This window comes from Haematobia irritans, chromosome 4 (genome assembly GCF_050003625.1).
Source record: "Haematobia irritans isolate KBUSLIRL chromosome 4, ASM5000362v1, whole genome shotgun sequence".
NCBI lineage: Eukaryota > Metazoa > Arthropoda > Insecta > Diptera > Muscidae > Haematobia > Haematobia irritans.
Genome location: NC_134400.1, coordinates 179466573 through 179584914, shown reverse-complemented (window position 1 = coordinate 179584914; position 118342 = coordinate 179466573). Strand labels below are relative to the sequence as shown.

General features: G+C 32.6%; 4 protein-coding genes and 1 long non-coding RNA gene across 8 annotated transcripts in view; all 5 read right to left on the bottom strand.

Annotated features, from left to right (window-relative positions):
* Positions 1-24544: 24544 nt before the first annotated feature.
* LOC142232822 (uncharacterized) lies at positions 24545-34650 on the bottom strand. Its single transcript, XM_075303513.1, has 2 exons — positions 34491-34650; positions 24545-25412 (listed from the first exon to the last, which is right to left on the bottom strand). The coding sequence occupies exon 2, from the start codon at positions 25405-25407 to the stop codon at positions 24601-24603; it is 807 nt and encodes a 268-aa protein (XP_075159628.1). The 5' UTR covers positions 25408-25412; positions 34491-34650; the 3' UTR covers positions 24545-24600.
* A 10760-nt stretch (positions 34651-45410) lies between these two features.
* LOC142234989 (uncharacterized) lies at positions 45411-61807 on the bottom strand. 3 transcript variants are annotated; one of them, XM_075306201.1, is made up of 2 exons: positions 61729-61807; positions 45411-47760 (listed from the first exon to the last, which is right to left on the bottom strand). In XM_075306201.1, the coding sequence occupies exons 1-2, from the start codon at positions 61742-61744 to the stop codon at positions 47027-47029; spliced, it is 750 nt and encodes a 249-aa protein (XP_075162316.1). In that variant the 5' UTR covers positions 61745-61807; the 3' UTR covers positions 45411-47026. The 3 variants fall into 3 exon arrangements, with proteins under 3 accessions (XP_075162316.1, XP_075162317.1, XP_075162315.1); XM_075306202.1 differs by lacking the exon at positions 61729-61807 and adding an exon at positions 61287-61662; XM_075306200.1 differs by lacking the exon at positions 61729-61807 and adding an exon at positions 58940-59096.
* An 8830-nt stretch (positions 61808-70637) lies between these two features.
* On the bottom strand, positions 70638-91685 carry LOC142232821 (uncharacterized). The gene is made up of 2 exons (XM_075303512.1): positions 91584-91685; positions 70638-71702 (listed from the first exon to the last, which is right to left on the bottom strand). The coding sequence occupies exons 1-2, from the start codon at positions 91597-91599 to the stop codon at positions 70849-70851; spliced, it is 870 nt and encodes a 289-aa protein (XP_075159627.1). The 5' UTR covers positions 91600-91685; the 3' UTR covers positions 70638-70848.
* A 4300-nt stretch (positions 91686-95985) lies between these two features.
* On the bottom strand, positions 95986-103979 carry LOC142232823 (uncharacterized). 2 transcript variants are annotated; one of them, XR_012721220.1, is made up of 3 exons: positions 103705-103979; positions 96197-96388; positions 95986-96129 (listed from the first exon to the last, which is right to left on the bottom strand). It is a non-coding gene; the product is annotated as an uncharacterized LOC142232823 (long non-coding RNA). The 2 variants fall into 2 exon arrangements; XR_012721219.1 differs by having other exon boundaries at positions 96197-96349; positions 103705-103977.
* Positions 103980-110081: 6102 nt separating this feature from the next.
* The window catches only part of LOC142234845 (uncharacterized), a 10133-nt gene continuing 1872 nt past the window's right edge, over positions 110082-118342 (bottom strand). Inside the window, exon 2 of the mRNA XM_075306046.1 lies at positions 110082-110949. Within this exon, the coding sequence (XP_075162161.1) occupies positions 110138-110944 (807 nt within the window). The 5' untranslated portion in view covers positions 110945-110949 and the 3' untranslated portion in view covers positions 110082-110137. The remainder of the gene's footprint in view (positions 110950-118342) is intronic.

Genomic DNA, 118342 nt, shown 5'->3' with positions numbered 1-118342 from the left:
CATTGTCATGTATGGAATAGTGGTAGTTGTAGGAGTTGCTCACATGTTGCGTATTCCATATGACATTTTCATAAAGCTTTAAATATTCAGGACATAACATTAGGAATTCTGTTACCGATACTGTATCCACGCTTTCCATCTTAGCTGGAATATTGGAAAATAAACAAAGATTAATGATTTAGTTTCTTATAACATAAAGTTTTATGCACATTCTTATATTTATATATATATATTTTAGGGTTACCGTTTAGTTATAAACCAATACCTTTATGGTACATACACCCTCAAAAACAATCGCTTCTCTAACATATGTTCCAAACATATATTCCTGGAAGCACATACATATATTATTGGATACTGCCGAAACATTATTATGTTTTATGTAAACATATTATAGGTTTGGAAATAGTTTGAGCCCAAAAAATGTATATGCTTGGAAGAATTTTCTCCCAAAGAAGATTGTGCTCAAACAAAAAAAAAACAAAATTATTTCTGCCTAATTTCATATTCTCTCACATCATTCTCACTTCCATAAGATTTTTTAGTTCTTAGCAACTTTTTTATACCCTAAACCACATAGTGGTCAGCGTATAATAAGTTTGATTTGCCAAAAAATGTGACAACCAGAAATATTGATTTTAGACCCCACAAAATACACGCAAACAAAAAAAAAAACGTTTGGAAGACGTGTATCGAAAACGTTTTTCTTTTGTTAGAGTTTTTTGAATTGCTTCGAAAATTTTAAACTTTTATCACCAAAAAAATTCGTTTGTTACAAAATTTTTATTTTTTTCAATAAAAAAGTTATTTTTGAAACAACAACACAGTCCATTTCGTTTATATCAAACACTGTTCTTTTCTGACTTTAGGTCTTTAATAAGACACATTTTACAATTCAAAATTTAATATAATACAATGTAATGTTGAATATTTTTTCGAAATCTTCCGAACATATCTGGAATATATGAAAAATAAAACATGTAAGGAAAGTCTAAAGTCGGGCGGGGCCGACTATATTATCCCTGCACCACTTTGTAGATCTAAATTTTCGATACAATATCACATCCGTCAAATGTGTTGGGTGCTATATATAAAGGTTTGTCCCAAATACATACATTTCAATATCACTCGATTTGGACAGAATTTGATAGACCTTTACAAAATCTATAGACTCAAAATTTAAGTTGGCCAATGCACTAGGGTGGAACACAATTTTAGTAAAAAAAAAAATGGGAAACATTTAAATATGAAGCAATTTTAAGGAAACTTCGCAAAAGTTTATTTATGAATTATCGCTCGATATATATGTATTAGAAGTTTAGGGAAATTAGAGTCATTTTTACAACTTTTCGACTAAGCAGTGGCGATTTAACAAGGAAAATGTTGGTATTTTGACCATTTTTGTCGAAATCAGAAAAACATATATATGGGAGCTATATCTAAATCTGAACCGATTTCAATCAAATTTTGCACACTTGACTATATTACTAATTGTACTCCTAGTGCAAAATTTCAACCAAATTGGCCAAAACTCTGGGTTATGGGCCATATAAGTCCATATCGGGCGAAAAATATATATAGAAGCTATATCTAAATCTGAACCGATTTCAATCAAATTTGGCACACATGACTATACTACCAATTGTACTCCTTGTGCAAAATTTCAAGCTAATCGGGATAAAAATCTGGCTTCTTGGTCCATATAAGTGTATATCGGGCGAAAGATATATATGGGAGCTAAATCTGAATCGATTTCAACCAAATTTGGCACGCATAGCTTCAATGCTAAGTCTACTCCCTGTGCAAAATTTCAACCAAATTGGGTCAAAACTCTGGCTTTTAGGACCATATTAGTCGATATCGGGCGAAAGATATATATGGGAGCCATATCTAAATCTGAACCGATTTCAATCAAATTTTGTACACTTGACTATACTACTAATTGTACTCCTAGTGCAAAATTTCAATCAAATTCGGCCAAAAATCTGGCTTCTGGGGCCATATAAGTCCATATCGGGCGAAAGATATATATGGGAGCTATATCTAAATCTGAACCGATTCAAATCAAATTTTGCACACTTGACTATACGACTAAGTGTTATGTTTGTACATAATTTCAAGCAAATCGGTATAAAACTCTGGCTGCTGGGTCCATATTAGTGCATATCGGGCGAAACATATATATGGGAGCTATATTTAAATCGGAAACGATTTCTTCCAAAATCAATAGGGTTCTATTCTGACCCAAATTAGGAACATGTGCCAAATTTGAAGGCGATTGGACTTAAATTGCGACCTAGACTTTGATCACAAAAATGTGTTCACAGACAGACAGACGGACGGACGGACGGACGGACAGACGGACATGGTTATATCGACTCAGGGACCCACCCTGAGCATTATTGCCAAAGACACCATGTGTCTATCTCGTCTCCTTCTGGGTGTTACAAACATATGCACTAACTTATAATACCCTGTTCCACAGTGTGGCGCAGGGTATAAAAAAACAAAAAAAAACTTTGGTCGAAGCAGGGATAGAACCCACGACCCTTGGCATGCAAGTCGGACGTAGCAACCACTGCTCCACGGTGCCAAACTAAATATTTGTTTCTGTTAAATAAACTTTGTTTATTCGGTTCGTGGGCGCCGCAAGCTATGCTATATAAATATAACTTATATGGATACTTATCTATTGATGACCATAACAGGTACATAGCTCAGTGGTTAGAGTGTTGGATTACAAAGTGCATGGTCCGCGGTTCGATTCTCCGTCCAGGCGAAAGATAAAAAAAAATTTAAAAATTTATAAAATCGTATAATTCCTTCTACATTGTTGGTATTACAGGAAAAGGTGTTAAGAACTAAAAAACCTCGTGGATGTGAGAAAGATGTGAGGGAAAATGCAATTAGCAAGAAAACAATGTTTTTTTTTTAGTTTGTCTTTATGAAATTGTTTTTACATCCTGGAAAAGAATAAACGTTTATCACAAAAAGTACATACTTTTCTTCCAAATACACTTCCTTAGAGCGAAAAGCAAATGAGAAACGAACTTTGTTTGTTTAAAATTTCGTTTGGGAGGAAAGAATTATTTTTTTGCGTGTATATACCGATCGACTCAGAATCACCTCCTGAGTCGATCTAGCGCTTGGTGTCCGTCCGTCTGTCCATGTATTTGTTGTTCACAGGATTCCGGTCGCAATTATTAACCGATTTTGATGAAATTTTGTGCAGGGAGTTTTTTGGGCACAAGGACGAACGCTATTGAATTTGGAAGAAATCAGATCAAATCTAGATATAGCTCCCATATATATGTATCGCCCGATTTCGACAAATGGGGTTACGTTGCGCTTTTTTACTAACCGATCGTCGTCAAATTTGGCAAAAAATAATCTTTTTCATCGCCGTTCAAATCTGCAAAATTTCATCCAAATCGGTTCAGATTTAGATATAGCTCCCATATATATGTATCGCCCGATTTTGCCAAATTTGGCCGTAAACCCCTTATTTATCAGCCGATCTTACTCAAAGTTGGCTAAATGTAATCTTCTATAGCACTAACTATATGTGCAAAAAATCATCGCAATCGGTTCAGATTTAGCTATAGATTCCATATATATGTACCGCCCGATTTTGCTAAATTTGGCCATAAAACCCTTATTTATCAACCGATCTTACTCAAACTTGGCCAAATGTAATCTTCTATAGCACTAACTGTATGTGCAAAATTTCATCGAAATCGGTTAAGATTGAGATATAGCTTCCATATATATGTATAGCCCGATTTTCCCAAATTTGGCCATAGAACCCTTATTTTGTTATCCGATCTTACTCAAAGTTGGCTAGAGCCAGTCCTCTATAGTACTAACGGTATGTGCAAAGTTTCATCGAAATCGGTTCAGATGTAGATATAGCTCCCATATATGTATCGCCCGATTTTGAAAAATTTGCCCCTAATAACTTTATGTTTGACCATAGAGGCCTAATTTCTTAACTGATCTTACTCAAATTTTGCACAAGGTAACCTTTTGTGGTATTAATCAAATATTGTGCAATTTGGTTATAGCTCCCATATAGCTCCCATATATATGCATCGCCATAATACTCTTATTTATTAACCAATGTTACTCAAATTTAAAATTTTGATGTACTAGCCGATCGTATTTATACGTACTTGTAGCTCGATTTTTACAAATTTGGATTTATTACCCACACTAATTGAGCGATTTTCTCTTTTTTAATACACCGAAAGAATTATCTTCGTTAATTTTACGAAGAATTCTTCATTAACTATTCTTCCTGAATTCTTCATTAAAATAACGAAATTTTCATTCATTTTCGTAAATTTTACGAAGAACATTTTACGAATATACGAAACTTCTACGAAACATTCTACATTAACTTTTCTTCGTACAAAGTTCGTACTTTTAACGAAACTTTCTTCATATTTCATGAATTTTGTGAAGAAGTTTTTACGAATATTTTACGAAACATTCTGCGTTAAAATTTCTTCATAAAAAGTACGAAACATTTTCTTTGAAATAACGAAAAAGTTTCATTGAAAATGTAAAATTTCCGTTCGCGGCATTAAATTGTCTTTTATAATGTGATTGAGTGTATTCCTTTATTCTATTTTTTATGCAAGTCTATGCTACTTCTCATTTGGGTGATAGCGCGCTATGAATAAAAGTGAACCAATAAACTAAAAATTATCCAAAAACTTAAGATGTAAAGTAGTGATGTCATTTTTCACACTTGCAACTACAACCAAATGCACTTTCGACTATAAATTTTTTTTCTAAAAGTTCGAACATTTTTCAGAAAATAGTACGAAAGTTTTTCATAAGAAGTACGAACATTTTTCATAAAAACTACGAAAATTTTTTCATAAAAAGTACGAAACATTTTCATAAAAAGAACGAAATTGTTTCATAAAAAGTACGAACATTTTTCATAAAAAGTACGAAGATTCTTCATAAAAAGTACGAATTTTTTTCTTACAAACTACGAAAATTTTGGAAGAACTTTTCTTCGTAAAAAGTACGAAATATTTCGTACTTTTAATGAAAAGTTTCTTTGGTTGTAAAACAATGACAAATTTCGTACTTTTAACGAAATTTTTCGTTCTTTTTCGAAGAAAATTCTTTCGGTGTAATGGGCCAATATTAGTGGCATGCTAACTCCGTAGGTGCAATATCAACTGCAACCACTGTTGTTAGAAGAAGGTAAATTTCCTATATGTAGGTTGGTTTTTTTCTAATATTTAGCGTCTTGTAGAGACGTAGGGCCCAATGTAGGGACATTTTCACTCAACACAATTTGTAATAATTTTTATATTTTGGTGGCTCTAGAGGAGGAAATTAGAAGCCGGCAAGGCTTGATCTTTAACAATGCGTGGTAACCAAAGATAATAAAAGAGGAAGATGGGAAATTGGCTTGCGTCATACCAAATGTTGCATTTACAGATTAGTTTAATACATGTTTGTAACCTTTTAGCTGTTTTTATACCCTCCACCATAGGATGGGGGTATATTAACTTTGTCATTCCGTTTGTAACACATCGAAATATTGCTCTAAGACCCCATAAAGTATATATATTCTGGGTCGTGGTGAAATTCTGAGTCGATCTAAGCATGTCCGTCCGTCCGTCCGTCTGTCCGTCTGTCCGTCTGTCCGTCCGTCTGTGGAAATCACGCTAACTTCCGAACGAAACTAGCTATCGACTTGAAACTTGGCACAAGTAGTTGTTATTGATGTAGGTCGGATGGTATTGAAAATGGGCCATATCGGCCCACGTTTACGTATAGCCCCCATATAAACCGATCCCCAAATTTGGCTTGCGGAGCCTTCTGGAGCAGCAAAATTCATCCGATCCGGTTGAAATTTGGTACGTGGTCTAAGTATACGGTCTCTAACAACCATGCAAAAATTGGTCCATATCGGTCCATAATTATATATAGCCCCCATATAAACCGATCCCCAGATTTGACCTCCGGAGCCTCTTGGAGGGGCAAAATTCATCCGATCCGGTTGAAATTTGGTACCTGATGTTAGTATACGGTCTCTAACAACCATGCAAAAATTGGTCCATATCGGTCCATAATTATATATAGCTCCCATATAAACCGATCCCCAGATTTGAACTCTGGAGCCTCTTGGATGAGCAAAATTCATCCGATCCAATTGAAATTTAGTACGTGGTGTTAGTATATGGTCTCTAACAACCATGCAAAAATTGGTCCATATCGGTCCATAATTATATATAGCTCCCATATAAACCGATGCCCAGATTTGACCTCCGGAGCCTCTTGGAGGAGCAAAAGTCATCCGATGCGGTTGAAATTTGGTACATTTCGTTAGTATATGGCCTCTAACAGCCATGTAAAAATTGTCAAATTTTATTACTATAGAAAGTTTTGTCAAAATTTCATTTCTATAGAAAGTTTTGTAAAAAGTTTATTTCTATAGCAATGTTTGTCAACATTTTATTTCCATAGAAAATTTTGTCAAAATTTTATTTCTATAGAAAATTTTGTCAAAATTTTATTTCTATAGAAAATTTTGTAAAAAATTTATTTCTGTAGAAAATTTTGTCAACATTTTATTTCTATAGACAATTTTGTCAACATTTTATTTCTATAGAACATTTTGTCAACATTTTATTTCTATAGAAAATTTTGTCAACATTTTATTTCTATAGAAAATTTTGTCAAAATTTTTTTGCTATAGAAAATTTTGTCAACATTTTACATTTTGTCAAACTGAATTATATACGTATTTAATCGGCCTTTTTTTTTGTTTAATATATACCCCTTATGGACTAACTTACAATTTAGAAGACAGTGTTAAAAAGTTTTACGATACCTTGCCATCGGCAAGTGTTATCGCAACCCAAGTAATTCGATTGTGGATGACAGCCTTTAGTAGAAGTTCCTACGCAATCCATGGTCGAGGGTACATAAGATTCGGCCTGGCCGAACTTACGGCCGTATATACTTGTTAGTTTTTATTTTTTAAATGAAAAATTTAATTTTCTTAATGAAACAATGATAAATTTTAGGCAACAACAAAAAAATTACATTTTCCCCTTTATGAAAATTTATTTCGTGCTCTTAGTTTCTTTTTATGTGCATTTTAATGCTATGTCAATACCTGTCGTATACGCGTTTGGTTCGAGTATTAAACTAATGTGGTAAATGGTTTGATGTGCTCAGTAGCCAATCTTCCATCTTCCTCTTTTATTATCTTTGGTGGTAACAACAGTTACCACTCGTGCCAAAAAAAAAATCTAACAAAATTTGAAGATTACCACAAATATACCAAACAAATATTTCTATAGAAAATTTTGTCAAAATTGTATTTCTATAGAAATTGTTTTCAAAATATTATATCTATAAAAATTTTTCTCAAAACTTTATTTCTATGGAATTTTTTCTCAAAGTTTTATTTATATAGAATTTAGTATCAAAATTTTATTTCTATAAAAAAATTTCTCAAAAAAATTGTTTATAGACACTTTTCCAAAAATTATATTTCTATAGAGATTTAACTAAAAAGTTATTATTTTTGGTAGAATTCTGCCAACTGTGGCAACCGTGGTGATAATAAAAATTTATTTTCTATGTTATATAAGTTGCATTTTCATGTTTAAAGATAATAAAGTACTTAGAACCATTTGGATTTTGTAAAATTTGTTTATATTTAACGAAAAATGTTGTAGGTAAAATTGTTTGGAAATGTATGGGAAAGTAGGGAACTTTTTTTGTCCTTGTAGGGTAAACCGAACATTTTCCATGGCAACACTCACTATGAGCTATAGTCAGATTGAGACAAAGCACCCACCAGTGTTGCCAGGTGATTTTTGATTCTTCCCCCCAAATCTTAAGAAAAAAACCCCTAAATTGGTCTAGACTTTTTACAAAAACCCCCAAAAAATTTAAGAATGTTAATAAGCCAAAAATGTGTCCCAAATTTCGTTAAAAAATCCTGCAGTGATACACTTTACAAATTAAATTTAACACAAATATATATATATATATATATATATATATATATATATATATATATATATATATATATATATATATATATATATATATATATATATATATATATATATATATATATATATATATATATATATATATATATATATATATATATATATATATTTGTGTTAAATTTAATTTGTAAAGTGTATCACTGCAGGATTTTTTAACGAAATTTGGGACACATTTTTGGCTTATTAACATTCTTAAATTTTTTGGGGGTTTTTGTAAAAAGTCTAGACCAATTTAGGGGTTTTTTTCTTAAGATTTGGGGGGAAGAATCAAAAATCACCTGGCAACACTGGTGGGTGCTTTGTCTCAATCTGACTATAGCTCATAGTGAGTGTTGCCATGGAAAATGTTCGGTTTACCCTACAAGGACAAAAAAAGTTCCCTACTTTCCCATACATTTCCAAACAATTTTACCTACAACATTTTTCGTTAAATATAAACAAATTTTACAAAATCCAAATGGTTCTAAGTACTTTATTATCTTTAAACATGAAAATGCAACTTATATAACATAGAAAATAAATTTTTATTATCACCACGGTTGCCACAGTTGGCAGAATTCTACCAAAAATAATAACTTTTTAGTTAAATCTCTATAGAAATATAATTTTTGGAAAAGTGTCTATAAACAATTTTTTTGAGAAATTTTTTTATAGAAATAAAATTTTGATACTAAATTCTATATAAATAAAACTTTGAGAAAAAATTCCATAGAAATAAAGTTTTGAGAAAAATTTTTATAGATATAATATTTTGAAAACAATTTCTATAGAAATACAATTTTGACAAAATTTTCTATAGAAATATTTGTTTGGTATATTTGTGGTAATCTTCAAATTTTGTTAGATTTTTTTTTTTGGCACGAGTGGTAACTGTTGTTACCACCAAAGATAATAAAAGAGGAAGATGGAAGATTGGCTACTGAGCACATCAAACCATTTACCACATTAGTTTAATACTCGAACCAAACGCGTATACGACAGGTATTGACATAGCATTAAAATGCACATAAAAAGAAACTAAGAGCACGAAATAAATTTCCATAAAGGGGAAAATGTAATTTTTTTGTTGTTGCCTAAAATTTATCATTGTTTCATTAAGAAAATTAAATTTTTCATTTAAAAAATAAAAACTAACAAGTATATACGGCCGTAAGTTCGGCCAGGCCGAATCTTATGTACCCTCGACCATGGATTGCGTAGGAACTTCTACTAAAGGCTGTCATCCACAATCGAATTACTTGGGTTGCGATAACACTTGCCGATGGCAAGGTATCGTAAAACTTTTTAACACTGTCTTCTAAATTGTAAGTTAGTCCATAAGGGGTATATATTAAACAAAAAAAAAGGCCGATTAAATACGTATATAATTCAGTTTGACAAAATTTTCTATAGAAATAAAATTGTGACAAAATTTTCTATAGAAATAAAAACTTGACAAAATTTTCTATAGAAATAAAACGTTGACAAAATTTTCTATGGAAGTAAAATGTTGACAAAATTTTCTATAGCAAAAAAATTTTGACAATATTTTCTATAGAAATAAAATGTTGACAAAATTTTCTATAGAAATAAAATGTTGACAAAATGTTCTATAGAAATAAAATGTTGACAAAATTGTCTATAGAAATAAAATGTTGACAAAATTTTCTACAGAAATAAATTTTTTACAAAATTTTCTATAGAAATAAAATTTTGACAAAATTTTCTATGGAAATAAAATGTTGACAAACATTGCTATAGAAATAAACTTTTTACAAAACTTTCTATAGAAATGAAATTTTGACAAAACTTTCTATAGTAATAAAATTTGACAATTTTTACATGGCTGTTAGAGGCCATATACTAACGAAATGTACCAAATTTCAACCGCATCGGATGACTTTTGCTCCTCCAAGAGGCTCCGGAGGTCAAATCTGGGCATCGGTTTATATGGGAGCTATATATAATGATGGACCGATATGGACCAATTTTTGCATGGTTGTTAGAGACCATATACTAACACCACGTACTAAATTTCAATTGGATCGGATGAATTTTGCTCATCCAAGAGGCTCCAGAGTTCAAATCTGGGGATCGGTTTATATGGGAGCTATATATAATTATGGACCGATATGGACCAATTTTTGCATGGTTGTTAGAGACCGTATACTAACATCAGGTACCAAATTTCAACCGGATCGGATGAATTTTGCCCCTCCAAGAGGCTCCGGAGGTCAAATCTGGGGATCGGTTTATATGGGGGCTATATATAATTATGGACCGATATGGACCAATTTTTGCATGGTTGTTAGAGACCGTATACTTAGACCACGTACCAAATTTCAACCGGATCGGATGAATTTTGCTGCTCCAGAAGGCTCCGCAAGCCAAATTTGGGGATCGGTTTATATGGGGGCTATACGTAAACGTGGGCCGATATGGCCCATTTTCAATACCATCCGACCTACATCAATAACAACTACTTGTGCCAAGTTTCAAGTCGATAGCTAGTTTCGTTCGGAAGTTAGCGTGATTTCCACAGACGGACGGACAGACGGACAGACGGACAGACGGACGGACGGACGGACATGCTTAGATCGACTCAGAATTTCACCACGACCCAGAATATATATACTTTATGGGGTCTTAGAGCAATATTTCGATGTGTTACAAACGGAATGACAAAGTTAATATACCCCCATCCTATGGTGGAGGGTATAAAAACAGCTAAAAGGTTACAAACATGTATTAAACTAATCTGTAAATGCAACATTTGGTATGACGCAAGCCAATTTCCCATCTTCCTCTTTTATTATCTTTGGTTACCACGCATTGTTAAAGATCAAGCCTTGCCGGCTTCTAATTTCCTCCTCTAGAGCCACCAAAATATAAAAATTATTACAAATTGTGTTGAGTGAAAATGTCCCTACATTGGGCCCTACGTCTCTACAAGACGCTAAATATTAGAAAAAAACCAACCTACATATAGGAAATTTACATTCTTCTAACAACAGTGGTTGCAGTTGATATTGCACCTACGGAGTTAGCATGCCACTAATATTGGCCCATTACACCGAAAGAATTTTCTTCGAAAAAGAACGAAAAATTTCGTTAAAAGTACGAAATTTGTCATTGTTTTACAACCAAAGAAACTTTTCATTAAAAGTACGAAATATTTCGTACTTTTTACGAAGAAAAGTTCTTCCAAAATTTTCGTAGATTGTAAGAAAAAAATTCGTACTTTTTATGAAGAATCTTCGTACTTTTTATGAAAAATGTTCGTACTTTTTATGAAACAATTTCGTTCTTTTTATGAAAATGTTTCGTACTTTTTATGAAAAAATTTTCGTAGTTTTTATGAAAAATGTTCGTACTTCTTATGAAAAACTTTCGTACTATTTTCTGAAAAATGTTCGAACTTTTAGAAAAAAAATTTATAGTCGAAAGTGCATTTGGTTGTAGTTGCAAGTGTGAAAAATGACATCACTACTTTACATCTTAAGTTTTTGGATAATTTTTAGTTTATTGGTTCACTTTTATTCATAGCGCGCTATCACCCAAATGAGAAGTAGCATAGACTTGCATAAAAAATAGAATAAAGGAATACACTCAATCACATTATAAAAGACAATTTAATGCCGCGAACGGAAATTTTACATTTTCAATGAAACTTTTTCGTTATTTCAAAGAAAATGTTTCGTACTTTTTATGAAGAAATTTTAACGCAGAATGTTTCGTAAAATATTCGTAAAAACTTCTTCACAAAATTCATGAAATATGAAGAAAGTTTCGTTAAAAGTACGAACTTTGTACGAAGAAAAGTTAATGTAGAATGTTTCGTAGAAGTTTCGTATATTCGTAAAATGTTCTTCGTAAAATTTACGAAAATGAATGAAAATTTCGTTATTTTAATGAAGAATTCAGGAAGAATAGTTAATGAAGAATTCTTCGTAAAATTAACGAAGATAATTCTTTCGGTGTATTAAAAAAGAGAAAATCGCTCAATTAGTGTGGGTAATAACTCCAAATTTGTAAAAATCGAGCTACAAGTACGTATAAATACGATCGGCTAGTACATCAAAATTTTAAATTTGAGTAACATTGGTTAATAAATAAGAGTATTATGCAGTGATACACTTTACAAATTAAATTTAACACAAATATATATATATATATATATATATATATATATATATATATATATATATATATATATATATATATATATATATATATATATATATATATATATATATATATATATATATATATATATATATATATACTGAAAGTTTTTTTTTCTGAAGAACAAAATTTCTTTTGAAGTAAATAAAAATCAGTAGATAACGTCATTATACCACTATCCACAAATTCGGGTTTCTTTGTCTAAAATTTCGTTTCTGAGGAAAGTAATTTTTCTATGGGTATAATAATAAAATGTATATCAATATAAAGGGCAGACAAAACAATATAATTCAATGTATAAATCTTTCAAATCAAATTAATTAAAACAACGGCTTATAAAATATAAATAATAGAAATAAAAAATAAACAAAAATTAAAGTTCAGTAAATATATAAATTATTCGCCAAAATTGTAGGCGTGAAATTATGAGACCAATAATTTAATGTTACAATACCATTTCTTAATTTGTTTTTAATTGTATCAAATATTAAAAATGCCCCTTCAACAGTTACGTTTAAAACAGAATGTCATTGCTTAACATACTTGCTTGTATTTAAGAACATGGGTTGACTTCCCTCATTTTTTTTTTTCAAAATTCATGCCAGAATTGTTCTAAATTTTGTTGCGAATTGCTCCACTTTATAGGGTCTAAAATAATTTTTTACCCCCAAAAATCCCCCCAAATAAATGTTACCCCTAAAAATCCCCCTAAACGTGTAAAAACCCCTAAATTTGGGGGGAAAACCCCCAACCTGGCAACACTGGCACCCACAAACATGTACCCCTTAATTTTCTTAAATATGCAACTGCGGTTTATCTCCCATACCTATATCAATGTTACCCCACAAATGCTTATGTTTACTAATTCAGAAAGGGTGGTTTAGGGTATGATATAGTCGGCCCCGCCCGACTTTCTACTTTACACGCAAAGAAAAAAAAACGTTTGGAAAACGTGTACCGCAAACGTTTTTCTTTTGTTAGAGTTTTTTGAATTGCTTTGAAAATTTTAAACTTTTATCACAAAAAAAAATCGTTTGTTACAAAATTTTTATTTTTTCAATAAAAAAAGTTATTTTTGAAACAACAACACAGTCCATTTCGTTTATATCAAACACTGTTCTTTTCTGACTTTATTTCTTTAATAAGACACATTTTACAGTTCAAAATTTAATATAGTACAATGTAATGTTGAACATTTTTCGGAATCTTCCGAACATATCTGGAATATATGTAAAAAAAAAAAAAAAAAAACAAAAAAAAAACTTTGGTCGAAGCGGGGATCGAACCCACGACCCTTGGCATGCAAGTCGGACGTAGCAACCACTGCTCCACGGTGCCAAACTAAATGTTTGTTTCTGTTAAATAAACTTTGTTTATTCGGTTCGTGGGCGCCGCAAGCTATGCTATATAAATATAACTTATATGGATATTTATCTATTGATGACCATAACAGGTACATAGCTCAGTGGTTAGTGTGTTGGCTTACAAAGTGCATGGTCCGCGGTTCGATTCTCCGTCCAGGCGAAAGGTAAAAAAATTTTAAAAATTTATAAAATCGTATAATTTCTTCTACATTGTTGGTATTACAGAAAAAGGTGCTAAGAACTAAAAAACTTCGTGGAAGTGAGAAAGATGTGAGGGAAAATGCAATTAGCCAGAAAAATTTTTTTTGAGTTAGTCTTTATGAAAGTGTTTTTACATCCTGGAAAAGAATAAACGTTTATCACAAAAAGTATATACTTTTCTTCCAAATGCACTTCCTTTCAACGAAAAGCAAATGAGAAACGAACTTTGTTTGTCTAAAATTTCGTTTGGGAGGAAAGAATTATTTTTTTGCGTGTACTTACTTGTTTTTTAATAACATTTGTCTGAATAACTATTTTGATTAGTTCCGATTTCTTTTGACGAACCAAAAAAAAATTGTGCCCATAATGCCAAAATGATAAACAAAACATATGTCCATAAACAAAAAGCTCTTCTCAAGGCAAAAAAAAAACAAGCTGTTTTTTTCCAAATGTCCATTCTCTTGGTTCCGAATGTCTATACTCTTTACTCCGAATACTCATTTTAATAATTTAATTATATTTAGACTTAAGCATATCAAATTTTTGGCGAAGCCATATTAACATGCGAAGCGGACAGCCAAAGCAAATGAACACATATGTTAAAACAGTTTTTCGAAACAACATACAAGCAATTTCACAGAAATTGCTCTATTTTGATTCTCTCGCTGTGTTAGTTGATATGTTTCGTCCGCCGTCCTGGTTTCCATTTCTATTTCCTTCTCTACTCTCTCTCTCTCGTGTTATAAATTTTAAGAAAAACAAGTATATACGGCCGTAAGTTCGGCCAGGCCGAAGCTTATGTACCCTCCATCATGGATTGCGTAGAAACTTCTTCTAAACACTGCCACCCACAATCGAATTACTTAAGTTGCGGTAACGCTTAAATTTTCTACAGAAATAAAATTTTAACAAAATTTTCTATAGAAAAAAAATTTCACAAAATTTTCTATAGAAATAAAAAATTTCGCAAAATTTTCTATAGAAAGAAAATTTTGGCAAAAATGTTTACAGAAAAAAAATTTTAACAAAATTTTCTATAGAAATAAATTTTTGACAAAATTTTCTATAGAAATAAAATCTTGGTAGATTATTTTTGGCTCGAGTGGCAACCATGATTATGAACCGAATAAAATTTGAACAAAATTTTCTTTAGAAACAAAATTTTGACAATGATGAAAATTTTATTATGAACCGAATAAAATTTTAACAAAATTTTTTCTAGAAATAAAATTTTGACAAAATTTTCTATAGAAATAACATTTTGGTAGATTATTTTTGGATCTAGTGGCAACCACGATTATGAACCGATATGGACCAATTTTTGTGTGACTGGACCAATTTTGGCATGGTTGTTAGCGACCATATACTAACACCACGTTCCTAATTTGAACCGGATCGGATGAATTTTGCTCCTCCAAGAGGCTCCGGAGGTCAAATCTGGAGAACGTTTTATATGGGGGCTATATATAATTATGGACCGATATGGACCAATTTTTGCACGGTTTCTAGAGACCATATACCAATACCATGTACCAAATTTCAGCCGGATCGGATGAAATTTGCTTCTCTTAGAGGCTCCGCAACCCAAATCTGGGGATCGGTTTATATGTGAGCTATATATAATTATGGACCGATGTGGACCAATTTCTGCACGGTTGCTAGAGACCATATACCAATACCATGTACCAAATGTCAGCCGCATCGGATGCAATTTGCTTCTCTTTGAGGCTTCGCAAGCCAAATCTGGAGATCGGTTTGTATGGGGGCTATATATAATTATGGACCGATGTGGACCAATTTTTGCATGATTGTTAGAGACCATATACCAACACCATGTACCAAATTTCAGCCGGATCGGATGAAATATGCTTCACTTAGAGGCTCCACAAGCCAAATCTGGGGATCGGTTTATATGGGGGCTATATATAATTAAGGACCGATATGGACCAATTTTTGCATGGTTGTTAGAGCCCATATACCAACATCATGTACCAAATTTCAGCCGGATCGCATGAAATTTGCTTCTCTTTGAGGCTCCGCAAGCCAAATCTGGCGATCGGTTTATATGGGGGCTATATATAATTATGGACCGATGTCGACCAATTTTTGCATGGTTGTTAGAGACCATATACCAATATCATGTACCAAATTTCAGGCGGATCGGATGAAATTTGCTTCTCTTTGAGGCTCCGCAACCCAAATCTGGGGAACGGTTTATATGGGCGCTATATATAATTATGGACCGATGTGGACCAATTTTTGTACGGTTGTTAGAGACCATATACTAACACCATGTATCAAATTTCAGCCGGATCGGATCAAATATGCTTCTCTTAGAGGCTCCACAAGCCAAATCTGGGGATCGGTTTATATGGGGGCTATATATAATTATGGACCGATATGGACCAATTTTTGCATGGTTGTTAGAGACCATATACCAACACCATGTACCAAATTTCAGCCGGATCGGATGAAATATGCTTCTGTTAGAGGCTCCACAAGCCAAATCTGAGGGTCCCTTTATATGGGGGCTATATATAATTATGGACCGATGTGGACAAATTTTTGCATGATTGTTAGAGACCATATACCAACACCATGTACCAAATTTCAGCTGGATCGGATGAAATATGCTTCTCTTAGAGGCTCCACAAGCCAAGTCTGGGGATCGGTTTATATGGGGGCTATATATAATTAAGGACCGATATGGACCAATTTTTGCATGGTTGTTAGAGACCATATACCAACATCATGTACCAAATTTCAGCCGGATCGGATGAAATTTTCTTCTCTTTGAGGCTCCGCAAGCCAAATCTGGGGATCGGTTTATATGGGGGCTATATATAATTATTGACCGATATGAACCAATTTTTGCACGGTTGTTAGAGACCATATACTAACAACATGTACCAAATTTCAGCCGGATCGGATGAAATTTGCTGCTCTTAGAGTCCCCGCAAGCCAAATTTGGGGGTCCGTTTATATGGGGGCTATACGTAAAAGTGAACCGATATGGCCCATTTGCAATACCATCCGACCTACTACTTGTGCCAAGTTTCAAGTCGATAGCTTGTTTCGTTCGGAAGTTAGCGTGATTTCAACAGACGGACGGACATGCTCAGATCGACTCAGAATTTCACCACGACCCAGAATATATATACTTTATGGGGTCTTAGAGCAATATTTCGATGTGTTACAAACGGAATGACAAAGTTAATATACCCCCATCCTATGGTGGAGGGTATAAAAATTAAAATATGAATTGTTCGAAAAAAAAACCTATACCATACAAATTCTTATATTGTTAGAAATTATTTTATGAAGACTTACGACATTTTTGACGTATGGTAATAAAATACGAAATTACAACAGACAATCTCTGCTAAACAGCTTTCCATCTACTATAAATATTACACCCATATTTGCACAACTTTTATGAACTATCTATGGCAACACTACCCTTCTATCCTACTTATTTTCATTCAAAATATTTCACCATCACCGGTGAATCCCCCCATTACCATGTTCAAGCTATATAAACATCGTACTATGTGAGTGAGTGCATATATGTTCGTTCCGATACAAACTATGGCTATAGCATAGTTTATATTTGCTTACTTTTATATATACGTTTACTATACAAACAAAATAATATGATAAAATTTCTCTATATATGAGTGAACACTTACATTTGAAGTAATTTTAATTAATTCCACAAAACTGCAAATAATTATTGAACCACTGCAATTCAATTGTTAGTTTTATATCCCGCAGTCGTAATACTTTTCAGTTTAAATCGCACTAAGCGAATGGAAGGTATACCGATAACATTTGTTGTCCATAAATGATTAGAAACTTTTAAAATCGAATAAGCTCACGTCATTTACGATCAGTGGTGCCAGCAATAAGAAAATTCTTTATATGTATCTCAATAGGGATGATAAAGCACAGTTGTTTCGTGGTTTGCCACAACAAATTTCAAATTTTTTCCAAAATAGGACCAAAATTCTATCCAACGGACCAAATTTCCTATTTCGAAGAAAAATGCTTTAAAAAGTAATCTATTGTTGTACATAGTACTTTTATTAAAAAAACAAGTAAGGAAAGTCCAACATAAAGTCGGGCGGGGCCGACTATATTATACCCTGCTCCACTTTTTATACCCTGCGCCACACTGTGGAACAGGGTATTATAAGTTAGTGCATATGTTTGTAACACCCAGAAGGAGACGAGATAGACACATGGTGTCTTTGGCAATAATGCTCAGGGTGGGTCCCTGAGTCGATATAACCATGTCCGTCTGTCCGTTCGTCCGTCCGTCCGTCTGTCTGTGAACACATTTTTGTGATCAACGTCTAGGTCGCAATTTAAGTCCAATCGCCTTCAAATTTGGCACATGTTCCTAATTTGGGTCAGAATAGAACCCTATTGATTTTGGAAGAAATCGGTTCAGATTAAGATATAGCGCCCATATATATTTTTCGCCCGATATGGACTAATATGGTCCTAAAAGCCAGAGTTTTGGCCCAATTTGGTTGAAATTTTGCACAGGGAGTAGATTTAGCATTGTAGATATGCGTGCCAAATTTGGTTAAAATCGATTCAGATTTAGATATAGCTCCCATATATATCTTTCGCCCGATATAGACTAATATGGTCCTAGAAGCCAGAGTTTTGGCCCAATTTGGTTGAAATTTTGCACAGGGAGTAGATCTAGCATTGTAGATATGCGTGCCAAATTTGGTTAAAATCGATTCAGATTTAGATATAGCTCCCATATATATCTTTCGCCCGATATAGACTAATATGGTCCTAGAAGCCAGAGTTTTGGCCAAATTTGTTTGAAATTTTGCACTAGGAGTACAATTAGTAGTGAAGTTAAGTGTGCCAAATTTTGGTGTTGAAATCGGTCTAGATTTAGATATAGCTCCCATATATAGCTTTCGCCCGATTTACACTCATATGACCGCAGTGGCCAATCTTTTACTCCGATTTAATTGAAATGTTGCACAGGGAGTAGAATTAGCATTGTAGCTATGCGTGCCAAATTTGGTTGAAATCGGTTCAGATTTAGATATAGCTCCCATATATAGCTTTCGACCGATTTACACTCATATGACTACAGAGGCCAATTTTTTGCTCCGATTTAGTTGAATTTTTTCACAGAGAGTAGAATTAGAATTGTAGCTATGCGTGCCAAATTTGGTTGAAATCGGTTCAGATTTAGATATAGCTCCCATATATAGCTTTCGCCCGATTTACACTCATATGACCACAGAGGCCAATTTTTAACTCCGATTTAGTTGAAATTTTGCACAGGGAGTAGAATTAGCATTGTAGCTATGCGTGCCAAATTTGCTTGAAATCGGTTCAGATTTAGATATAGCTCCCATATATATGTTTTTCTGATTTCGACAAAAATGGTCAATATACCAACATTTTCCTTGTAAAATCGCCACTGCTTAGACGAAAAGTTGTAAAAATGACTCTAATTTTCCTAAACTTCTAATACATATATATCGAGCGATAAATCATAAATAAACTTTTGCGAAGTTTCCTTAAAATTGCTTCAGATTTAAATGTTTTTTACTAACATTGTGTTCCACCCTAGTGCATTAGCGACATAAATTTTGAGTATATAGATTTTGTAGAAGTCTATGAAATTCTGTCCAGATCGAGTGATATTTAAATGTATGTATTTGTGACAAACCTTTATATATAGCCCCCAACACATTTGACGGATGTGATATGGTATCGAAAATTTAGATCTACAAAGTGGTGCAGGGTATAATATAGTCGGCCCCGCACGACTTTAGATTTTCCTTACTTGTTATATCTAAATTTTTGATACCATATTCGGAGGCGGTTCAACGGTCGCTGTCCACTCAGCCGACTGTCGATTGGATTCAGGAGTGTAGTGATGGAACCATGTTTAATCCATTGTCACATATCGACGGAAAAACTCGGGTGTATTACGAGTTAACAGCTGCAAACACCGCTCCGAATCATCAACACGTTGTTGTTTTTGGTCAAATGTGAGCTCGCGCGGCACCCATTTTGCACAGAGCTTCCGCATATCCAAATATTGATGAATGATATGACCAACACGTTCCTTTGATATCTTTAAGGCCTCTGCACTGTTAGAAAAATATGTTTTTCATATGTTCCGATATAAAAAAAATGTGTTTCGGGCACAATTTTTAAACACAATATATTTAAGTGCCAACATGTAATGTTCCTAAACTAACACTAAATGTTTGGGACACATATGTTAATATGTTAAAATATATTATGTTTGGGGTATGAATGTTTCATAAAAATAATATGTGTGAATGTAAACATATATAAATTTACAAATTTCGAGCAAACATATATATGTTTACAATTTCTGTGAAACGGTTGTATGTTGTTTCGGAAAACTGCTTTATGATAAGGCCAAATATTTTATATGCTTAAGTCTAAATATTATTTAATTTGAATATTAGAATGAGTATTCGGAGTAAAGAGAATAGACATTCGGAACCAAGAGCATAGAGATTTGAAAAAAAAACAGCATGTGTTTTCGTCTTGAGAGGAGAATTTTATGTATGTGGGGACTGTAAATTTTTAATAACCCACATTTCGAAGTTTCATTATAAAAATTTAATATAGTATAAATGTCTAAATTGCAAAAAAAATTGGTTCGGTCGGAGCAGGAATTGAACCCACGACCCTTTGCATGCAAGGCAGACATGCTAACCACTGCTCCACGTGGCCAACAAATGTATGTTTCTTTTAAATAATGTTATGTTTGCATGGGCTCGTGGGCGCTGCAAAGTATGCTATATAAATGTAACTTGTAACGATAATTGTCTACTGGTGACTATAACTACTACGTAGCCCAGTGGATAGTGTGTTGGCTTACAAACTGTATGGGCCTCGGTTCGATTCTCCGCCCAGGCGAAAGGTAAAATTAAAAAAAAATTATAAAATTGAATAATTTCTTCAACATTATTTGTATTACAGAAAAAGGTGCCAAGAACTAAAAATTTCGTGGAAGTGAAAATTATGTGAGGGAATGATCACAATCTTCTTTGGGGAAAATTCTTCCAAGCATATAATATTTTTGGGCTCAAAATGCTTCCAAACATATAATATGTTCACAAAAAACAAACATATTAATATTTCGGCAGTATCCAATAATATATGTGCTTCCTGCAAAATATGTTTGGAACATATGTTAAAGAAGCGATTTTTTTTGAGGGTGTGCTATTTCGATCAAATTCATTTTACGGTCATTCAAAATCATTTTGTGGATTTTTTTGATGTTTTCGTCGGTAACCACCTCTTTCGGGCGTTCACCGTCCTAAGTGCTCATTTCACCACGCTTGAATTTTGCATACCAATCAATTATTGTTGATTTCCCTGGGGCAGAGTCCGGAAACTCATTATGAAGCCAAGTTTTTGCTTCCACCGTATTTTTTCCCTTCATAAAACAGTATTTTATCAAAACACGAAATTCCTTTTTTTCCATTTTTTTCACAATAACAAAAGTTGCTTCACAAAAGACGCTCTATCTCACAAACTAATTGACTTACAGACGTCAAATTTTGACACGAATCATTTGAAGGTTGGTACTATATAAAAATAATATGCATTTAATACTACCCAATAAACACAGGATGAGCGTTTTTCAAATGCAACAACTTTTCAGTTTGATGGTTAATATAATTTTCAACATAAATTCAACTTGACTTGAAATAGCTCATCTTCAATACATCTTCAAATTGAGTGCGAATTACTTCCAATTTGCCAAAATGTTGACGAAATCTTTGAAAAGGTGTTGAAGATAATATGACAAAACTTTGACAAAACACTACCCTAAAATGCAACGAAAAAACCATGTGCTTTTCAATACTTATTTGTGCAACGAAGTTCGTGGTCAATTGCAAGAAATAAAAAAAGGCAAATTTTAGACAAATAACCAAATAGTTTATAAAAATAGGTAAGTGAAAATAAAAAATGAAATAAAATTTTAAGGAAGTCACTAAATGTATATCTCTTTGCAGAAAACTAAAATTATAGATTCTATGTTCTTGAAAACATTAAAAAGCTGACCGATGAAAAAATGGTGGACAATTAACTGGAACTGCTTCAAATAGTTTATAATAATTGGTACGTCAATATGAAAAATTAAATCAACACTTTAGAGAAGTCACTAAATTTAAATCTCTTTGCAGAAAACTAAAATCTTTGGATGCTACATTCTTGCAAACATTAAGAAGCTGACCAATGAAAAATGAGTGGCTTTTCGACAAGTAAAAGTTTCCAGAAACATTACAAATGCAACCAATTAAAATTGTTAAAAACAACAAATTGTTGAAATCAACAACTTCTGGATGAAAATGTGCATCACATCGGCAGTTTAATTCATACGCTATTATCAGTTTACAATTGATATTTTGTGAATTCCTTCTACTGGAAATCAATTCTAACGACCGCGGTACGTTCCTAATTTCAAATTGCCCGCAGGTTAATAAATTTTAATGCTGTTTTATGACACCAAAAGGAAGGAAATCGAATTATCAATGCAAAAGTGTTTACTAATAATGTTTGAGATGTTTAAAGTTTTGTTGTTTGTTTTTTTATTTCTTGATATGTCTAATAAGATTATTATTTATCAATTGGTATTGTAGTGTATTATGTAGTGTAGTGTATTATTATATATTTTATTTTGGTGAAAATGAATAAATTATACAAAATTCATAGAATTTTGGCTTTGACTTTCAATTTGAAGTGTGGATATCATTCATACAAATTTCGGTTGAAAAGTATTTGCAACGATGTTAATTTTGAATTTGACTCGCATCGAAAATTGTTTGACAAATTATTGAGTAGCGATGCATTTCAATTTGAGGATAACACTTGAGATATTATTGTTAATGTGTTGAATTTCACTGTTGAGGGTAATGTCTGTTTTTTTGTTGAGAACGCGATTTTCTCAACAATTTCTCAACTTGAATATTACCGTAATCCTTTGAAAAATTGTTGAAATTTAGCATTTTTCAAACGTTTGTGTTTATTGGGTAGCGACGCCATCTATGTGTCAGACCGGGGACTTATCAGCCAACCTGTTATATAAGGTAACCACACGGTTGAAAAAGACTGTTTTTCATATGTTTGGCTATAAACATTATATGTTTGGAACACAAATTTTTAAACACAATATTTTTGAGTGCAAGCATATAATGTTCATAAACTAGCATAACATGTTTGGGACATATATGTTAATATGTTAGAACATATTATGTTTGGGACATAAAATGTTTGTAAATATAATATGCTTGGATGCAAACATATATTAATTTAGAAATAGCCTATAGTAGCTTGGAGCGCTATTTAACAGGGAGCGATATTGAATTAAGTTGGTGGTTGTTGCTTGTTATTACAAAATTAACATTTTATTTTTCCTTGGGCAATTGATCAGCTACTTCTTTGATCCTTACAAACTGTGTGGTCCTCTGTTCGAATCCCCGTCCGGCAAAAGGTAAAATTAAAATAAAAAAAAATCATACAATTTAATAATTTCTTCTACAATGTTTGTATTACAGAAAAAGGTGCTAAGAACTAAAAAATCTCGTGGAAGTGAGAAAGATGTGGGTGAATATACAATTGGGCAGAAAATTTTGAGCATTCAGGTCGAAAACCTATGTTGTTATCACCTATATTACCTGTTTATTTTCATAATTCATAATGATTGTAAATATATAAATAAATAAATAAAATTTTGAGCACAATATTGTTTGGGAGAATTTTTTTTAAGCATATAATATTTTTGGGTGCAAAATGCTTCCAAACATATTATATGTTCACATAATAACATATTGTTTTTTGGAAGACAACATTATTGAATTTGGATGCAAAAATACAAAATGTTTGGAACTTAGACTACCCAAACATATATTGTTTAGACCAATGTGCTTTCAAACATATTATATATTGGAAGAGATCAAACATATAAATGTTTGGGCAATACCCAAAAATATATATGCTTGAAGCAAAATATGTTTGGGAGTATATGTTACAGAAGCGATTTTTTGTGAGCGTGCACATATAAAGCGCACCCAGAGAAGGAATATGATCACCTCAAACATGTTTTAAGAGCAAAATGTTATTTTTGAGTGGTGACCATGTAACATGGTTTTTGCAACCATGTTATTTTCTCGGAAATCATGTATCTGATTTCGGCAAGCAGGTTATAATTAACGAGAGAATAACATTTTAGTGATAAACATGTTACCTGGACACCATACAAAAATAACATTTTGCTTTTGAAACATGTTTGAGGTGATCATATTCCTTCTCTGCGTGCGGCAATGATAAACGATATTGTGCGATATATGTAAATAATGTAGTAAAATATTAAATAATTTTCATTTTGTCCAGAGAGGTTATTTAATCAAAAAAAAAAAACTCTAGTTAGGTTTCCAATAAATCTTCGCCATAAAAATAGTAACAATTTTATTTTTGTTCACCATTTTCAATAGCCGTTTTGCAACATTTCTTAAGGTGAGGTCCGAATCCAGTGTTTTAGATGTGAATGTGTCATTAGCTTTATAATGCGGCATAAGGCGATTGTATAATCATATACCACAATAAATGTTTTATTGGGTGCACCCCAGGCTTATTATACAAAATCACGCGTTTCACCCCAATATATACCATACACGCATAACCTGCTGATATTTAACCACCAAAAGGACTTTATTTAAAAAGTTAAGAGTTGAAAAAAGAAATTTTTATTAATTGAAATGAAATGAAATTTTACTTGATTATTCGTCATATAATTCATACACATCATTCGTTATATCTTCAACCATTTCCTCATAGTACTCTGGAGTTATTAGGACTTCTGTTGAATAAGTCATGCCCAATAATGGATTGTATATCATGATAGTATACTCTTGCTCCTCTTCATCTTCGTAATAGTTCTCGCCATAGTCACATAGAACATAGATTAGGACTTGGGCATATTTTCTCTTGTAGGCATTTTTATACATGGATGTGGCTACCTGACAGAATACATAATCGTCAAAAATAAAATCGACCTGACCCTCCATGGTAAAATCACCAAGATCGAGTTCCAGAGATGGCTTGTATTGAAATGATCCATAAGGCAATCGATTTAGAAATTTCACAATGTCTCTTAAATTTGAAAAATTTACATCCATATCATAAATATTGGATATATCATCATCATCGTAGTTATTTAAGGAATGACCCAGGGCAACATTTTTGATCTCATCTATGATATCAATGGGTCGATAGTTATGTTCAGTATAGACTGCATAAGCTGTGGGTAGATCTCGTCTAACATAGTAATTTTCTATTGGATCGTCTGACTCCAATAGATCACTAACACGCTCATCTTCACATACAATATTAAAACGTCGACATAGACATTTGCGTATGAAAAGCCCCATGAATATACCATAATAGCGATATAAATCATTTTCATGGATGGAATCGTCGTAGTTATAGGAGTTGCTAACGTGTTCTTTATTCCATGTCATATTTTTATACAACTGTCGATATTCAGGACATGTCTTTATGAACCTTGTTACGGATATATTATCCATGTTTGCTGGAATATTAAGAGAAATAAATATATTAAATATATAATAATAATAATTAATACGAACACAATTTTTTTCTAAATTCGATCATTTTTTATAACTTATTTATAAACCCAAAGCCTTGCAGAAATAACATAGAAGATGTCTTTCTAGACTTCATTTTAAAGACGATTTTTACTTAAAACGCTGCATTATTTGTACTTGAAGTCGAGTGTTTGAGATTAATCCCAATAAACACAGGATGAGCGTTTTTCAAATGCAACAACTTTTCAGTTTGAGGGTAAATGTAATTTTCAATATAAATTCAACTTGACTTGAAACAGCTCATCTTCAATACATCTTCAAATTGGTTGCGAATTACATTCAATTTGCCAAAATTTTGACGAAATCAATGAAAAGGCGTTGAAGATAATATGAGAAAACTTTGACAAAACACTACCCTAAAAATGCAACGCAAAAACCATTTGGTTTTTAATACTTCTTTGTGCAACGAAGTTCGTGGTCAAGTGGAAGAAATAAAAAATAAATTGAAAATTTTAGACAAATTACTGAATTTGCTCCAAATAGTTTATAATAATAGGTAAGAGAAAATAAAAAATGAAATAAAATTTTAAGGAAGTCACTAAATGTATATCTCTTTGCCGAAAACTAACATTGTGGATTCTACGTTCTTGAAAACATTAAAAAGCTGACCGATGAAAAAATGTTGGACAAATACACGCAAAAAAATAATTCTTTCCTCCCAAACGAAATTTTAGACAAACAAAGTTCGTTTCTCATTTACTTTTCGCTGTAAGGAAGTGTCTTTGGAAGAAAAGTATATACTTTTTGTGATAAACGTTTATTCTTTTCCAGGATGTAAAAACAATTTCATAAAGACTAGCTCAAAAAAAAAACATTATTTTCTTGCTAATTGCATTGTCCCTCACATATTTCTCACATCCACGAGAATTTTTAGTTCTTAACACCTTTTCCTGTAATACCAACAATGTAGAAGAAATTATACGATTTTATAAATTTTTAAAATTTTTTTACCTTTCGCCTGGACGGAGAATCGAACCGCGGACCATGCACATTGTAAGCCAACACACTAACCACTGAGCTATGTACCTGTTATGGTCATCAATAGATAAGTATCCATATAAGTTATATTTATATAGCATAGCTTGCGGCGCCCACGAACCGAATAAACAAAGTTTATTTAACAGAAACAAACATTTAGTTTGGCACCGTGGAGCAGTGGTAGCTACGTCCGACTCTCATGCCAAGGGTCATGGGTTCGATCCCTGCTTCGCCCAAAGTTTTTTTTTTTTTGCTTTCGTTTTTTTTTTTACATATATTCCAGATATATTCGGAAGATTCCGAAAAAATGTTCAACATTACATTGTACTATATTAAATTTTGAACTGTAAAATGTGTCTTATTAAAGACCTAAAGTCAGAAAAGAACAGTGTTTGATATAAACGAAATGGACTGTGTTGTTATTTCAAAAATAACTTTTTTTATTGAAAAAATAAAAATTTTGTAACAAACGAATTTTGTTGGTGATAAAAGTTTAAAATTTTCGAAGCAATTCAAAAAACTCTAACAAAAGAAAAACGTTTTCGGTACACGTTTTCCAAACGTTTTTTTTTTGCGTGTAACTGGAACTGTTTCAAATAGTTTATAATAATTGGTAAGTCAATATGAAAAATTAAATCAACATTTTAGTGAAGTCACTAAATTTAAATATTTTTGCAGAAAACTAAAATCTTTGGATGCTACATTCTTGCAAACATTATGAAGCTGGCTGATGAAAAATGAATGGCTTATCAGAAAAAGTTTCCAGAAAGATTTAAAAGTGCAACAAATTAAAATTGTTAAAATCTTCATATTATTCCATATCATTAACTTCTGGATGAAAATGTGCATCACATCGTCAGTTTAATTTGCATCCTATTATCAGCTTAAAATGGATATTATGTGAATTCCTTCTGCTGGAAGTCTATGCTAACACGCGGTCCATCACAATCCTAATTTCAAATTGCCCGCATATTAATTAATTTCAATGCAGTTTTATGACAAAAACAGGAAGGAAATCGAATTATCTATGCAAAAGTGTTTACAAATAATGTTTAAGATATTTAAAGTTTTGTTCTTATTTGTTCTTATTTGTTGATATGTTTAATAAGATTATTATTTATCAATTAGTATTGTAGTGTATTGTGTAGTGTTAAATTATTATATATTATTATATAATAATATATTATATTATATATTTATATATTTTATATATTTTATTTTATTTGGACGAAAATGAATAAATAAATCATAGAAGTTTGGCTTTGACTTTCAATTAGAAGTGGCGATATCATTTATACAAATTTTGGTTGAAAATTATTTGCAACAATGTTAATTTTTAATTTGACTCGCATCGAAAATTGTTTGAGAAATTTCATTTTGCATTTCAATTTGAAGATAACACTTGAGAAATTATTGCTATTGTATCGAATTTTACTGTTGAGGGTAATGTCTGTTTTTTGTTGCGAACGCGATTTTCTCAACAATTTCTCAACTTGAATATTACCCTAATCCTTTGAAAAAATGTTTGAAAAATTGTTGAAATTTAGCATTTTTCAAACGTTTGTGTTTATTGGGATAAGTTAATAAAGTAAGACGAAAACGAATAACTTGGATCCAAAACAGAGAATGAAGCCGACCCATTTTTGTCGACGGCGGCGGACACTAAATTTTTGCCTCCGGCGGCGGCGGCTTGACGGCTGCGCCGATATAAATGTGTTCACTCGGCGGCGGACAATTATCCATTATAAAATCAATTTGAAGTTAATCGAATGTTAATGAGATTAGTTGTACAATCTATTTTACAAACAAATTTACTTTTCGTTCAAATTTTCTGAGCTAAATTTTTGCTAAAATTATTATAGCAGCTTAAATATGATTGGTTGTGTTCAAAATTTTGGAAAAAAATACGACAATTATATATAAATTTTTCTGATTTAAATCGACATTTTTGATTAATTGGCGGCTAAACTTGAGTCGAGTTGAGTCGACATATTCGGCGGCGGCGTCGACTGGCAAAAAATGGTCGGCGGCGACTGAAATCGGCGGCGCGACTCGGCGGCTTCATTCTCTGATCCAAAAATTTTGAGCTTTCCATAAGGATTTTGGTATTGACTTCGAACCAAAGAAGCAGATTCATTAAAATATTAATATGTTTTATGGAATCAACACCTACACTGAAAAAACAGTAAACCCACCAGAAAGATTTTTTGTTTTTGTAATGTTAGAAAATTTCGATTATTTTTAGAAAATTTGAGTTAAACAATATTACAAACATCACGCCGATATCACAAATTTTTTTCGGTTTTTTAGTTCATTCAACTAATGTGCGAATAAAATATTAAAGTAAAGGAAACTTTCTCCAAACATAAAAATCCTAAAAAAATGAACTCAAATAAAGTTAAATTGGTTTTGGTGAATAGAGGGTTCACTTTTCTTGAGAGTACCGACATTTGTTATTGTTTGAGCTTACACATGAACCTAGTAATTTTATTTAAATATTTATTTACGAAGCACAGAATTTTCTTTAATCATAAGCGTAGGAAGGCCTCTGGGGAGGGGGCTTAGACCGCCCCCAGAAAAATTTTAGCCCCCCCAGAATTTGAAACTCTATTTATGATTTTCCATTTTTCAATAAATGTCAATAGTTTTTTTAATTTTTTTTTTAAAATTAAACAAGTATATACAATCGCACAAAGTTCCGCTAAAGACTTTCATGAACAATCAAATTACTTGGGTTGTGGTAGCAGTTGCCGATGGCAATGTTTGAAGTCAAATATTTATGAAATAAAGCTGTGGTTGAACTTATGATTGATTTAGTTTAGTCAATTTAATTAAAAAAATAGTAATTGATATTGAAACTATTCTTTCATAAATTAATATTTTAATAATGCTGCGAAAAAGCGTTGCCAAAAAGTAGTGAAAATGTTTTTTTTTTTTGGGTCTAGAAGTGGTGCAAAATTGGCGGAGAAGCAATGAATGTAATATGAGCTTGTCATAGGACAAATGTCCACCGTTTCAACAGCCGTTGCAATAAATTTGCATCACTTCTTAAGGTGAGATCTGAATTCAGTGTTTTGAATGTGAATTCAAAAATTTTGTGATATTTTCCCAAATAAATAATTTTTATATTGTTTTTATGATTTTTAATGCATTATGACGCTTTCTTCGAATAATTTCCAAAATTATCGATATTTCTATAATGGATTTAGCAGTTTTGTGGCAAAATTTAAATAATTTGTACCAATTTATTTATTCTTACGCTTTTTTTAAACTATTTGAAAAAATAGAAAACAAAAAATTACACATTAAAATATGAAAAAAATGAAATAAAAAAACTTCTTGTGTAGTTAAAATAATTGAGGACATTTTTGGAAGTACTTTTAAAGCCTCTAGAACAACTCACAATTTTTTTGCTGGGAAAAGTGTGGAACTACTTTTAGTTGCTTTATTATAAATTAATTGTCGAGTTATTTTGATGTCTAATATTTTTTATTCAATTTTATGAAATAAAACATTAATTGAACCTATAAGTTCAGTCTATAAATTTTTAGCTAGGGGGGCTATAGCCCCCCCCCTACGATTGTCTACCTACGCTAATGTCAATGCTAACCTATATCGTAAAATTTCTGAACGAATTTGTTACAAAAATATGTAGATGTGTTTTTTAATTTAATTTTTTTAATGACAACTCCAAAGCCGAAAACAAGGTATGGTTTAGCTTTTTTCTTTGCTTTAAAGCGGCTTTATTTTTTCCAACACACATAGAAAAGCGCAACGCTCACTTCATAAACATGTTTCTATGAATTGCAAATCTGGAAGCAACAAATGTTTTTAACGTCAAAAAACACAGCCTACACTCAAAAAAAAGTGAACTCTCTATTTCACTAAAGCCAATTAAACATTCGTTTAGTTCATGGAGTTATTATGTTAGGAGAAAGTTTCCTCTACTCTAATAAGTTTTTGTGTACGTTAGTTAAATTAACTAAACCCGAGGAAAAAAATGTACACAAATGAAGGATAAAGATTAACTAAATTCGTGTCTTCCACAAAGTAGTTCAATATTTCTTTAAATTTGTAAATTTTACTACAAATGTGTTCATCATGAACTTCGTATGTCACTAAAGACATTCTTGCAATTTTGAACTCCAATTTTTTCCTTCAAACTACAAAATTTTCTTTAACAAGTGAAAAAACTTCATTATGTCTAATAAATTTTCTTGAATTTGTCGAAAAATATGTACTTATTTTTATGACATCGGCGTGATGCCAGTGTTTGTTATACTGTTTAGTTAAAATTTTCTAAAAATATTCAAAATTTTCTAAAATTAACCGAAATTTTTCTTCCTGGTGGGTTCACTGTTTTTTCAGTGTACCAATGCCAAAAAAGATAAAATATTTTAAACTTTTTTTGACGCTTCGGCTCCAAGCTTGCATTTATTGTGTGCATGCAGGCTCATATAATTACGTGTGCTTGAACTTTTTTCAAAACAAAGAATTAAGCGGCGTGTTCATTGTGTGTCGGCCTTTACTGCTACAAAAAATTGCTTATTTGATAACATTTCGCACATCTTGTAAAAACGAACTTTGGCAACCCTACCCGTATATCATTTGTTTACATTACGCTATGAATATAGCTTTTCAAATTCCGGTAATTCCCCACTTTGCTACCAAGTGAATACATTTACATGCCTCAGCGAAATCAACAACATAACATATATACACACCAGGGCTGCCAATAAAATTTCAAGAAAAATCTTCACTTTTTTTCGATAAAAATCCTCATAATCGGCACTTGCATTTTACAAATCGGTAATATAAATAATATTAAAATTAAAAATATTTTTTGGGAAAACACAAAACAAAAGTATTTATTTTACATACAAAACAGAAAATTATTGTACACAACTATGCATTTCAATAAAATAAAATACAAAGAAATCAGTTTTGTATGCAAATAACATTAAAATGAAAATCATTTTCTAGTTAAACAAAAATTACAAGAATTTTTGTTTAACTTTTAACCTTTGTTTAAAAAATCAATTTTTTTAAAACATTGTTATTAATTGAGTAACAGTTTTATTTAAAAATTAAATATTTTCAAAAACAGGTGATTTTATGGTGTTTCCGATACACTGAAAAAACAGTGAACCCACCAGGAAGAAAACTTTCGGTTAATTTTAGAAAATTTTGAATGTTTGTAGAAAATTTTAACTAAATAGTATTACAAACGTTGGCACCACGCCGATGTCATAAAAATAAGTACATATTTTTCGACAAATTCAAGAAAATTTATTAGACATAACTAAGTTTTTTCACTTGTTAAAGAAAAGTTTGAAAGAAAAACTTGGAGTTCAAAATTGCAAGAATGTCTTTAGTGACATACGAAGTTCATGATGGACGCATTTTTGGTAAAATTTACAAATTTAAAGAAATTCTGAACTTTTTTGTGGAAGACACGAATTTAGTTCATCTTTATGCTTCATTGGAGTATATTTTTTTCCTCAGGTTTAGTTAATTTAACTAACGTACACAAAAAATTATTAGAGTAAAGAAAACTTTCTCTAAACATAATAATTCCATGAACCAAAATGTGCACGTTCGATTGACGGGGTGTTACCCATCGCAAGAGCAAAAGTGTAACCCATTTTACACCGTATCTGACGGTTACACTTTCAGTCAGATGTTGAAGACGCTTCTATTGTTCGACCTAAATAATAGCGTTGTTGCAAATACAAAAGAAAGTGCGTGACGCGTGTATTGTGGTTGCTTTTCAATTTCTTCAACACAGCTGATTAATTTACCAAGAACAAGCATATCAATTGTTTAGTGCTGCGACAACAAAATTCACTATTAAATATTTTAATATAATAGCAAAATGCAAAAAGCAAATGCGTTTTTTGGCCAACACCATTGTAGATGCGCTATTAGAAAGTAGTTCTTCTGACGACGATGTAGAAGTTACAACATCATTGCATGGACGAAATGACCAACGGCGAGTTAAAAACTTTGTTGAAGATGTAATTAATTTGTACTCCGATCATTAAAAAATATATAAAATCAAAAGTTTTAATAATGTCCCTTAATTCAAGAAAAATTTGCGTGTTAGTCGAGATTCCAATAATAAAGGGTGATACGGTCAAAATTTGGTCAATATAAACTTGACGTATTTCTTTCAATTTTGCATTTAAAAACCCTCATTTTGAAGGTGTGTGTGTGTAGAATGTTGCTCCTATTTTGATTTTGGAATTCACTCTTCAGTTGTCAAAATGCCGTCCAAGCAAGAAGAGCAGCGTATCAAAATTTTGCTCGCGCATCGCGAAAATCCGAGCTACTCACACGAAAAGCTGGCAAAATCGCTAAAAGTTGCCAAATCAACCGTTACAAATGTAATTAAAGTGTTTGGGGAACGTTTGTCGACAGCCAGGAAGTCTGGATCGGGGGGAAATCGAAAACCGGAAGCCGCTGAGACGGAACCGGAAGCCGCATCTCTCTCCGAGATGCCGCAAATAAGCGCGTGTATCGTCTACAACCGTGCATCGAGCCAAAAAACGAGCCGGACTATCGACTTACAAGAAGGTAGTGACTCCAAATCGCGATGATAAACAAAATACGATAGCGCGATCCCGGAGGCTGTACACGACGATGCTGACGAAGTTTGACTGCGTGGTAATGGACGACGAAACCTACGTCAAAGCCGACTACAAGCAGCTTCCGGGACAGGAGTTTTATACGGCAAAAGGAAGGGGAAAGGTAGCAGATATTTTCAAGCACATAAAACTGTCAAAGTTCGCAAAGAAATATCTGGTTTGGCAAGCCATCCGTACCTGTGGCTTGAAAAGCAGCATTTTCATAGCTTCCGGGACTGTCAATCAAGAATTTTACGTGAAAGAGTGTTTGAATACACGTCTGTTGCCTTTCCTGAAGAAACACGGTTGTTCCGTACTGTTTTGGCCGGATTTGGCATCTTGCCATTACGGTAAAAAGGCCATGGAGTGGTACGCCGCCAACAACGTGCAGGTGGTTCCCAAGGACAAGAACCCTCCCAACACGCCAGAGCTCCGCCCAATTGAGAAATACTGGGCTATTGTCAAGCGGAACCTAAAGAAGACCAAAAAACTGCTAAGGACGAGCAGCAGTTCAAGGCAAACTGGCTTTCTGCGGCGAAGAAGGTGGACAAGATGGCTGTACAAAATCTGATGGCAGACGTCAAGCGTGAGGCCCGGCAATTCGGATTTGGAAAAGCGAAAGCCTAACTGAATATTTTTCCTGAATTTTATACTAATTGAACTTGAAAAAGAAATTTAATTTGATTTTTTGAATAAACGATTTCACCGATTTACCCGCGTTTTCCCTTGACCAAATTTTGACCGTATCACCCTTTATTTGTTAATAATAATCGAAATATTTGTTTTGATTTTATAACAGTGGTGCACCTTTTTTGTTCGTTTTCACACGCAAACGATGTTGTCATTGCAAGGGGTTTCGGCAACACTGTGGTAACACAATAAAAATGTTGTACCATTTGTATGCATCACTTTTTTTCCCAAACGAAATCACCATACGTTTGCTGTGGAGTGTGGAAAAATCATGATTTATTATACGAATTTCGACAAAACTCGAAAAGCCGAAGTACTCCATTTTTTGTTTCTGAATTTTTTTCCAAAAAATGTTTCAAATTTATTTTAATATTTTCAAAAATTTCTTCAAAATGTAAAAACTTTAACTCCTTAAACGATGTGTCTAATGAACGGAGTTAATATCTTTAAAATCGGAATTGTCCATTTTGGGAGTAAAAAATCGTCAAAATGCCGATAAATCGGTAAAAATGGCAACCCTAATACACACATACATATGAATGACTGCATATATTAAAAACAACCACAACCATATTGAATTGTTCTTCATACGTACGTTTGAGAAGTCTCTCTTGATAAGCAATATAAACTAACAGCCAAGCTATTATTATTAGCATATGCAACACAACTAAAACAAATTAATGAATTTCTTGGTATGCAAATACGTACCTTTCAAGTAATTTCAATTGCGTTAATTCCACAAAAGTGCGCACTATTATTCAAACACTACAATCGATGGCTTTGTCTCTCGATGTCGTTCTACTGCCGTTCAGTTTAAATCGCACTAAGTGAATCGTCACCAGATCGAATTAGCTCAACTCATATTGTCTGTGGTGCCAGAAGTACGAAAATTCTCGATTTCAGAACAGAGATCGTTGAAATGGTACTAAAGTATGCTGGCAACAGTACTATTCTAAGAAAAAATATACTTTTTACCTTTGTGATACAAGAGAACCTTGCATTGACAAAAAAGAAATGTCTTTGTTCCAATGCCATTACAATTTGTTTAATGACAGTGAAGTTAATTCATTTAAATGACCATGTGTACACATTATCATGGATAATATTCTATATTGGGTATTGACTGAGGTTATACTGTATAAGCACACAAAAAAATTTGTTTCTGATTCAATCACGAAATTGTTGATCCCATTAATTTTTTTTAATTGAAATATCTTCAATCACGAAAATTATATATCAATCACAGTTTTCATTGGGCATACAAAAATATTTGATTAAAAATTGGATTGATTTGAAAATTTCAATTGATTCAATTAAATATTTAATTGATGTTTATTGCAAAAATAAATTCATTTTTTAATTGATTCAATCACGAAAATTATAGTATTAATCACAGTTTTAATTGGGCATACAAAGATATTTGATTAAATTTTTAAATGATGTACGATAATTGATGTTGATTGGAAAAATCAATTAATTTTTTAATTGATTCAATTAAAATTGTAATTGATGTTGATTGCAAAAATCAATTAATTTTTTAATTGATTCCAATAAAATTATAATTGATGTTGATTGCAAAAATCAATTAATTTTTTAGTTGATTCAGTCAAAAAATTTATTGATGTCGATTGCAAAAATCATTCCGCTTTTTAATTTTTAATAATTAAGATAATTATTTATTTAAACGTTAATACAATTTCCAATTAACTTTTTAATAATCTCAGTTAAAAAACAATTAAATTTTGAAATCGACATCAAAAAAAACTTTTTCTGATTCAATCACGAAATTAATTGATCCAATTAATTTTTAATTGAAATGTATTCAATCACAGAAATGATAGTATCAATTAAAAAATTAATTGAAGGTCAATTAAAAAGTTAATTGATCCAATTAAAAAATTAATTGATACTAGGGCTGCTTTCTTTTTGCACTGGGTACCCTAAGCAGTCACGGACTAAAAGAAAACAGAGTACTCGTTTATCCAGGACATCTCCAAAAAATATGCAACACTGTCATCAGCTGTTTAAAAACAATCACAGAAAACAAGTGAAATCTTAAATTTTTAATGTATGAAATGCTCAAATAGTTATAAATATGTACTGCTGCGATTATTCATGACACTGTATCACTTTGAATTTCATGATATTCCTTAAATTAGTCACAATAAACTGCTATTGTGAATCTAAAAAGCGTCACTTTATCAAAATGCAATCTGGTAACACCGTCTCGACTTGCACTGATGAGATGTTCTGGATAGAACACCAGTGCAACGATGTTCTGGATAGCCCATACAAATGCTGCATCCAGTGTTAAAAGAAAACAGCCCTACTATTATTTTTGTGATTGATTTTTGTTTTAATTAAAAAAATTTGTTGAATCAATTAAATTTTTTAATTGAATATTTTTAAAACTCAATTAAAATTTTAATTGGAAAAATTTTCGTTAAATTTTTTTGTGTGCACCACCATAAAATGGTGAAGGGGGTATAATAAGTTTGTCATTCCGTTTGTAACACATCGAAATATCGATTTCCGACTATATAAAGTATATATATTCTTGATCAGGGAGAAATTATAAGACGATATAACCATGTCCGTCTGTCTGTCTGTTGTAATCACCCTACAGTCTTCAATAATGAAGCAATCACGCTGAAATTTTGCACAAGCTCGTCTTTTGTCTGCAGGCAGGTCAAGTTCGTAGATGGGCTATATCGGTCCAGGTTTTGATATAGTCCCATATAAACCGACCTCCCGATTTGGGGTCTTGGGCTTATAAAAATCGTAGTTTTTATCCAATTTGCCTGAAATTTGAAATCTAGAGGAATTTTATGACCATAAAGAGGTGTGCCAAAAATGGTGAGTATCGGTCCATGTTTTGGTATAGCCCCATATAGAACGATCTCCCGATTTTACTTCTTGGTCTTCTAGAATCCGCAGTTTTTATTCAATTTACCAGAAATTGGAAATCTAGAGGTATTTTAAAACCATAAAGAGGTGTGCCAAAAATGGTGAGCATCGGTCTATGTTTTGGTATGGTCCCCATATAGACCGATCTCCCGATTTGGGGTATTGGGCTTATAGAAACCGTAGCTTTTATCCAATTTGCCTGAAATTGGAAATCTAGTGGTATTTTAGGACCATAAATAGGCGTGCCGAAAATAGTGAGTATCGGTCCATGTTTTGGTATAGCCCCCATATGGACCGATTTCCCGATTTTACTTTTTGGGTTTGTAAAAACCGTGGTTGTTGGAGGTTGTTTAGTACTATAAATAGGTGTGCAAGAAATGATTTTATTGTTTTGGATTCTAGAAACCGTAGTTTTTATCCAATTTGCATCAAATTCGAAATCTAGAATTATTTTAGGACCATAAAAGGGTGAGTATCGGTCCATGTTTTAGTATAGCCCCCATAAGAACGATTTCCCGATTTAACTCCTTGGGTTTCTAGAAACCGAAGTTTCTTCCGATTTGCCTGAAATTTCACTTCTTGAGGGTATAGAAGGCGCACCGATCATGATAATTGCTTGAAACTCAATGTAAAACTTCCACATTTTACTTCTCGGGTGAAAATCTACAGATTTAAGATTTCAAATCAAGACGTTATTTTATAATTTTCTTGCACACTTACAAGAGATTTTAATGATTCCTCTAAAACTCAAACAAAAATGGTTCTTACAAATCCAGAATCAGATATAGTCTTCATAGGTAAAATCTTTAAATTTATCTTCGGGAAGTGTACTGGTTGAACTGATCTGCTTGATTTGTCCTCAAACCCCTTGAAATTTCAAAGGAAACCCTAATATTTGATTCATGGTGGCGGGTATTTAAGATTCGGCCTGGCCGAACTTACAGCCGTATATACTTGTTTTAATTAAATTGTTAAATGGAACAAATAATTGTTTAATTAAAACAAATTTCATGTTTAACTACCTTTTTGTTCTTAGTTTGATTATACACAACAAAAAATTGTCTGATTCAATCACGAAATTAATTGATCAATTTAATTTTTTAATTGAAATGTCTTCAATCACAAAGATAATTGGGCCTACAAAATTGTTGTTTAAAAATTTAACTGATTTGATTTGAAAATTTCAATTAATTGTTTATTTAATTCAATCAAAAATTTAATTGATGTTGATTGGAAAACTCAATCAGTTTTTTAATTGATTCAATTAATTGTTTAGTTAAACTTCATTTCAATTTCCAATTACATTTTTGATTAAATTCGTTAAACAATTAATTGAGTTTATTGTTTATTTTTTAATTAAAGAATTAACTGAATTGATTTGAAAATTTCAATTTATTTAATTTAAAGGTGTGCGCGTGACTGAAAGCAAAATATTCACGAACTTTCACGCACGATACATGTGATAGCCAATCCCACTCACCCACATTCACGAAATGAAAACTAGTACTCACGCACGCTCACCCACGAACTACTTTTAAAGACTCTCGCTCACGCACGATTCACGACAATTCACGTGATTCACGACAAATTCGCGAGACTCACGACATTTTCCAAACGGAAATCAGCAAAGGTAACAAATTTCAAAAATAGAATATAGTTCGAGAGCTAAAGTAATTTCAGTTAATATACGAGTATTAATTAAATCTTTTATTTTTCCGTGAGCGTAATTTTGCAGAAATTTTATTCACGCACATTCACGAACCGATTTTATTTGTCACGCACGACATATTTATATTAGTCCCATTCACGCACATTCACGAGCGATGCTTTGGATTTTGTTCACGACTCACGTGATTCTCGCGTGTCACGAGAATTTCGAGTCACGCGCACACCTCTAATTTAATTGATTCAATTAAAAATTTAATTGATGTTGATTGCAATAATCAATTAATTTTTTAATTGATTCAATCGACAATTTATTTGATGTTGAGTGGACTTGTTTTCAACAAATCTCTGTGTTACCAAATAATAAAAATAAAAAATTATATACATTTTTATATATTTATTAATAATATGGACTTTTGTAATTTGTCATTGAAGTAACTTTTTCCTTGTTTTTGTCTGTTCGTTTTAAATAAATTAAACCGAATAAAATGTGTGTTTCAAATCCGCAAACAGAAGGCACAAACTTCTATTTAACGAAAAATATTCAAAATGGGAAATAATTGTTATGGAAAAAATCCGATAGAATCGATTACGTACATAATGCCAGTATATGATTTTAACAATCATTCCAAAAGTTATCTATATTAGCCCACCCTATAAATTGACCCCTTAGGTTTAATTTTGGAGGACGCAAATGTCATTCGTTCCTTTTAAAATTTTAACCTCTACTTGCCGTGTAAAAATTGGTTTTTATTTATTGATAGACTCCTATATATATTTGATTATAATTATAATTTTTTTTTAAATTCAATTTAATATTTTTTAATGTAAAAAAAAAAAACAAAGTTCCACATGAATTTGTACAATTTGTTTTATATTACTCCTCAGTATAACTTTTTATTAAAAGACTTTTAAACATTTACGTTATTTCTTCAATTTCTTCTGTAAAATGTGTGAAATATATACTTACGGTGAATGAAGACCTAAAAATGTCTAGTTCCATGTGATTATAATTGTGTAGAGGTTTTGATGGGATATAATTCCAAATTCTCCAGAAATAATAGCGCCCAAAATTTCCGCATAAAACATTATAAACTTTATTTAGTTAATTTAAGTTTACACAATAGATTTATAAATTAACAATTGTTAATGCCTCAGGCATAAACACAAGTGCTTGCTTTCGCTGTCGCCGGTCTTATTTGCCGTCGCCAAAGCAAAATTAAAGACAACCGGCAACGCTAATGCGTTCCCCATGAAGTGTAAGGGCAAAACTTGAACGAACACACAACAAATAGGCGAACATCTGTCGTAGTGTTTATCCGACCGTGTAAGGTCCGCTTTAGCTCTCACCTCAACCACTGGTAAGCTAGAATAGAGATCTATAAATCCAATAATCGATTATTTTAATTTTGGCATAGAAATCTAGAAAAATCGTAATCGATTATTTACCTAAAAACAATCGCAAAATCGATTTTAGATTTTCAACTATGAAATATCGATTTTAATGTTTTCTATTTTCATAGTCATTGGTTTCAATTGAATTGAAAAATACTTTGATGTGGGGAAAAGCGCATAAGTTTCTTAATTATACCCTGCGCCACACTGTGGAACAGGGTATTATAAATTAGTGCATATGTTTTTAACACCCAGAAGGAGACGAGATAGACACATGGTGTCTTTGGAAATAATGCTCAGGGTGGGTCCCTGAGTCGATATAACCATGTCCGTCTGTCCGTCCGTCCGTCCGTCCGTCTGTCTGTGAACACATTTTTGTGATCAAAGTCTAGGTCGCAATTTAAGTCCAATCGCCTTCTAATTTGGCACATGTTCCTAATTTGGGTCAGAATAGAACCCTATTGATCGGGTTCAGATTTAGATATAGCTCCCATATATATCTTTCGCCCGATATGCACTAATATGGACCCAGCAGCCAGAGTTTTATACCGATTTGCTTGAAATTTTGTACAAACATAACACTTAGTCGTGCAGTCAAGTGTGCAAAATTTGATTGAAATCGGTTCAGATTTAGATATAGCTCCCATATATACCTTTCGCCCGATATGGACTTATATGGCCCCAGAAGCCAGATTTTTGGCCGAATTTGGTAGAAATTTTGCACTAGGAGTACAATTAGTAGTATAGTCAAGTGTGCAAAATTTGATTGAAATCGGTTCAGATTTAGATATAGTTCCCATATATATCTTTCACCCGATATGGACTAATATGGTCCTAAAAGCCAGAGGTTTGGTCCAAGTTGGTTGAAATTTTGCACAGGGAGTAGATTTAGCATTGTAGCTATGCGTGCCAAATTTGGTTGAAATCGATTCAGAGTTAGATATAGCTCCCATATATATCTTTCACCCGATATGCACTTATATGGACCCAGAAGCCAGAGTTTTATCCCGATTAGCTTGAAATTTTGCACAAGGAGTACAATTGGTAGTATAGTCATGTGTGCCAAATTTGATTGAAATCGGTTCAGATTTAGATATAGCTTCCATATATATTTTTCTCCTGATATGGACTTATATGGCCCCAGAAGCCAGATTTTTGGTCCAATTTGGTGGAAATTTTGCACTAGGAGTACAATTAGTTATATAGTCATGTGTGCCAAATTTGATTGAAATCGGTTCAGATTTAGATATACCTCCCATTTATATATGTTTTTCTGATTTCGACAAAAATGGTCAAAATACCAACATTTTCCTTGTTAAATCGCCTCTGCTTAGTCGAAAAGTTGTAAAAATGACTCTAATTTTTTCTAATATATATATATCGAGAGATAAATCATAAATAAACTTTTGCGAAGTTTCCTTAAAATTGCTTCAGATTTAAATGTTTCCCATATTTTTTACTAAAATTGTGTTTCACCCTAGTGCATTAGCCAGCTTAAATTTTGAGTCTATAGATTTTGTAAAAGTCTATAAAATTCTGTCCAAATCGAGTGATATTTAAATGTATTTATTTGGGACAAACCTTTATATATAGCACCCAACACATTTGGCGGATGTGATATGGTATCGAAAATTTAGAGCTACAAAGTGGTGCAGGGTATAATATAGTCGGCCCCGCCCGACTTTAGACTTTCCTTACTTGTTTTTTATTAGTAAAATTCCTGTACCAATAAGAATAAAATTTCTGATTTGATTAACCCTTTTATTTCTTTTCAATTCTCTCGAATTTATACTGGTCTTTCAATGTTTGGGGAAATGCGAAATAAGGAATCATGAAATCTCCGTACATGTTAAATAATTTGTATTAACATTTTATATACTATAAATATTAAAAGTCAATAATCGAAAAGTCGATTATCTTATACGGTCGGATAAACCCTGCGCCACAACACGTTGCGGCCACAAATCCGCTAGTAAAGGGAGGTTAAAATTTCAAGGGCCGATGTTGATTTTGAATAAAACACAAACTATTTAGGAAATTATTGTAATTTTATTTTATTATGATATATTGGTATTACTCAATTATGTATAGAACAAAATAACGGCCAAATGGGTGACGCGACCTCGGTGGCACACCTTCATTCGATGGTCCAAATTTTCGATGACGCTGAGACATAATGGAGGTTCTATGCCGTTAATGTGCCGAATTATCTCATCCCTTAGCTCTTGAATTGTTGCTGGCTTATCGACGTACACCTTTTCTTTCAAATAACCCCAAAGAAAAAATTCCAACGGTGTCAAATCACATGATCTTGGCGCCCAACTGACATCGCCATTACGTGAGATAACACGGCCTTTGAATTTGTTGCGCAAAAGAGCCATTGTTTCGTTAGCTGTGTGGCAAGTGGCACCGTCCTGCTGAAACCACATATCGTCCACATCCATATCTTCCAATTCGGGCCATAAAAAGTTCGTTACCATCTCACGATAGCGAACACCATTCACAGTAACTGCCTGACCGGCCTCCTTTTGCAAAAAATACGGCCCGATGATGCCACCAGCCCATAAACCGCACCAACACTCACTATTTATGGGTACATTGGTTTTTCGACAATCACTCTTGGATTCTCATTCTAGGGATCTATAGTACAAACTAATAATCGATTTTTCGACATTTCGATTATTGACTTTTAATCAAAAATCGATTTTCGATTATTTTTACCAATGAAAATTCGAATATTCGATTTTTCATAATCGATTTTCATAGAAATAATGATTCTAAAAAATATTCGATTTTATGAAATCTATATGTCTTTTTGTGAGTATTATTTACAATATTTGGCAAGAAAAGCAAAAAATTAGTGTTCCAGTCAAACATGTTAATTTTTAACATGTGCCAATCATTAATTTTTATTTCCCCAAATAATTACACTATAAATTCAAGGAAATTGAAAACACAAAGATTCATTTCCACCAATTTGATATTTTATTTAATAAAATCAGAATTTTTATTTTTCTAGTTCAAAATTTAAACTAAATTTTTGGTGGTCAAAATTAAAAATTAGTTGAAAATCTAAAATCGAATTGCGATTATTTTTAGCTTAATAATCGATTTCGACTTTTTTAGATTTTCATGCCAAAATTCGAATAATCGATTAATCGATTTTCGATTTATAGATCCCTATCTCATTCGCCCAAATGCGGCAATTCTGTTTATTGACGAATCCACTGAGGTGAAAATGTGCCTCATCACTGAAGATGATTTTCTTCGAAAATTGATCATCCACTGTTGCCATTTCTTGGAACCATTTAACACGTTGTTGGATTGTGTATCTCTCCAAGGTTCAAATTCAGTAAGTCTGAAATAGAGAAATGTCAAATAAAATTCGGAAAAAAACTTGGCTTTTTGGTGTGGTTCACATTCAACATTGGCCCTTACAATTTAACCACCCTTTACTTTTTATTAAAAAAATGGCTTCAACCATAATATTTCGTACATCTTCATTGTTTATGCTTCTTCTTATTTTTTCGTGTTGCCATCATATTTGTTCGTGCAGTGTAATACTTAGTACTAAGTTCGGTCCTGCCACAAACGAATATCTTCATCTATCTCCGTAAATAGTGTCTCAAACGCAGGTATGTTAACTTATTTAAGCGAAATAATATGTCTTTCTATGTTTTCGTGCGAAAAATCCAGGGTTGTATAAATATGTGTTTAAAAAATGCTCAAAACAAAGATTTCGCATTTATTCCGCGCTAACGTTTTTTATGGAGTATAACAGTTTTTTGTACGAAAACGTGATCTTAGTACTAGGCTTAAAAGGGCAAAACTTGAACGCAGGGCTGTGGAGCCGGAGTCTTGGAGTCGGAGTCTGAAGATTTTGCTGGAGTCGGAGTCGTAAAAATTGTGCTCGACTCCGACTCCGGCTAAACCAAATTTTTTAAAACACTTCACATTTTTGTAACTAAGCAAGTTTTTACGCAAATTAGTTTCCATTGCGTTATTCATTCGATCAATGTAAATGAAATCAACTTCCAATTATGGCTATCTTTTTATGTTTCCTAGAATGTTAGACTAGTAGATGGGCTGGATCGATCCATTTTAATGCCCATATCAATTTATTTGAAATATTTCGAACAATCGAAATTATTTTTTTTTTAATTTTATTTTAAGGCCATATACATACACAGTCTCACGCAAGTTTACATACCCCTGAGTTTTTTACCTCTTAACTAAACCTATTTCTTGTTGTTGTTTATAACCCACACCAAAAAAATCTTGCAAATTAACAAATACTTTATTTTTCAAATTAATTTACTAAAACTAAGGGATATATGTATATTTTTAAAAATTTTATTATTTAAAGAAAATATAAATTGTTTAACCGCATGTAAACTTGTGTGAGACTGTGTATGTAGAATATTCACAGAAAATTTTTTCAAAGTTGTTTTTTATAGAAAATTTGGTAAAATGTTATTTCTATAAAAAGTTTTGTCAAAATTTTATTTCTATAGCAAATGTTGTCAAAATTTTATTTCTATAAAAAATTTATTCAAAATTTTATTACTATAGAAATATTTTTTTCTATATAAAATTTAGTCAACATTTTATTTCTATAGAAAATTTTGTCAAAATTTTGTTTCTATAGAATACTTTGCAAAATTTTGTTTGCTACACATTTTTTAAATTGTATTTCTATTGATAATTTTTTCAAACCTTTATTTCTATAAAAAAAATTTGCCAAATTTTATTTCTATAAAAATTTTATTCAAAATTTTATTTCTATATATTTGGTCAAAATTTGATTTCTATAGAAAATTTTGCCAAAATTTTATTTCTATAAAAAATTTAGTCAAAATTTTGTTTCTGTAGAAAATTTTGCAAAATTTTATTTCTATATAAAATTTTGTAAAATTTTATTTACTAGACAAAAATTTTTCCAAAATTGTATGCGTGAGTATCAGTGAACTCACTGCTAAGTCGAGACTAAGACTTTAGACTTTCCTTGCATTTTTATTTTTTGTTAAAATTGTGTTACGTCCCATAATGTTAGATTTAAATTTAAAGTACATAGATTTTGTAGAAGTATATACAATTTTGTCTAAATCGATTCAGATTCAAATTCATGCATATGGGAATATAAACCTTTATATAGCTCGCAACAAATTTAAAGGATTTGAGATAGTATCAATAATTTTGGTCCACAAATACATATACTGTTGGTATCTTCTCATATTATGATGGGTATTTATATCATTATTTTATTTATTAAACATTGCCCTAAATTTGAAATATAGAGTTCAATTAGCATCTAATGTGAAATTAAGACCTTTTTTTGCACACATAAATAAATACGATACTTTATATCGATCCACTTACGGTACCCCCACAATAGAACTACAAATTAGTGGTATTAAAATGAGATTTAGTTATCTCACCCGGAGTCGACTCCGGAGCCGGAGTCGAGCTGATGAAAAATGCTGGAGTCGGAGTCGAGTAAAATTGGCTCGACTCCACATCCCTGCTTGAACGAACACACAATAAATAAATGAACCTCTGCCGTAGTGTTTATCCGACCGTGTAAGGTCCCCTTAAGCCAGAAACTAAATTTTATGCTTCTATGCATCTCCTTTTATAACCACGATCAATAACACGAATCGATTAACAATAATTTCTCAATTTATTTAGTCAATAAACACTCAAAATAATTTTAACATATACTTCTTGCTTTTTTGTTTGTTAAATAGTACTTGAATTATATAAGCAATTACAATGCAACTTATACTTTATAACATACATCATTGTAATACAAACTATGTAGAAGAAATTATACGATTTTATAAATTTTTAAAAATTTTTTTACCTTTCGCCTGGACGGAGAATCGAACCGCGGACCATGCACTTTGTAAGCCAACACACTAACCACTGAGCTATGTACCTGTTATGGTCATCAATAGATAAGTATCCATATAAGTTATATTTATATAGCATAGCTTGCGGCGCCCACGAACCGAATAAACAAAGTTTATTTAACAGAAACAAGCATTTAGTTTGGCACCGTGGAGCAGTGGTTGCTACGTCCGACTTGCATGCCAAGGGTCGTGGGTTCGATCCCTGCTTCGGCCAAAGTTTTTTTGTTTGTTTTTTTTTTTACATATATTCCAGATATGTTAGGAAGATTCCGAAAAAATGTTCAACATTACATTGTGGTATATTAAATTTTGAACTGTAAAATGTGTCTTATTAAAGACCTAAAGTCAGAAAATAACAGTGTTTGATATGAACGAAATGGACTGTGTTGTTGTTTCAAAAATAACTTTTTTATTGAAAAAATAAAAACGATTTTTTTTTGTGATAAAAGTTTAAAATTTTCGAAGCAATTCAAAAAACTCTAACAAAAGAAAAACGTTTTCGGTATACGTTTTCCAAACGTTTTTTTTTCTTTGCGTGTAGAAACGAAATAAAAACAATAGAAATATTTATCTGTTCAATGGAAATTTTAGTGATAAAATATATACATGCAAAACATAATAAATGCAAATATAATGATTTAATTGTAAAAAGGAAACATTTTGAATAATAATAACATGCTCTACAATTGCTATTTACAAATGTACAAAGTATTAAAAACATTCATCATACATATCTAAATTGTTTTTATTTTACTTAAAGAAAGTTAACTTTTACTGTATGAACATTTTCATAACAATATAACGGGTGGTTATTCATCTAATTCTTATCAGTACTGTGGAAAGGTGTATTTGACATTTACAAAAAAAAAAACTGTTGACAAAATTTTATTAATTTTTAGTTTCCCAAAAAATAGGCGATTAAATAAGAGAGGTAGTGTCAGTTCTATAAAAACAACATTTTCTATTTCCTAAATGTCAAAAGCAAGTTGAATGCTATCATACAAAAGTACTTATTTCAACAAGTGATTTCTCAAACAATGTACTCAAAAACAGTAAACACACCAGTAAGGAAAGTTTTGGCAAATTTTAAAAAAGTTAGATTATAAAATGTTAAATAAACTGTATTACAATGGTTTACACAGATGTCTGACCGATTTCACAAAAATAAGTACATATTTTTCGACCTATTTTAAGAAACTTTAATAGAAGTAATTATTATTTTTTTTTTTCACTTGTTAAAGATAGTTTCGTATTTTTAAGGAAAAAAAATTGGAATTTATTGCAAAAAAGTATTTTACGTAGTACACGGTGGGCGCAGACACTATCTGATTGTTTTATCATGAGATTAATTGTAGATTTTTTAACTTAGTTGGAGTATATAGAATTTATTTGGGAACGAATTCTGTTAAATAGATCTGCATTTATATTGATAATCTTTTCATGTCGAATACCCAACAAGGGATTGTAGAGCATTAAAGTATATTGTTTTTCCAATGGATAATAGTATTTATAGTAATGCGCCAATGCGTAGAATAACACCTTGCTGCATTTATATGGATATGGCTTTTCAAACATGGAAGTGGATACTTGTAAAATTACCGAGTCATCAAATATGAAATCAGCAACTCCGTTTATATGTACTTGTCCACATTCCATATCAAGACTTTGTTTGGACGACATACGATCGAAAGGTAAAGTTTCGATGTATTGTTGAATAGCCCTTAGATTATCATAATCCACCTCCATTGCTTCCCCAAAATCTGAACGGTGTAATAAGGCAACAATTTTAATGTCATTCACAATATCTAGAGCATCGTTGTTCCCGTCCGCACAGTTTAAATAGGCTTTTTCCAAAATTGGTATGTGCCCTTGGACTTCTATAGGATTTTTATCCATTAGAGGTTGTTGGTGTTTTTTACATAAACATTTACGCATGAATAACTCCATAAATACTCCATAGTCTTTATACAATTGTAAATCGTGAACACATTGTGGATATTCAAATCTGGGGCCAACTTCAAACATCTTCCAAGGTTCATCTGTATTTAGGATGTCTGGATGACGATCAATAAATATCGTTGCGGATACTTTTCGAATACCTTAAAGTATAAGGAAGATAAAAAATTACTCTCAAAATATGTAGAGATGTCATAATATTCATTATATCCTGCATTACTCTGTGAAACCGGGTATTAATTAGTGCAATGTCCATCTGTAGTCACATTAATATCAGGTTATATACACTGTTAGAAAAATATGTTTTTCATATGTTCCGATTTAAACAAAATGTGTTTCGGGCACGATTTTAAACCACAATATATTTAAGTGCAAACATGTAATGTTCCTAAACTAACACTAAATGTTTGGGACATCTATGTTAATATGTTAGAATATATTATGTTTGGGGTATGAATGTTTCATAAAAATCATATGTGTGAATACAAACATATATAAATTTACAAATTTCGACTAAACATACATATGTTGTGATATTTTATTCAAAGTGACAGAGAGAGTATAGAGAAAGAAATAGAGATGGAAACCGGGAGAGTTGACGAAAGATATCAATATAACACAGCAAAAGAGTCAAAAGAGAACAATTTCTGTGAAACCGCTTGTATGTTGTTTCGGAAAACTGTTTTATGATAAGGCCAAAAATTTGATATGTTTAAGTCTAAATATTATTTAATTTGAATAAAGAGAATATACATTCTGAACCAAGAGAATAGACATTTGAAAAACAAACAGCTTATGTTTTCGCCTTGAGAGCAGCATTTTATGTATGTGTGGACATGTGTTTTGTTTATCATTTTGGCATTATGAGCACAATTTTTTTCTTGGTTCGTTAAAAGAAATCAGGGGTCTTCATAAAAATAACGAAAGGGCACTATACTCTTTTTAGATTTGGGACAGTAAAATGAAATAAGGAGGAAATAGTGAAAAATTACACAGTAAAATGTAAAAAAACAAACTTTAGTTCTTCTTTATTAAAAAGTAGTCCACGAGGAGTTGACGGACACCATCAAATATAAAAGCGGGCATTAAGTTCGAGTTTTACAGCTAAAACAATTTAAAAAGTTTATTTTCTTTAAAATGAATTATTAAAGAAAAATAAAAGGAATTTTAGAGCGATGGTGTTAAATGCTAGTAAAAAACTGTTCACTCCTAAATAAATTTATGTTTATATTATAAAATTATGTATGTATGTTTATACTCGACTCCACGTTCTTCTTTTGTTAGTTTTTGAATTCCTTCCAAATTTTAAAGTTTTGTACAAAAACAGTTTTTTATTACAAGATTGTTATTTTTGCAATAAAAAATAATATTTTATCCAAAAATCAGTCAATTTCGTTTATATCAAGCACTGTTACTGACTATAAATCTTTAATAACGCATATTTCGAAGTTTCATTTAAAAAAAATAATATAGTATAAATATAAATGTGTAAATTAAAAAAAAAAAAAAAAAAAAAAAAAAAATGTTCGGTCGGAGCAGGGATTGAACCCACGACCCTTTGCATGCAAGGCAGACATGCTAACCACTGCTCCACGTGGCAAACAAATGTATGTTTCTGTTAAATAATGTTATGTTTGCATGGGCTCGTGGGCGCTGCAAACTATGCTATATAAATGTAACTTAAAACGATAATTATCTACTGGTGACTATAACAGCTACGTAGCCCAGTGGATAGTGTGTTGGCTTACAAACTGTATGGTCCTCGGTTCGATTCTCCGTGCAGGCGAAAGGTATAATTTAAAAAAATTATAAAATTAACATTATTTGTATTACAGAAAAAGGTGCCAATAACTAAAAAATTTCGTGGAAGTGAAAATTACGAGTATGTTAGGGAATGAGCACAATCGTGTTTGGGAAAAATTCTTCCAAGCATATAATATTTTTGGCTCAAAATGCTTCCAAACATATAATATGTTCACATAAAACAAACATATTAATGTTTCGGCAGTATGCAATAATATATGTGCTTCCTGCAAAATATGTTTGGAACATATGTTAAAGAAGCGATTTTTTTTGAGGGTGTACGATAATTAAAACTCTAATACTTAAAACCATCAACTTTGAAATTATTTTATTTTTAGTTATTTCCCACAACCTACACGCAAAAAAATAATTCTTTCCTCCCAAACGAAATTTTAGACAAACAAAGTTCGTTTCTCATTTGCTTTTCGCTGTAAGGAAGTGTCTTTGGAAGAAAAGTATATACTTTTTGTGATAAACGTTTATTCTTTTCCAGGATGTAAAACCAATTTCATAAAGACTAGCTCAAAAAAAAAAACATTATTTTCTTGCTAATTGCATTGTCCCTCACATCTTTCTCACATCCACGAGGATTTTTAGTTCTTAACACCTTTTCCTGTAATACCAACAATGTAGAAGAAATTATACGATTTTATAAATTTTTAAAATTTTTTTACCTTTCGCCTGGACGGAGAATCGAACCGCGGACCATGCACATTGTAAGCCAACACACTAACCACTGAGCTATGTACCTGTTATGGTCATCAATAGATAAATATCCATATAAGTTATATTTATATAGCATAGCTTGCGGCGCCCACGAACCGAATAAACAAAGTTTATTTAACAGAAACAAACATTTAGTTTGGCACCGTGGAGCAGTGGTAGCTACGTCCGACTCTCATGCCAAGGGTCATGGGTTCGATCCCTGCTTCGCCCAAAGTTTTTTTTTTTTTTTGCTTTTGTTTTTTTTTTTACATATATTCCAGATATATTCGGAAGATTCCGAAAAAATGTTCAACATTACATTGTACTATATTAAATTTTGAACTGTAAAATGTGTCTTATTAAAGACCTAAAGTCAGAAAAGAACAGTGTTTGATATAAACGAAATGGACTGTGTTGTTATTTCAAAAATAACTTTTTTTATTGAAAAAATAAAAATTTTGTAACAAACGAATTTTGTTGGTGATAAAAGTTTAAAATTTTCGAAGCAATTCAAAAAACTCTAACAAAAGAAAAACGTTTTCGGTACACGTTTTCCAAACTTTTTTTTCTTTGCGTGTATTTTTATACCCTCCACCATAGGATGGGGGTATATTAACTTTGTCATTCCGTTTGTAACACATCGAAATATTGATCTAAGACTCCATAAAGTATATATATTCTGGGTCGTGGTGAAATTCTGAGTCGGACTAAGCATGTCCGTCCGTCCGTCCGTATATATAGCCCCCATATAAACCGATCCCCCGATTTGGCTTGCGGAGCCTTTGAGGAAAGCAAATTTCATCCGAACCGGCTGAAATTTGGTACATGGTGTTGGTATATGTTCTCTAATGACCATGCAAAAATTGGTCCACATAGGCCCATAATTATATATAGCCCCCATATAAATCGATCCCCAGATTTGACCTCCGGAGCCTCTTAGAGGAGCAAATGTCATCCGATCCGATTGAAATTTGGTACGTGGTGTTAGTATATTGTCTCTAACAACCATGCCAAACTCCATATAGGTCCATAATTATATATAGCCCCCATATAAATCGATCCCCAGATTTGTCCTCCGGAGCCTCTTGGAGGAACAAAATTCATCCGATCCGGTTGAAATTTGGAACATGGAGTTAGAATGTGGTCTCTAAGAAACACGCAAGAATTGGTCCATATCGGTCCATAATTATATATAGCCCCCATATAAACCGTTCCCCAAATTTGATCTCCGGAGCCTCTTGGAGGAGCAAAATTCATCCGATCCGCTTGAAATTTGCAACGTGGTGTTAGTATAAGGTCGCTAATAACCATGCCAAAATTGGTCCGTACCGGTCTATAGTTATATATAGCCGATCCCCAATCACAAAAAAATTGGTCCATATCGGTTCATAATCATGGTTGCCACTCGAGCCAAAAATAATCTACCAAAATTTTATTTTTATAGAAAACATTGTCACAATTTTATTTCTATAGAAAATTTTGTCAAAATTTTATTTCTATAGAAAATTTTGTCAAAATTTTATTTCTATAGAAAATTTTGTCAAAATTTTATTTCTATAGAAAATTTTGTCAAAATTTTATTTCTATAGAAAATTTTGTCAAAATTTTATTTCTATAGAAAATTTTTATCCAAATTTTATTTCTATAGAAAATTTTTTCCAAATTTTACTTCTATAGAAAATGTCAAAATTTTATATAAACTTATTTATATACGTATTTAGTCGGCCTTTTTAGTTAAATATATACCACGTATGGACTATGGTATGGTATGGTATATATTACGGTGTTAGGAAGTTTTAAGATACCTTGCCATCGGCAAGTGTTACCGCAAGCCAAGTAATTCGATTGTGGATGACAGTCTTCAGTAGAAGTTTCTACGCAACCCATGGTGGAGGGTACATAAGCTTCGGCCTGGCCGAACTTACGGCCGTATATACTTGTTGGTTTTTATATGTTATTAATGTACAAATTGTTTATAAAACTTTAAAGGCTTCCCAATAAAATGTTAAATGGCTGCACTGAAAAAAAATATTGTGGTGAGACCAAAGATTTCTTATCCTTAAAATACCAATCCGAAGTTTGTTTAGAATAGAAGTGCATTTCTCTGATAAAAAGGTTTTTTCCTTACCCAAAAGCCGATATTTATACCCTGCGCCACACTGTGGAACAGGGTATTATAAGTTAGTGCATATGTTTGCAACACCCAGAAGGAGACGAGATAGACACATGGTGTCTTTGGCAAAAATGCTCAGGGTGAGCTCCTGAGTCGATATAGCCATGTCCGTGAACACATTTTTGTAATCAAAGTCTAGGTCGCAGTTTTAGTCCAATCGACTTCAAATTTGGCACAGGTGTGTGTTTTGAAAGAAATCGGTTCAGATTTAGATATAGCTCCCATATATATGTTAAGATACACGAGGAAAACATATATACAGTGACCCACAAAAGTATGCGTTTTTTTTTGATTTCTTTAAATCAAATAAATTTTTTTGTAAACCGTTAATTTTCAGCGGTGAATTTGACCCCTCACTGTAATGTTTGTGACATTTCTGAGTGTTTCAAAGTTTCTCTAAGTGGTTTCACAGCCATGTGTAACGCCGTTCGGACTCAGCTGTAAAAAGGAGGTCCCTTGTCATTGAGCTAGACATGGAATCGGGCAGCACTCAATGATAAGAGCGAAGTTCACCACTGTGGTATCACAATGGACTGAATAGTCGAAGTGAGCCTGAAATATCGGGTTGCCACCTAACCTAATCTAACCTACTGCATCGGATCTATAAACAAAGACACTTGGTCGCATTTGATAAACAAGTGTCATATTCAGTGCGTTATATTCTTGTTATTATTCGGGTAACTTTCGTAAAATAATGACGATAGTTTTATGTGAGCCAATTGCAATAAAATCTATAATTCTCCGCATATAATATCTCGATTGTGTGTAGATAAGACTGTTAAGTTTATTGTAAAAAAAGTTTAAAATTTTAATACCAGGTAATGGAGATTTTTGGAGAATTTCATACTTAATTCCCATATGGGGACAACCATTTTGCTAAAAAGTGTCAGTTTTTTAGTTAAAACATTTTATTTACTCGTTACTGAGTTAGTAAAAACCCATAAAATCAATTTTTGTCCGGCAGTTTCATGGGTTAATGCAATGATACCGAGTATACCGGTATGAAGCGAGCGTCAAGATACTAATGTCTCGAGGAACATTTGTTGTGAGCAACAGAGAATGAAGCCGCCGAGTCGCGCCGCCGATTTCAGTCGCCGCCGGCCATTTTTTGCCAGTCGACGCCGCCGCCGAATATGTCGGCTCATCTCGACTCAAATTTAGCCGCCAATTAATCAAAAATATTGGTTTAAATCAAAAAACTTTATTAATAATTGTAGTAATTTTAGTCAAAATTTTGAGCCTTTCACCCCCAATCAATCTATTTCAAAGTGTTATCATAATTTTGCAAAAATTTACCTCAGAAAATTTGAATGAAATGTAAATTTGATTGTACGATTGGTTGTACAACTAATCTCATTACCATTCGAATAACTTCAAATTGATTTTATAATGGATAATTGTCCGCCGCCGAAGAGACTTATTTATATCGGCTTAGCCGTCAAGCCGCCGCCGCCGGATGCAAAAATTTAATGTCAGCCGCCGCCGACAAAAATGGGTCGGCTTCATTCTCTGGTGAGCAACCCTTATTTTTTGTGTTTGTTTGCTATGACATCTGTGAAAAATTATTTAATACAACAAGTCATTAAACAGACATCATATTTTTTATCGTGTTAAAAATGTATAATTTTGTACCTTAAAGCGATGAATTGCGGAAAGTATTATTTTGTTTTCATCTGAAGAAAAGTGATTATGCTCTATTAAAAGCAACATAAAAACAGTGTTTCAACGATTCAGAAATAATGATTTTGATGTGAGAAATTAAGAAAGTGGAAGACCACCAAAAAAGTTGGAAGACTCCGAATTGGATGGATATGACACTTTGAGTCAAAAGCAATGTTAAATGTTGAACAACAAACAATTTCTGACCGTTTAAAAGCTATGAGAGATGCATTCGGAAACATAGAAGAAATTCCTACCCTCTAGTCACGAGAGTAACCAGGTGCCACCAACAAAGTAGCCAGTTCAAAACAAATATATATGTTATGGCCGTAAGTTCGGCCAGGCCGAATCTTATGTATCCTCCACCATGGATTGCATAGAAACTTCTACGAAAGACTGTCATCCACAATCGAATTACTTGGGTTGTGGTATCTTAAATCGTTTTCTAAATTGTGAGTTAGTCCATACGTGGTATACATTAGACAAAAAATATATGTATAGGTAAGTCTACAAATAATTTCGAATCGATATGGACTTTTTGCACGATGCGTAGATAGCCAGAATTGAAATATGGGGGTCGCTTATATGGGGGCTATATAAAATTATGAACTTGATATGGACCAATTTTTGTGTGATTGGGGATCGATTTATCTGAGGGCTATATATAACTATAGACCGATATGGACCTAGTTAGGCATGGTTGTTAACGGCCATATACTAGCACAATGTACCAAATTTCAACTGACTCGGATGAAATTTGCTCCTCCAAGAGGCTCCAAAACCAAATCTAGGGATCGGTTTATATGGGGACTATATATGATTATGGACTGATATGGACCACTTTTGGCATGGTTGTTAATGTGCTAACATCACGTACCAAATTTCAACCGAATCGGATGAATTTTTCTCTTCCAAGGGGCTCCGGAGGTCAAATCTGGGGATCGGTTTATATGGGGGCTATATATAATTATGGACCGATATGGACCAATTTTTGCATGGTTGTTAGAGACCATATACTAAAACCATGTACCAAATTTCAGCCGGATCGGATGAAATTTGCTTATCTTAGAGGTTCCGCTAGCCAAATCTGGGGATCGGTTTATATGGGGGCTATATATAATTATGGACCGATGTGGACCAATTTTTGCATGATTGTTAGAGACCATATACTAATACCATGTACCAAATTTCAGCCGGATCGGATGAAATTTGCTTCTCTTAGAGCAATCACAAGCCAAATTTGGGGGTCCGTTTATATGGGGGCTATACGTAAAAGTTGACCAATATGGTCCATTTGCAATACCATCCGACCTACATCAATAAAAACTACTTGTGCCAAGTTTCAAGTCGATAGCTTGTTTCGTTCGGGAGTAGCGTGATTTCAACAGACGGACGGACGAACGGACGGACATGCTCAGATCGACTCAGAATTTCACCACGACCCAGAATGTATATACTTTATGGGGTCTTAGAGCAATATTTCGATGTGTTACAAACGGAATGACAAAGTTAATATACCCCCATCCTATGGTGGAGGGTATAAAAATATGAAAAAAGCGAGATATAAAGAAATAGACTCAAATGAACTTCCTGTGCAGTTAAAATAAAGAACATCTTTGGGAGAGCACTTTTGGAAGTTCTTTTAAAGTTGTGCCTTGAGAAGAACTTCCAAATTTTTTTGCTGGGATGTTAAATTCGCCAGTTTTTTTTTTTAAATGGAAAGTAGTCAAATGAGGAACCAGCTCTGCTTACATGTGTTTTAATTATTCTATAGGTTTGAAACTAACTCCAGTGGCTACAGGGTAATCACTGTGGAAGTAGTAGTACTGGTAGTTGAATTACCACATTCAACAATAGCGTACGGACTAGAATTGCTAGGCGAATTATTCGTTGGGTCATTAGAAGGACGAGGCAACAATGTATGATGTCATTTATGGCATATGGAACAACTAAATTAACCCTCTAATGCCCCTTTTTTTGGGAGTTGAAAAAAAATTTCTAAGGTTAGTGATACAAAAGCAAGAAAATGAAATAAGAAAAAATTTTATGATAAACTCCAGTGCATACTGCAAAGCCTCTTGTAGAGTTTTAACTAAGTTTTTTTATTCCAGCCGTTTTTATTGTCTGTAGGTGTGTTTTACTAAAAACTTTCCTTTTAAAAAAAGCACGCCTAAAGGCGGGTTTGGGCATTAGAGGGTTAACTTTGATGTGTTTGACGGTGGAAAGTCTATATATGGAAGTATTGGCATATCCAAAGTTATCATAATTTGCGTAAGAAATACGCGACCGGCCTGCGTTCGACCCAACCGCATGTGGGTTCACATGTTCCACTTGTGAAAATAACTTTGTCATTCCGTTTGTAACACATCGAAATATTGCTCTAAGACCCCATAAAGTATATATATTCTGGGTCGTGGTGAAATTCTGAGTCGATCTGAGCATGTCCGTCCGTCCGTCCGTCTGTTGAAATCACGCTAACTTCCGAAAGAAACAAGCTATCGACTTCAAACTTGGCACAAGTAGTTGTTATTGATGTAGGTCGGATGGTATTGCAAATGGGCCATATCGGTCCACTTTTACGTATGGCCCCCATATAAACGGACCCCAAAATTTGGCTTGCGAGGCCTCTAAGAAAAGCAAATTTCATCCGATCCGGCTGAAATTTGGCACATGGTGTTAGTATATGGTCTCTAACAACCATGCAAAAATTGGTCCACATCGGTCCATAATTATATATAGCCCCCATATAAACCGATCCCCCGATTTGGCTTACGAGGCCCCTAAGAGAAGCAAATTTCATCCGATCCGGCTGAAATTTGGTACATTGTGTCGGTATATGGTCTCTAACAACCATGCAAAAATTGGTACACATCGGTCCATAATTATATATAGCCCCCATATAAACCGATCCCCCGATTTGGCTTACGAGGCCCCTAAGAGAAGCAAATTTCATCCGATCCGGTTGGAATTTGGTACATGGTGTTAGTATGTTGTCTCTAAGAACCATGCAAAAATTGGTCGACATCGGTCCATAATTATATATAGCCCCCATATAAACCGATCCCCCGATTTGGCTTGCGAGGCCTCTAAGAGAAGCAAATTTCATCCGATCCGTCTGAAATTTGGTACATGGTGTAAGTATATGGTTTCTAACAACCATGCAAAAATTGGTCCACATCGGTCCATAATTACATATAGCCCCCATATAAACCGATCCCCCGATTTGGCTTGCGAGGCCTCTAAGAGAAGCAAATTTCATCCGATCCGGCTGAAATTTGGTACGTGGTGTTAATATATGGCCTCAAACTCCCATGCAAAAATTGGTCGATATCGGTCCATAATTATATATAGGCCCCATATAAACCGATCCCCAGATTTGACCTCCAGAGCCCCTTGGAAGAGCAAAATTCTTCCCATTCGTTTCGAATTTGGTACGTGATGTTAGTATATGGTATCCAACAACCATGCAGGAATTGGTTCCTATCAGTCCATAATTATATATAGCTTTCATATAAACCGATCCCCAGATTTGACCTCCGTTGCCTTTTGGAGAAGCAAAATTCATCCGATCTGCTTGAAATTTGGTACGTGGTGGTAGTATATGATATTTAACAACCATGCCAAAAGTGGTCCATATCAGTCCATAATCGTACATAGCCCCATATAAACCGATCCCATGATTTGGTTTTTGAACCTCTTGGAGGAGCAAATTTCATCCGAGTGAGTTGAAATTTGGTACATTGTGCTAGTATATGGTCGTTAACAACCATGCTTAACTAGGTCCATATCGGTCTATAGTTGTATATGGCCCTCAGATAAATCGATCCCCAATCACACAAAAATTGGTCCATATCAAGTTCATAATTGTATATAGCCCCTATAAAAGCGACCCCCATATTTCAATTCTGGCTCTCTACGTACAAAAAGTCTATATCGATTCGTAATTATTTGTAGACTTAAATATACATAACTTTTTTGTCTAATATATACCATGTATGGACTAAATCACAATTTAGAAAACGATGTTAAGAAGTTTTAAGATACCACAACCCAAGTAATTCGATTGTGGATGATAGTCTTTCGTAGAAGTTTCTACGCAATCCATGGTGGTGGGTACATAAGATTCGGCCTGGCCGAACTTGCGGCCGTATATACTTGTAAAATTTTGAACAATAAATACAAAATGTAATTGCTTGTTTAAAGTTATTTTTTGTCCCAATTTTTATATCCACCACCATAGAATGGTGATGTTGGTATTATAAGTTTGTCATTCCGTTTGTACCACTTCGAAATATCGATTTCCGGCTATATAAAGTATATATATATATATATATATATATATATATATATATATATATATATATATATATATATATATATATATATATATATATATATATATATATATATATATATATATATATATATATATATATATATATATATATATATATATATATATATATATATATATATATATATATCCTTGATCAGGGATAAATTCTAAGGCGATATAAGCATGTCCGTCTGTCTGTCTGAATGTCTGCAGGCTACAGCCTTCAATAATAAAGCTATCTTGCTTAATTTTTGCACAAACTCGTTTTTTGTCTCCAAGCAGGTCAAGTTCGAAGATAGGCTATATCGGTTCATGATTTGGTATAGTCCCCATATATTATGACGAAAATGGTGTTTATCGGTCTATGGTTTGCTATAGCCCGATCTCCCGAGTTTACCTCTTGAACTTCTAGAAACCGTAGTTTTTATTCAATTTGCTTGAAATTTGAAATCTAGAGGTTTTTGAGGACCATTAATAGGTGTTCCCAATAAATAGTGTATCGGTATAGATTTCTATATATCCCCCTTATAAAGACGCCCTCCGATTTGGGGTCTAAATTCTGCAGGTTTTTCAGAACCATAACTAGATGTGCTTTCCAGATTTAACTCTTTGGGCTTATATAAACCGTAGTTTTGATCCGACTTGCCTGAAATTGTAACGGATTTAGTTTGTATCGCTCCATTTGGTAAGATCTCCATATAGACCGATTTCACTTCTTGAGGGTATAGACGACGCAACGATCATGAAAGTTGCTTGAAATAGAAAGTAAAATTTCCCGTTATATATTATCAAGTAACACGCTACGACGAAGAGTTTTCAAAGGTAACGGTTATATTTGATTCATGGTGGTGAGTATTTAAGATTCGGCCTGGCTAAATTTACTGCTGTATATTCTTGTTTTGTTTGTATTTGTATTTTAATGTATCGAATCAAACGGGTAAACGACAGGTAGGAACTTAGCACCGTCAATAGTTTAATGTACTCAGCAGCCAATTTCCCATATGCTCTCTATTGTCTTTTATTGCAACCAAATACAATAGAGGCAAGATAGAGAAGTGCCGTCAATACATTTGCAAGTGAAAATCAAATAGCCAAACATATGGGAATGTAATACTGTTTGATACTGTAAATGAAGAGAGAATAATAAAGAGATTTTTGATGGAAAAACAATAGCAAAAAAAAAAACACTACAAATATTAACAAAAAACAAGTATATACGGCCGTAAGTTCGGCCAGGCCGAATCTAATGTACCCTCCACCATGGATTGTGTAAAAAACTTCTACGAAAGACTGTCATCCACAATCGAATTAATTGGGTTGTGGTATCTTAAAACTTCTTAACATCGTTTTCTAAATTGTGAGTTAGTCCATAGGTCGTATATATTAGACAAAAAAGGTATTTACAAATAATTACGAATCGATATGGACTTTTGCACGGTACGTAGAGAGCCAGAATTGAAATATGGGGGTTATATACAATTATGAACTTGATATGGACCAATTTTTGTGTGATTGGGGATCGATTTATCTGAGGGCTATATATAACTATAGACCGATATGGACCTGGTTAGGCATGGTTGTTAACGGCCATATACTAGCACAATGTACCAAATTTCAACTGACTCGGATGAAATTTGCTCCTCCAAGTGGCTCCAAAACCAAATCTCGGGATCGGTTTATATGGGGGCTATATATGATTATGGACTGATATGGACCACTTTTGGCATGGTTGTTAAATATCATGTACTAACATCACGTACCAAATTTCTACCGAATCGGATGAATTTTTCTCTTCCAAGAGACCATATACCAACACCATGTACCAAATTTCAGCCGGATCGGATGAAAATTGCTTCTCTTAGAGGATCGGCAAGCCAAATTTGGGGGTCCGTTTATATGGGGGCTATATATAATTATGGACCGATATGGACCAATTTTTACATGGTTATTAGAGACCATATATCAATACCATGTACCAAATTTCAGCCGGATCGGATGAAATTTGCTTCTCTTAGAGGCTCCGCAAGCCAAATCTGGGGATCGGTTTATATGGGGGCTATATATAATTATGGACCGATGTGGACCAATTTTTGTATGGTTGTTAGAAACCATATACTAACACCATGTATCAAATTTCAGCCGGATCGGATGAAATTTGTTTCTCTTAGAGGCTCCGCAAGCCAAATCTGGGGATCGGTTTATATGGGGGCTATATATAATTATGGACCAATGTGGACCAATTTTTGCATGTTTGTTAGAGACCATATACCAACACCAAGTACCAAATTTCAGCCGGATCGGATGATATTTGCTTCTCTTAGAGGATCGGCAAGCCAAATTTGGGGGTCCGTTCATATGGGGGCTATACGTAAAAGTGGACCGATATGGCCCATTTGCAATACCATGCGACCTACATCAATAACAACTACTTGTGCCAAGTTTCAAGTCGATAGCTTGTTTCGTTCGGAAGTTAGCGTGATTTCAACAGACGGACGGACGGACATGCTCAGATTGACTCAGAATTTCACCACGACCCAGAATATATATACTTTATGGGGTCTTAGAGCAATATTTCGATGTGTTACAAACGGAATGACAAAGATAATATATCCCCATCCTATGGTGGAGGGTATAATAATACGAAATGTATGGCAAGTAAACTTTGGTAAATGAATTTTCTTTGCAAAACTCACAAACTTAAAGCTTGATAAAACAAAAATAAATCAAATGCACTTCAACAAGAAATGAACTGTATCACTTGAAAATATGTAAACGGTCGAAACAAGGTATTGGAAAGGGCGCCAACTTTCTAGAACTTTTTCTCTTAATATTTCTTTAGTTTTATATGATAATGACCAGCTAGTATATTCGACGCAAACGGTGGTGTTGTTAATTGTGGCTTTTAGGAATAAAGGGGGAAAAATACTTTATTAATGCCCTGGTCTCCGGCATTGAAAGGTTTATTTATTTTATTATCGCGAACAAAAATGTACCTCATGAATGTACGCCGTGAGCGTATATGTAACGGGATGGGGAACGTGGCATGTAGAGACAAAGTAGACGTCGTCATGGACATGATCACGTTGCCTCTTGAAATGTTATACCGGAATTTCGCAACATTTGTACAAAAACGTCATCAGCGATTCGTGTGAATTGTCCACAGCATGCCTTCAAGGATATTAGGATTCAACGATTTTTCATATCCTGCAACACTTTGTCATTTGTTCTCTTAATTGGGAGTATCTTGTAACTAGATTTTCTTTGTTCGATTTAACCAAAAAATGCCGCGAAATGATTTAAGCAGTAACAACAAAGCACAACGATACCAAAACAATTTTTAACCATCTTCAAATAATTTTTATGCACAAAACGAAATATAACATAGAAATATTTAATGTCGTCGTATAGTATATAAAAATATATAATTTAGTTTACCCGGTTCAAAATTCATTTTCAAGTAGTGCTTCAATAAATTTTTAACTTTATGTACAAAGACGATTGCACTTGTAAGCGATTGTCGCTATACTGAACAATAGAATCGTTATTGGTTTACTTTCAACCATAGATAATCAACAAATATATGACCCGTCCCTCTCCGCATCGAAAATGTTTTGACATTTTGAATTGTCTTCTTCGTAAACAGCAAATTTCCTTTAAATTAAATTTTGTATTTACGCGAGTCTGGTCGCAATTTTTTGTGCAAATATAAACTTTTGAATATTTAATTGGATTGTAAATCATGTATGGATAAAATTGAAAATTTTTGAAAACGAAAATCAAAGACAACTTCGAAATACCCCAATTTTCTTCATTTTCGGAAATGTAAAAACAAGAAAGTAAAGTCTAAAGTCGGGCGGGGCCGACTATATTATACCCTTCAGCATTATGTAGACCAAAATTGGTGTTAACTTCTTCCAATTTGTTGGGAGTTATTATCAAAATTTATATTCATATATACAAATATTTATATCTGAAACGATTTGGAGACAATTTTTTGTACTTCTACAAAATCGCTAGAATTAAAAATTAGATCGGCTAACACCCTGGGATGGAAAATATACATATACATACACAGTCTCACACAAATTTACATACGGTTAAAAAATTTATATTTTCTTTAGATAATAAAATTTTAACAAATATACATATATATCCTTTAGTTTTAGTAAAACAAGACACCGGTTTAGTTCAGAGGTAAAAAAACTCAGTGGTATGTAAACTTGTGTGAGACTGTGTATGTATTCGAGATATAGGACAATTTTAGTAATATTTAAAATTGTTGCTACTCAGCAGTGGCAATTTTAAAAGGATATTGGTCAAATCTCCCCAGCAAAAAAGAGCTCCCAAAAAAGTAGTTTGGATCCCCAATCTGTGATCCGGAACTAGTGCAAACTTGGATCATCTCCAATGAATTATACATGGGCTTGTCATAGGACGAAAGTACTCCCTTTTTTGGGTCCTTTGCATTGCTTTAGAAGTTGTGCCTTGGAAGTTAATTTGAATGAAGAAATTTAAAATGCGAAAAAAAAATTAACCAATTTCACTTTTTTTTTTCATCCATATGTTTTACTACACTATTATTTTTCTATTATTTAATTTTTACAATTTGAAAAACTTTTTCGCTCCGACCAGGGATTGAACCTGGGTTTGCTGGCACCATAACAGAACGCCTTAGCACACTCAGCCACAAACGCCATTGAACGTAAAGCGTCGAAAGGTCAATTCAAATGTTTGTGATACGATCGTAATACGACACCAAGGAACAACATTCTAATTGCTTCTCGAGATGTTCTTTATTAGTATGAACGAAAAAATAAGAAACGCAGGTTCAAATCTCATCAGCGGCAATTTTTTTATCAAATATTTTTCTAAAAATATTTTTTTATGTTATGCATCGCTTTTATTTTTTATTTTCGGCATATATTTTCGTATAAATATATTTTTTTCATTAAAAATCAACAAAAAATTACAAATTCTCGTAATTTGCAAAACCTTCTCAAAAGAACTTCCATGGAAGCGAAAACGTCAAACGGCAAAGGTTCAAATCCCAACGGGGATGAAATTTATTTTTTTATTATTATTTTTTTTACTTTTTTATTAATTTTCTGTTTTTTTTATTTTTTTATTAGTGTTCTATTTGTTTGTAAACTTTAATTGTGCAAAATTTGCACTTAAATAGCTTGATTGCGTTTTTTCTAATACTTGTCCACAAGGACTGCATTGGAAGTAGAAAAAAAATCATTGGAGGATCCCAAGATGCGCTTTAGCAAAAATGTTTGTGGACTTGTCCAAAAGGACTGCATCGGAAGTTGGAAAAACTCGTTGGGGGATCCTGGGATGGGCTTTAAAAGAAATGTTTGTGGAACAACTTCCAATTTTTTTGCTGGGTCGCTAAGATATGTGGTAAATTGTGGGTTGTAATATATTATTTGGCCAATTCGGGTGATATTTCCACAAGTCGGAGCTTTATTTAAAATTCGACCATTCTGTGAAAAGTTTGGCATTACAGTGTGTAGAATATGACTACGATATGGAGAAATCAACACAGAATTTTGTGTGAAATGTGGGTATTTTGGCCATATTAGATTAAGATGACACAACTTAATAGCATATTTAATGTTTTCTCTGTGCAAACTATCTAGTCAATTGGAGGAAACTCCCATTGAAAATGGGTCTAAAATATGAAACATTCTACCATATTTCCCCTACTCTGACGTACATATATATGGGAGCTATATCTAAATATGAACCGATTTTTACTAAATTTGACATGCATAGTTAGAATAATAATCCTGCTATCTCAGCAAAAAACATAAATGGGAGAATAATTTTGGCCTCCGTGATCATATGGGTGTAAATCGGGCGAAAGATATATATGGGAGCTATATCTAAATCTGTAGCGATTTCAAATTTGGCACACTTAACGATACTATTAAACGTACTCCCTATGCAAAATTTGAAGCAACTCAGGGCAAAACTCTGACTTTTGAAGCCATATAAGTGCAAATCGGACAAAAGATATATATGGGAGCTATATCTAAATCTGAACCGATTTAGCTGATATTTTGCATATCCTTCATATAGAAACAGGAAACAGAAAAAAGACACATCCGCAATTTTTTTTACAATGGAAAAATTAGAAATGCGTGCTGTCATTAAATATTTACATAAAAAAGGTTTATCGGGACAAGAAATTCATAATGATATGGTGAATGTGTTAGATGAAAGTGCTCCATCATATGCAAGAGCAAAAAATTGGGGTGCTCAATTTACACGTGGTCGTACAAGCATTGAAGATGAACCACATAGTGGACGTGCAAAAACAGCAACAAAAACAGAACTTGTAGCCAAAGTGTATGATATGGTATTAAATGATCGACGAATAAAAGTGCGTGAAATTGCTAATATCATGGGCATCTCAAATGATCGAGTCCATTTAATTTTGCATGAAGAACTACAGATGAAAAAGCTTTCTGCAAGATGGGTGCCGCACTTGTTAACAGTCGATCAAAAACGCATAAGAATGAACATTTCTCAAGCTTGTTTGGATCGTTTTAAGCGAAATAAAATGGATTTTAAACGTCGTTTCATAAATGTTGATGAGACATGGATCCACCACTATACTCCAGAGACAAAAGAACAATCCAAACAATGGACTGAAGCTGGAGGAAGTGCCCCAAAGAAGGCAAAAACAATTCAATCGGCTGGTAAGGTAATGGAACGGTTTTTTGGGACTTCAAAGGTATTTTATTGATTTATTGCAAAAGGGTAAAACAAAAAATTCAGAGTACTATTGCAACCTTTTGGATCAATTAAATGTACAAATTCGAGAAAAACGTCCTGGCTTACAACACAAAAAAATAAATGTTCATCAAGACAACGCACCAGCGCACAAGAGTGTTTTAACAATGGCTAAAATCAACGAATTAAAGTACGAGTTGCTTGACCACCCACCTTATTCTCCTGATTTAGCTCCCAGTGATTTTTAATTGTTTCCAAATCTAAAAAAATTCCTTCCTTTACAGTTGTAAACCACTATTTTGAAGACCTTGAGGAAAACTATTTTAATCAAGGTATAGAATTGCTAGAAAAGTGTTGGACTAAGTGTATTGAAGTTTCAGGAGATTATATTGAAAAATAACAATATTTTTGAAAAACTAACTATTCTCTTTCATTGATTGAGGCTAAAAAGTTTCCGAAACGCCCTCGTATTTATATGGATGAAATTTCACGGTGATATAAAAAGTAGGTTTTACTAGAATATGGGCTGAATTGATAAATGTTATAGTCCACTTTTATTAAATTATTAAACTATCGATTTTTAAACCTATATACAGGGACGAAAAAGACTGTTTTTCATATGTTTGAGTGTAAAAATTATATGTTTGGAACCCAAATATTTAAACACAATATTTTTAAGTGCAAGCATATAATGTTCCTAAGCTAGCATAACATGTTTGGGACATATATGTTAACAAGTTAGAACATATTAGGTTGGCTGATAAGTCCCCGGTCTGACACATAGATGACGTCGCTAGTATTAAATGCATATTATTTTTATATAGTACCAACCTCCAAATGATTCGTGTCAAAATTTGAAGTCTGTGAGTCAATTAGTTTGTGAGATAGAGCGTCTTTTTTGAAGCAACTTTTGTTATTGTGAAAAAAAGGAATTTCGTGTTTTGATAAAATACTGTTTTCTGAAGGGGAAAAATACGGTCGAAGCAAAAACTTGGCTTGATAATGAGTTTCCGGACTCTGCCCCCGGGGAAATCAACAATAATTGATTGGTATGCAAAATTCAAGCGTGGTGAAATGAGCAGGCCGAATCTTATGTACCCTCCACCATGGATTGCGTAGGAACTTCTACTAAAGGCTGTCATCCACAATCGAATTACTTGGGTTGCGATAACACTTGCCGATGGCAAGGTATTGTAAAACTTTTTAACACTGTCTTCTAAATTGTAAGTTAGTCCATAAGGGGTATACATTAAACAAAAAAAAAGGCCGATTAAATACGTATATAATTCAGTTTGACAAAATTTTCTATAGAAATAAAATTTTGACAAAATTTTCTATAGAAATAAAAACTTGACAAAATTTTCTATAGAAATAAAATGTTGACAAAATTTTCTATGGAAGTAAAATGTTGACAAAATTTTCTATGGAAATAAAATGTTGAGAAACATTGCTATAGAAATAAACTTTTTACAAAACTTTCTATAGAAATGAAATTTTGACAAGACTTTCTATAGTAATAAAATTTGACAATTTTTACATGGCTGTTAGAGACCGTATACTAACATCAGGTACCCAATTTCAAACGGATCGGATGAATTTTGCCCCTCCAAGAGGCTCCGGAGGTCAAATCTGGGGATCGGTTTACATGGGAGCTATATATAATTATGGACCGATATGGACCAGTTTTTGCATGGTTGTTAGAGACCATATACTAACACCACGTACCAAATTTCAATCGGGTAGGATGAAGTTTGCTCCTCCAAGAGGCTCCGGAGGTCAAATCTGGGGATCGGTTTATATGGGAGCTATATATATTTATGGACCGATATGGACCAATTTTTGCATGGTTGTTAGAGACCGTATTCTAACATCAGGTACCAAATTTCAACCGGATCGGATGAATTTTGCCCCTCCAAGAGGCTCCGGAGGTCAAATCTGGGGATCGGTTTATATGGGGGCTATATATAATTATGGACCGATATGGACCAATTTTTGCATGGTTGTTAGAGACCGTATACTTAGACCACGTACCAAATTTCAACCGGATCGGATGAATTTTGCTACTCCGGAAGGCTCCGCAAGCCAAATTTGGGGATCGGTTTATATGGGGGCTATACGTAAACGTGGGCCGATATGGCCCATTTTCAATACCATCCGACCTACATCAATAACAACTACTTGTGCCAAGTTTCAAGTCGATAGCTAGTTTCGTTCGGAAGTTAGCGTGATTTCCACAGACGGACGGACAGCCGGACAGACGGACAGACGGACGGACGGACGGACATGCTTAGATCGACTCAGAATTTCACCACGACCCATAATATATATACTTTATGGGGTCTTAGAGCAATATTTCGATGTGTTACAAACGGAATGACAAAGTTGATATACCCCCATCCTACACTGAAAAAACAGTGAACCCACCAGGAAAGATAACTTTCGATTAATTTTAGAAAATTTTGAATTTTTTTAGAAAATTTTAACTAAACAGTATTACAAGCGCTGGCATCACTCCGATATGGTAAAAATAAGTAAATATTTTTCGACAAATTCAAGAAAATTTATTAGACATAACTAAGTTTTTGCACTTGTTAAAGAAAATTTTGTAGTTTTAAGAGAAATCTTGGAGTTCAAAATTGCAAGAATGTCTTTAGTGCCATACGAAGTTCATGATGGACATATTTTTGGTAAAATTTACAAATTTAAGGAAATAATGAACTATTTTGTGAGAAATACGAAATTAGGAAACCTTTATGCTTTATTTTTGTATAATTTTTTCTTGTGTTTTAGTTCATTTAACTAACGTACGCAAAAAATTATTTGAGTAAAGTAAACTTTTTCCAAACATAATGATTCTATGAACTAATATAAAGTTAAATTGGCTTTAGTGAAATAGAGAGTTCACTTTTTTTTGAGTGTATGGTGGAGGGTATAACAAGTAAGGAAAGTCTAAATTCGGGCGGGGCCGACTATATTATACCCTGCACCACTTTGCAGATCTAAATTTTCGATACCATATCACATCCGTCAAATGTGTTGGGTGCTATACATTAAGGTTAGTCCCAAATACATACATTTAAATATCACTCGATTTGGACAGAATTTGATAGACTTTTACAAAATCTATAGACTCAAAATTTAGGTTGGCTAATGCACTAGGGTGGAACACAATGTTAGTAAAAAAAATATGGGAAACATTTAAATCTGAAGCAATTTTAAGGAAACTTCGCAAAAGTTTATTTATGATTTATCGCTCGATATATATGTATTAGAAGTTTAGGAAAATTAGAGTCATTTTTACAATTTTCAACTAAGCAGTGGCGATTTTACAAGGAAAATTTTGGTATTTTGACCATTTTTGTCGAAATAAGGAAAACATATATATGGGAGATATATCTAAATCTGAACCGATTTCAACCAAATTTGGCACGCATAGCTACAATGCTAATTCTACTCGCTGTGCAAAATTTCAATTAAATCAGAGTAAAAGATTGGCCACTGTGGTCATATGAGTGTAAATCGGGCGAACGATATATATGGGAGCTATATCTAAATCTGAGCCGATTTCAATAAAATTTGACACACTTGACTACACTACTAATTGTACTCCTAGTGCAAAATTTCAACCGAATTTGGGTAAAACTCTGGCTTCTGGGACCGTATTAGTCCATATCGGGCGAAAGATATATATGGGAGCTATATCTAAATCTGAACCGATTTCAATCAAATTTGGCACACTTGACTATAGTGCTAATTGTTCTTCTTGTGCAAAATTTTAATCAAATTACACACAATTTTTTTTTTTTCTGATTCAATCACCAAATTAATTGATCCAAATAATTTTTTAATTGAAATGTCTTCAATCATGAAAATGATAGTATCAATCACAGTTTTAATTGGGCATAGAAAAAATTCTTGATTAAAAAATTAATTGATTTTTTCAGCAAATTTCAATTAATTTTTTAATTGATTCAATTAAAAATTTAATTGATGTTGATTGCAAAACTCAATTAATTTATTAATTTAAAAAGGTAACTATTTTTAATTACTTTCTGAATTGGCTTAGAGTTTTTATTTGGATTAACAAATGATTGTTTGAAATACATTTTTAATTAAAAATTAAAAAAAAAAATCAGCACTTTTTTAAACTGAATTAGTCTTCCAAATTTGATTAAAAAGTTAATTGCATCAATTAATTTTTCAATTAAAAATTTTAAAATTTTCAATCATTGACTTAATTAACATAATGTTTCTATCATGATTAAAAAGTTAATTGTATCAATTAATCTATTAATTGAAAAAATGTTCAACTTCAATTAACTTTTTAATTGGAAATATTTTGGTGATATTTTTTTCTGTGTAGGGTAAAACTCTGGCTTCTGGGGCCATATAAGTCCATATCGGGCGAAATATATATATGGGAGCTATATCTACATTTGAACCGATTTATTCCAAAATCAATAGGGTTCTATTCCGAGCCAAATTTGAAGTCGATTGGACTAAAACTGCGACCTAGACTTTGATTACAAAAATGTGTTCACGGACTGACGGACTAGATGGACATGGCTATATCGACTCAGGAGCCCACCCTGAGCATTTTTGCCAAAGACACCATGTGTCTATCTCGTTTCTGGTTATTGCAAACATATGCACTAACTTATAATACCCTGTTCCACAGTGTGGCGCAGGGTATAATTAGGTTTTCTACACTAGGTTTACGACATACGTTACGCAATAGTCACAGTTTGCGACAGGCCAAGCCTGTTTATAAGGAGCTTATATACAAAGATTTTACCAAAATCGGTCTATATGGGGGTTATATCAAAACATGGACCGATACCCACCATATTCAACACACCTGTTTGTGGTCTTAAAATACCCCTAAATTTCTAATTTCAGGCAAATCGGATAAAAAACTACGGTTTCTAGAAGCCTAAGAAGCCAAATCGGTAGATCGGTCTATATGGGGGCTTTACCAAAAACATGGACCGACACACAACGTATTCGGCACATCTATTTGTTGCCTTAGAATATCTCTAGATATCTAATTTCAGGCATATCGGATAAAAACTACGGTTTCTAAAAGCCAAATCGGTAGATCGGTCTATATGAGGGCTTTACCAAAAACATGGACCGATACACACTATATTCGGTACACTTATATGTGGTCTTAAAATATTTCTAGATTTCCAATTTTAGGCAAATCGAATAAAAACTACGGTTGCTAGAAGCCCAAATTGGGGGATCGGTTTATATGGAAGCTATATCAAAACCTGGATCCATACAACCCATCTTCGAACTTGATTTGCGTGCAGACAAAAGACGAATCTGTGCCAAATTTCCGCACAATAGCGCCATTTTTGAAGACTGTAACGTGATTACGACAGACAGACGGACGGATATGCTTATATCGTCTTACAATTTCTCCCTGATCAAGAATATATATAATTTATATAGTAGGAAATCGATATTTCGATGTGTTACAAACGGAATGACAAACTTATTATACCCCCACCATTCTATGATAGTGGGTATAAAAAACCTCGAAAATCTACAAAAAATACTACATAGTCTATTTATTGTTTATTAAAATATGATAAATATAAAAATCTTACTTTCCCAAAAGCAACGGGAAATATCTTTATTAATTTTTTTTTTACAAATTTCAAATAACATAACCATAGGAAAATGTCTCTTGTATAAATGTACTTATCATAAAAATTAGAAAAATATATATTGAATAATAAAAAAATGATTAATAATAATCAATTGTTAACACATAATAACAATTAAATTGTTTTTAAATTATTGTATTTACATAATGGTATAGTGATCACACATTGTAGGATCTGTAAACTTGGGTAATATCTTGACGCATTTCTCTAATGAAGAATGAACTCCTCGAAATAGATCTGCATTTATATTGATAGTCATTTCATATCGAATGCCCAACAAGGGATTGTAGACGATTAGGGTATATTGTTTTTTCAAATTTTGATGGTAATAGTTTTCATAATAATGGGCCAAAGTATAGAAGAACATCTTGCTGCATTTCCTTGCATATAGCTCTGGACGCATAGAAGTGGATACTTGCAAAATTACCGAGTCATCAAATATGAAGTCAGGAACTCCAATTAATATTAGTTCTTCACATGACAATTCACAAAATTGTTTATACGTGAGACGATCGTAAGGTAAACTATTGATGAATTCTTGAATAGCCCTTAGATTAGCATAATCCACCTCCATGGCCATGACATTGTTGACATTCTCCATTTGTTCCGTAAAAGTTAGACGTTGTGACATGGCAACAATTTTAATTTCATTCACAATATCTATAGCATCGAATTTCGGATCGATATACTTTAGATAGGATGCGGTCAATAGTAATTTGATTTCGCAATTTTCGTAAGAGTTATTGTTTAGTATGCGTTCTGTATATCTATCCATTAGAGGTTGTTGGAATTTTTGACATAAACATTTACGTATGAATAACTCCATAAATACTCCATTGTATGCATACAATTGGGAATCGTGAACACTTTGCGGATATTTAAAAGTGGGTCCAACTTGGTAGACTTTCCAATCTTCTCCGGGGGTCCAATTTAAGAAATTTGGATAACGTTCAATAAAATTCGTTACGGACACGTAGTAACTGGGTGAATTAGCTAAAAGTATAAGAGAGATAAAAAATTACTATCAATCATCGATAATCAACAAATAGACGGACGAAAAATACTGTTTTTCATATGGTTAGGGTGTAAAAGTTATATGTTTGGAACTCCAATTTTTAAACACAACATTTTTAAGTACAAGCATATAATGTTCATAAACTATAAACTATAAACATAAAATGTTTGTAAATATAATATGCTTAGATGCAAACATATATTAATTTAGAAATAGTCTATTAACATATATGTGTTTCAGCGTTGGCAGAATTGTTTCACCAAAAACCGCTAGATTTGCCCAAAAAAAAGCCAAAAAAATTCTAAAAATAGCTAGATTGAAATTTAGCAAACTTAAAATGCATATTATTTTAATTGTATTCATTATACCCTGCGCCACACTGTGGAACAGGGTATTATAAGTTAGTGCATATGTTTGCAACGCCCAGAAGGAGACGAGATAGACACATGGTGTCTTTGGCAAAAATGCTCAGGGTGGGTTCCTGAGTCTATATAGCCATGTCCGTCTGTCCGTGAACACATTTTTGTAATCAAAGTCTAGGTTGCAGTTTTAATCCAATCGACTCCAAATTTGGCACAACTATGTGTTTTGGCTCAGAATAGAAACCTATCAGAAATAGAAACCTATTTTGGAAGAAATCGGTTCAGATTTAGATATAGCTCCCATATATATCTTTCGCCCGATATAGACTAATACGGTCCCAGAAGCCAGAGTTTTACCCCAATTTGGTTGAAAATTTGCACTAGGAGTACAATTAGTAGTGTAGTCAAGTGTGCCAAATTTTATTGAAATCGGTTCAGATTTAGACATAGATCCCATATATATCTTTCGCCCGATATGGACTAATATGGTCCTAAAAGCCAGAGTTTCGGCCCAATTTTGAAATTTTGCACAGGGAGTAGATTTAGCATTGTAGCTAAGCGTGCCAAATTTGGTTGAAATCGATTCAGATTTAGATATAGCTCCCATATATATCTTTCGCCCGATATGCACTTATATGGACCCAGAAGCCAGAGCTTTATCCCGATTAACTTGAAATTTTCCACAAGGAGTACAATTTTCCACAAGGAGTACAATTGGTAGGTTCAGATTTAGATATAGCTCCCATATATATGTTTTTCTGATTTCGACAAAAATGGTCAAAATACCAACATTTTCCTTGTAAAATCACAACTGCTTAGTCGAAAAGTTGTAAAAATGACTCTAATTTTCCAAAACTTCTAATACATATATATCGAGCGATATATCATAAATAAACTTTTGCGAAGTTTCCTTAAAATTGCTTCAGATTTAAATGTTTCCCATATTTTTATACCCTTCACCACTACTGTGGTACAGGGTATAATAAGTTTGTGCATTTGTATGTAACGTCAAGAAGGAAAAGTTTGAGACCCATCGTTTAGTATACCGATCGTCTTAGAATTAAATTCTGAGTCGATTTAGCGATGTCCGTCTGTCTGTCTGTCTGTATGTCTGTCTGTTCAAGTATTTTTGTGCGCAAAGTACAGGTCGCAGTTTAAGTCTGATCCTCCTCAAATTTGGCACAGGGTCGTTTTGGGGAACAAAGACGCTCGCTATTGATTTTGGAAAAATCGGTTCAGATTTAGATATAGCTTTTATATATATCTTTCGTCCGATTTAGACTCATATGACCACAGAGGCCAAAGTTTACTACCGATTTTCGTGAAATTTTGCATAAAGAGTAGAATTGACATTCTACCAATGTTTGGTAAATTTGATTGAAATCGGCTCAGATTTAGATATAGCTCCCATATATATCTTTCGCCCGATATGGACTAATACGGTCCCAGAAGCCAGAGTTTTACCCCAATTTGGTTGAAAATTTGCACTAGGAGTACAATTAGTAGTGTAGTCAAGTGTGCCAAATTTTATAGAAATCGGTTCAGATTTAGATATAGCTCCCATATATATCGTTCGCCCGATTTACACTCATATGACCACAGTGGCCAATCTTTTACTCCGATTTAATTAAACTTTTGCACAGGGAGTATAATTAGCATTGTAGCTATGCGTGCCAAATTTGGTTGAAATCGGTTCAGATTTAGATATAGCTCCCATATATAGCTTTCGCCCGATTTACACTCATATGACCACAGAGGCCAATTTTTTGCTCCGATTTAGTTGAAATTTTGCACAGGAAGAATTATTAGCATTGTAGCTTTGGATGCCAAATTTGGTTGAAATCGGCTCAGATTTAGATATATCTCCCATATATAGCTTTCGCCCGATTTACACTCATATGACCACAGAGGCCAATTTTTAACTCCGATTTAGTTGAAATTTTGCACTGGGAGTAGAATTAGCATTGTAGCTATGCGTGACAAATTTGGTTGAAATCGGCTCCGATTTAGATATATCTCCCATATATAGCTTTCGCCCGATTTACACTCATATGACCACAGAGGCCAATTTTTAACTCCGATTTAGTTGAAATTTTGCACAGGGAGTAGAATTAGCATTGTAGCTATGCGTGCCAAATTTGGTTGAAATCGGCTCCCATATATATGTTTTTCTGATTTCGACAAAAATGGTCAAAATACCAACATTTTCCTTGTAAAATCGCCACTGCTTAGTCGAAAAGTTGTAAAAATGACTCTAATTTTCCTAAACTTCTAATACATATATATCGAGCGATAAATCATAAATAAACTTTTGCGAAGTTTCCTTAAAATTGCTTCAGATTTAAATGTTTCCCATATTTTTTTTACTAACATTGTGTTCCACCCTAGTGCATTAGCCGACTTAAATTTTGAGTCTATAGATTTTGTAAAAGTCTATCAAATTCTGTCCAAATCGAGTGATATTTAAATGTATGTATTTGGGACAAACTTTTATATATAGCACCACCAACACATTTGACAGATGTGATATGGTATCGAAAATTTAGATCTACAAAGTGGTGCAGGGTATAACATAGTCGGCCCCGCCCGACCTTAGACTTTCCTTACTTGTTTTTTACTAACATTGTGTTCCACCCTATTGCATTAGCCGACTTAAATTTTGAGTCTATAGATTTTGTAGAAGTCTATCAAATTCTGTCCAGATCGAGTGATATTTAAATGTATGTATTTGGGACAAACCTTTATATAGTTATAGCCCCCAACACATTTGACGGATGTGATATGGTATCGAAAATTTAGATCTACAAAGTGGTGTAGAGTATAATATAGTCGGCCCCGCCCGACTTTAGACTTTCCTTACTTGTTTTTTCATTAAATTTACAACACGAATCTTAGAAATTTGCGTACCTCCGTTAAAGTCAATTGTCCTTGATGTAAACCAAATTTCCCTTAAGTTAAAGAAACACTTTTGTGATTTACAGAAATAATCTTTAAATTAAGTACACTGAAAAAATAGTGAACCCACCAAGGAGAAAACTTTTGGTTAATTTTAGAAAATTTTGAATATTTTTGGAAATTTTTAACTAAACAGTATTACAAACGCTGGCATCAAGCCAATATCACAAACATAAGTAAATATTTTTCGACAAGTTCAAGAAAATTTATTAGACATAATTAATGTTTTTTCACTTGTTAAAGAAAATTTTGCAGTTTGAAGGAAAAAAATGGAGTTCAAAATTGCAAGAATGTCTTTAGTGAGATACGAAGTTCATGATGGATGCATTTGTAGTAAAATTTAGAAATTTAAAGAAATTATGAACTATTTTATGAGAAATACGAATTTAGTAAATCTTTATGCTTAAATTGTGTATAATTTTTTCCCCGTTTTTTAGTTCATTTAACTAACATACGCAAAAAAATTATTAAAATAAAGAAAACTTTCTCCACACATAATAATTCCATGAACTAAAATAAAGTTAAATTGGCTTTAGTGAAATAGAGAGTTCACTTTTTTCTTGAGTGTAACATCTTTGAAAGAAAGTTAAAGAACTTCAAAATGTTGGATCCGGAAGTGGTTCTAAATTGGTGCAGAAGTAATAAAAGTTACATGGGCTTATCATAGGGCGAAAGTAATCTTATTAAGCATTCGCTGCATTGATCTCGCATTAGTTCTTCAGATGTAATGATTTTTCAGTATTTCGGATTTTATTTAAGAATATTAGGGAAAGACAAAATAAATTTTTTCTTAACTTATCCGACATTTACCTCTACGTAAAGATTTTTTGAATAATACTAGCCAATGTTTTATAACAAATTCTAAGACTGCCTAAGAGAAATGTTCCTGTACATGGTACACATTCAGAAAATTTTAATTTATTGGTAAAACTGCGTAAAACAAAGAATCAACGCAAAAGAACTTTTTATGAAGTGAAAATTAAGTCCATCTCTAGAAGAGCATTTTTGGATGTACCTTAAAAGTAATGAGTTAGGAAGAACTTCCTATTTTTTTGTTTTTTGCTGGGAAATTAAATAAAACTCAAAAACAAATTTACTTGGATCCAAAGATTTTGACCTTCCCTTTAAGGATTTTTGTATTGATCCCCAGCCGCAATGTAGCTTCATTACAATAAAACAATTTTTATGGCGTCAAATTGTTTTAAATTTATAATCTATAAAATTAAAATTAGGATACAAATCTCATTCATGAAATCTTCATTTGAAAATCGTTACCTGAAATGGCAAAATTCGAAATTATTGTGAAAAATAAATTTTATAGGGTTCTCAAAATACTAGAGTGGCTGAAAACATACGACTTTGAGATTTAAAGAACTCGACTCAATTTCGGTGAAAATGGTTCTAGCACTTAGAAATCCCAATTTTCTGGTTAACGTATTCGCAAAACAAACAATATTAATCCTCCATGAAATTAAAAACGCAAGGAGTTATAATTAACTACTCGTTTTGCCTTGTTTTGAACTCGCAAACCAGATTTCGTATAAAAGAGTTATCAAAACTATGCTTTCCAATAATTCACAAATCAAGCAATTCAATCAATAGTTAAATACAGATCATATAAAGGGTGATACGGTCAAAATTTGGTCAATATAAACTTGATGTATTTCTTTCAATTTTGCATTTAAAAAACCTGAACACCCCTCATTTTGAAGGTGTGTGTGTGTTGCTCCTATTTTGATTTTGGAATTCACTCTTCAGTTGTCAAAATGCCGTCCAAGCAAGAAGAGCAGCGTATCAAAATTTTGCTCGCGCATCGCGAAAATCCGAGCTACTCGCACGCAAAGCTGGCAAAATTGCTAAAAGTTGCCAAATCAACCGTTACAAATGTAATTAAAATGTTTGGGGAACGTTTGTCGACAGCCAGGAAGTCTGGATCGGGGGGAAATCGAAAACCGGAAGCCGCTGAGACGACAAAGAGAGTTGCCGGTAGTTTCAAGCGAAACCCTAACCTCTCTATCCGAGATGCCGCAAATAAGCTGGGTGTATCGTCTACAACCTTGCATCGAGCCAAAAAACGAGCCGGACTATCGACTTACAAGAAGGTAGTGACTCCAAATCGCGATGATAAAGAAAATACGACGGCCAAAGCGCGATCCCGGAGGCTGTACACGACGATGCTGACGAAGTTTGACTGCGTGGTAATGGACGACGAAACCTACGTCAAAGCCGACTACAAGCAGCTTCCGGGACATAAAACTGTCAAAGTTCGCAAAGAAATATCTGGTTTGGCAAGGCATCTGTACCTGTGGCTTGAAAAGCAGCATTTTCATAGCTTCCGGGACTGTCAACCAAGAAATTTACGTAAAAGAGTGTTTGAATAAACGTCTGCTGCCTTTCCTGAAGAAACACGGTTTTTCCGTACTGTTTTGGCCGGATTTGGCATCTTGCCATTACGGTAAAAAGGCCATGGAATGGTACGCCGCCAACAACGTGCAGGTGGTTCCCAAGGACAAGAACCCTCCCAACACGCCAGAGCTCCGCCCAATTGAGAAATACTGGGCTATTGTCAAGCGGAACCTAAATAAGACCAAAAAACTGCTAAGGACGAGCAGCAGTTCAAGGCAAAGTGGCTTTCTGCGGCTAAGAAGGTGGCTGTACAAAATCTGATGGCAGGTGTCAAGCGTGAGGCCCGGCAATTCGGAGTTGGAAAAGCAAAAGCCTAACTGAATATTTTTCCTCAATTTTATACTAATTGAACTTGAAAAAGAAATTTAATTTGATTTTTTAAATAAACGCTTTCACCTATTTACACGCGTTTTCCCTTGACCAAATTTTGACCGTATCACCCTTTAGTACAATCACACTTAAATAGATGGAGCTCAAGTAAATGTTGAACCACATAAAATATCTATTAATCGTAAAAATCTGGAATACATGGATAACAATTTTGAAGTCAGATTGGTTGTACCAGTCGTCAGTTTCCAATTGTTCTTATTGGTATTTTGAAAATATATTTTCCAAAAAATTGTTTCAACAATGTTTTTTTTTTTTTTTATTTTCCAAACAAATATCTAGATGTTATTATTTTCAAAAATACAATTCAAACTAAAATACAAGCAAAACAAAAATCAGAACAGAATTGACGGCCACGTATTAAATTTCATGTTGTACTTTATACCAGGGCTGTGGAGTCGAACCAATTTTGCTCGACTCCGACTCCAGCATTTTTCATCAGCTCGAGTCCGACACCGGAGTCGACTCTGTGTAATATAACTAAATCTCATTTTAATTCCACTAATTTGTAGTTATATTGTGGGGGTACCGTAAGTGGATCGATATAAAGTATCGTATTTATTTATGTGTGCAAAAAAACAGGTCTTAATTTCACATTAAATGCCAATTAAACTCTATATTTCAAATTTAGGGCAATGTTTAATAAATAAAATAATGCTATAAATACCCATCATAATATGAGAAGATACCAACAGTTATAAGTATTTGTGGACTAAAATTATTGGTACTATATCAAATCCTTTAAATTTGTTGCGAGCTATATAAAGGTTTATATTCCCATAAGCATGAATTTGAATCTGAATCTATTTAGACAAAATTGTATATACTTCTACAAAATCTATGTACTTAAAATTTAAATCTAACGTTATGGGACGTAACACAATTTTAACAAAACATAAAAAGACAAGAAAAGTCTAAAGTCAGACGCGCCGATTATAATATACTCTGCACAACTTTGTATTTAGATCCACATTTTGATAAAATCTTAAATCAGACTTCTACAAAATCTCGGACAATATTTGGGAAATATTTATAATTGTTTAGACAATTTCGCAAAAATGCATTTATGATTCATTCATTGAAAAATTTTAAAATTTGAGTCATTTCTACAAGTTTTCGACTTAGCAGTGAGTATCAGTGAGCATACAATTTTGAAAAAATTTTTGTCTAGTAAATAAAATTTTGCAAAATTTTCTACAGAAACAAAATTTTGACTAAATTTTCTATAGAAATAAAATTTTGGCAAATTTGTTTATAGAAATCAAATTTTGACCAAATATATAGAAAGAAAATTTTGAATAAAATCTTTATAGAAATAAAATTTGGCAAAGTTTTTTTATAGAAATAAAAGAAGTTTTTTTATAGAAATAAAAGTTTGGAAAAATTATCAATAGAAATATAATTAAAAAAAATTGTGTATCAAACAAAATTTTGCAAAATTTTCTATAGAAATAAAATTTTGCAAAATAACATATTCTATAGAAACAAAATTTTGACTAAATTTTCTATAGAAATAAAATTTTGACTAAATGTTATATAGAAAAAAATATTTCTATAGTAATAAAATTTCGAATACATTGTTTATAGCAGTGAGCATCAGTAAGAAAAGAAGTTTTGAGAAAATTTGCCATAGAAATAAAATTTGATAATTTTTTCTTATATAAATAAAATTTTGAAAAAATTATCAATAAAAATACAATTTTAGAAAAATTTTTGTGTAGTAAATAAAATTCTGCAAACTATTCTACAGAAACAAAATTTTGACTAAATTTTCTATAGAAATTAAATTTTGACAAAATTTTCTAATAAAAAATTTATTACTATAAAATTTTGGCAAAATTTTCTATAGAAATAAAATTTTGACCAAATTTTCTATTAAAAAATCTATTACTATAAAATTTTGGCAAAATTTTCTATAGAAATAAAATTTTGACTTAAATTTTTATAGAAATAAAATTATCAATAGAAATAAAATTTAAGAAAAAAATGTGTGTAACAAACAAACTTTTGCAAAATTTTCTATAGAAATAAAATTTTGCAAAATATTCTATAGAAACAAAATTTTGACTCAATTTTCTATAAAAAAAAATATTTCTATAGTAATAAAATTTTGACAAAATTTGCTATAGAAATAAAATTTTGACAAAACTTTTTATACAAATAACATTTTGACAAAATTTTCTATAAAAAACAACTTTAAAAAAATTTTCTGTCAATATTCCACATATATATATGGCCTTAAAATAAAATTAAAAAAAAAATAATTTCGGGCATTAAAATGGATCGATCCAGCCCATCTGCTAGTCTAACATTTTAGGAAACATTAAAAGATAGCCGTACACACAAAAAAATTTTTTTCTGATTCAATCACCAAATTAATTGATCCAATTAATTTTTTAATTGAAATGTCTTCAATCACGAAAATGATAGTATCAATCACATTTTTAATTGGGCATAGAAAAAATTCTTGATTAAAAAATTAATTGATTTTTTCAGCAAAATTCAATTAATTTTTTAATTGATTCAATTAAAAATTTAATTGATGTTGATTGCAAAACTCAATTAATTTATTAATTAAAAAAGGTAAATATTTTTAATTACTCTCTGAATTGGCTTAGAGTTTTTATTTGGATTATCAAATGATTGTTTGAAATACATTTTTAATTAAATATTTTAAAAAAATTTTAACTGAATTAGTCTTCCGAATTTGATTAAAAAGTTAATTGTATCAATTAATTTTTTAATTAAAAATTTTAAAATTTTCAATCATTGACTTAATTAACTTAATATTTCTATCATGATTAAAAAGTTAATTGTATCAATTAATTTATTAATTGAAAAAATTTTCAACTTCAATTAACATTTTAATTGGAAATATTTTGGTGATATTTTTTTCTGTGTAATTGGAAGTTGATTTTCATTTACAATCATGCTGTACATTGATCGAATGAATAACGCAATGGAAGCTAATTTGCGTAAAAATTTGCTTAGTTACAAAAATATGAAGTGTTTTAAAAAATTTGGTTTAGCCGGAGTCGGAGTCGAGCAAAATTTTTACGACTCCGACTCCAGCAAAATCTTCAGACTCCGACTCCAAGATTCGGACTCCGGCTCCACAGCCCTGCTTTATACCACTAGAATGAAATAGTTCTGAAGAATGAATAATAGAAATATGTTTTCTTTATTAAAAAAATTAAACTGAATAATTAAAATGAATAATTCTCAATATATTATTTAGGTTGTATGAATTTTCTTATTAGGCCACTACTTTTTTCACTTAAAAATAAATGTTAATTCAAAAATTCAAGTTATAACAGCGTAAATTATAACAATTATAAATTATAACAAAGTAAACATGTTTTTCCTAATTAAAAAAAAAAAAAAAAAAAAAAAAAAACTTTAAACCAACTATGCAAAATCATGAACATAAATTTTAGCCAGTTTGAAGCATTTTAATCCAAGAATTTAAAATTTTAGTTTATTTAAATGTTATTTCTTTTAATCAAAAATTTTGTTTTTACTTGCTTAAAAAACATACCACTTTAACGGAAGAAAGTTATTTTAAATAAAAAAAAAAGTAATTTTCCCAGATTCGTGCCTAAATTTAATGAAACAAAATTTAACGCCATACAATTTTACAGTTTTGAACTCCATTTTTTTTTCTTGAAACTACGAATTCTTTTAACAAGTGCAAACAAAATATTATTTTAAAAATTTTGTTTAATTTATCGAAAAATATTTACGTATTTCTAATATTTTCCTTCCTGGTTGGTTCACTTTTTTATAGATAAAGGTGGGTATTAAGTTCGAGTTTAGCCGCTAAAATTGCCATTTTTTCACGATTACTTTTCTTAATTAATCCACCTTAAGGAATACAAACTTTGTGAAAATTTGCTTTGGGGTATTCCCCATCAAGTTATAATAAAATTTCCAACAAATATGTATAATTTTAATGTCGTTTTTTTACTGATTCAGTTTTCACTTTAGCCACCTTAAGAGCGAAAATTAGTATAAGAAAAAATAATATTCACTTGTATTAAATGTAGCTGTCAATATCAAACACCCAATTCTCCGATTCCGAAAACGAACTGTTTATGCCATTTTTATAAATATATTCCAGCAATGGAAACCCTATTTTAATCCGACCTTGAGCCATCAAAATCCCCACTAAATTCTTATTTAGGCCAACACTTGTCAAACATCAATCTTTTCGTCAAGTACAAAATGTCATAGATGAATTTCCGTTTTCTCCAAAAAAAACCTCTGTTCTTTTTTTTTCTCTACCAACTTTCAGACTGGTAAGATCGTTATCCAATGAAATAAATCCTAATTTATATTAGTCCAAATTAACCTTACTGGTTTTTCATTTTTTATCCCTCTTTTCTTTTCGGCTCCATTGGGAATACTCTCTATTGAGATTACTTTGGAATAGCAAAATCATATGATTTTGTTTTTTGGCTTACGAGTTCTTTTGTTCATCCTAGATTAACTACCCCTCACCTCAACATTTTGGTCCACTTCAAACCGGATTGCATACCAAGAGACACTCGAAGATTTCAATTCCATCTCGTTCATCACTGCTCCCATCGCCGAGAGAACACAACAGGTTAGTTTACATCATTGCTTTGCTTACCCAGTTATTCGTAAACCAAGCGCTGTGAAGTGAGTTTCAAGTGATTTTTGTCCGAAAAGTATATATTTTATCCAAATTACCACGTGGGGCGAAAAAATTTGCCCAGGAAAATTCTATGAAAAGACTATTGTTATTGATATGAATAGCGAGAGATACATTGAAAGAATTGAATTGTGAAATTAACTAATTTTGGATTGACAGAGAAAAAAGTAATTTCAAGAACTCCACAACAAAAAAGTTACAGCGCCTACTAAGAAAAGTTATTATGGTGAGTCCCTGTGGAAAATTTTATCACATATGTATGTCGAAAATCACGATTTTATGATATGCGCCGCATGTTCGACTAAGTCAAGCTTTAATCTTTTATATGGCTCACGCTTGTCGATGAAGTTGATCATCAATAAACATATGTGTGTACACATATTACATATATGTTAAACTTACAGAGTTGAAACACATGTCACATGAATGTATGAGACTTTTTTTTACAGCTATCGTTTTTACTTTTATTCTTGTCACTGTTATCAAAGGTTCTTTGTACACTTTAACACTGCAAGAGATTCCCAGTTTCTCTTCTTCATTACATCTCTCCCATTGGTTATCTCTTATATCGTTCACTACGTTATTTTCACTCATTACTCTTAGTTTCTAATCAAATGCACCAGCTCAATTCCATTTAGTAATCCCCACATCCCTCTCCGATTACTGGCCCTATATACATTGTGTATTTTGGTCTCTTGCTTTTTGATCGCTACTCTATTCTGGTGAGCTCCCCTCACCACTCATTTTATGTCCAAGTCTAGCACAGAGTACTATATTGGAAAGCTGATATGAGAAGAAACGAGCAAAACAAAGATTCTGAAAAATTCCAATAAAAAACTGCCATCACCTGGAAGGCACCCCAATAACGTTTTTTTTTACTTTTGTATCTCTATCTTGTATCTTGTCTTACAATCTTGGGTTTTTTTTTTTTTGGAAAGGTGTCTAACCCATCAGACAATTTACAACTGGTATACTGATTGTATTTGGGAGGAGTTTTTCATCACTCACATAAAGGGCGAACTATTTATATGAATTCTACTTGAGACACTTGGAAATAGCGATCTAATTAGTTATTCTCGTTGACCCGATTTTTTTTTAATTCTCCCTGTTTCCAGGGGAGGAGGTATGTAATTGTGGGATCCTTTATTACATTATACTTTTATATACATTGTGTTCCTACTACTTTATCCATGGTCCAGACTGGTTACACAGGAAAAGTTTATCGTATGATAGTGATTGACGACCTCCTACGAGAATTGAACGATATTTCATTCATTTTTTTTGAGACTTCCTTTTGAATTGTCATGGTAAAGAAACTTTACTGAAAGTTTTTTTTTTTTTTTTGATTCGTCCTACCATTAACGAAATACTCCATTTTTCTTGAAGTCACAAATTACATAGAAGTGATTCATACTATTGTTGGGCGATATTTTTGTTTTGATTGAACACTTTACAGTAGTTGAAATGTATGAAATTTTTTAATGCACATAGTTCTTCGCACATACTGGGAGGATAAAATTTCATTGGGCTGTCGAAAATTTCTCGAACACGAGGGATACGATTTGTAGAATTCAGCTGAAACGGTGGAAAAATAATATTTGTTATTTTTTTCTCTTTGGCTTGTCTGCTACTAGAGTCCATTATTATTACATCTGCCACATTATGTCCCTCAATAAATTTATTCTCCTGGCCGACCGTTTAGTTGAGTTTGAGGCCTTTCTTAATGATAAACAGACACCTTTAGCATCGCGATTTATCGTCGAAACTCATCAGGATGAGCTGAAGGGCATTTGGCGCGACTTGAAGCTGTCTTGCGAGCAATGTCTTTCTGACATCGAGCAGGAAGCTGCTGAAGAAAAAGAGGCCGGTAGAGAAGACGAGGCTAGTGATGTAGCTACCGTAAAGAGCAAATTCCAAAGTGCCTATTCAACTTACAGCCGTTGTAGTGCCAAATTGCGTGAGATTCTACACGAGCTTTCATCTGCGCCGACAAATGTGCCTCCGGCACCAATAGTTGCCCCGGTACCAACCAGTACCACCCAATATGGCTTCAAATTGCCCCCATGCGAGATCCCCATATTTCATGGGGAGTACTCCTCATGGCCGACTTATAGGGATATTTTTACGGCAGTGTGCAAAAATAATCCTAGACTGAGTCCGGTAGAGAGATTATTTCATCTTAACCATACCACAAAAGGGGAACCCCACGATATAGTGAGCAAAGTGCCCCTGACTAATGAGAATTTTGATGTAGCATGGTCGAATCTTTGTGCGAGATATGAGAATAGACGCGTATTAGTGAATATTCAGCTGAAGTCCCTCTTTAGTTTGAGCACCATTACTATTGAGACAGGGGAGTCGTTGAAGGCCCTTCAGAGGGATATTAATGCGTGCATTTCACTGTTAAACTTGTATGGTGTCGATGTCAATAGCTGGGGTCCGATTTTTGTATTTGTGTGTTGCAAATGCCTCCCAGACAACACTTTAACACTATGGGAACAGACCCTGGAAAATAAGGCCGAGATTCCGAAATGGTCGGATCTTGACGAATTTTTGACCAACCGTCACCGGACTTTGGAATCTGTATCGGAAATAAGAAAGTCCGATAATACTTCCAGCAGTCATAACAACAATTCGACTGGAAAGAAGTCCAATCAGACTCGGAAAGACATTCGAACATTCCAAAACAATGTGACACAGGGCAAGTGTTCTCTGTGCCATGAGGGAAATCATGTCATCCGGAAATGCCCAAGGTTTCTTAAGATGGATGTTTCACAAAGATATCAGGAAATTAAGAAGAATGGTCTTTGCGTGAATTGTTTTTCAAGGGTACATACGGTACAGAAATGCAATAGCAAATTTTCATGCCAAAAATGCTACAAGCGCCATAATACGCTCCTTCACAGGGAGAACGAGTCTATGCCATCCAGCTCAGCTCTTACGAATGCAAAGAAAACATCATTTTCTGCAAATGCATCAGATACACCACCTCTTATTCCAACTTCCACTCAATCCTCCATACAGTCCACAAATATGGGGAGTGGTGTAATTCAATCGTGCTTCGCTAGTGATTCGAAGGGAGTCCTACTAGGTACTGCAATTGTACACATTAGTCATTGTGATGTAGCGTATGTTGCTAGAGCCTTGGTAGACTCAGGATCACAGGGCACTTTTATATCAGAGAGGCTTTTCAATACTCTTAAGCTCCCTTTTAAACGTATAACAGCCCAAATCTCTGGTTTGAACAATACTGTCTCTGCTGCTGTCCAGAAAGAGTGCTCGTTAGCCTTACAATCTGTTCGTGATCCGAATGTAGAAGTTTTAGCTTCGGCTTTAGTGGTTCCTCACTTATCTGGAAACCTCCCGACACAGACTATTGATCTATCAGCTTTACCAAATATACCAGATATACCACTGGCCGATCCGCTTTTCTTTGAAAGTTCCAAGATCGACTTACTTATTGGTGGAGATTTGCTTCCGTCAATCATGCTATCAGGAATTCAAAGAGAAGTTTGTGGTAGCCTCCTGGCCCAGGAAACGGTATTCGGATGGATCCTTACCGGGCCTGCACCAGTCGGTTCAGTTTCCTCGTTTTCCTCAATTGTTTCATATTTTTGTGAAATCTCCTTAGACAAGGAGATTTCACGTTTCTGGGAGGTGGAGGACCTTCCACGGAAAAAGTTTTTGTCCCAAGCTGAGAATTTTTGTGAAGATTTATATCGAGCTACTACGAAGAGAAACGTAGATGGCAGATATGAAGTTTCGTTGCCTTTTAAGCAAGATTATCCTTCAAAAATCAGCATTGGACCATGTAGAGACATTGCTTTGGCACAATTTTACAAAAATGAGTCCCGACTCCTCCGCAACCCTCTATTTAAGAAGGAGTATGACTCAGTTCTACAAGAATATGTGGCACTAGGCCATATGAGACGTGTAGAACCATCAGATACTTTTACTTCCGTCCAGCATTACTACCTCCCTCACCATGCTGTAGTTAAGCCAGAGAGCACCACCACTCGTGTGCGTGTAGTTTTCAACGCGTCCTCTGCATCATCCAATGGCATGAGCCTCAATGATGTTTTACATCCCGGCCCCATATTGCAACAAGATCTTATTGTCCTGATACTGAGGTGGAGATTTTTCCGCTTTGTCTTCAATGGAGACATAACCAAGATGTACAGGCAGATTTTGATAAATCCAAATCAGACACAATTTCAACGTATCCTCTTCCGTGAGAATCCTAATGAAAAAGTCCATGATTTTGAATTGAGAACAGTGACATTTGGGGTAAACTGTGCCCCATTCCTAGCAATCCGTACTATGTTACAGATAGCTGAGGATGTTCATCCAACCAATCCATTAGCCTCAGAAATTATTCGTAACTCTATGTATGTCGACGACATCATAGCGGGTGCTCATTCTGTAACATCTGCATTAGAATCTCGGAATCAGTTAATTGACGCATTGAACTCGGCTGGTTTTTGTATAAGAAAATGGACATCAAATTGCAAAAATTTGATCTCTGACCTGCCTCCGGATCACCTGCTCCACGAAGATTTCCTTGAACTCGACGACAAAAGTATGGCGAAAACCCTTGGCATACGCTGGAATGCGTTGTCAGATTGTTTTTTGTTTTCGATTCCCCATATCACGAGTCCGTGTAATTATACTAAAAGAGAGGTGTTATCTCAGATATCGAAGTTGTTTGACCCAGCGGGATGGTTAGCACCATGCATCGTTGTGGCAAAAATCATTATGCAACAGATCTGGATCGACCGTACCGGATGGGACGAGAAGTTATCTAAAGACTCATTGCAACGGTGGAAATCTTTTCAATCTTCTTATCCGATCATGAGTTCAATTAAAATACCCCGATGGTTTGAATTCTTTCCAAACAGTGAAGTTCAACTTCATGGATTCTGCGATGCTTCCGAGAAAGCATACGCAGCAGCCCTCTATATCCGCATTAGCCATAATGGAACTGTCCGATCGCATCTCATTTGCAGCAAAACTAAAATTGCCCCTATAAAAACGTTGTCAATACCAAGGTTGGAATTGTGTGGGGCTACTTTACTTGCTGACATGATCGATCATCTTGTCCCACAACTTCAAATAAAAGCATATTCTTTATATTGTTGGACTGATTCAACAATTGTTTTGTCCTGGCTAGCAAAACCCGCCTGTTTTTGGAATACATTTGTGGCCAATAGGGTGTCTAAAATCACACAGGTTGTTAGTCCACCGAATTGGTATCATGTCAGATCGGAAGCCAATCCAGCCGATCTGGCGAGCCGGGGAGTCCATCCATCAGATTTAGCACATGAAAATCTTTGGTGGCATGGACCGGAGTGGTTAAAAGATCATCCTTCCAAATGGCCTAGATCTGAAGATACTTTTCTGAATCCTGTTGAAATCGAAAAAAAGCATATCAAGGTTAATTTTGCCTATTTTGAGAATTTTGACGATATTCTTGAGAGATTCTCGTCTTTTCCTCGGGCTTTGAGGGTCGTCGCATATATCTACAGATTTTTCTATTCTACTAACCCACGATTCCGGGCCAATTATCATAGGGCGTCCAAAGAAATCACGACATATGAAATTGTAGCTGTCCAGAACATACTCATATCCATGAGTCAGAAAGCTTTTTATCCAAATGAGTATATGTTACTATCCGCTAAAAAGCCAGTAACATCCACTAGCTCTATTGTTAGTCTAAATCCGTTTATTGACCCAGAGGGAATTATGCGTATCTGTGGAAGATTGGTTTCGTCACCTGCCTTAACTTACGATGAAAGGCATCCCATTATTCTATCGTATAGCTGTCAGTACTCTCGTTTGCTGGTGAAATTCATTCACGATATTTCTCTTCACGGTGGTAATCAATTGGTACAAAAGTTAGTCCGCACGAAGTATTGGATTCCCCGAGTGAAGAACATGATAAAGGCCACAATAAACAGGTGCAAGCCATGTGTTATTTACAAGCACAAATGTCAAAAGCAATTAATGTCAGCACTGCCTCCAGAAAGGTCCGAAATCTCTCGACCATTTTCTCATACCGGGTTGGATTTTGCTGGACCTTTCGACATTAAAACCTATGCTGGGAGAAATTGTCGCATAACAAAAGGGTACGTTTGCGTTTTCATTTGCTTTTCCACGAAAGCAATCCATCTCGAGGCCACATCTGATCTCTCCACCCCAACATTCTTGGCCGCTTTCAGCAGATTTGTCTCGAGACGAGGATGTCCATTGTATCTCCATTCTGATAATGGGACAACATTTGTAGGAGCCTCGAAAGTCCTTACAAAGGAGTTTATTCAAACCTCTCGGCAGGCAATTACTTCCAACTATGCCCATCAAAATATAACGTGGAAATTCATTCCCCCGGGGGCCCCTCATATGGGTGGACTCTGGGAAGCAGGGGTGAAAAGTTTTAAGATCCACTTTAGAAAAGTAGCCCAGAATTTCAAACACACATTCGAAGAGTTTCAAACCTTGCTGTCCAAAATCGAAGCATGTTTAAACTCAAGGCCACTTTCTCCCATGTCTCAAGATCCAACTGATCTGTCCGCCCTTACTCCAGGCCATTTTCTAATAGGCTCTCCAATCCTGGTTCCAATTGACCCCAACATTCTTGAAACTCCTATGTCAATTGTAAACAGATGGCAACGACTGAAAGCGATCCATCAGCATTTTTGTACTAGATGGAAGGACGAATATCTTAAGGAGTTACATAAGCGGTATAAATGGCAAACTCCTACAGATAATTTAAAAGAGAATACTCTGGTTGTTGTAAGAGAAGAAAATCTGCCCCCCAATTCATGGCGGTTAGGTAGAGTGACTAAAGTATATGCTGGTCGCGATAGCAGAATTCGTGTGGCAGATATTCTTACTGCCAAGGGCACCATTACTAGGCCTGTCACAAAATTAGTGACTCTCCCTTCTGGCACCTCATTTTCTTAATATCCTTTATGTTATCACAGCAATGACAATAGCTACTTTAAAACAAAACAACAAAAAAAAAACTGAAAAGCAGCTTTTATACGTATTTACAGCTAGTATGCGAACTAATAAGCCCACAAGAAGAAGCCATAATACAAGGTCCTCAAAAAACAAAGAGAGGGACCAGATGTACGCTTGCCGATTATGCCGACAAAAACATGCCCTTCGGAAATGCCGCCGATTCCTAAATATGAACATAATTGAGCGATCCAAAGTGGTGAAGAAATTCGGATATTGTAGAAATTGTTTAGCTCATAAACATTCGCAAGGTAGTTGTTTTACTAAGACTGGATGTAAATACTGCCACCTACATCACCACAGTTTACTACATACTAATGAACGGCTGCAAAATCAACGTTCCACTGCCTCTACCGCTAGTACATCAACTAGAAGACAGTCACATAACCGCTGCAACACCAACCAGTCTTCTGTCGACTCTCTTAAAAACGCATCTATTGGGATTAAGGCTAAAAAACGATCACTGTCTCCAACTTCCCAAAATCCTAGCACGTCACTTTCGTCAATCCTTAAACAAAATGTAGTGACGTTGCTTCCAACTGCCATAGCTCGAATTGAAACCCCGAAAGAGACCCGGAGGGTCCGCTGCTTATTAGATTCAGGATCCAAGCAAAGCTGTATATCCTCTAAGCTTATCGACAGATGGGGACTCACGACTTTGACGTTGGATGAGGAGACCATATGCCCATTGACTCTCCATTCACTACACGAATCTACAGTTAAGATGGAAATTATTTTACGGGTAAATAATCGCATTACCATAAATACACCTAGCAAGTCATTGCCAAAATCAATTGAGAATAACTTTCACAACCTATTGCTTGCTGACTCGAATTTCACTCAAAGTGGTCCCATTGACCTCATTCTCGGAGTAGACATATACTCACGAGTTATCCGTGAGGGAATTATAAGCCGATCTGGTCTGCCAACAGCCCAAGACACCATGTTTGGGTGGACAATTTTTGGCACCTGGAGTCAATAGTTACTCCAAACTCAATATAATATTTTACTTGTCCCATACAATTCAAACGTACTTAATGAATTATGATACATTTCGCACTCACTTGAATACTCACAGAACTTGAGGTGACTTAGCAATTTGTAAACTACCCTATCTATTTTTTTTTAGAGTATACGATTATTAAAATTACTCAATGAATTAAATTATCTATAATTGTTTAAAGATAATATTATAGCTACTAAATGAATTATAACCTTATTTTTTATGAAACCAACCCTATGCTATATATTGATTAAATTTTGTTTTGAATTATTGTTAATTTAGATTTTTTTTAACAAGAGAAAACGTATATTCCGTCTATGACATTCGACTTATGTTTCTATTGCCGCCTCAGCGCAAGGGGGGCGGAATGTTTATGCCATTTTTATAAATATATTCCAGCAATGGAAACCCTATTTTAATCCGACCTTGAGCCATCAAAATCCCCACTAAATTCTTATTTAGGCCAACACTTGTCAAACATCAATCTTTTCGTCAAGTACAAAATGTCATAGATGAATTTCCGTTTTCTCCAAAAAAAACCTCTGTTCTTTTTTTTTCTCTACCAACTTTCAGACTGGTAAGATCGTTATCCAATGAAATAAATCCTAATTTATATTAGTCCAAATTAACCTTACTGGTTTTTCATTTTTTATCCCTCTTTTCTTTTCGGCTCCATTGGGAATACTCTCTATTGAGATTACTTTGGAATAGCAAAATCATATGATTTTGTTTTTTGGCTTACGAGTTCTTTTGTTCATCCTAGATTAACTACCCCTCACCTCAACACGAACAAAAAAATACCGCGAAGAAAATTAAAACAAATACAGCAGCGACAAGAGCGACAACAACCGAACACAAAAAAGATACCAACCTGAATACCGCGAAGAAAATTTAAACAAATGCAGCAGCGACAAGTGCGACAACAACCAAACACAATGATACCAAAATGATTTTCATTAAATATTTTTTTTATGTACAAAATAAAATGAAATATAGTAATACAAGTATTATTATGATTTTATATGTATAAAGTAAAGTATATATTTTAATTTACCTCTTTCGAAATTCATGTTGGAAATATTTTTTGTCTGTTTTTTTTCAATTGGAGCGATCCTACTATGGTGGTGGTTTAAATGAGACTGTAAAGAAACTAGCAGTGTTTCTTATCAACCATCAAGTGATGACGCATACAGTATTAATTCCATAAAATCTATTTATCGATAAGTATAATATGGGTAATATCGATTATAAATAATAAGGGTACTATCGATTATAAAATTAATTGCCAATTGCCAGATATTTCACAACTACAATCGTTAAATTGAAATTTTCAATTCTTGTTGAATCTTAAAATCAAAAATAATGATAATTTTTTGCAGTTATTTATATATTTTTTTTTGTTTGCTTTAAAGTTTCATAAATAAAAATTCAATGCGGAAAAATGATTGTAAAACATAATACATTTAATTACAATATGGTTTTTCATGATTTATTTATTTTATTATTATTAGTATTATATAATTCTCAATATATGCCTATGCCTATATTTAAAGTTTTTTTTTATCTTTAAACTAAAGATTCGATAATTCATTTAAATCTAAAATGTTTTTCTTTATTTTTGGGAAAATTTGCCTCACTCTAAATACATACGAATTTATCGGAGGTAATTAAGAAAAGATTCGTGTCTTAAGTTTAGTGACAAAATGCAAAGATTATGAATTTTCTTTTAATTAAAACACCTTTGTTTTAATATTGTAGAAATTGCGTGTCTTAAAATTTAGGTTGTATGAATTTACATACTACTTTTTTCACTTAAAAATAATTAATAATTATAATGTATCCTGTTAAAAATAATAACAGAGTAAACTTGTTTTTCTTAATTTAAAAAACAAAAAAAAAAAAAAAAACTTTAAACCAAATACCCAAAATCCTGAAAATATATTTTATCCAGTTTGAAACATTTTAATCCAAGAATTAAATTTATCAGTTAATTTAAATGTTATTTCTTTTAATCGAAAATGTTGTCATTACTTGCTTAAAAACCATACCACTTTAACGGAAGAAAGAAATTTTCCAAGATTCGTGCCCTAAATTTAATTAAACAAAATTTAACGCCATACAGTTTTTACATTTTTGAACTCCCATTTTTTCCTTCAAACTACGAATTCTTTCAACAAGTGCAAAAAAATGATTATTTCTAAAATTTTTCTTGAATTTGTCGAAAATATTTACGTATTTCTAAATATAATCTAATATTTTCCTTCCTGGTTGGTTCTCTTTCTTATAAATAAGAGCGAAAATTATATAAGAAAAATAAGAAGAATTAGAAGTTTCAATAGTATTAAATGTATCTGTCAATATCAGCTTATATATGTGAAACTTTAGCGACACTACTCACTTCTCCGATTCAATTGCGAAAACGAACAAAAATATACCGCGACGAAAATTAAAACAAATGCCGCAGCGACAAGAGCGACAACAACCAAATACAAAAAAGATTCCAACCTGAATACCGCGAAGAAAATTTAAACAAATGCAGCAGTGACAGCAACCGAACACAAAGATACCAACATGATTTTCATTAAATATTTTTTATATACAAAATGAAAATAAATATATTAATACAAGTATTATGCTGTTTTTTATATAAAGTATATATTTTAATTTATATCCTTCGAAATTCATGTTGGAAATAATTTTTATTTTTTCAATTGGACCGATTAGCGATCTATAAATCGAAAATCGAATAATCGATTATTCGAATTTTGGCATGAAAATTTAAAAACGTCGAAATCGATTATTAACCTAAAAATAATCGCAAAATCGATTTTAGTGTTTTATTCATTGGTTTCAATTAAATCGAAATCTATATGTAATGAAACCAGCACTTATTTCTTAATTTTTATTTTTAGAATTGTATTACCAATAAGAATAAAAATTCTGATTTAATTAAATAAAATAAAATAATTGGGGCCACCGTGGTTAGCATGCCCGCCTTGCATACACAAGGTCGTGGGTTCGATTCCTGCTTCGACCGAACACCAAAAAGTTTCTCAGCGGTGGATTATCCCACCTCAGGGGTTCAAAGCTTTTCTAAGTGGTTTCACTGCAATGTGGAACGCCGTTCGGACTCGGCTATAAAAAGGATAAGAGAGAAGTTCACCAATGTGGTATCGGGCTGCCACCTAACCTAACCTAAATAAAATACCAAATTGGTAAAAATGAATCCTTTGTGTTTTCCATTTCCTTGCATTTATTTTTGTATTTGTATTTTTTGTATTTTTATTGTTATTAAATCTCGCACAACAAGAACATAGAATTCTTATAATTACAGTACGAGGATAAACTCCGTAATGGTTGAAAGAAAATTTAATATCTTAAAGCTAACAATGGAATATTATTAAATAATTGGAAGAAATTATGAAAAAAGAAAAATGAAATAATTTAAAAATACAATATATAAAAAAAAATATAAATAAATTAAATAAATTAATTAATTAATTAATGCCTACTCAATTTTGAAGCAATAAAACAATGAAAAAAAGAAATAAAGAAAAAAATAGTGGAAAATAACGAAACACTTGTATCGTGAGTTTGAGAGAATTTTAATTATTTTCAAACAAACAATCATGATTGCTTAAAATATTCTAAAAGTTTGTCCTTAAAATTTAACGCGTTACTGGTGGTTTGCAGTTCATGTGGAAGAGAGTTATTTATACGGGTAATTATTTGGGGAAATAATGATTCATATATGTTAATAATTTTATATTGAACATTTTAAAAATATATTAAACTAATTAAAAACAAAATTAACATGTTTGACCAGAACACTATTGTTGATAACACTCACAAAAAGAAAAATAGACTTCATAAAATCGAATATTTTGTGGAATCATTATTTCTATGAAATTCGATTATGAAAAATCGAATATTCGAATTTTGATTGGTAAAAATAATCGAAAATCGATTTTTGATTAAAATTGAATAATCGAAGAGTCGAAAAATCGATTATTGGTTTGTACTATAGATCCCCAGGACCGATCCTACTTTGGTCGTTGTTTAGTACAGACTGTAAAGAAACTGGCAGCTTTTCTTATCAACCACCAAGTGATGATGCATACAGTATTCATGTATTTATCGATAAGTATAATATGGGTATTACCGATTATAAATAATATAGGTACTATCGATTATAAAATTAATTGCCAATAGCCAGATATTTCACAACTACAATTAAATAGAAATTTTCAATTCTTGTTGAATCTTAAAATCAAAAATAATATTTTTCTTTTTTCATTTTTTAAAATTTTTTTGTTTTGCTTTATTTTATATTATTTATATAAATTTTCATAAATGAAAATTCCTAGCAGAAAAAATATTGTAAAACATGATAAATTCAACAATAATTTTTTTTTCATGAATTATTTATGTTACTGTTATTATTATTATTATTATTATTTTTGTTTTTGATACCAAAAATTTAATTATTCACAATAAAAATTTCTGTTGACAAATCTCCAATGCACCAATAAACACATATACATTTACCTCCTTCCCTATCCATATTTAGATAATTGGATTTGAACATTTGTACTTTGGTGACGATTGAGAATAGACTGCAACCAGTTTTGAAATTTCTTGCGAGCCCCTCAGAAATATCTTCCATCGTAGGGATGATAACAGGTTCGTCCAAAAAGTAGCAATCCAATGTCGAAGAGGTACTTATATAATATATAATATAAAAAAGTTTAACATTTCTATTGTAACATATATATATATATATATATATATATATATATATATATATATATATATATATATATATATATATATATATATATATATATATATATATATATATATATATATATATATATATATATATATATATATATATATATATATATATATATATATATATATATATATATATATATATATATATATATATATATATATATATATATATATATATATATATATATATATATATATATATATATATATATATATATATATATATATATATATATATATATATATATATATATATATATATATATATATATATATATATATATATATATATATATATATATATATATATATATATATATATATATATATATATATATATATATATACCCTGCCAACATTTATTGCATTTGGGGGCGCCCCACTACGTCGAAAACAGTCGTATACGATATCCAAAACTCCTCGGAAAAGCGCCATCACTATTGAGAAGTTGTACCACGCCAAGTTACTACAAAAAAATGTATCGCATGAGTGCAATTATTAGGTGCCCTTCTGGACACATTTAGAAGGACGTCAATAAGATCCCCTTCAAACAATCAGAGAAAGTACATTTTAAGATAGTTGTAAAAGAATCATTGTGGTCAAGTAAAACACGATTGTTTAGATGTTTATTAATTTTATTAAACGTTTATAAAATCTCATAAATATAACATTTATACGGCTATCGCATCACATTTAACATATTTTTATGCATTAATAAAAGATTGATGTTGAGTTACAAGTTGCAAGTTACATGTTGTAGCGTCTATCAGCCAATGCTTTTATTCCCAATGGAGGCAGCGTGTCTGGAAAAATATTTGAAAAACTATCACTTTATTCCATTTGGAAAGTCAAAAATTTTCACCAATACACCTTTCACAATTTTAAGCTAAATACCCTGCCAACATTTTTTGAATTTGGGGGCGCTTCTGAGTATCCCCACTACGTCGAAAACAGTCGTATACGATATCCAAAACTCCTCGGAAAAGCGCCGTCACTATTGAGAAGTTGTACCACGCCAAGTTACTACAAAAAAGTATCGCATGAGTGCAATTATTAGGTGCCCTTCTGGATACATTTAGAAGGACGCCAATAAGAGCCCCTTCAAACAATCAGACAAAGTGCATTTTAAGATAGTTGTAAAAGAAACATTGTGGTCAAGTAAAACACGATTGTTTAGATGTTTATTGATTTTATTAAACATTTATAAATTCTCATAAATATAACATTTATAAGACTATCACATCACATTTAACATATTTTTATGCATTAATAAAATGTTGAGCGTCTATCAGCCAGTGCTTTTATTTCCAATGGAGGCAGCGTGCCTGGAAAAATATTTGAAAAACTCTCACTTTATTCCATTTGGAAAGTCAAAAATTGTTCACCAATATACCTTTCACAATTTTAAGCGAAATAACTATCTTTTCAGCACTTCATTATCATTTTTATTTAAATAAATTATAAGAAGCTAGATGTGCTTGGTGTTTCACAAAATATAAAATGGCTCTTGTAACAATAGTGATGACAAAGTACTTTCAAGCGAATAGTGATGGCAAAATACTATCACAGTTGGCGATTGTTGCAGTGTCACTTACGATTCTGTGGTAGCGATGAGGATGAAATGGAACTTTGAAATGCTGGCAGGGTAACTATGTTTTCAGCACTTCATTATCGTTTTTATTTAAATAAATTATAACAAGCTAGTTGTGCGTGGTGTTTCACAAAATATAAAATGGCTCTTGTATGTTAACAATAGTGATGGCAAAATACTTTCATGCGTATAGTGATGCAAAATACTATCACAGTTGGCGATTGTTGCAGTGTCACTTACGAGTCTGTGGTAGCGATGAGGATGAAATGGAACTTTGAAATGCTGGCAGGGTAGTACCGGCCTTTAAATCTAAATATTCAACAATTTAAGGACGATTTCTTTATAAATCTCATATATGTGTTTCTTTATTTTAAGGAAAATTTGCCTTAGTTCAAAGACATGCGACTTTAACGGAGGGACGCAAATTTTCAAAAAATTTGTGTCCTAAATTTAAAGAAAAAAATTGTTGAAGCAACGATTATAAACTTTATCTTAATTAAAATGTCGTTATTTCAAAGAAATTTGACCTTAATATTTTGTAAATTGCACATGCTAAAATGTAGGTTGCGTAATCTTTAATATCACGTAAATATTTTTTTCAGTGTGTCATATGGAGTTCACTATTTTTGAGTGTATTGATTCCGAGCCAAAGAAACAAGAAATTAGGGATACATTTACAAAGCAATTCACTATTCAATTTAGGTTTTATGAAATCTTTAATCGTTTTTCATAGTGTAAAATCAAAAACCTTCATAATCATCTTAACTGCAACTTCAAATTCCAAATTCAGACTCAACTTCAAATAGATATTATCGCATGTTTTAGGTGAGTATTAAGTTCGAGTTTAGCCGCTAATTTTCACTAAAGGTGGGTATTAAGTTCGAGTTTAGCCGCTAAAATCGTCACTTTTTCACGATTACATTTCTTTAATAATCCATTTTAAGGAATACAAACTTTGTGAAAATTTGCTTTGGGATATTCCCCATCGAGTTATAATAAAAATTGGCAACAAATATGTATAATTTTATGACTTCTTTTACTGATTTAGTTTTAACTTTAGTGAAAATATAAAATCTCTATTCCAATAACTTTATTTTAGTTCATGGAATTAATATGTTTCGAGAAAGTTTCCTTTAAGGTGAGTACTATGTTCGGATTTTTCACCAAAACACTAAATTAAAACTACAAATATATTTATGAAGACGATTATATTTTGATCAAGTCTTGTCAAATAATGGATGGAAAAGATCCAAGGAATTGGTTGCATATAATTTTATATTTCTAAATTAATTAATGAAAAAAAGTAACCGTGAAAATAAGCTGGTTTTCAGCTTGAAAACTGAACATAGTACTCAGCTTTACCAGAGAATGAAGCCGACCCATTTTTGTCGGCGGCGGCTGACATTAGATTTTTGCCTCCGGCGGCGGGCAATTATCCATTATGCGCCCTGAAAACTATAAGTTTATCCGGACGACAGTGCTCGTTTCGAACATATCCCATATATTGACCACATTATAAGTTAATCGATACTGCTGCATGTTTAGGAGATCGATAACACATTTACCGATTATTTAGTTTTTATAAATTATACGATTTATATAATTAGTAATACATTTTTCTGGTTTAAATTTCTGATAATTTTGTTGTACGATTAATCTCAAAGTGATCTATCCCAACAAACACAGGATGAGCGTTTTTCAACTGCAACAACTTTTCAGTTTGAGGGTAAATATAATTTTCAACATAAATTCAACTTGACTTGAAATAGCTCATCTTCAATACATCTTCAAATTGTTTGCGAATTACTTCCAATTTGCCAAAATGTTGACGAAATCTTTGAAAAGGTGTTGAAGATAATATGAGAAAACTTTGACCAAACACTACCCTAAAATGCAACGAAAAAACCATGTGGTTTTCAATACTTATTTGTGCAACGAAGTTCGTGGTCAATTGCAAGAAATAAAAAAATGGAAAATTTTAGACAACCAAATAGTTTATAAAAATAGGTAAGTGAAAATAAAAAATGAAATAAAACTTTAAGGAAGTCACTAAATGTATATCTCTTTGCAGAAAACTAAAATTATGGATTCTACGTTCTTGAAAACATTAAAAAGCTGACCGATGAAAAAATGGTGGACAATTAACTGGAACTGCTTCAAATAGTTTATAATAATTCGTATGTCAATATGAAAAATTAAATCAACACTTTAGAGAAGTCACTAAATCTAAATCTCTTTGCAGAAAACTAAAATCTTTGGATGCTACATTCTTCCAAACATTAAGAAGCTGACCAATGAAAAATGAGTGGCTTATCGACAAGAACCACCATGCAAAAATTGGTCCATAATTATATATAGCCCCCATATAAACCGATTCCCAGATTTGGTTTGCGGATCCTCTAAGAGAAGAAAATTTCATCCGATCCGGCTGAAATTTGATACATGATATTAGTATATAGTCTCTAAGAACCATTCAAAAATTGGTCCATATCAGCCCATAATTATATATAGCCCCTATATAAACCGATCCCCAGATTTGAACTCCGGAGCCACTTGGACGAGCAAAATTCATCCGATCCGGTTGAAATTTGCAACGTGGTGTTAATATATGGCCGCTAATAACCATGCCAAAATTGGTCCATATCGGTCTATAGTTATATATAGCCGATCCCCAATCACACAAAAATTGGTCCATATCGGTTCATAATCATGCTTGCCACTCGAGCAAAAATAATCTAGCAAAATTTGTGGAAATTTTATTCCTATAGAAAATTTTGTCAAATTTTATTTCTATAGAAAATTTTGGCAAAATTTTATTTCTGTAGAAAATGTTGTCAAAATTTTAAATCTGTAGAGAATGTTGTCAAAATTTTAAATCTTTTGAAAATTTAGTAAAAATTTTATTTCTATAGAAAATTTTGTCAAATGTTATTTCTATAGAAAATTTTGTTAAAATCGTATTTCTATAGAAAATTTTGTCCAAATTTTACTTCTATAGAAAATGTTGTCAAAATTTTATTTTGTCAAAATTTTATTTCTATAGAAATAAAATTTTCCACACATACACGCTCACAAAAAATCGCTTCTGTAACATATGCTCCCAAACATATTTAGCTTCAAGCATATACATTTTTGGCTATTGCCCAAACATTTATGTGTTTGATCTCTTCCAATATATAATATGTTTGAAAGCATATTGGTCTAAACAATATATGTTTGGGTAGTCAATTTCCAATCATTTTGTATTTTTGCATCCAAATTCAATAATGTTGTCTTCCAAAAACAATATGTTATTATGTGAACATATAATATGTTTGGAAGCATTTTGCACCCAAAAATATTATATGCGTAAAAAAATTCTCCCAAACAATATTGTGCTCAAAATTTTATTTATTTATATATTTACAATCATAATGAATTATGAAAATAAACAGGTAATATAGATGCTAACAACATAGGTTTCGACCTGAATGCTTAAAATTTTGTTTCTGCCCAATTGTATATTCCCCCACATCTTTCTCACTTCCACGAGATTTTTTAGTTCTTAGCACCTTTTTCTGTACACAGAAAAAAATATCACCAAAATATTTCCAATTAAAAAGTTAATTGAAGTTGAAAATGTTTTCAATTAATAAATTAATTGATACAATTAACTTTTTAATCATGATAGAAACATTAAGTTAATTAAGCCAGTGATTGAAAATTTTAAAATTTTTAATTAAAAAATTAATTGATACAATTAACTTTTTAATCAAATTCGGAAGACTTATTCAGTCAAAAAAAGTGCTGATTTTTTTTTAAATTTTTAATTAAAAATGTATTTCAAACAATGATTTGTTAATCCAAATAAAAACTCTAAGTCAATTCAGAAAGTAATTAAAAATAGTTACCTTTTTTAATTAATAAATTAATTGAGTTTTGCAATCAACATCAATTAAATTTTTAATTGAATCAATTAAAAAATTAATTGAAATTTGCTGAAAAAATCAATTAATTCTTTAATCAAGAATTTTTTCTATGCCCAATTAAAACTGTGATTGATACTATCATTTTCGTGATTGAAGACATTTCAATTAAAAAATTAATTGGATCAATTAATTTGGTGATTGAATCAGAAAAAATTTTTTTTTTGTGTGTAATACAAACATTGTAGAAGAAATTATTCAATTGTATGATTTTTTTTATTTTAATTTTACCTTTTGCCGGACGGGGATTCGAACAGCGGACCACACAGTTTGTAAGGATCAAAGAAGTAGCTGATCAATTGCCCAAGGAAAAATAAAATGTTAATTTTGTAATAACAAGCAACAACCACCAACTTAATTCAATATCGCTCCGTGTTAAATAGCGCTCCAAGCAACTAAACACATATATGTTTATAGGCTATTTCTAAATGAATATATGTTTGCATCCAAGCATATTATATTTACAAACATTTTATGTCCCAAACATAATATGTTCTAACATATTAACATATATGTCCCAAACATGTTATGCTAGTTTATGAACATTATATGCTTGCACTCAAAAATATTGTGTTTAAAAATTTGTGTTCCAAACATATAATGTTTATAGCCAAACATATGAAAAACAGTCTTTTTCATCCGTGTACATAAAATGCTCTTCTCAAGGCAAAAAAACAAGCTGTTTTTTTTTCCAAATGTCCATTCTCTTGGTTCCGAATGTCTATACTCTTTACTCCGAATACTCATTTTAATAATTTAATTATATTTAGGCTTAAGCATATCAAATTTTTGGCGAAGCCATATTAAAATGCCAAGCGGACAGCCAAAGCAAATGAACACATATGTTAAAACAGTTTTTCGAAACAACATACAAGCAATTTTACAGAAATTGCTCTATTTTGATTCTCTCCCCAGCAAAAAAATTTGGAAGTTCTTCCAAAGGCAGAACTTTAAAAGCACTTCCAGAAGATGCACTCCCAATAATGTTCTTTATTTCAACTACCCAGGAAGTTCTTTTACTTCAATTTTTTATAACTTGGTTTTTTCATACTTTTAATGGATAATTTTAACTTTTATTGTTTCAAATAGGTTAAAAACGGAGTAAGACTTCATAAAATGGTACAAATCATTTAAATTTTGTCGAAAAAAATGCTAAATCCAATCTGAAAAAATTGTGAATTTTTGAAAATATTTGAGGTCTAACGTTTCCGACAAGCGTTAGAATCCATTAAAAATTATAAAAAATTATTTATTTGAAAAAATATCACAGAATTTTTTAATTTACATCCAAAACATTGAATTCGGATCACACCTAAAGAAGTGATGCAAATTCAGTGCATCGGCTGTTGAAATGGAGAACTTCCGTCCTATGACAAGCCCATGTTAAATTCATCGCTTCTGCGTCAATTTTGCACCACTTCCGGATCCAAAAAGAACATTTTCATTACTTTTTTGGCGACGCTTTTTTTGCTGGGTCGCTGTGTTATGTTGATATGTTTCGTCCACCCTCCTTGTTTCCATCTCTATTTCTTTCTCTACTCTCTCCCTGTCGCTCTCTGAATAAAATACCACAACATATACTATATGTTTACTCGAAATTTGTAAATTTATATATGTTTACATTCACACATATTATTTTTATGAAACTTTTATGTCACAAATATATATAGTAATTCTGGTTTAGGAACATTACATTTTTACACTTAAATATATTGTGTTTAAAACATTCTGCCCGAAACACATGTTGTATGAAAAACTTATTTTTCTAACAGTGTATAAATATTAATACTCTTTTGGTATTATTTTCAATACCATATTGGTATTTTCATAACACCGTATGGTACTTTCAAGCTTTGCTCAGGGCCGGCCCTGAGTCGATCAAGCCATGTCCCTCCGTCTGTGAACACATATTTCTGATAAATGCCTAGGTCACAGTCTTAGTCAAATCGACTTCAATTTTGGTATATGTATGTATTTTGAGAACCCTATTGATTTTGGAAGAAATCGGCTGAGTTTTAGATATAGCTCCCTTATATATCCGAAAATGTTCTCTTAGTTTCAAAAAAAAAAGATGCAAAAATACTCAAAATATATATTAGCCTACTTTTAAAGTTTTTTTTTTTTTTTGTCTTAACTCTTAATATTCAAATCTCAGTTAATTTAAAGATTATTTCTTTAAATCATCCTTTACTTTCATTGCAATTTTTTTTAATTCACTACACTATTCGACTTTAACGAAGGAACGCAGATTTAAAAAATTCGTGTTATAAATTTTAAGAAAAAAATGTTTAAAGCAAATATTTTGAACTTTCTTTTAATTAAAATTTTTTCGACTTTTTTTTTTTTGCTTATAGAAAATGATAATCGTAAATAAAAAAATTAAAACAAAATATGAATTGTTCGAAAAAAAACCTATACCATACAAATTCTTATATTGTTAGAAATTATTGTATGAAGATTTACGACTTTTTTGACGTATGGTAATAAAATACGAAATTACAACAGACAATCTCTGCTAAACAGCTTTCCATCTACTATAAATATTACACCCATATTTGCACAACTTTTATGAACTATCTATGGCAACACTACCCTTCTATCCTAATTATTTTCATACGAAATATTTCACCATCACCGGTGAATCCCCCCATTGCCAAGCTCAAGCTATATAAACATCGTACTATGTGAGTGAGTGCATATATGTTCGTTCCGATACAAACTTTGGCTATAGCATAGTTTATACTTGCTTACTTTTATATATACGTTTACTATACAAACAAAATAATATGATAAAATTTCTCTATATGTGAGTGAACACTTACATTTGAAGTAATTTTAATTAATTCCACAAAACTGCAAATAATTATTGAACCACTGCAATTGTTAGTTTTATCTCCCGCAGTCGTAATACTTTTCAGTTTAAATCGCACTAAGTGAATGGAAGGTATACCGATAACATTTGTTGTCCATAAATGATTAGAAACTTTTAAAATCGAATAAGCTCACGTCATTTACGATCAGTGGTGCCAGCAATAAGAAAATTCTTTATATGTATCTCAATAGGGATGATAAAGCACAGTTGTTTCGTGGTTTGCCACAACAAATTTCAAATTTTTTCCAAAATAGGACCAAAATTCTATCCAACGGACCAAATTTCCTATTTCGAAGAAAAATGCTTTAAAAAGTATTCTATTGTTGTACATAGTACTTTTATTAAAAAAACAAGTAAGGAAAGTCTAACATAAAGTCGGGCGGGGCCGACTATATTATACCCTGCTCCACTTTTTATACCCTGCGCCACACTGTGGAACAGGGTATTATAAGTTAGTGCATATGTTTGTAACACCCAGAAGGAGACGAGATAGACACATGGTGTCTTTGGCAATAATGCTCAGGGTGGGTCCCTGAGTCGATATAACCATGTCCGTCTGTCCGTCCGTCCGTCTGTATGTGAACACATTTTTGTGATCAACGTCTAGGTCGCAATTTAAGTCCAATCGCCTTCAAATTTGGCACATGTTCCTAATTTGGGTCAGAATAGAACCCTATTGATTTTGGAAGAAATCGGTTCAGATTTAGATATAGCTCCCATTTATTTTTTCGCCCGATATGCACAAATATGGAGCCAGGAGCCAGAGTTTTATACCGATTTGCTTGAAATTGTGTACAACACTTAGTCGTATAGTCAAATGTGCAAAATTTTATTGAAATCGGTTCAGATTTAGATATAGCTCCCATATATATCTTTCGCCCGATATGGACTAATATGGTCCTAAAAGCCAAAAATTTTGGCCCAATTTGGTTGAAATTTTGCACAGGGAGTAGATTTAGCATTGTAGATATGCGTGCCAAATTTGATTAAAATCGATTCAGATTTAGATATAGCTCCCATATATATCTTTCGCCCGATATGGACTAATATGGTCCTAGAAGCCAGAGTTTTGGCCCAATTTGTTTGAAATTTTGCACTAGGAGTACAATTAGTAGTGAAGTTAAGTGTGCCAAATTTTATTGAAATCGGTCTAGATTTAGATATAGCTCTCATATATAGCTTTCGCCCGATTTACACTCATATGACCGCAGTGGCCAATCTTTTACTCCGATTTAGTTGAATTTTTTCACAGAGAGTAGAATTCGAATTGTAGCTATGCGTGCCAAATTTGGTTTGAAATCGGTTCAGATTTAGATATAGCTCCCATATATAGCTTTCGCCCGATTTACACTCATATGACCGCAGTGGCTAATCTTTTACTCCGATTTAATTGAAATGTTGCACAGGGAGTAGAATTAGCATTGTAGCTATGCGTGCCAAATTTGCTTGAAATCGGTTCAGATTTAGATATAGCTCCCATATATAGCTTTCGACCGATTTACACTCATATGACTACAGAGGCCAATTTTTTGCTCCGATTTAGTTGAATTTTTTCACAGAGAGTAGAATTAGAATTGTAGCTATGCGTGCCAAATTTGGTTGAAATCGGTTCAGATTTAGATATAGCTCCCATATATAGCTTTCGCCCGATTTACACTCATATGACCGCAGTGGCTAATCTTTTACTCCGATTTAATTGAAATGTTGCACAGGGAGTAGAATTAGCATTGTAGCTATGCGTGCCAAATTTGCTTGAAATCGGTTCAGATTTAGATATAGCTCCCATATATAGCTTTCGACCGATTTACACTCATATGACTACAGAGGCCAATTTTTTGCTCCGATTTAGTTGAATTTTTTCACAGAGAGTAGAATTAGAATTGTAGCTATGCGTGCCAAATTTGGTTGAAATCGGTTCAGATTTAGATATAGCTCCCATATATAGCTTTCGCCCGATTTACACTCATATGACCACAGAGGCCAATTTTTTACTCCGATTTAGTTGAAATTTTGCACAGGGAGTAGAATTAGCATTGTAGCTATGCGTGCCAAATTTGGTTGAAATCGGTTCAGATTTATATATAGCTCCCATATATATGTTTTTCTGATTTCGACAAAAATGGTCAATATACCAACATTTTCCTTGTAAAATCGCCACTGCTTAGACGAAAAGTTGTAAAAATGACTCTAATTTTCCTAAACTTCTAATACATATATATCGAGCGATAAATCATAAATAAACTTTTGCGAAGTTTCCCTAAATTGCTTCAGATTTAAATGTTTTTTACTAACATTGTGTTCCACCCTAGTGCATTAGCCGACTTAAATTTTGAGTATATAGATTTTGTAGAAGTCTATCAAATTCTGTCCAGATCGAGTGATATTTAAATGTATGTATTTGTGACAAACCTTTATATATAGCCCCCAACACATTTGACGGATGTGATATGGTATCGAAAATTTAGATCTACAAAGTGGTGCAGGGTATAATATAGTCGGCCCCACACGACTTTAGATTTTCCTTACTTGTTATATCTAAATTTTTGATACCATATTCAGAGGCGGTTCAATGGTCGCTGTCCACTCAGCCGACTGTCGATTGGATTCAGGAGTGTAGTGATGGAACCATGTTTAATCCATTGTCACATATCGACGGAAAAACTCGGGTGTATTACGAGTTAACAGCTGCAAACACCGCTCCGAATCATCAACACGTTGTTGTTTTTGGTCAAATGTGAGCCCGCGCGGCACCCATTTTGCACAGAGCTTCCGCATATCCAAATATTGATGAATGATATGACCAACACGTTCCTTTGATATCTTTAAGGCCTCTGCTATTTCGATCAAATTCATTTTACGGTCATTCAAAATCATTTTGTGGATTTTTTTGATGTTTTCGTCGGTAACCACCTCTTTCGGGCGTTCACTGCGTTCACCGTCCTAAGTGCTCATTTCACCACGCTTGAATTTTGCATACCAATCAATTATTGTTGATTTCCCCGGGGCAGAGTCCGGAAACTCATTATCAAGCCAAGTTTTTGCTTCCACCGTATTTTTTCTTTTTCAGAAAACAGTATTTTATCAAAACACGAAATTCCTTTTTTTCCATTTTTTTCACAATAACAAAAGTTGCTTCACAAAAGACGCTCTATCTATCTCACAAACTAATTGACTTACAGACGTCAAATTTTGACACGAATCATTTGAAGGTTGGTACTATATAAAAATAATGTGCATTTAATACTACCCAATAAACACAGTATGAGCGATTTTCAAAAGCAACAACTTTTCAGTTTGATGGTAAATATAATTTTCAACATAAATTCAACTTGACTTGAAATAGCTCATCTTCAATACATCTTCAAATTGGTTGCGAATTACTTCCAATTTGCCAAAATGTTGACGAAATCTTTGAAAAGGTGTTGAAGATAATATGAGAAAACTTTGACAAAACACTACCCTAAAATGCAACGAAAAAACCATGTGCTGTTCAATACTTATTTGTGCAACGAAGTTCGTGGTCAATTGCAAGAAATAAAAAAAGGCAAATTTTAGACAAATAACCAAATAGTTTATAAAAATAGGTAAGTGAAAATAAAAAATGAAATACAATTTTAAGGAAGTCACTAAATGTATATCTCTTTGCAGAAAACTAAAATTATGGATTCTATGTTCTTGAAAACATTAAAAAGTTGACCGATGAAAAAATGGTGGACAATTAACTGGAACTGCTTCAAATAGTTTATAATAATTGGTACGTCAATATGAAAAATTAAATCAACACTTTAGAGAAGTCACTAAATTTAAATCTCTTTGCAGAAAACTAAAATCTTTGGATGCTACATTCTTGCAAACATTAAGAAGCTGACCAATGAAAAATGAGTGGCTTATCGACAAGTAAAAGTTTCCAGAAACATTACAAATGCAACCAATTAAAATTGTTAAAAACAACAAATTTTTGAAATCAACAACTTCTGGATGAAAATGTGCATCACATCGGCAGTTTAATTCATACGCTATTATCAGTTTAAAATGGATATTTTGTGAATTCCTTCTACTGGAAATCAATTCTAACACGCGGTCCAGTACGTTCCTAATTTCAAATTGCCCGCAGGTTAATAAATTTTAATGCTGTTTTATGACACCAAAAGGAAGGAAATCGAATTATCAATGCAAAAGTGTTTACTAATAATGTTTAAGATATTTAAAGTTTTGTTCTTATTTGTTCTTATTTGTTGATATGTTTAATAAGATTATTATTTATCAATTAGTATTGTAGTGTATTGTGTAGTGTAGTGTATTATTATATATTTTATTTTGACGAAAATGAATAAATTATACAAAATTCATAGGCTTTGACTTTCAATTAGAAGTGGCGATATCATTTATACAAATTTGGGTTGAAAAGTATTTGCAACGATGTTAATTTTGAATTTGACTCGCATCGAAAATTGTTTGACAAATTATTGAGTAGCGATGCATTTCAATTTGAGGATAACACTTGAGATATTATTGTTAATGTGTTGAATTTCACTGTTGAGGGTAATGTCTGTTTTTTGTTGAGAACGCGATTTTCTCAACAATTTCTCAACTTGAATACTACCGTAATCCTTTGAAAAATTGTTGAAATTTAGCATTTTTCAAACGTTTGTGTTTATTGGGTAGCGACGCCATCTATGTGTCAGACCGGGGACTTATCAGCCAGCCTGTTATATGAGGTAACCACACGGTTGAAAAAGACTGTTTTTCATATGTTTGGCTATAAACATTATATGTTTGGAACACACATTTTTAAACACAATATTTTTGAGTGCAACCATATAATGTTCATAAACTAGCATAACATGTTTGGGACATAAAATGTTTGTAAATATAATATGCTTGGATGCAAACATATATTAATTTAGAAATAGCCTATAAACATATATGTGTTTAGTAGCTTGGAGCGCTATTTAACAGGGAGCGATATTGAATTCGGTTGGTGGTTGTTGCTTGTTATTACAAAATTAACATTTTATTTTTCCTTGGGCAATTGATCAGCTACTTCTTTGATCCTTACAAACTGTGTGGTCCGCTGTTCGAATCCCCGTCCGGCAAAAGGTAAAATTAAAATAAAAAAAATCATAAAATTGAATAATTTCTTCTACAATGTTTGTATTACAGAAAAAGGTGCTAAGAACTAAAAAATCTCGTGGAAGTGAGAAAGATGTCGGGAAATATATAATTGGGCAGAAACAAAATTTTGAGCATTCAGGTCGAAAACCTATGTTGTTGGCACCTATATTACCTGTTTATTTTCATAATTCATTATGATTGTAAATATATAAATAAATAAATAAAATTTTGAGCACAATATTGTTTGGGAGAATTTTTTTTAAGCATATAATATTTTTGGGTGCAAAATGCTTCCAAACATATTATATGTTCACATAATAACATATTGTTTTTTGGAAGACAACATTATTGAATTTGGATGCAAAAATACAAAATGTTTGGAACTTAGACTACCCAAACATATATTGTTTAGACCAATGTGCTTTCAAACATATTATATATTGGAAGAGATCAAACATATAAATGTTTGGGCAATACCCAAAAATATATATGCTTGAAGCAAAATATGTTTGGGAGTATATGTTACAGAAGCGATTTTTTGTGAGCGTGCACATATAAAGCGCACCCAGAGAAGGAATATGATCACCTCAAACATGTTTTAAGAGCAAAATGTTATTTTTGAGTGGTGACCATGTAACATGGTTTTCGCAACCATGTTATTTTCTCGGAAATCATGTATCTGATTTCGGCAAGCAGGTTATATTTAACGAGAGAATAACATTTTAGTGACAAACATGTTACCTGGACACCATACAAAAATAACATTTTGCTCTTGAAACATGTTTGAGGCGATCATATTCCTTCTCTGTGTGCGGCAATGATAAACGATATTGTGCGATATATGTAAATAATGTAGTAAAATATTAAGTAATTTTCATTTTGTCCAGAGAGGTTATTTAATCAAAAAAACTCTAGTTAGGTTTCCAACAAATCGTCGCCATAAAAATAGTAAAAATTTTATTTTTGTTCACCATTTTCAATAGCCGTTTTGCAACATTTCTTAAGGTGAGGCCCGAATCCAGTGTTTTAGATGTGAATGTGTCATTAGCTTTATAATGCGGCATAAGTCGATTGTATAATCATATACCACAATAAATGTTTTATTGGGTGCACCCCAGGATTATTGTACAAAATCACGCGTTTCACCCCAATATATACCATACACGCATAACCTGCTGATATTTAACCACCAAAAGGACTTTATTTAAAAAGTTAAGAGTTGAAAAAAGAAATTTTTATTAATTGAAATGAAATGAAATTTTACTTGATTATTCGTCATATAATTCATACACATCATTCGTTATATCTTCAACCATTTCCTCATAGTACTCTGGAGTTATTAGGACTTCTGTTGAATAAGTCATGCCCAATAATGGATTGTATATCATGATAGTATACTCTTGCTCCTCTTCATCTTCGTAATAGTTCTCGCCATAGTCACATAGAACATAGATTAGGACTTGGGCATATTTTCTCTTGTAGGCATCATCATACATGGATGTGGCTACCTGACAGAATACATAATCGTCAAAAATAAAATCGACCTGACCCTCAATGGTAAAATCACCAAGATCGAGTTCCAGAGATGGCTTGTATTGAAATGATCCATAAGGCAATCGATTTAGAAATTTCACAATGTCTCTTAAATTTGAAAAATTTACATCCATATCATAAATATTGGATATATCATCATCATCGTAGTTATTTAAGGAATGACCCAGGGCAACATTTTTGATCTCATCTATGATATCAATGGGTCGGTAGTTATGGTCAGTATAAACTGCATAAGCTGTGGGTAGATCTCGTCTAACATAGTAATTTTCTATTGGATCGTCTGACTCCAATAGATCACTAACACGCTCATCTTCACATACAATATTAAAACGTCGACATAGACATTTGCGTATGAAAAGCCCCATGAATATACCATAATAGCGATATAAATCATTTTCATGGATGGAATCGTCGTAGTTATAGGAGTTGCTAACGTGTTCTTTATTCCATGTCATATTTTTATACAACTGTCGATATTCAGGACATGTCTTTATGAACCCTGTTACGGATATGTTATCCATGTTTGCTGGAATATTAAGAGAAATAAATATATTAAATATATAATAATAATAATTAATACGAACACAATTTTTTTCTAAATTCGATAATTTTTTATAACTTATTTATAAACCCAAAACCTTTCAGAAATAACCTAGAATATGTATTTCTAGACTTCATTTTAAAGACGATTTTTACTTAAAACGCTGCATTATTTGTACTTGAAGTCCAGTGTTTGAGATTAATCCCAATAAACACAGGATGAGCGTTTTTCAAATGGAACAACTTTTCGGTTTGAGGGTAAATGTAATTTTCAATATAAATTCAACTTGACTTGAAACAGCTCATTTTCAATACATCTTCAAATTGGTTGCGAATTACATTGAATTTTCCAAAATCAATGAAAAGGCGTTGAAGATAATATGAGAAAACTTTGACAAAACACTACCCTAAAAATGCAACGCAAAAACCATTTGGTTTTTAATACTTCTTTGTGCAACGAAGTTCGTGGTCAAGTGGAAGAAATAAAAAATAAATTGAAAATTTTAGACAAATTACTGAATTTGCTCCAAATAGTTTATAATAATAGGTAAGAGAAAATAAAAAATGAAATAAAATTTTAAGGAAGTCACTAAATGTATATCTCTTTGCCGAAAACTAACATTATGGATTCTACGTTCTTGAAAACATTAAAAACCTGACCGATGAAAAAATGTTGGACAAATAACTGGAACTGTTTCAAATAGTTTATAATAATTGGTAAGTCAATATGAAAAATTAAATCAACATTTTAGTGAAGTCACTAAATTTAAATATTTTTGCAGAAAACTAAAATCTTTGGATGCTACATTCTTGCAAACATTATGAAGCTGGCTGATGAAAAATGAATGGCTTATCAGAAAAAGTTTCCAGAAAGATTTCAATGTGCAACAATTTAAAATTGTTAAAATCTTCATATTATTCCATATCATTAACTTCTGGATGAAAATGTGCATCACATCGTCAGTTTAATTTGCATCCTATTATCAGCTTAAAATGGATATTATGTGAATTCCTTCTGCTGGAAATCTATGCTAACACGCGGTCCATCACAATCCTAATTTCAAATTGCCCGCATATTAATTAATTTCAATGCAGTTTTATGACAAAAACAGGAAGGAAATCGAATTATCTATGCAAAAGTGTTTACAAATAATGTTTAAGATATTTAAAGTTTTGTTCTTATTTGTTGATATGTTTAATAAGATTATTATTTATCAATTAGTATTGTAGTGTATTGTGTAGTGTAGTGTATTATTATATATTTTATTTTGACGAAAATGAATAAATTATACAAAATTCATAGAATTTTGACTTTCAATTAGAAGTGGCGATATCATTTATACAAATTTTGGTTGAAAATTATTTGCAACGATGTTAATTTTTAATTTGACTCGCATCGAAAATTGTTTGAGAATTTGTTGAGTAGCGATGCATTTCAATTTGAGGATAACACTTGAGAAATTATTGCTATTGTATCGAATTTTACTGTTGAGGGTAATGTCTGTTTTTTGTTGGGAACGCGATTTTCTCAACAATTTCTCAACTTGAATATTACCCTAATCCTTTGAAAAAATGTTTGAAAAATTGTTGAAATTTAGCATTTTTCAAACGTTTGTGTTTATTGGGACAAGTTAATATGTAAGACGAAAACGAATAACTTGGATCCAAAACATAGAATGAAGCCGACCCATTTTTGTCGACGGCGGCGGACACTAAATTTTTGCCTCCGGCGGCGGCTTGACGGCTGAGCCGATATAAATGTGTTCACTCGGCGGCGGACAATTATCCATTATAAAATCAATTTGAAGTTAATCGAATGTTAATGAGATTAGTTGTACAATCTATCTTACAAACAAATTTACTTTTCTTTCAAATTTTCTGAGCTAAATTTTTGCTAAATTATTATAGCAGCTTAAATATGATTGGTTGTGTTCAAAATTTTGGAAAAAATACGACAATTATATATAAATTTTTCTGATTTAAATCGACATTTTTGATTAATTGGCGGATAAACTTGAGTCGAGATGAGTCGACATATTCGGCGGCGGCGTCGACTGGCAAAAAATGGTCGGCGGCGACTGAAATCGGCGGCGCGACTCGGCGGCTTCATTCTCTGATCCAAAAATTTTGAGCTTTCCATAAGGATTTTGGTATTGACTTCGAACCACACGCTCATAAAAAATCGCTTCTGTAACATATACTCCCAAACATATTTTGCTTCAAGCATATACATTTTTGGGTATTGCCCAAACATTTATATGTTTGATCTCTACCAATATATAATATGTTTGAAAGCATATTAGTCTAAACAATATATGTTTGGGTAGTCTAAGTTCCAAACATTTTGTATTTTTGCATCCAAATTCAATAATGTTGTCTTCCAAAAAACAATATGTTATTATGTGACCATATAATATGTTTGGAAGCATTTTGCACCCAAAAATATTATATGCTTAAAAAAAATTCTCCCAAACAATATTGTGCTCAAAATTTTATTTATTTATTTATATATTTACAATCATAATGAATTATGAAAATAAACAGGTAATATAGGTGCTAACAACATAGGTTTTCGACCTGAATGCTCAAAATTTTGTTTCTGCTCAAAATTTTGTTTTGTTTGTATATTCCCCGACATCTTTCTCACTTCCACGAGATTTTTTAGTTCTTAGCACCTTTTTTTGTAATACAAGCATTGTAGAAGAAATTATTCAATTTTATGATTTTTTTTTTATTTTAATTTTACCTTTTGCCGGACGGGGATTCGAACAGCGGACCACACAGTTTGTAAGGATCAAAGAAGTAGCTGATCAATTGCCCAAGGAAAAATAAAATGTTAATTTTGTAATAACAAGCAACAACCACCAACTTAATTCAATATCGCTCCCTGTTAAATAGCGCTCCAAGCTACTAAACACATATATGTTTATAGGCTATTTCTAAATTAATAGATGTTTGCATCCAAGCATATTATATTTACAAATATTTTATGTCCCAAACATAATATGTTCTAACATATTAACATATATGTCCCAAACATGTTATGCTAGTTTATGAACATTATATGCTTGCACTCAAAAATATTGTGTTTAAAAATTTGTGTTCCAAACATATAATAAAGGGTGATTCTTTTGAGGTTAGGATTTTCATGCATTAGTATTTGACAGATCACGTGGGATTTCAGACATGGTGTCAAAGAGAAAGATGCTCAGTATGCTTTGACATTTCATCATGAATAGACTTACTAACGAGCCACAACGTCGAATTTTCAGTGAATGGGCCCTAGAAAAGTTGGCAGAAAATCCGCTTTTTTATCGACAAATTTTGTTCAGCGATGAGGCTCATTTCTGGTTGAATGGCTACGTAAATAAGCAAAATTGCCGCATTTGGAGTGAAGAGCAACCAGAAGCCGTTCAAGAACTGCCCATGCATCCCGAAAAATGCACTGTTTGGTGTGGTTTGTACGCTGGTGGAATCATTGGACCGTATTTTTTCAAAGATGCTGTTGGACGCAACGTTACGGTGAATGGCGATCGCTATCGTTCGATGCTAACAAACTTTTTGTTGCCAAAAATGGAAGAACTGAACTTGGTTGACATGTGGTTTCAACAAGATGGCGCTACATGCCACACAGCTCGCGATTCTATGGCCATTTTGAGGGAAAACTTCGGAGAACAATTCATCTCAAGAAATGGACCGGTAAGTTGGCCACCAAGATCATGCGATTTGACGCCTTTAGACTATTTTTTGTGGGGCTACGTCAAGTCTAAAGTCTACAGAAATAAGCCAGCAACTATTCCAGCTTTGGAAGACAACATTTCCGAAGAAATTCGGGCTATTCCGGCCGAAATGCTCGAAAAAGTTGCCCAAAATTGGACTTTCCGAATGGACCACCTAAGACGCAGCCGCGGTCAACATTTAAATGAAATTATCTTCAAAAAGTAAATGTCATGGACCAATCTAACGTTTCAAATAAAGAACCGATGAGATTTTGCAAATTTTATGCGTTTTTTTTTTTTTTTAAAGTTATCAAGCTCTTAACAAATCACCCTTTATTTATAGCCAAACATATGAAAAACAGTCTTTTTCATCCGTGCAAAGAAGCAGATTCATTAAAATATTAATATGTTTTATGGACTCAACACCTACACTGAAAAAACAGTAAACCCACCAGAAAGATTTTTTGTTTTTGTAATGTTAGAAAATTTCGATTATTTTTAGAAAATTTTAATTAAACAATATTACAAACATCACGCCGATATCACAATTTTTTTCGGTTTTTTAGTTCATTCAACTAATGTGCGAAAAAAATATTAAAGTAAAGGAAACTTTCTCCAAACATAAAAATCCTAAAAAAATTAACTAAAATAAAATTAAATTGGTTTTGGTGAATAGAGGGTTCACTTTTCTTGAGAGTACCGACATTTATTATTGAACCTAGTAATTTTATTTAAATATTTGTTTACGAAGCACAGAATTTTCTTTAATCAATGCTAACCTATATCATAAAATTTCTGAAAGAATTTTTTACAAAAATATGTAGATGTGTTTTTTAATTTATTTTTTTTTTTTTAATGACAACTCCAAAGCCGAAAAGCAATGAAAAAAGCAGGGGTATGGTTTAGCTTTGTTCTTTGCTTCAAAGCGGCTTTAGTTTTGCCAACACACATAGAAAAGCGCAACGCTCACTTCATAAACATGTTTCTATGAATTGCAAATCTGGAAGCAACAAATGTTTTTAACGTCAAACAACACAGCCTACCAATGCCAAAAAAGTTAAAATATTTTAAACTTTTTTTGACGCTTCGGCGCCAAGCTTGCATTTATTGTGTGCATGCAGGCTCATATAATTACGTGTGCTTGAACTTTTTTCAAAGCAAAGAATTAAGCGGCGTGTTCATTGTGTGTCGGCCTTTACTGCTACAAAAAATTGCTTATTTGATAACATTTCGCACATCTTGTAAAAACGAACTTTGGCAACCCTACCCGTATATCATTTGTTTACATTACGCTATGACTATAGCTTTTCAAATTCCGGTAATTCCCCACTTTGCTACCAAGTGAATACATTTACATGCCTCAGCGAAATCAACAACATAACATATATACACACCAGGGCTGCCAATAAAATTTCAAGAAAAATCGTCACTTTTTTTCGATAAAAATCCTCATAATCGGCACTTGCATTTTACAAATCGGTAATATAAATAATATTAAAATTAAAAATATTTTTTGGGAAAACACAAAATAAAAGTATTTATTTCACATACAAAACAGAAAATTAATGTAAACAACTATACATTTCAATAAAATAAAATACAAAGAAATTAGTTTTGTATGCAAATAACATTAAAATGAAAATCATTTTCTAGTTAAACAAAAATTACAAACAATTTTTGTTTAACTTTTAACTTTTGTTTAAAAAATCTATTTTTTTTAAAACATTGTTATTAATTGAGTAACATTTTTATTATACCCTCCACCATAGGATGGGGGTATATTAACTTTGTCATTCCGTTTGTAACACATCGAAATATTGCTCTAGGACCCCATAAAGTATATATATTCTGGGTCGTGGTGAAATTCTGAGTCGATCTAAGCATGTCCGTCCGTCCGTCCGTCTGTCCGTCTGTCCGGCTGTCCGTCCGTCTGTGGAAATCACGCTAACTTCCGAACGAAACAAGCTATCGACTTGAAACTTGGCACAAGTAGTTGTTATTGATGTAGGTCGGATGGTATTGAAAATGGGCCATATCGGACCACGTTTACGTATAGCCCCCATATAAACCGACCCCCAAATTTGGCTTGGGGAGCCTCCCGGAGCAGCAAAATTCATCCGATCCGGTTGAAATTTGGTACGTGGTCTAAGTGTACGGTCTCTAACAACCATGCAAAAATTGGTCCATATCGGTCCATAAATATATATAGCCCCCATATAAACCGATCCCCAGATTTGACCTCCGGAGCCTCTTGGAGGGGCAAAATTCATCCGATCCGATTGAAATTTGGTACCTGATGGTAGTATATGGTCTCTAACAACCATGCAAAAATTGGTCCATATCGGTCCATAATTATATATAGCCCCCATATAAACCGATCCCCAGATTTGACCTCCGGAGACTTTTGGAGGGGCAAAATTCATCCGATCCGGTTGAAATTTGGTACCTGATGTTAGTATACGGCCTCTAACAACCATGCAAAAAATGGTCCATATCGGTCCATAATTATATATTGCTCCCATATAAACCGATCCCCAGATTTGACCACTGGAGCCTCTTGGAAGAGCAAAATTCATCCGATCCGGTTGAAATTTAGTACGTGGTCTTAGTATATGTTATCTAACAACCGTGCAAAATTTGGTCCATATCGGTCCATAATTATATATAGCCCCCATATAAACCGATCCCCAGATTTGACCTCCGAAGCCTCTTGGAGGGGCAAAATTCATCCGATCCGGTTGAAATTTGGTACCTGATGTTAGTTTACGGCCTCTAATAACCATGCAAAAATTGGTCCATATCGGTCCATAATTATATATAGCCCCCATATAAACCGATCCCCAGATTTTACCTCCGGAGCCTCTTGGAAGAGTTGAAATTTGGTACATGGTGTTAGTATATGGTCTGTAACAACCATGCAAAAATTGGTCCATATCGGTCCATTTTTATATATAGTTCCCATATAAACCGTCCCTAGAAAGTTTTGTCAAAATTTCATTTCTATAGAAAGTTTTGTCAAAAGTTTATTTCTATTCGAATGTTTGTCAAAATTTTATTTCCATAGAAAATTTTGTCAAAATTTTATTTCTATAGAAAATTTTGTAATCTACCAAAACTTTATTTCCATAGAAAATTTTGTCAAATTTTATTACTATAGAAAGTTTTGTTAAAATTTCATTTCTATAGAAAGTTTTGTTAAAAGTTTATTTCTATAGAAATGTTTGTCAAAATTTTATTTCTATAGAAAATTTTGTAAAAAATTTATTTCTGTAGAAAATTTTGTCAACATTTTATTTCTATACAAAATTTTGTCAAAATTTTATTTCTATACAAAATTTTGTCAACATTTTATTTCTATAGAAATTTTTGTCAAAATTGTATTGCTATAGAAAATTTTGTCAACATTTTTCTTCCATAGAAAATTTTGTCAACATTTTATTTCTATAGAAAATTTTGTCAAGTTTTTATTTCTATAGAAAATTTTGTCAAATTTTTATTTCTATAGAAAATTTTGTCAAAATTTTATTTCTATAGAAAATTTTGTCAAGGTTTCATTTCTATAGAAAATTTTGTCAAAATTTTATTTCTATAGAAAATTTGGTCAAACTAGATTATATACGTATTTAATCGGCCTTTTTTTGTTTAATATATACCCCGTAT

Excerpts from the sequence above, each read along its gene's own strand:
- LOC142232822 (XM_075303513.1), bottom strand. The coding sequence starts at position 25,407 with ATGGATAATATATCCGTAACAAGGTTCATAAAGACATGTCCTGAATAT.
- LOC142234989 (XM_075306200.1), bottom strand. The coding sequence starts at position 58,991 with ATGGAGATCTTACCAAATGGAGCGATACAAACTAAATCCGTTACAATT. Across the intron at positions 47,761-58,939 it reads TAAATCCGTTACAATTTCAG|GTATTCGAAAAGTATCCGCA; the intron begins GCAAGTCGGATC and ends TTATACTTTAAG.